General features: G+C 39.2%; 3 protein-coding genes across 10 annotated transcripts; 2 read left to right on the top strand and 1 right to left on the bottom strand.

Annotated features, from left to right (window-relative positions):
- Nucleotides 1–28,900: 28,900 nt before the first annotated feature.
- On the top strand, nucleotides 28,901–47,110 carry DENND2D (DENN domain containing 2D). 5 transcript variants are annotated; one of them, XM_007169424.2, is made up of 12 exons: nucleotides 28,901–29,146; nucleotides 33,929–34,104; nucleotides 34,985–35,097; nucleotides 36,164–36,233; nucleotides 36,946–37,023; nucleotides 38,103–38,243; nucleotides 39,479–39,627; nucleotides 42,002–42,179; nucleotides 45,000–45,041; nucleotides 45,454–45,538; nucleotides 45,866–46,105; nucleotides 46,586–47,110. In XM_007169424.2, exons 1-12 carry the CDS (start codon nucleotides 29,089–29,091, stop codon nucleotides 46,660–46,662), a joined length of 1,407 nt encoding a protein of 468 aa, XP_007169486.1. In that variant the 5' UTR covers nucleotides 28,901–29,088; the 3' UTR covers nucleotides 46,663–47,110. The 5 variants fall into 5 exon arrangements, with proteins under 5 accessions (XP_007169486.1, XP_007169489.1, XP_007169487.1 ...); XM_007169423.3 differs by lacking the exon at nucleotides 28,901–29,146 and adding an exon at nucleotides 33,189–33,357; XM_007169427.3 differs by lacking the exons at nucleotides 28,901–29,146; nucleotides 45,866–46,105 and adding an exon at nucleotides 33,186–33,357.
- A 1,131-nt stretch (nucleotides 47,111–48,241) lies between these two features.
- CEPT1 (choline/ethanolamine phosphotransferase 1) lies at nucleotides 48,242–86,680 on the bottom strand. 3 transcript variants are annotated; one of them, XM_007169421.3, is made up of 9 exons: nucleotides 86,016–86,144; nucleotides 79,351–79,760; nucleotides 74,548–74,695; nucleotides 72,180–72,321; nucleotides 65,705–65,789; nucleotides 52,074–52,205; nucleotides 51,420–51,578; nucleotides 50,797–50,922; nucleotides 48,242–50,200 (listed from the first exon to the last, which is right to left on the bottom strand). In XM_007169421.3, exons 2-9 carry the CDS (start codon nucleotides 79,687–79,689, stop codon nucleotides 50,081–50,083), a joined length of 1,251 nt encoding a protein of 416 aa, XP_007169483.1. In that variant the 5' UTR covers nucleotides 79,690–79,760; nucleotides 86,016–86,144; the 3' UTR covers nucleotides 48,242–50,080. The 3 variants fall into 3 exon arrangements, with proteins under 3 accessions (XP_007169483.1, XP_007169482.1, XP_007169481.1); XM_007169420.2 differs by lacking the exons at nucleotides 65,705–65,789; nucleotides 86,016–86,144 and adding exons at nucleotides 58,872–58,956; nucleotides 86,576–86,680 and having other exon boundaries at nucleotides 48,243–50,200; XM_007169419.3 differs by lacking the exon at nucleotides 65,705–65,789 and adding an exon at nucleotides 58,872–58,956 and having other exon boundaries at nucleotides 48,244–50,200; nucleotides 86,016–86,143.
- DRAM2 (DNA damage regulated autophagy modulator 2) lies at nucleotides 86,251–107,904 on the top strand. Of its 2 annotated transcripts, none has more exons than XM_007169418.2 (9): nucleotides 86,251–86,291; nucleotides 86,644–86,742; nucleotides 93,194–93,338; nucleotides 96,099–96,166; nucleotides 98,027–98,166; nucleotides 104,615–104,792; nucleotides 105,306–105,388; nucleotides 106,372–106,464; nucleotides 106,972–107,904. In XM_007169418.2, the coding sequence occupies exons 3-9, from the start codon at nucleotides 93,208–93,210 to the stop codon at nucleotides 107,077–107,079; spliced, it is 801 nt and encodes a 266-aa protein (XP_007169480.1). In that variant the 5' UTR covers nucleotides 86,251–86,291; nucleotides 86,644–86,742; nucleotides 93,194–93,207; the 3' UTR covers nucleotides 107,080–107,904. The 2 variants fall into 2 exon arrangements, with proteins under 2 accessions (XP_007169480.1, XP_057400029.1); XM_057544046.1 differs by lacking the exon at nucleotides 86,251–86,291 and adding an exon at nucleotides 87,369–87,491 and having other exon boundaries at nucleotides 86,640–86,742.
- Nucleotides 107,905–144,179: the final 36,275 nt, after the last annotated feature.

The raw sequence follows: 144,179 nt of genomic DNA, 5'->3' as shown, positions 1-144,179 counted from the left end.
CTCTTTAATTACTGTCCAGCTCTGGTTTTCTTTAACATCTTACACCCTTGAGAAAGCAGTTTGCAGTGTGGTGGGCTTAGGGTCGGGAGATCTAGGTTCAAGTCCCAGGTCACAGTCCTGTCTAGTGGCCTTTTGTTCACTAACTAGCTCTCTGGTTTCAGTCTGGCCATCTCTAAATTGGGATTGAAGATACTGATCCTGCCTCATCTATCTCAAAGTGATCACATTTTGGCAAGCTTCGTGAAAGCAGAGCTGGACTTCATAGGGACTTCACATTCCCCAAACAATAAACCCAGGCACGAATTAGCAACCCAGATCTCCCAGGCCCTACACGATCTGCTCCCTGACCACCTCTCCAGTCTCCTGGCTTTCTCTGTGGGTGTGTCTCTGTCTCTCACTTTTCCTGACTCTGTTCTCTTGCTCTGTGTTAGTCCCAGGAGACTTCTCTCTGGCCTTGAGCCTGCTGTTTCTCATATATCAGACGTGGGCCACGCAGAAAAGAAAAATGACCTGGATCCATCTTAAATTCTGCCCAAGGAAGAGCAATATGACCCCAACAGAGAAAGTCTGCTGTTTGGAGGGACATACCTGAAAAGCAGGGACAGATGGGAACCAGTGGCTGGAGGAAAAAGCACAAATTCTCTCAGGAGGGAAAAATGTCAGCTTGAAACATCTGCCAGGCCCTGGAGGCATGAAGCCCTCTTAAGCCCACACCAGTTAAGTGACAACTATCCTATTCCTCTTGCCACTCTTCTCCCTCCCCTGGCTTTGGCTAAAGCTGGTTCAGAAATCAAAACAGCAAGATGGAAAATGAGGGGGCAGAAGAGTAAAGCAAGAAAAGAGAAAAGGAAAGTGGGTTCAAGCGGCATCCCATAGCAAGCTGGGCTGGGGAAGAGGATCAGATTTAACATTCAGTCAAGCTTGGAGTCTTGGTTATCATCTGGGACTGGCTAGTAAACTGAATTGTGTTTGTAACTTATATTGACTGTAGAACTTTTATTACCTGCAAGTCAGAAGAAAAATCCAGGAAGAGGGTAGAACCATCTCCACTGAGCAGCAAACTTAAAGGGACCAGAGCCAAAAGTAAAGTTGCTTTGATGATTCTAACTGGTACGTCCTGCTAGTTCACTGTACCAGCCATTCTTGTTCACCTTTTAAGAAATCTAGTGTTATGTATAAATAGGAGCATAAAATATTCATTTTCTTTACATTTTTCCCACTTAATATACCTAGATATCCTTCCAAATCAGTCCCTATCTAACTCAGTCTTTTTACTGGCTTCATAGCATTCCATTGTATGGCTATACCTTCATTTACTTAATCATTTCCTATTGATGAACATTTAGCTTATCCCTAGATACTTTTGTTATTTAAAACAAAGCTAAAATGAACATCCATGAAAATATCTATTCTTTATATGTGTAGGAGTCTACCTCTAGGAGAAATCCCTAGCAGTAGAATTGATAGGTCAAAGGGTATTTGAATTTTTAAATTTTGAAAGTTATTGTAAAACTGCCTTCCAAAGACTTTGCACATCTTTCAACTTTGTTATCTCTGCCAATTTCATAGGTGACAGATGTTACCTCATTGTTTTAATTTGCACTCTTTTAAATGAGTGTTATTGTTTACATTTATGAATCATTTGCATTTCATTGTCAGAGCACTGCGTGCATATTTTTTTTGTCTACTTTTCTATTGGATTTTCCTTTTTATTTGAAAGAACTCTATACCATAAATAAATTAGCCGTGACTTTATATATAAAGTGTATTAGAGCTTTGTCAAATGTGTTGCAAATATATTTTCTTAGTTTTTTTTTTTTTAATTTTGTTTGTGGTGCTTTTGCCCACAATGTTTTTAATTTATATGTAGTTAAAATCAATCTTTTTTTTTTTTTTATGAGTTCTGGCTTTGGTATCTTGCTTAAGCAAACAGGCCTTTTAAACCCAAGATTATATTTTTTAAAATTACTTATGTTTTCTTCTAACACTTTGTCATTTATTTTTTACATTTTGATCTTTGACCTATATGGAGTTAATTTTTTCTTTAATGAATGTGGATGGAGCTTTTTTCCCAAATAGTTAGCTACATGCTTTAATATTATTTATGAAAAATTCATCTTTTCTTAACTGATTTGAAATGCCACTTTCAGGTAGCAAACTTACTAGGTAAGTTTCTTTATTCTCTGCCCCTATATTCTGTTCATTGATGAATCTGCAGTTTAACATTGTAGCACATCTCATATACACTTTTGTTTCTGTTTTTTAAAATATATAACGTTATATTATGCCACATGCATTTCTTGAGAACATTTTCTTCTGCATGGGTCCACATCTAAAGGGACCCTCTCAGATGAGTTAGATGTGAAATATAGCCCCAAGATAATAAAATAAAATGTGAACTGGAGTCATTTTTTATTGCTACCAAATCATAGAATATTAAAGCTAACATTCATCATGCCATGTTGTAGAGGGGGAAAGTGTACACCAAAAGCAATAGTTTTAATTTTGGAGGAGTTAATATTGAGTTGACCTTTAAGATACTAATTGACCAATAGGTTAAATGAGTTCTTGAAGCCATCCCTGGATGAAGAGAGGGGGTCAGGATGGAGAAGGATACGACTTGGATCCTGAGAACAGGACAGGATGGAGAAGGATGCTTGGCTTTCCTTTTGGTGCAATCAAAGAATCCAGAGGCCTTGTAATTTCCACGTTTTCCTTAATGATCATGCAGCACTTTTGTGATCAGGAAGAAAACACAATAAATGTCACTTTTTAAAGTGCTTGGATGTGCCCTGGAACAAGATAACACTTTAAAAAATGTATCTGTGGGGGCTTCCCTGGTGGCGCAGTGGTTGAGAATCTGCCTGCCAATGCAGGGGACACGGGTTCGAGCCCTGGTCTGGGAAGATCCCACATGCCGCGGAGCAGCTAGGCCCGTGAGCCACAACTACTGAGCCTGCGCGTCTGGAGCCTGTGCTCCGCAACAAGAGAGGCCGCGATAGTGAGAGGCCCGCGCACCGCAATGAAGAGTGGCCCCCACTTGCCGCAAGAAGAGAAAGCCCTCGCACAGAAACGAAGACCCAACAGAGCCAAAAATAAATAAATAAATAAATTTAAAAAAAAAATGTATCTGTGAATTAGAGAAGAACTTGGGCTTGGTCATGTTTTTCTGTTGTATTTTATTTCATTTTTACATATAAAAAGCTGTGCATAATTAATATATACAACTTGATGAGTTTGGAGATAAGTATACACCCATGAAACCATCACCACAATCAATGCCTTAAACCTATCCATCATCTCCAAAAGTTTCCTCCAGCCCTATTATTATTATTATATTGTGATAAGAACACTTAACATAAGATCTATTCTCGTAACAAATTAAGTCTACGATGTTGTTAACTATATATACTGTACAATAGGTCTCTAGGACATACACATCTGTGTAATGAAAACTTTGTACACTTGACTAATACCTTCTTTTTTCCCCCTTCCCCCAGCCCCTGGCAACTACCCTTCCAGTCTCTGTTTCTATGAGTTTGACTATTTTAGATTCATTTTATAAGTGGTATCATGCAGAATTTGTTCTTCTGTGTCTGACTTACTTAACTTAGCATAATGTCCTCCAGGTTCATCCATGTTGTCACAAATGGTGGGGTTTCCCTTTTTTTAAGGCTGAATAATATTTCTTTGTATGTACAGACCACATTTCTTTACCTATTTATCTGTTGATGAATGTCACTTCCTTGTCTCGGCTATTGTGAATAATATTCCAATGAATATGTGAGTTCAGGATCTTCAAGATCCTGACTTCATTCCTTTGGATATATATCTAGAAGTGGAATTGCTGGATCATGTGGTAGTTCTATTTTTAATTTTTTGAGGAAACTCCATACTGTTTTCCATAGTGGCTGCATCAATTTTTATTCCCACTAACATTGTACAAGTGGTCCTTTTTCTCCACATCTTCATCAACATTTGTTATCTTTTGGGTTTTGTAATAGAAGCCATCTTAAGTATGAGGTGAGGCATCTCTCTTGGTGCTGTGTAGGCTTGGGAGAGAGGTGACACAGGTAAAATAAAACTGTCCCCCCTACCCTCTTCAATGTGTCTTTTTTTCGTTTCTGTGTTCTACTCGGGTTCTGCAATCTCTCACCTGGATTCTGGAGCCCTTATGCAGGTATTTTCATCCATGAATGATTGTCATTTCAGTGTTTCTGTGGGGGGATGAGGGCTGAAGCCTTCTATTCCACCATTTTGCTGACTCAGTCATATTTATTAACATTTACCATGGAACTTGATCTGTCAGGAGTTCATTCCTACCTATTCTGATTCTCCATGGCTCCAGAAGCCTACAGAACCTGAGTCAATATGAAAATCACTCAGCTCAGCCCACTGAGAGGGGGTCAAGAAAATGGTGTGGAAAGCTTTAACTTTATTCTGGTTTCTTCAGTGAGGTTTACAAAACAGAGCAGAGAAAAATATTATTATTGTGTATAATATTACCATTATGCATACAAAAGATTTCAATCTCCTTGCAAATTAAAATGAGACTTTGGAAAACATTTTTGTTTGTTCATCTATTTGTTTAGGAGAAAGCAGTATGGAGATCTGAGGATTTATACAGAAAACCAGTGTGCTTGTTTTTTGGGTGAATACAGAGCTTCATAATTTTGAAACTAGGGTAGATCAATGGTTCCCAAGTAGTTGTCATTAGACGAGTGCTGAACTAGCTACAGTCAGAGATAGGTAGCCTGGGAAAAGACAAATTTGAGTTTATTCTAAGATAATCACATTTGCTTAGTTAGAGCTTGGTAAAGTAGGGGACTTACTATAAAAATCAGAATTAGGTTTCAATCGTTTCAGTAGAAAAATGATCTATTAGGACCTTTTCAGTTGCTTATAATTAGTCAAATAAACTAGATTTGACTTATAGAAAATTTCTTATAGAAATTTTCTAGTACTTATAGAAGATTTTCTGACACAGGGCAACCAAGGTGTGAAAAATAACTAACCATGTCATCACTGGATGTTGGTGCCTCCATGTTTCCCAGGCTAAAATCTATGCCCAACATAATGTCCGAATTTGTAACTTTTAGCAATTAATTTTATTAGGGTCCTTGAGTTGCAGCCAGTCAGAAATTAAAGTGATTCCAAGGATTATCCTGTCCAGCAACTTTTACACTGAGCTTCGTGGAGTCTGGAGTTCCCTGGGTTCCGACCAAAGGCAGCCTTGTGGGAACAGATGGTTCCAGGCACCCATACCAGCTTCAATTAGAGTAGTTTCATTTTTATGTTTGTATACATGGAGCTTCTCTAAACTTACATTTGAAGAAAGTGTTCTGGAATTTTCAAAACAACAACAAAAATTTTGAAAACTACTTATCAATTTTAATTTCCTCATTTTAGAGAAGAGAAAATCATGGCCCAGAAATGTTTAATTACAGGTTCAAGATCCTACACCTAATTAAAGACAGAACCTGAAATCAAACCCCCAACCTCCTAATTTCAATTTGGTATCTTTGATATTTCCACAAGATCACATCACCTAATCTAGTTTATTTGACTAATAATTTATTCAGTTTGAACTGAGGTCTTCCCCTCCTATAGTGAGTATTTCCTGCCTTGCTAGAAAAGGTAACCCTAGCATTTTGTGAGTGTACCTGTGAATTGCACACTCGCTTGCATTTCTTTGCACATGTTCATCTCAGTATTTTAATCAGATGGCCAGCCTCATGGACGATATCCTAAAGAAAGTAATTCAGGATTCATCTCTTCTTTCCTGCTATTATGCTTTATTATGTTGGTAGAAGAGATGTATCTTTTTTCTCCCTTTATTTTAATTCTGGAAAATAATAAATTTGCCCCCAAGACTAAAAGAGCAAACATATTTTGGTTTTCATTATCAAAGTCATGACATTTGTGTGCAGACCTTCTGCTTAAACAAGTCTCCTTCCAGGTCCAAGTTGTGGATTCTGTCCCAAGCAGGGTCTTCTGCTCCATTGTCTATTTTGACTCAAAGCTTAAATTAGAGACATTCCTTACTAGATTCATGCTCTCACAAGAGACATTAGTATGTTCTAAACTCAAAGCTCTACTGTGGAAGAGAAGGAGAATATGGGTGGAAGGGTTGAAGCCTGAGCAGGGAGTAAGTTTTGCAGTCACTCACCATCCAACAAGTTCAGCAAACTTAATGCAAAGTCGACACTTTGCAATGAACTTCTAGAGGCCCACAGGGGATGCATGTGATCTGCCTCAAGGAACCTGTACTTATGAAGACAGATTTGTAAATACAGATGACCCTTGAACAACACAGGTTTGAACTATATGGGTCCACTTATATGCGAATTTTTTCAATAAACACATACTACAGTGCTACGTAATCTGTGGTTGAATCTTCAGATGTAAAACCATGGATACAGAGGGCCAATTGTAAGGTTTTATGTAGATTTTTTTACTGTGCAGCGGGCTGGCCTCCCTGACCTCCACGGTATTTAAGGGTCAACTATACAGCTAAGTATAATACTATGGGAAATGAAGTACAGTAGTCCCTTCTCATCCATGGTTTTGCTTTCCCTGGTTTCATTTTCCATGGTTTCAGTTACCTGTGGTCAAACAGTGTCTGAAAATATTAAATGGAAAATTCCAGAAATAAACAACTCATAAGTTTAAAATTGAGAGCTGTTCTGAGTAGCGTGATAAAATCTTAGGCCATCCCTCTCCAGCCCACCTGGTGTGTGAATCATTACTTTGTTCAGCATATCTGTGTTGTATCCGCTTCCGCCCATTTAGTCACTTAATACCCTTCTTGGATATCAGATCAACTGTCCTGGTATTGAAGGGCTTCTGTTCAAGTAACCCTTATTTTACTTAATAATAGCCCCAAAGTGCAAGAGTAATGATGCTGGCGATTAAGATATTATCTTACTGTGCCTAACTTATAAACTAAACTTTACAATAGGTATGTTTGTATAGGAAAAAAAAAAACATAGTATATATAGGGTTCAGTGCTATCCACTGTTTCTGTCATTCACTGGTGGTCTTGGAACTTATACCCCGTGGGTAAGGGGGGAATGCTGTACATCCTAAACAGAACATCAGCTTTTAAACTGTATAAAAGAAAACCAATTCAAAATAGATTAATGGAATGTTTATGTCATCTACTTTATAAATATTATTATGATATGGTTCCAGCTTTCCAATAACTTATGTCCTTAGTGGTGGAGACAAATGCATAAATGAATTGTTTCTTTGTACCCAAAACTGAAAATTTGAAAAAAAATTATAATTCTAGCAAATGTACTCTGCACTAAAACCCTAAAGAAAATGAAAGTATATAAGAAAGTATATAAAGCAGAAAATGAAAGTACTTAGTCATTCTCTAAAGAAACCACTGTAACAGTTTAGTATATATCATTCTTTTTTTAATTAATTTTTATTGTAGAATAGTTGATTTACAATGTTGTGTTAGTTTCTGTTGTGCAGCAAAGTGAATCAGTTATACATATACATTTATCTACTCTTTTTCAGATTCTTTTCCCATATAGGTCATTACAGAGTATTGAGTGGAGTTCCCTGTGCTATACAATAGGTTCTTAATAGTTATGTGTTTCATATATAATAGTGTGTATATGTCAATCCCGATCTCCCAATTTATCCCTCCCTCTCCTTTCCCCCTCGATAACCATAAGTTTGTTTCCTACATCTATGATTCTATTTCTGTTTTGTAAATAAGTTCATTTGTTCCATTTTTTTTTAGATTCCACATATAAGTGATATCATATGATATTTGTCTTTGTCTGACTTACTTCACTCAGTTTGACAATCCCTAGGTCCATACATGTAGCTGCAAATGGCATTATTTCATTCTTTTTATGGCTGAGTAATATTCCATTGTATATATGTACCACATCTTCTTTATCCATTCATCCCTCAATGGACATTTAGTTTGCTTCCATGTCCTGGTTATTGTAAATAGTGCTGCAATGAACATTGAGGTGCATGTATCTCTTCAAATTATTGTTTTTGCCAGGTATATGCCTAGGAGTGGGATTTCTGGGTCATATGGTAGTTCTATTTTTAGTTTTTTAAGAAACCTCCATAGTGTTCTCCATAGTGGCTATAAGGTATATCATTCTCAACTCTCCTCTTTCTCTCTCCACACACACAGACACACACACACACACATATGCACATACGTGCACTCAACAGTTTGTGATAAAGCATCCTTATGTGTCACCAGTGAAGATATATCAATTTATATGCCTTTTTCAACAGCTACAATTACCCACTGATGGATGTTTTAGTTTCCAAATTTCACGATTACAGTAAATACTGCAATGACATGAGTTTGTACCAAAAAAACATGCATTTACTACTTCTATACTAGTCTTCAAAATGTTCCTCAGTTTATACTCCCTCCAACAATATGTGGAGTGGGCCCATCACCCACATTCTAACAAATAATAGCTATTATCAGTCTTTTATATCTTTTATATTAAGCAATGATGTCTTATTTTTAATTTATATTAAAATTAAACATTGAGCAATTATGTTATTTGTTTATTGGCCAATACTATTGCCTGCCCATTCCTAGTGGATTGTCCTTCTTTTTGGTATTGCTTTTTAGGAATTTCCTCTCTATTATATACACATTAATCTTTTCTCTCTCATATTTATTTTATATTTTTCCCATTTTGTTCACTTTATATTTTGTTTATATTTTCTTTGTGCAATTAAAAATATTTTTTTGAAGTCTGATCTGTCGATCTTTATTTATAGCTTCTGCATCTAACCCAGGAAAGAGGACATAGGTGAGACCTGTGTCAGATGCAGGATGATGGAATAGGGAATAAAATACACATAGCACAGCAGTGCAAATGGAATGGAGGACTGTGGCTAGAGAATGGCTGCAGTGCCCTGGGAGGAACCGGGCTGGCTTCCTTCAGAAAGCAAGCTTTCAGACAGGATTAGAAAGAGGACATTGGCTTTGCTAGGGTGCAGAGAAGAGTCAGAAACGTGCACTGCAGCCAAATCTCAAGCAAGTCTCCGGGTGGGAGCAAGAGTGACTGAGAGACTTTATGAGCATCATAGGAACTGAGAATCACCAGATGGGGGGAGCGTGAGGATGTTCATTTTGGTTATAAGGCCAGATTTCAATGCCAACTCTGGGTCAGCTTGATTTACAGGGACCCAGGAAGGGAAGATCTAGCTCTGTTTCAAACCCCAGGGAAGACCTGAATCCCTAAAGGTGGAAAAAACTATACTTATTAACCCAAGGTTTGGTCAGAAATAAGCTTTTCAGGGATTTGCTTGAGGAGGAAATTCAGAACTCAGTTCTGCCACAGGAGGAAATAAAAATGAAGGATGTATCAAACTACCAATGGCATTTTTCACAGAACTAGAACAAAAAATTTCACAATTTGCGTGGAAACACAAAATACCCTGAATAGCCAAAGCAATCTTGAGAAAGAAAAACAGAGCTGGAGGAATCAGGCTCCCAGACTTCAGACTATACTACAAAGCTACAGTAATCAAGACAGTATGGTACTGGCACAAAAACAGAAATATAGATCAATGGAACAGGATAGAAAGCCCAAAGATAAACCCATGCACATATGGTCACCTTGTTTTTTATAAAGAAGACAAGAATATACAATGGAGAAAAGACAACCTCTTCAATAAGTGGTGCTGGGAAAACTGGACAGCTACATGTAAAAGAATGAAATTAGAACACTCGCTAACACCATACACAAAAATAAACTCAAAATGGATTAAAGACCTAAATGTAAGGCCAGACACTATCAAACTCTTAGAGGAAAACATAGGCAGAACACTCTATGACATAAATCACAGCAACATCCTTTCTGACCCACCTCCTAGAGAAATGGAAATAAAAACGATAATAAACAAATGGGACCTAATGAAACTTAAAAGCTTTTGCACAGCAAAGGAAACCATAAACAAGACGAAAAAACAACCCTCAGAATGGGAGAAAATAATTGCTAATGAAGTAACTGACAAAAGATTAATCTCCAAAATTTACAAGTAGCTCATGCAGCTCAATATCCAAAAAACAAACAACCCAATCCAAAAATGGGCAGAAGACCTAAATAGACATTTCTCCAAAGAAGATATACAGATTGCCAACAAACACATGAAAGGAAGCTCAACATCACTAATCATTAGAGAAATGCAAATCAAAGCTACAGTCAAAGCTACAATCACCTCATACTGGTCAGAATGGCCATCATCAAAAAACCTACAATCAATAAATGCTGGAGAGGGTGTGGAGAAAAGGGAACCCTCTTGCACTGTTGGTGGGAATGTAAATGGATGCAGCCACTATGGAGAACAGTATGGAGGTTCCTTAAAAAACTAAAAATAGAACTACCATATGACGACCCAGCAATCTCACTACTGGGCATATACCCTGAAAAAACCATAATTCAAGAATAGTCATGTACCACAATGTTCACTGCAGTACTATTTACAATAGCCAGGACATGGAATCAACCTAAGTGTCCATCGACAGATGAGTGGATAAAGAAGATGTGGCACATATATACAACAGAATTTTACTCAGCCATAAAAAGAAACAAAATTGAGTTATTTGTAGTGAGGTGGATGGACCTAGAGTCTGTCCTACAGAGTGAAGTAAGTCAGAAAGAGAAAAACAAGTACCGTATGCTAACACATATATATGGAATCTAAAAATTAAAAAAAAAGGTTATGAAGAACCTGGGGCCAGGACAGGAATAAAGACGCAGACGTAGAGAATAGACTTGAGGTCACGGGGAGTGGGGAAGGGTAAGCTGGGACGAAGTGAGAGAGTGACATGGACATATATACACTACCAAATGTAAAATAGATAGCTAGTGGGAATCAGCTGCATAGCACAGGGTGATCAGCCCGGTGCTTTGTGACCACCTAAAGGGGTGGGATAGGGAGGGTGGGAGGGAGATGCAAGAGGGAGGAGATATGGGGATATATGTATATGTATAGCTGATTCACTTTGTTATACAGCAGAAACTAACACAACATTGTAAAGCAATTATACTCCAATAAACATGTTAAAAAAAAAAAGAAGTGGAAAATAAGTGGAATGGGCAATACATATGTTTTTATTGAAAAAAAAAAGTGAAAGATGGTTTTTTATTAGCCAGTGAGGAAAGTGAGGCACTGTCACTGGTCCAGGTAGAATTCTGTGTCCAGGCCCTTGCACTTGGGCTGAACCACCACCAGCCTGGACTGGGAGAGTGCCTTGGCAGCAGGAGGCAAGGGGGAGTAGCGCCCTCTCGTGGTGGTTTGTGGGTGGCTCAACCTGGGCTTGTGGCCTGAGAAGGTGCTGTGTCCCCCAACCCCTCAAGTCTCTTGCTGGGATAGAGAATGTCTCCCAAAAGCTGGGAGGGTGAATGGGGATAGGAATAGGGATATAGGAATGAGTCCGTGACCCAGCTCACTGTGGAAATAGGTATGGACTGGAAAAATGGACGAAGCAGAGGCAGAACGCCAGGGAAGTTAGAAGGGGAAAATGCAGAAAAAGGATAAAGAAATGTTCTGTTCTAAATATGGCAAAATGGGTTTTTCTTGTTTGTCCCAACTTGCACACATTCCTGAGGCTTGGCACCTCCCACCTTGCTTTCTGGGACCTGGTTCAGGCCTACACTTGGTGTAACTGAGGGGGCTTTTGTTAATGTGCCTCAAGTCAGAGGAAGAGACAGGCTCTTTCAGCACATCAGCCTGGAGACACATGGGATGTGTGCTGAGAGAGGCCCAACTACGGGGCAGGACGCTGGGAGGGAGGCTAAATGAGGCCAAGTGTCCTCATTTAGTGGGAGGGGAGAGAGCAGGTTCAGACAGAGGTATTTGCTCCTTGGTGAGAGGAACTGGCCTGTGACGCACCCAGAGGATCTAAATAGAAAGACTCAGCCCCCCAAAAGAACTACCCACCTCTCTGAGAACCCCTTTTGCTGTTAAACCTGAACTAAAAATGTCTTGCCCATTCTTCTGGACTTTGTGTGTGAGACGGGACTATGGTAAAGTAGTTTAATCATGGACTGTAGCCCTTCTCCCTTCCGCTAAGTGGAGTGTAAGGTCAGGACTGTTTCTTACAGAAAGAGACTCACAGACATAGAGAACAGACCTGTGGTTGCCAAGGGTGAGGGGGAGTTGGGGATGGATGGAGTGGGAGTTTGGGGTTAGCAGATACAAACTAGTATATATAGAATGGATAAACAACAAGGTCCTACTGTACAGCACAGGGAACTATATTCAATAGCCTGTGATAAACCATAATGGAAAAGGATATAAAAATGAATGTATATGTATGTATAACTGAATCACTTTGCTGTACAGCAGAAAGTAACACAACATTGTAAATCAACTCTACTTCGATAATAAATAAATAAAGACTGTTTCTTGCTTCCCTGCTCTCCCCCCACATATTTCTAGGACTTGTGCTCCAAACAGAATAGGATCTCAGTAAGTCATTATTAAATAAACGAGTGTAAGAATAAATGAACAGGTCATTCATCTGTGTCCTTCCAGCCGGCCCCTGTCCACAGTAGGTCCACCACTGTAGTGCATCATTGATAAACGGATGAGTGAATGAGTGACCTCTTGGGGCCCCAAGTGGGTGGTTGCTAAGCTGGAGGGAAGCTGAAAGCTGTTGCATAAAGACTTGCCTAGGTTGAACCACTGGTGGGAACTGGGCTCAAATACAGGATGTGGGCTGAGCGCTTCTCGCCTTCCTAGTTTTGAGGGCGGGGGTGGAGCTCTGAAAGTGCCTCTGATTTGTCAGTGGGCCCCGTGCGGGGAGCTGCCAGATCTGAAGAATTGAAAGTTGGGGGAGGAACGAGGAAAAGAAGGACGTAAGCACCAGCCAGACATGAAAGGAAGCTGTTGTGAGGGGCTCATGCTCTAGAAGTTGGGGCCAGATTCCTGGAGGGGGCCTGAGATAATCATACATCACCTGCCCATGGACCTGCCCCAACGTTTTGCAGACACAGGCCAGGGAAGAGGAAAGTTCTTTAGAGAATAGGGACAATAAGATGACCTCCTGTGTGGGATTGCCTGTGGGGATTAAATTTGATCGCACATGTGAAGCATTTAGTATAGTGCCTGGATCAGAATGTACACTCAGTAAATATCTAATGTTATTTTCCAATATATTCTGGATGTTCATTTCAATTTTCTGTCACACTGGTAAAGAAGGGAGGTGGAGAGTTGTGAGGAGCCAGAACCTGTGTATTGGGGTGACCTTCCTGTGGGGTCATCGCCCACTGCCTGACCTTGAGGCCCTGGCTGCAGGGAACTTGGACTCTATGTAGCTGCCAAAGTCCAGTGGTGGCTTCCTACGTCACAGCTTAGGTAGTCTGGTTACAGATGTGGAGTCAGAGCTTGGGCACAAGTCGTTTATCAGGAATCATCACCTGTGAAAGGAAGGGAGAAGGGGCAGGACAGGGCAGAGGGAGAAGCTGAGTCATGACACAGCCTTGACAAAGCTTCGGCCAACCTGGTCAGGAGCTCTAGAACAAGTGGTGTCCATCTGAGTTGTCCTGCTTCAGACTAAAATACCTGGACCTTTAACCTCCCACCTAATTTTGTCCCCAGATGTGGGCTACCCTGGTAAGGGCATGACCTTGGGAAACGGGGACATCTGTATCTGAGGCAGACCCTGAAAAACCAACAGCAGGAGGTGTCTGCCAACGCCAGTCCCTTGAATGAATGCTCCTGGAGAAAAGAGGCCTTTTATTTGTGACCCTCAGCCCCTTGGGGCCTGACACACAGAGGCAGATGTTTATTACTCTACTTATTTTTTGATGAATCCCATTTGCTTAGGCGTTGCTATTTTTGGCACAATTTCCTCGACATGGGCTCATCTTGTTGCATGTTGGCGTGAAGGGCCTTTGGGGCAAATCTGAAACAGATGTCCAAGTGGAGAGAATCACAAAGCTTAACCCACTGCCTCATGATGGCATGGGTCTCAATCCTTCTAAATGGTCTGTTACATGTGGGCCTGAAAGAACTTTCCCAGCTAGTCTGAAAGAGGGGTTGGGGAGGTGTTGGAGGGGAGCTGGTTGAAGGAGTCAGTATTCCAAATGTTAGAAGACAGGGACTGAGGGGGAGAAAGTGCTCAGAGGAGCTAAGCTGAGGGAAAAATGATATGGCTTGCGCATAAACAGCATGAGAATGTAGAACACCTGGACACTCCTCCTGGTACCAACAACAGCTTTGTCTTAGGCAAATTATCTCCCCGCTCTGAGTTTCATTTCCTCTACCACGTGTAAGTTGTACTTACATTCAACTTCATATCCTAGTAACTAGCACAGAGGCTGAAGTGCACTACATATTTAGGAAGGGTTTGTGACCACTTCCAGTTATGACTGAGTAACCCTCGTGCCATAAACTAGAGAACTAGTTTAAAGATGTGAAACCATCATTTGCAGGCAGTAGGCAACACGCAGTGCGGGACTGTGAACCCAGACAGAAGGAAAGCAAATGAGGTGAACCCTACTGCTGCCCCGGATTTCTGCCCTGGGACCATTTCCAGATTGCAGCACAAGGAAGGGGGGCCTATGAAGAGCGTGGTGGTCTCACTGAGCTGAGAGGACAAAGATTGGAGTTGGAAGAGGCTGGGATGTATGGAAATTGTGCAATAGCATCCCAGAGACAAGGGAGCAATACAGAAAAAGAGCTTCAGAAATCTGTGTGGTTCCTCTGAATCTTTGCTGAATGCCAAGCTGTACGTACCAAGGGTGAAACTCCAGAAGAATGGGTGAAGATCCATCACCAAGGAAAAAAACACCACTAGAGAGCTGAAAGCTAAACAACCGCACGAGACCGTCCCTAACAAAGCCTGAACACAAGTTGCAAAACACTCAAGCCAATCTGCCAGTAAATTGACTGCCTGCCAACAAAATCTACCCATTCAGTGACATAACAGTTACAGTGTTCAGCATCCAATAAAAAATTACTAGATATGCCAAAATACAGGAAGGATGACTAATAACCAGGATGAAAATGTGTAAATAAAAACAGGCCTAGAAAATGGAGATTGACATGCAAAGGCCTTAAAGCAGCTATAATCAGTATATTCAAGGACTTAAAGGGAAACATAAATATAATTGACAACTAAAGAATTTTACTCACCATCCGGCTCTACGATGATTGAGTCATTAGCCACTGAAGTCACTGACCTTCAACACACCCTGAAAGGAGTTTAGGGCAGAGATCAGGAACAGGGCACACTGTGCTCTGGGAAAACGGGCAGAACAGGCCTTCAGAGAGTCAGATATTTTCAGGAGAAAATTTTATGAACCTGGATTCTTGTATCTTTCCATACTTAGAAAAGCACTAATCATAGCTGTTCCTCTTGACTAGTAGCAAGCTTCCACCAAGATGTGTGCTTGATTGCATGTACCCCTTCTCTAAAATCACATATACGCTGGCCTCCCCCCTACCTCTTCCAAGAAGTTCCTCAGAGCCATCTGAGACACTGTCTCCAGGGTCATAGTCCTCAGTAAGTCCCCAAATAAGACTGAAACTCACATCTCTCATACTGTGCATTTTTATTTCAGTCAATGTAATGAAGAGAGAGAGAGAAACCGTAAAAAATTGGAACCTCAAGAGCTGAAAACTACAATATTCAAAATGATAAATTCACTGGATGGACATAAAAGTAGATTAGAGCCTGAAGAAGAAAATAACAGTGAACTTGAAGGTGGAGTAACAGAAACTATCTAAAACCAGGAGCAAAATCATGCAGGTGCCCTGTAGGTCATTCTAAGGAGTTTGGCTTCTAAGCTGAGTAACATGGACACCATCGGAGGGTTTTGATGGGAGGAGTGATACCGTCTGACTTACATTTTATGGAATCACTTTGGCTGCTGTGTTGAGAATAGACTGAAGAGGCAAAAGAACAGACACAGGTGGTCTGTCAAGAGAATACTACATTATTCTGAGAGAGGATGGTGGCTTAAACCAGGTAGCAGCAGGGCAGTGGGAAGTGGTTGGAATCTGGGATATATTTTGATAGTAGAGCAAATGGGATTCTTTTCATGCACTGAATTTGGAATCAAGATTGATGGCAAGATGCATATACATTAATGGCTCTCAAGAGCCGTTAAATATTTCTTGAGAGCAAGAACTATATATCAGTTAGGACTGCATTTAGATACATATGACAGAAAACCTAAGGACATAAACAAATGAAGGCTTGTTTCACATAACTGATTAGACCAGGGATGGTCAGCTACTCAAGCTTACCATTAGTATCCCAGGGTCTTGCTATCTTTCTCTTAAACCATACATAACAGATTGTATCTTTGTCCTTTTTCCTGTGCCTCATGGTCCCAAGATGGCTGCTGTACTTCCAGGCATGATGTCAGTATTCCAGGAAAGAAGCAATGGCAAAGGGACAAAAGGGACCCCCAGTTGAGTTTGTCCCTTTTTACCCAAGAAAGCAAAAACTTTCTTGGAAACCCCATCCAGCAAACTTCCCCTCATATCTCATTGGGTCACGTAGCCAACCTTAGGAGAATGAGATTACTATGTGTGGTCCAGGCAAATTGCAATTCATTCCTTATGGCCAGAGTAAGAGATCTTCTCTCCCTAAAGTCAAAAGATTTCTACTGGTAGCTAAACACATCAAGGTTCTATTGGCAGAGTAGAAGGGGCATGCTGCAGGAAGAATGTTAAGTTGGTGATGGACAATTTCTATCATAGATTGCTTTTTGCAATTTTGTTACAAAACCGCCCCTTCCCCCCAGCCCCCGCCAGTGTTTGGCAGATGTATATAATACACATGTACTGCTATGACGTTGGCAAGATGGCAGACTGATTTTGGAAGACTTCATTAACAAGCTGATTGAAAGAAAGACACAGGAGGAAGATGGAGGGAAGAAGGGTGGGCATGTTTGGTTTCAGATTGTTTGAAAAATGGCCTGTGAGGAGTATTCCACCCCTGGGGACTTGGATTAATATGTTTTTCCTGCCAGAAGTTTGAAGCACTGGGGAAATCAGTCATTTTATTTTATTTATTTATTTATTTATTTTTGGCTGCATTGGGTCTTTGTTGCAGTGCACGGGCTTCTCATTGCAGTGGCTTCTCTTGTTGCGGAGCACGGGCTCTAGGCATGCGGGCTTCAGTAACTGTGGCACATAGGCTCAGTAGTTGTGGCTCACAGGGTCTAGAGCACAGGCTCAGAAGTTGTGGCGCCCGAGCTTAGCTGCTCCGTGGCACGTGGATCTTCCTGGACCAGGACTCGAACCCGTGTCCCCTGCATTGGCAGGTGGATTCTTAACCACTGTGCTACCAGGGAAGCCCGAAATCAGTCATTTTAGATTTCTAAATGTAGAAATATCTAAGGATCTTCAATGAATTACAAAGTCATACATGATCTTCAGGGAAAAGTCTGTAGAGATGGCAGGCCAGTTTGGCTCTCTCATCATTTTAGGTTATCTTGAGGAGCAAGGGAGGTAGGGAAGTGTAGAGTGAAGAACCACCAGAGAAGCCATGAGGAAAAAAAAAAAAAAATCAATGTTGTATTAAAGCTGGAGACAGAATTCCTTTTGGAGAAGAATGTTATTGTTGTTGTTAGCATAACACTTACATAGTCGCTCAATTCTGAAAAGTTATGTCTCAGGATCTGGTTTAGAGAGCAATAAATGAAACAAAGAAAACAAAATTGCTTTGCAAAATAAAGTAAGAAGAATTTTGAGTTCTGACTGGCTGCACAAGAGGAGAGATAAAGGGATCCTAGGAACTGGGAAGGAAAGGGGAAAAATTTTAATGGATGGGAGATAGTTATGTAAACCTCATAGCCAATGGACTTTATACCCTCTCCCCACACAGCTTTCAAATGGCAGAGCCAGGATTGAAATGCAGAATTCAAAAGGCTGGTGCTCCTTCTACCTGCAGTTTCCTCCAGTCAGCACGAAGGAGTTCAAGTCTGGGCTGGGAGGCGGTTGGTTGGTCATTCACAAACCCACCCACCCTTCCATCTCCATCTATGGAAAGACTTTGAGGTGAAGGCCCACCTCATTCGTGACTTGAAATTTCAGGTGCTCTGGCAGGAAGCCCATAATGACCTTGGGGAACAGACAGTTTCCTCTGGTTAGTGCTGTGGGTGAGGGTTCCACCTCCTTCCCCAGAACAAGCTGGTAAACAACCATAGCCCCTCCTCCTGCCCCCAGGTCTCTTGCCACCAGGACTCTGTTGCTAGGGCAACCGATACTTTTCGTTTCCTGATAAGCAGGGGACTGGTATCTGGGCCCCTATAGAATAAGTACCAATTTGCATTTAGTTTCCTTTGTATATTACAAAAAGGGAAATAAAAGAAAGCAAAAATAAAACAAAGTGCGTTTTAAGCGCACAGCCCCATTCACTATGGGACCCGGATGCTCCTGGGTTCTCATGTACTCACAACCTGACTGCTCAGACCTCACATCCTTCGTGTGGTCCATGAAGGTGCTGAGTACTGGTACCTTCTGCTTCCTCTCAGCTGCAAGAACACTGGTGAGCTCTGTTATACATACCACTGAAGTATATGGCAAAAATATTAGCTCGGGTATTCCAATTACTCGAAGCATTTTCATAACTAAACTCTCCCTTGGTCCTCACAAGAAGCCAGCAATTTGCACTGGTTGTGGAAACTCCTCTGAGCGCTGAGGGGGTACCTCCTTGGAGCCAGGTTCAAGTTTGTGTGGTTCAATCCACAGCACCCAGCAGCGTGCCTGGGACACAGGAGACACTCAGGAAATGACAGCTGCATGAGGAAATGTTAGAGTGAGATGTAAAGTGAAGAGAGAAGTGGAGAAATGATCAAGTAGGCTGTGGTTTTTTTCAGCTCTTAGAAAAGTCTGATATAGGCATCCACCGAAGGGGGGGCTGGCCCTTATCCTTGAGTCGATGTGTCATCCCAAGAGTGCAGGCTCCCTGAGGGCACTGAATTTGAGTGGCTGTATTCAGCAGAGTCCAGTTTGGGGACAGGTGTCAATTTGGTATGTATAGCTAAATAGACATGTGGGCACCTGTGTGAGTATATGTATGTGTGTGTACATACACCTATATGCATCCATCCAGTTAAATATGACTGAGACATAAGACAAAATAATGTTTTCTGCAGGAGCCAAAGGGAAGGAAAGGAGAGCAGTCTCTGAGACCCAAGTGGGCAGCCTTGGTTGTGAGGGGGATGCCAGCCCTGCCCCCGGCCTCTCTACCCGGCCACCTTTCTCTCTTCCCTCCAGGTCCCTGCCCACTGTGACCTTCCCCCTTTCTTCACATACTTGTCTTTCAAAGCCCTTCATCATTTCCTTAGCTTCCACTACAGGATGGCCATGGTCAAGGTTGTTCAGCACAGCTCCTTTCTGAACTGGGCAGGCGTAAGGGGAGAGGAAGAGACCCATGGGGGTGTGGGGCTCATATATTCTTAGATTCTGTTGTTACGGTGAGTGTGGACAGCTGGGGGTCAGTGTCATGAATCGGTCAATGAACATTAATCAGTCAATGAACAAGTATTTACTGATCTCTGTGTTCTAGGGCTGTGCTGAGTGCTCACTGCTTTCTGTGGTATCTGCTCATTAAGGGAAAAAGGGGGGAAAAAATGAAGACAGTTATCCATCAGACCTCTTCATTGGGCTGAAGACAAGGGCTTGGACAGAGCCTGTCCTTAGACAGCCACTAATTAGCTGTATGATGACAAGGCTACACACACACACACACACACACACACACGCACACACATGGCCCAGGAGGCAAGGTACTGGCAGACTCTAAGTTCTCAAGGTGGGGATTTTCCTATTGCTGAGACTGTGCCTGCAGAGGTGGCAGCTCTTGACAGGGCCAGCCTGGGGCATAGGAATGCCTCTGATCCTGTTCCTTCTAACTGGACATTTTACAAGTCTAGGTTCTTTCTGTCAATAAATGCCCAGAATATGGTTAATGAGACAAATGAGATGTAGAGAAACAAAGAGGGTATGGAACAAAGAGATTTCACTGCAGGCAATAAAGGCATTTCATTGAAAACTAGACAAGGAGAAGTTCAAATTAGTCAATCAAAATTCACATGGAAGATATCTCAGTAAAAGTGCTATAAAACGTTACTGTTCAAAATATCAAAAAGGTGATACAAGATGCACTATATTGTAAGAAAAGGTATAGGATTGAAAAGACTTAAGAAGAGTTCAGCTTATTTATGGCTCATCTAGAATGATCTTAGAATTACTGTGTAAGCCTTGTTTAGTTATCCAGAGTCTCAGACCAAACTCTGATTCTGAAATGTCAGTTACTGTAGTCATGGGACTGAGGGTTTTTAAGTTTCCCTTGGTTGGCTGAGAAAAAAATGTAGTTCTGGGAAAATGTACAGATAAACAAGGAGACAATAAATAGATGACTGTGGGATCAGTACTTTTGGTAAATTGTGTTTATTCAGGTAAAGTGACATCTTCATGGTGTTGCTCTGGTTATCTTCTGTTTGCTTGCCACATTTAGCAGGTCGATATGTTCGATTTGCAAGACTCATTTACATGTTTAGAAGATTTGCTTGTTGGATTAATATGTCTTCCCTGCCAGAAGTTTGAAGCGTTGGAGAACTCAGTCATTTAAAATTTCTAGGGGGTTTCCCTGGTGGCGCAGTGGTTGAGAATCCGCCTGCTAATGCAGAGGACACGGGTTCGAGCCCTGGTCTGGGAGGATCCCACATGCCACGGAGCAGCTGGGCCCGTGAGCCACAACTACTGAGCCTGCGCGTCTGGAGCCTGTGCCCCTCAAGGGGAGGGGCCGCGATAGTGAAAGGCCCGCGCACCGCGATGAAGAGTGGCCACCACTTGCCGCAACTAGAGAAAGCCCTCGCACGAACCGAAGACCCAACACAGCCAAAAATAAATAAATAAATAAATAAAGTAGCTATAAAATTTCTAAATGCAGAAACGTCTAAGGCTCCTCGATGAATTACAAAGCCATACATGATCTTCAGGACCCTTTCTTTCCCCCATACAATGGTGAATGGTGGGCTTATTTTCCTAGCATTTCAGTAGAACTGTCTGCCTTATCTCTAGGGGATCATTCACATCTCTGAGGACTTTTAGTAGCTGTGACACCGATAATGATGAGCCTCTGTCCCAAATAAGAAAAAGCAACAACCACAACAATGAAACCCACGTAGACTTTGGGGAATTCCTCAGTGTGGAAGGTAGGGCAATTTAGGAGCACTAAGCAGACTGGCCTGACTGTAATCACACAGGATATCTGTCTGAGGACATCAGGGAAGGCTTTGAGGGCCAGACCACTTGTCAGCTCCATAGAAGACTCCACAGCAACTGCTGGTGGACTCATTGACAGTGGCTCAAGAACCTGGAGATAACGTTCCCATCTGAGTGTGAATGAAAGGTTCACTTTACCTTTGCTGTGTGACCTTGCATCTCTGAACCTGTTTCTTCATCTATAAAGCAGAGATAGTAACACCTAGCTCAAAGGATTATTAGTAATGCTGATTTGACATAATATTTGTAAAATGCTTAGCATCGTTCCTGGAACATATAAAGAGCTCAAACCACGAGAACTGTCTGTTCCTATTAAGTGAATGGCCAAGGAGAACCGGGAAACTCCTAAGTTAAAATCAAGGTGTTAGGACTGTAGTTCCCCTCAGCAGATATGTACTAGCCATGTACTAATGTTGCAGTCATAGCACTGGGAATTTATTCATATTTATTCAACAAATATTTATTAAGCAGATGCTTGTCAAGGACATTGGTTATGCCTATTGGTTGCTCAGAGCCCTGAATAGTGATGAAAGATACTTTCAAATTCTTACTCTTTGTTCTTTTTCTTCTGAATGTATTCTGTATTCAGAGAGGTTTTTAAAATGTAAGTAGATAGTGTTAAATGAAAGAAGCCAATCTGAAAATGCTACTTGCTGTACGATTCCAATTCTATGACATTCTGGAAAAAGGCAAAACTATGGAGACAGTAAAAGGACCAGTGGTTGCCAGGGATTCCAGGGAGGGAAGGAGGCATGAATAGGTGGGAACACAGGGGATTTTAGGGCAGTGAAACTACTCCATATGATACTGTAATGGTGGAGACATGTCATTATACATTTGTCAAAATCCACAGAATTTACAAGACCAAGAGTGAACCCTAATATAAACTATGGAATTTAGTTAATAATAGTGTATTGATATTGGCTCATCAACTTTAACAAATGTACTACATATTGATAATAGGGAAAACTGTGTGTGAGGGTGGGAGTGAAGGATATATGTAGGAATTGTCCATACTTTCCATTCAATTTTTCTATAAACCTAAAATTGCTCTAAAAATTAGTCTATTTTTTTTTTAAGTAAGTAGAATTTTCACAACTCATTTTATCTCCCAGTCCTACCTCCTGGAGATTAGATTTGATTCCACAGCTAGAATGCATGCTTCTCCTTCATGTTTCTGGACTGTTCTGGATTTCTCTTAATCTCAGCACCTCTACATTATATCTTTCCCACAAGAATGTAAACTCCGTGAGGACAAGGACCATGGCTTATTCATCTTTGTGAGATCATGTCAGTCTTCTCTTCAGACCTCCCAATGCCTTCCCTTACCATGTGCTTTGGGTGCATTAACTCATTTATGCATCCTTAAAGCAACCCTATGAGGTAGGTCAGTCTTATCCCCATCAAATATGAGAAAATCAAATCACAGAGAGGTTAAGAAACTTGTCCAATGTAACAAAGCTAGTAATTGGCAGAACTGGGATACCAACCCAGGTAGTCTGGCCCCGGAGTCTGCAGTTAAAAGTACCAGAAAACTCCAAAGTGTTTTGAACTGCAGGTTACACACATTTGGGGTGATGAAATCATTTTAGGGTGCTTTTAAAAAGCATATTTTTAATGCAATAATAGAATGGAAGAAAAAAAAGCAGAAATACATTGCATATAGTAGGAGTGGTATTGTTTTGTGAAGCTTGTGTTTTTTGTATGTTACCTGTGTGTGTATTGTGTCCGACGGCATGTAAAAGGTACTTAGAAAGCTCACCACCTTAGTCCGTAGGAAGAGTTGATACCTCAGGTAACAAGAAGCGCAGAGCTGAGGCAGCTCCAGGCTCCTGCCAGCCCAGCTGTACCTGGCTCTGGTCCCCTTACTCTGAGAGCTGGTCGGCCCTGTTCTGCCCTGTTCTGCTGCATGTGCTGGCTTCATCTCAGCAGTTTCTGTCATCATATCCAAACTCAGTGATGTCCAGAGGCAGAAAAATACCATCCCTTCTAGAGAAACCTATACCAGAAGTCCCCAGCAGATTCCCCCTTGACTTGGACAGACACCTCCTTACCTTTTACTGGGCCAGAGCTGAGTCACCTGCCCACTACAAATCATTCTCAAGAAAGGAGACTGGGACCACCATGATCACATCCCACTGATCTGATACACCTCTGATCAAAGACTCATCCAGCAAAGAAAGAGTCAGAATGAGTGTTGAGCAATCTAAGTGTTAGCCCTGATAGAACTTGGAAGACCAAAAATGTTTCAAGTAATTTTCTGTCTCCTTAGAGGTGGACTACCCCCCCTAGTCATTCACTCATTTATTCAATGGAGAAATGTTTACTGATTATCTAATGTGTGCCCAGCACTGTGCTGGCACTGGAGACACAGGGATGATCAAAAGAGACACGATCCATGCCTCCTGGGGTGACTCTAGAAAGGGAGAGAATAGCTGAACAACTAATTTCAGAAATCCATGTTTATAAATCGTTAAGTGTTTTTAAGAAAACAAAGGAAAGAATGTGATCTGAGGTTGTAACAGGAGGATCTAATTTAAATGGGGAGGAGGGGGGTCAAGGTTTGGTCAAAATTATCCAAATATAGAGCAGAGACCCTTGTCCAGGAGAGAGGTTTGAGAACTTTGGCTCCAGGATCTCTTTGTGGGAATGTAAAAGGTAGTCTTTGTGGGACGTCCCTGGTGGTCCAGTGGTTAAGACTGCACGGTCCCAATGCGGGGGGCCTGGTTCAATCCCTGGTCAGGGAACTAGATCCCGCATGCAGGCCGCAACTAAAGGAGGCGCATGCCACAACTAAGACCCGGCACAGCCAAATAAATAAATAAATGTTAAAAAAAAAAAAAAAGGTAGTCTTTGTTTCCAGTACTCAGAGGTCCTTTGCTAATCCTGGCTATTGTTGATTATTCCTAGCAGAGGCGTGGGTTACTGTTCAAGTTGTTTCTCACAGGAGATTAGAAACCAAGACTCCAAGGTGGCTTGAAGGACAGATAGTTGAGCTTCTGTGCACCTCAAGCTGTGAAGAAGAACTGTACAGGACTATGGACAGTGTTATTCTGTACTGAAGGACCCATTCTTTGGAGGTGTTTTGTGGGGTTTGTTGTTGTTGTTGTTATGATGCTTTGTGCCAAAGGACAGGATCACATTCAGGGGCAGGGCTCCCCCCGAATGTAATAAACCTTGCCACTGTAGGTCATTCTGGAATATGTGAACACAGAGACAAAGCTAGACTCAAGGACATTTCCACTGAGGTCAAGTCTGCTGGTTCCTGCAACATGGGGGCAGCTCTAGGGGCAGGCAGAGAAGTGCCAAGGCAAGACCCCTCTGTGGACCCCAAGAGCAGTGATACTTCGTTTTTAAGTTATCTGTTCTGTAATATCCTTTCTTATCAAAGCTGTCAGCAAAATCCTAACAAATCTTATTTCCTGACCTCAGCTATCACCATCCTGAATTGGAGATAGGGCCAATGTCCAAGTTGGGCAAAATGGCACAGGGGAGACAAACGCATAACTGAGGAAGGAGGAAGTAATAGTTTGGATCCCTACTATGGACTCTGATGACAAGCAACTACCAGAATTGGTTTGTGGAACGTGTAAACACTTTTTAAAAGTTGCCCGGAAATCCCCGGAAAGAGAAGCCTGGTAATAGACAGTACTTCTGCAATGAAAAGTGATGATTTGAGATTACAGTGTTTGGGGCATTAAAGGGATATGTGAAGTTCGGACATTTGGATTACAAATCTATTCTTTCTAGTTTTCACAAGCACCCTGAAAGTGATTTATTTATTTTAGGAGAGGAAGGTATAGCAAATGCCTAACCCAAGGCTGCTGGGCAAGTAAGCATCATCCTGGGGCTAAGTGCATGCACCCAAGGTCATTCTGTTTTGGCATGCTGCCTCCCTGAATAAAACTTACCTGTGGGCTTCCTTTCAAGACCTTCAAGAAAAGAAGGCTGTCTCATTTCCTTCCACTCCACAGTCAGACTCTGGGAGAACAGGCAGAGGGATAGAGAGGGAGGAAGCAAATGTAACAGGGAAGAGCCAAATCTGACTCCATGTTGGATCTGTTTCTTTTACTTTAACCTTTGCTTCCCGTTGCTTTTGTTCACTGAAAGGATACTGTCTATACATAATGGCCTGCCTCAGGGAACCCTGCCCCTCTGCCTGAATGTTAAACCAGGGTGCCTTTGTTCAGGGAAACATCCCGACCCTGTCCACCTGTGGATGGCTTCAAGAAAGAAGAAATGAACACATCCCCTCCCTGAGGCTGGCCATTCCAGGGGACATTTGCAAAACTATGGCCTTTTTACTTTACTTCCTCATCTCCTCCCCATCTCTGTGCTATAAAAGAAACTGGGATCCAAAGCCGGATAAGACGGTTACCTTGAGACATTAGTCTGCCATCTTCTCGGTCTGCCGGCTTTCCGAGGCTTTCCGAATAAAGTCGTATTCCCTGCCTCAACATCTCGTCTCTGATTTATTGGCCTGTCTTGCGGCGAACAGCGAGCTTGGGCTCAGTAACACAACTACAAGAAGAAAAGGGGGAAAAAAACTTCTCTTCTAGTAGAAACTGAGGCCTCTTATTTTATCCTTTAACGTCCCACTTCCTCATCTACAAGTTAATCAACATCTATACCCATTTCCCACAAATAAAGCTCTTTTTCCCACTTAAAGCCAGTCTTCTGCCAAAGCCTCCAACTTCTACCTTCTCCCCCCTCTCAGATCTTGTTCCACCTACCACTCTCTTGTACTCTTCATCTCCTCCCCGCTGGTTCCTGCCCCTACGCCCATAAATATGCTCTCATCTTTCCCATCTTAACCCACCACTTTAAACCCAAATCTCCCTCTAACTATGGACCGATTTTTCCTATTGTTATCCACATTCTCAAAAATGTAGATTTATACTTGCTAACTCCACTTCCTTACATCCCAATAATTTCTCAATTCATTCTCAACTAGCTTATGCCTCCATTTATGTCATCCTAATGTCCTAATGGATACTTTTTTTAAAAAAACTATTTAGTTTCACATACATAGAAAGAAGTATATGTAAGCATACAGTGCAAAGAATGACCACACCTATGTATCTGCCACCAGGTTAAGAAATAGGACATTGATGGCCCAATATTGTCCTTATATACAAGGGTCATGGTGAGAGAGGAGAGAAAATACCAATTATAAAAGTCCTACGAATTCCTAAGAGTCCTTACTACATCGTAGACAACTCCTTTTTGAATTCCTCTTCTCTGGGAAATGCCTGTTGGCTACCATTTTGTTCTGAGCGCTGTAGTTACCAAAGAAGATAAACTAGAGAAATCAGTAACTTGACTAACAGGACTCTCCTGCCCCCAGATTCAGAAGTTAAGCTTTATTCATGAGAGAATTTCTCATAACACTACCTTGGTTGCCACAGACAGAAAAAGTTGGGTGGAGAAAAATTATTAAGCCCTTCAGCAGTGAAACAAATCGTAATGGGAGCAAGGTTTATATTTCCAACTGGCAAATAACTTCACTATCACAGTATCACCAACTGAAATGGTCGTGGTGAGGCAGAAAACATCAAATAAACGAAGAGAAGACAGGGATAAAAAGAAGCAAGGTAAGGCATGCGAAAGCCACAGCTTGTACCAATGTTGCCCAATTCTTCATTTTCATTGTAATAGTTCATAATCAAAGGTGGACAATAAACCATCTAACAGATGTATTGTATATACTTCTAAACACAAAGGCTCATTTTCATTCACACCTAAACTTTAAGAAACATACATCATCATGAAATCCTTTAATAAAAGTGACAGATAAATGAAAGTAAATGGCTTGATGTTTATTAAAGAAAAAAAAAGAAAGAAAGAAAGAAATAGGACACTACTAGCACCCCAGAAGCCCTATGGTGTTCTCCCATTCATTACTTCCTCCCTCCTCCCTAATGTAGCATCATGCTGACTTCTCATTCCATATATTAGTTTTGCTTGTTTTTAACTTTACATAAATGGAAACTTACATTATGTCCTCTTTTGTGTCCGACTGTCTGGCTCAACATTATATTTGTATGGTGTAGCCATGCTATTGCATACAGTCATGGTTTATTCATTCCTACTGCTGTATAGTACTCCATTGTAAGAATATGCTGCAACTCATCCACGTCACTGTCTATGGACGTTTGAGGTTAATTACAGTTTGAGGCTATTTCAAGTAAGATTCGACATGAACAGTCTTGTACATATCTTTTTGCTGTACCTATACACATATTTCTTCATCTGTTTTTACAGGAAGGAAGTAGTTTGGTTAAGGCCACCATAAAATAGGTTGGGAAAATTAAGGCACAATTATGTTCAACCAGTTGGACAAGTTTATCATGAACAACTACTATACTTACACGGAGATGCAGAAGACATGAATGCAGAGCCAAGAGAAGGCACTTGAGAAAGAGATGTGTCCTCGTGTGTGGAAATTCACAGAGAATAGGGAACAGAAACAGACTGTGTAATTAAGTACAAAATTGCATAGGCCCAGGGTAGAGGCAACTTTTAGAACCTCTGGGCTAAGACTAGACAGTTTAATACCAGGGCTGGATTCCTCACTCTTGCTCACCCATAGTCTGTGACAGAAGAGTCACCTGGAGGCCATGCATGGGAGAGGAAGGGGGCTGTAGGTCTGGGGGTCGTTTCTATAGATCCTAGACATATTTCTGCCACAGTGTCTTCTTCCTTCTGCCACCCATACCTGAAACAGAGGCTAAAACCTCTGTGAATGGAGAAATTTCAGATGGACTCCGCATTTCTTCTATCCTTTCCACCCTACAGGTCCTGGGAGGCAGAGGGGAGCCAGGGCAGATCCCCCAGGAGCAAGAGGGGCTTATCAAATGCAAATTTTCATTTCTGACAAAGGAAGCTTGAAATTTGGGAGTGTAAGGAAGCCAATGAAGGTGAGAAGGGCAGAGGAAAAGCTGAATGGCTCTATCGGGATTTGGGATTAGAAGAAGGGGAGTGTGGCTAGCTGCAACTGTCATCATCACTATTGTCATCATTATTATCGTCATCCCTTAAATTTGTATCACATAAGAGTTTACAAAGAGCTTTCTATTCCTTGACTTTCACGTCTCTGCAGGGTGGCAGGGCAGGGATTACTCTCATTTTGCTGAACTGCCCAAGAGCAGGCTGGATGCAAGGCAGGGTCAAGGCCCTAAGCTACATCTCCAGTCCCTCCTCAAGAGCCCACAGGGCCCAGGTCCTTTCGCTGGGGGAGTGGAATAGGAAAAAGAGCGACGCAGGGACACGGGCCCCACGGAGAGGAAGGACGAATATAGCAAGAAATCTGGAAATGGCCAGAGGCTAACGCAGTTGCAGGGGGCGAAGTGGAGAGGTTGGAAAGGTGTGCTGATTCTGAAAACTCTTTCTCCTTCTGGGATAAGTCCCCGAGCCACCTGGAAGGTGTACGGATGCCCACCGGGCGGGCACTCCCCGCGCTTGCCGCGGAGGCAGAGGGTGACTTCGTGGCGACCCCGAGCATTTGCGGACGGCGGGGCTCGGAAAGTCAAGCTTCCCGGGGCGCCCCACAGAGGGTGGGAGCCAGGTGGCACCGCCCCTCCCGGACGCGCGTCGAGCGCCCTCTGTCACCCCACGCAGCCCTGCCCGGCGCCCAGGGAAGAGCGGGCCCGCCCAGGTGCGCCGGGGGTTGGGCCGGAGTCCGGAAGGTGTGCCGCCGCGTCCCGGCTCGTCCCCCTCTGCCTCTTCCCCGAGGAAAAGTGAAAGTGTCTGCCAGCCGAGGTCGCGCACTGGGGGGCGGGGCCGGCGCGGACCTGGGAGCGGGCGCCGGGTACTCCAGGGGCCATGGATGGGCTCGGCCGCCGCCTCCGAGCCAGCCTGAGACTGAAGCGCGGCCGTGGGGGTTAGTGCCGGGCCGGGGCGCACCGGGGCGAGGGCGCGGGCACAGCGGGGGGACCGCGGGCCAGGACAGGAGGTGACGGGGACGAGGGGCCAAGGCAGGGCGGTGTGGAGGGTCGCGATCGATCGGGGAGCAGTCTGAGGGGCATTCCGGGAGTGCTGGGCAGGGGTCAGGTGAGCTGGAGAGAAAGGGCGCAGGCAGAGGTGGAAACGGGCTGGTGGGGAAGGAGTCAGAGGAGAAGCCACGCCAGCTGGGGCAAAGGGGAGGTCGCCTGCCAAAGGAAACCATTGTGGGGCCCCGGGGCCACGTGTCCTACCAGCCAGGAAGTTTGTGGGGCAACCGCAGGGTGCCTGTAGCTCCCGGGCCGCGGGCGACACAGCCTCAGCCCCCGGCCGCCCGCCTCTCCGCCCCCGGACTCCACTCGTGGGAGCCCGCGACTTTGCCCCGCACCCAGCCGCTGGCCACAGCACTGCCCTTCCCCTGCGACGTCACCCCCCTTCCCTCCCCCAGGGGCGGCGAGGAGCCCTGGAGAGTGTGGTCTCGAGCAGAGCTGGGTTAGAGCCTGCTCAGCTGCTTCCTTAGAGTGTGCGAACCCGACAAGACAAGCCTCCCTTATCCCTTGGTCCCCCATTACAGAAGGCAGAATGATTCCTCCTGTACAGGGTTGTAGGGATTAAATTAGAAGTCAATATTCGTTTCCTTTCTTCTCAGCAGGGACGCTGGGCTTTGGAAGGAAGGGAATTAGGAATTCATTCATTCTTTTTTTTCATTCATTCAACAAATATTTATTGCTGCTTACCATTAACCAGTTCGATGGCTGAGCAGTCACAACCCTTAGATACTTTGTCCAGAGATCCCACCTTCTGAGAAGAAGGGAACCGATTGGAAAGTAAGCAGGGGTCATACCAAGACAGTCCACCCCTTCTAACATTGGCGGTCAAAAGATTGAGTGAGACCCCCTCTTACTCCAAGCCCGAGAGCTGGGGAGACCTGGGTGGGGGGAAAATCAGTGTTCCTTCTGCCATTACCCCTGTCCCCCACCCCTAGCCCTCGCTGTTCTCCCTGAACACAGGTTTCCAGTATCTATCTGGTCATTCCACCTGTACTGAGGCGGAGAGGTCAGAGACCATGGGTGGGGACAGTTGCCTGGGAGCGTGCAGTGGCAGGAGCAGATGCAGGGTGGGGCTGGTGGCCTCTTTTCTCTGGAGAGCACTGGCTTGGTCTTTCCTGGTCTTCCTCGACCCTCAGAAGCCTGTGTGAATGGAAGGGATCTGCTCCCTGCAGCCCAGAGGAAACATTCTAGTTGTTCCCAAAACAGGGCTGATGACTGTGCCTGATGACAGTGAGGGACTGTAAGATGTGCAGCCAGTATTACATGTCCTGAGGTCTGGCACCTACCGGCCAGGAGAGTGTGCCTTCTTCATCTTCCATACTATCCTCCACCTTTCCCGGGAGTTCCCCCTCCCTCTTTTGCCCTTTTGGCCCCAAGGCAACTGTGTGGTAGGAGGATGTGTGTGTGTGTGTGTGTGTGTGTGTGTATACACATGCATGGGTGTAAATCATCCTGGTGGGAGGGTCGGCAGTGGTGGTGGTCCTGGGTCAAGAGCAGCTGAGCTAGAAGAGGAGGGGCCAGCTTTCCAGATCAGGGTTCCAGAAAGTCCCTTCACCTATATTCCAGCTGGTTCTGGGACTTTTGTCAGAGGGCTGTGGGAGGTGCTTCCTGGTGGAGGAACAAGTGTAACCAGACTCCTGACTTCCCTAGAAAGGGTGGCTCCCTCCTAAACTGAAAATTCAGGATAATAATTCCTTTCTAGGGCACTGGGGATTAAATGAGAAGACCCATATTAAACGTGTGTTTGATGGAGGTTTTCTCTTCTGTTGATAACCCTCTTTGAAAGGGGGAAGTCTTTTTTCTGGATTTCTTGGTCCTGAGACCCAAAGTCCAGTAATTTCTTTTGTTTGCGATTGTGAGTTTTGCTGTTCTCTTGGCTCTTCTGATAAAGCAGGAAGAAATGGGCTGAAAATGCAACCCAAAGGATTTAGGGAAAGAAATCATTTCCTGAGGTTCTGGAATGCCCAGGGAAAAGATTTTGCTTCTCAAGGTCTTTTGCAAACAGGAGGCATCCACATTTGTGGGATGTTTGGTGTGTACTGCATCCAGAAGGCAGGAGCATGAACATGAAAGTCTCAGCATTCCCACCCGCAACAGATTCTGTTGTATTCCCCAAATAGTCCCTGAATTACTCTGTGCCTCAGTTTCCCCATCTGTATCAGGAGATGCTTGTTTCTCAGATTGGTGGCGAGGATTGTGCAGCCAGTCTGTGCAGGTTGCAGATAAGGTGTGGTGACAGATCCGAGTGTTCCAGGTCACTGTTCTCACCATTGCAGTGAATGTAACATTCCTTTTTTTTTTTTTTTGGCTGCATTGGGTCTTTGTTGCTGCACGCAGGCTTTCTCTAGTTGCAGGCAAGCGAGCGGGGGCTACTCTTCATTGCAGAGCGCAGGCTTCTCATTGCGGTGGCTTCTCTTGTTGCAGAGCATGGGCTCTAGGCACACGGGCTTCAGTAGTTGTGGTGCACGGGCTTAGTTGCTCCGTGGCATGTGGGATCTTCCCGGATCAGGGCTCGAACCCGTGTCCCCTGCATTGGCAGGCGGATTCTTAACCACTGCGCCACCAGGGAAGTCCCTACAGGGATTGAAACATTCTTATTTCCTGTGATCCGCGATCTCCCCAGGAGTCATGGCTGAGCCACTGAGTACTGGCTTTTACTAGTCCACAGAAGCCAGGTCTGGAGCTATTAAGAGCAAGCAGCTGTGTCCCCTATTTCAGCACCACACTTTCTTCCAGAGGTCTATTAATTATTTGCAGGCCGTGGCAGACACTGGCACCAAACCCTTTTGCCTCCTGGCTCCTCTAAGGGGCAGCCTCCTGACAAAAGTCCTTCTCTCTTACCACGTGCATTTACACACTCAAGGGTTTATGTGAGAATCCCAGGTGATTTACTGCTATTCTGTCTCTCTTCCCCAGGCTCCAGACACAGCACCACTGGAGCCTCAGGGCCCAGCTGCTCTGCTCTTAGCTTGTGCAGAACTGTTGACCTGGACAAACCAGGAAAAAAGACTGAGCAGGAGTGGGGATGGGGTGGAGATCACCCAGATGCTTTCCACTCCATTGAGTGCCCCTCAGGCTACTGATGCAACCACTCCCCTACTGTAGGCCAGGGAGACTGTCCTAAGTCAGTGCTTCCTACCTGGGAGGAGGGATTCTTTGCTGGAGCCCTGGAACAGGTGCCAGTGAGACAAGTTTGCATTAGGACATATTGCAGGGGATGAAAGATGCACCATTGTAGATCGTGCTGAGATATCAGGAACTCTCCAACCCAGAGATGGACTTTGCTCTTTATTTCACCACCAGGAGAGGAGGCTTTTAGGTTCCTGTTGATATCCAGGAATTCCTCTTGCTAGAACAATTTCTCCACTTAGGTAATGAATGAGGTCAAGTCTATTGATTTTAATCAGGGGAGGCAGGGGCAACCTTCCTGTGAGGAGTTTTTGGTCCCGTGCTCTTGCTTGCAGCCTTGAAGTCCTGGAAGTCCCAGAGTGCAGCAGGGGGCCGTCAGAGGTTATCTGCTGCCGTTGACCCAGTTAGGAAGTGAAAGGTCAGGAATCAGTTATGGAGATATAAGATCCCTGTCCTGAGGCTGGCAAGGTCCGTGCTCACAGTCTTATGTTATCAGGCATTCTTCACTGTCAAGGGGTTGTAAATAAACCCATTGCACAACCCTCAGCCCAGAATTAAAAGCCCTTAGCCCAGAAGCAGCTGGGCTCTGGAGGTGTTTGCCTATGACCTTTTCTCTCACCACACCCTGGGGCTCTTGGGAGGAGCTGAGGTCTGAGCTGCAGTGCCAGGATGCTGCCTCTGTCAGTGCGGGCGTTCTGCTGCCTTTCTGGGTCCTATCACACAGCCTTCTTGCTCAACCACTGGGTGCATAGGATGGAAACTGCTCTCCCCTATTTGGAAGACAGCACGTGGCTTGGCTTCATAGAGTTGTGGCTGGAGACTGAAACGGCAGCCGCTTTCTCAGGCTTTCTGTAGCCAGTCTGTTAGAGGAAAGGGAAGCACTCCATGCCTTCCAGGCCCAAGAAGATGGAAAGACAAGTGGTAGGCGGGATACTCAGGCGCTTCCGCAACTGGCTGCCTCGACATGGAGCAGGTCTGGACTGGATTAGCTACTTCTTTTTTCCAGGGTGGCCCTCTTTGATGGGGCTGTTTCTTCCTTGAAATACTTCTTTTTCTTCTTTCTTTTATATCTCATCCTCCTCCTGGTTCCCCATGTGACCGGGCCAGGAGGTTTCCCCTGTTGGTGTTTAGAGCCGGTCATGCCCTCTGCAGGGGTTGGTGTGGTCACAGCCACGTGGCCCTTGGTCTGTTCCTATTTCTTGAGTCCAAGTCAACTCGGGGCGTACTGTTTCACTTAGGCAGAGTTTCTGCTACCCTGGGGCCTCGGGCCTCCCAGGTGACCTCCCCAGTATATTTCCTTGGCTTCCGAATCAGTGCTTTCTTTCCTCCTCTTGGCCCCACCGGTGGTTCCAAATCTCCCAGGCAGGCACGGAAACTGCCCAGTTGGCTCTGATCCCATGCCGGGACCTGAGGTGCTGGGCAGGCTCCAGGGACCTCGGTGTCGGTATGACGGCCTAGAGGTGCCGAAGATGCTGGAGTCTCACATCCTCCACTCAGGGCCTGGATCAACGAGATACCAGCGGGCCCTGGTGTCTTGGTTTCAGGACCTCCCCAGGATAATCTGGGGGAAGTTGTAAAGGAACCAGAAAGGGCCCAGGAGCACTGTCTACCCAACTTTGCCGGAGGGCAGCACTTCTTTGAATACCTTCTCGTGGTTTCTCTCAAAAAAAAGCCTTCGGTGGATGATTATGAGCCCACAATCACCTACCAGTTCCCCAAGGTAAGGATTGAAGGAAGGGGCAATGGGGGACAGAGGATTCGGGTGTTTGAGAGGCGATAGGCGGGGGGCACCCTCTCCCCACCCCCAGCCCCCCACCCTGCGGGGGCTCGTCTGGAGCTGCCCTGAGCTCCACTGCTCCTGTTTCCTTCAGGCCCAGCCCTGTTTTCTCTTATCACCCGCAGAATCTAGGTCTGGCCTCTGTAACGAACTGACCTAGGCTCCCTAGCTGGGAAACTAGGCTAGTTCTTCTGCCGTTTGGGGGACCTCCTAGTTCTTCCAAATTCTATGCTCAGCCACCCTTCTCTGTAGAGAAGCTTACCTTCTGCCAGAGGTCCTTGCAGGAATCCCCTCCCTGGGGTGGGTGGGAGGGAAAGGGTGGGGCAGGCACATAGCTGGTGGCCACAGCCCAAGCGTCAGGCTCCTTCTTGTCTGGTCCCGCAGTGGGTGAAGGGGTGGGGTTAGGGCATCTTTCTCATTAACCCTGACAGTGAGGCGACTGAGCTGGCCACTTCGCTTCTCAGATGCGGTATCTCTCTGATGTGGTCCTCCCAGGAAGCCGGGAGGTCTCTGGGCCTTTCTGTATTCAGCGTGGTCCTGGCCCCCTTCCTGACTATGTAGATCCTTAGGATACTGAAGTCCAACTCAGGTTCATGTAGACTTGGCCCAGGAGGGGCTGTTTCAGCCTTGGGGTTCTTCCAGCCAGACCCAGAACCCAGTCTCTGTGCAGTGATGGGCACAGAGGCATGCTTTGAGTCCCACACCAGTGGAAAAGCTTACTCTCAGACTGCTTTAGAGCCTCCAAAGTAGCCCGCCAGCCCCCAAGCCCTCTCCACCTGCTCCTACCTCCACATCCACCTGTCTCTTTTCCTATTCCTTGTAGCGAGAGAACTTGCTTCGGGGACAACAGGAGGAGGAGGAGCGGCTTCTCGGAGCCATCCCCTTGTTTTGCTTCCCAGATGGGAACGAGTGGGCCCCACTCACTGAGTATCCCAGGTAATCGCTCGGCCCTGGGACGGGGGAATCTGGGATTGGAGGAGAAGGGCGAACCACGTGGTTCCTGCACCCCCCTCAACTGGATTTCTCACCAGCTTCCTTCCTGATGGGGAGGGGCTGGAGTTGATTCATTTCTAAACATCTTGCCTGGGACACCCTGAGGCAAGAGAGCTCAGGTAACCAGGTTAAGCAGTCCCTTCTAACAGAACTGGGAGGTTCTTTCACTTGTCCTAGGAGCTAGTCACTGTGTTTTGACTGCCTCTGGCAGAAGATGGACTTAGAAGAAGTCCTTTGGCCTCTAAGGAGTCCCTTATATGGCAGAGCCCTTTACACCATGAGTCCTGGAATTTGACTGCCTGAGCTCAAATTTTGGCTTTACCACTTATGAGTTGAATGACCTTGGATAAGAAACACTCCCTCAGAGTCTCAGTTCCTTTATTTTTAAACTGGGAATAGTGATTGAACCTACCTCAAAGGGTTGTTTGGAGAACTAAATGTGATGATACATTTAGAGCTTGACACCAATAAGCACTTTAAATAGATTACTGATGTTATGATTACTCTCAGGATTAATCAGCAGCTCCCCTTTACCCTCCTTACCCCCCTCAGCCCTGCTCTGATGCTGACTGCCTTCCTGCTTTAGAATGTAGTGAGCAGGGACTTCCCTGGTGGTCCAGTGGTAAAGAATCCGCCTCACAATGAAGGGGACACGGGTTTGATCCCTGGTCAGGGAACTAAGATCCCACATGTCGCAGGGCAACTAAGCCCGAGACACAACTACTGAGCTCGCATGCCTCAACTAGAGCCCACGTGCTCTGGAACCTTCGCACCACAACTATAGAGACCACTCACCCTGGAGCCTGCGTGCCACAGCTAGAGAGAGAAAACCCGAACGCCACAACTAGAGAGAAGCCCTCTCACCACAACGAAGAGCCTGCATGCCGCAACAAAGACCCGATGCAGCCAAAAATAAATAAAAATAAATTTAAAAATCATAAATAAATCTTAAGGAAAAAAAAAAACCTAGTGAGCAAGTGAAAACCAGGTCTTGTCTGCTCTTCCTCAGGGAGACCTTCTCGTTCGTTCTGACCAACGTGGATGGCAGCAGGAAGATTGGATACTGCAGGCGCCTCTTGGTTTGTGCAGCTCAGAACTGCCCCCTCCTCTCTGCATCCTGTTCTGCTCCACAGCTGGGTTTGCTCAAGCCTCAGTTGCAAAAGCCAAGGCTCCCTGGCAGAGGTGGTTGTAGAGAGAGCACAGCCCGGTACCTGCTGCCATGTTAGTGCCCTGTGCCACCTCACAAGAATGGGGACACACGTCCCTCCTCACCCACCCAGGGCACCTTTGCTGCCATGCTTTGGTCTCTACTCTCCCCAGCTCGGGGGGAGGCTTCATTCTAACCTGCTCCCCGCCCTCTCTATCCAGGCCTCGTTGACTTGGCCCCTGCCTCCCACAGCCTGGCCTGGGATTTGGACAACGAGGCTCAGTCCCTGGGCTCTCAAGTCACTTTCATAGCGCTCTCCTTCCTAGCTGTTTCCTCGTCTCTACAACACACTTGCTCCTTCTTTGCTCACCCCTGATAGTGTTGGTGCCGATGCAGGCAGTGTTCACCCTTGAGCCAACCAGCCCCCTCAAGGCCATTTTCTTTGGATTTCGGTGACCGTTCTGGCCTCCCTGCTGCCTCTCCCATGAGTGGGACCTCTGCACAGCCAGGTCTTTCTCCCTCCAGCCCACCATTCACCATGGATCCCCCAGCCCCAGCCACCAGCCCTGTGCCCCATCAGCCCCAGTTGCATAGAGGCCCTGGGGAGGCTGCAGCACTGAAGGAGCCTGTCCGTCCCTCCCTAGCCCGCCGGCCGTGGTCCTCGCCTCCCCAGGGTGTACTGCATCATCAGCTGCATTGGCTGCTTCGGCTTGTTCTCCAAGGTAGGGGTGGAACGGGATTCCTCGGAGCCTGTTGGGCCTGTTCAGCCTCCAGGTCCGCCTGGCTGCCTGCCCTGTCCGTGCTCCCTGTGCTCCTCCCCCACAGTCGGGGTCAGGCGAGGCACCCTGGGGAGATTCAGGCAGAGAGGTGATTGGGCTTGACTTGGCTTTAGGGAAAAGTAGGAACTGAAGCTAGAGGGCTGTCTCCCCTGCAGAAAGCCCGCTGCTCCCCGTCTAGTCAGGTAAGAATGCAGCTGGAGAGGGACATGGGTAGAGCTCCAGGTTAGGAATTGGGAGTTCCAGTTCCTCATCTGTCAAATGCATGTAATGATCCCTCACCTTCCTACCTCATGGGTTGGTGTGAGGCTCAGATGACATGATACATGAAGAAGACAGAATACTAAACAGATATAAAGACAACTATACAGTGGGGCTTGGGGGACTCCCTCTGACTCCTTCCAGGGTAGAGGGGGAAGTTGAGGTCTCCAGGACTTCTGCTGGAGCTAATTTGAGTGCTAGCACACCTGAGTTGGGATCAGAGAGGAGTCCTTCAGAATGGATGCAGCATGTCTTAGTGGCCAGAAAAGGACATCAGTGTGCTCTGCCCCAGGCAGGCCCCTTGAAGGATGAAGGTAATATACTCCATCAGCCTTGGCTTGGGTGGATGGTTCATCTGTGCAGGGTTCTGTGGATGAAGGCCATCCCCGGAACTGGGGAGTCTCTGGTGGAAGTTGGAGGGCAGAGTGGCACCCAAGAGGCCCAGCTTCTAGTCTCCCACTCCATCTAGCACAAATGAACATGGTACCATCAGGGATGACGAGTTTACTCTAGAATGACTTCCTGGGGAAGGTAGCTCGTGCTGATGTTAGGAGAAGGAAGGAATACGGATCAGTAGAGAGAAGATGAAAAGAAGGCCAGGAGAAAAGGCAGGTCTTGTGTAGGAGATAAACAGCGGACTGGTTTCTGCCAGGGAGGAAAGAACCAGTTAAGGATTGGCGGGAGCAGCCTCACACATGAGATCTCAGCTACCAGCCTGGGAGCATCCCTTTGAGTCATGTTTCCCGTGGTCCTCTCCCGTATAGATCCTGGATGAAGTGGAAAAGAGGCATCAGATCTCCATGGCAGTCATCTACCCATTCATGCAGGGCCTCCGAGAGGCAGCCTTCCCTGCTCCTGGGAAGACCGTCACCCTCAAGAGCTTCATCCCTGACTCAGGCACTGAGGTGGGTGAGCAAAATGGACAAGACTCTCCCTGACTGGAGGGGGCGTGTTCCTGTGGCACCTCTCGTCACGGTGCTCCCATTCACCAGGTTAACATGCCGAGAAACTGAGCCAGGCAGGCACTGGGGCTTGGCTCGAATTATTGGCGGCAGAACTGAAAGTCAAACCCCAATTTTCTGATCCTCCCAACCTGATGCTCACAAGGACCTAGTTACTGTTTAAGCCACCAAGACTTTTATTTATAATAAATAAACCATGTAAGCTGAGGCTCCTGGTACTAGAATGGCCTTTGCCCCCAGCCGCCAAACTGCCACTTTTCCCCATTACCTCACTTACCTTCCTGTGTCTGTCCTATATCTCTACTTTATGGCCTCCACCTGTCTTTTTCTTATCACACATCCCCACCCCTGAGTCCCCACCCATGCCACCGTGGGGATGCTATTGTTTTAAGACACTAAGCAGACAAAGCAGCAAGTAGAACATTGTTTTAAGAATTCCAGTCCTGACCCCTGGTACTCTGGATAATCTGTGTGTCCTCTGCTTCCCCATATCAGAATAAGGGGAGGGGCTAGGCTTGTTCACTTATTCAAAAAATAAGTGTGGCAGGCTAGCTATGCGCCAAGTTATACTATTTTCTGGCTACAAAGCGGTAAATAAAATGAATGTGGTCCCTGACTTCATGGAGCTAAAAGTCTAAAGACTTAAGTAAGTAAGCACACACATAAATAATTAAAAATTGTATGATTGTGACGAAAAGAAAACAGGATGCTACATGGGAAAATGAAGAGAAACACAGGTTGACACCTTGCATTAGGTGGCCAATGAAGGCCTCTGAGACATAAAGAGGATAAGAATGAAGAAATATTGTAAATCAACTATACTTCAATAAAAAACTAATAAGGTAATTTTTTAAAAAAAGAGTGAAAGGCAACCCAGGGGAGGGAAGAACCTCCGGCAAGAAAGAGCATGACATGCTCAAGGAACGGGAAGGAGTTGATGTGGGGAAGCGAGGTGAGGCGGGTGGTGAGAGAGGCGGGCCTTGTGGGCCACGCAGGGGATTACATCAGTGTCATCCTCAGAGCGTAGGGAAACCATGGGTGGGTTTTTAGCAGTGGGGAGGCACGGTCAGATGTACTCCTTTGGGGAAGATAGGGTGGAGGCTGGTAGAGACCCAGCTTTCTGGGGTTTGTGTGACTTTTCAGTGTGGTGACTCCCCCTCTCTCTGGTTTCCCCACAGTTCATTTCACTGACGCGGCCCCTGGACTCCCACCTAGAGCACGTGGATTTTAGTTCTCTGTTGCGCTGTCTCAGTTTTGAGCAGATTCTTCAGATCTTTGCCTCTGCAGTGCTGGAGAGAAGAATCATCTTCCTGGCAGAAGGTCTCAGGTTGGTCCAGCCACCGAGTGGGGTCACCCGAACTGACTGGCATCCCTGGGTTCCAAGGAATAGACCGGAGGGTTCTCGAAGGAAATCAGGCTGTAGGACCTGGGTGCTCCCCAGCCTCCTGCCACCCTGCCTTGATCTGCACTAAGCCTAGAAAATAGCTGTTGTAATTCCCTGTTTCTGCCTCCAAACTTGATTACTGCCTAAGCCTGAAGGAGGTTTGTGATTTAGCTCTGAGAAGTACATGAAGTATTCCCGTGACAGCCCAGGAGGAGACCAGTTAGGGTGGATGAAGACACGATTCTGCTCTTGAAAGGATGAGGGAGGACAGGGCAGGAAGTCATAGAGTGGTATGGAGGTTAAGCACACTATCCTTAGTGGCAAACACATGTCATTTGTCCATTTATTCACTCATTCAACAAACACTTATTGTGTGTCAACTGTTTACCAGATGCCAAGCATCAGGAAGATACAGACAAATAAGACATGGTCCTAGACCTTAAGGGAATGTAGAATTATCCCCATTTGAAAGCACAGGTATTGAAATCAGCAGGACAACGTTCAAGTTCTTTTCTTCTACCTTTAGCTACATGGAGTTCCTTAGGTTAGGATCTTAACTTCTTGAAGTCATGATCTCCTTATCTGTAAAATGGAGATCTGTAGCTACTTCATAAGGGTGTGGTAAGGATTAAATGAAGTAATGCACATTAGGTAACTAGCACTCTGCCAGGCACACACTGGTAAGTGCTAGTTGTTTTTCTTAATAATAAGTTCACAGTTGAGTATATCCCTGTGTATAGCTGAAGCAGAATAATATCATGTCTTGGTCTCTACGTCTTAGGGGCTTCAAGTCTGAGAAAGACATGGGGAGATGTGTGACCGAATAGAGAAGGGGGAAAAATCGTAAGACAGTAGAAGGTTGACCTATTTATGTCTTGGGATGGAGAAAGCTGCTTATATTGGGCTGACAACCCTGGTTTTATCTTTTAGGGAAGGAGAAGAAAAGGATATTAGGGACCCAAATGTTAGGCCAGAGGGCCAGGTGAATGTCATGGGTTTTAGAGGAAAGGAAGCTTGGGCAGGCAATGGGGGTCTGTGGGTTGAAAATTCTGTAAAAATCAGTGATAACCAAAAAGGCACCAGTTGTAGGCCAATCCTTGTGGGAAGTGGTGTAATCTTTTGCTTTGGAAGTAGCTCTTCCACTCTCGGCCCTGTAGGGAACTGAGAAGTTTCTGTCACAGCTGGAGCTGGGATTCTGGCCTTTTCCCCCTAAGATCAGTGTTTAGGAAGTGAAGGGGACTCTGGCCTGGACATGGGCAAAGGCTGGCAAGACTCATCTCTCAGGCGTTAACCTTCTTCAGAGAGACTCCACCACTCCCCACTTCCTTCCTACACTGAGTGTTTCAGATCTCTGCAGCTCAGGCAGGAAGGGGACTTCCAGTCAGCCTAAGCCTTGGCGAGACTCTCAGAGACTCCATCTTTCTAACTCAGGAAGTGCTAGCTCCATACCAAGAGCTGAAACAAGGTTTCTGCCTCTGTGTTTTGATTGGCTTTGGCTTTGGGGTAATTTGGAGAAATGAAGAGCCATGAAAGTTAGTGAATAGAGAAGACAGAAAGGGGGGTTGTGTGTGTGTGTTGGAGGGGCAAAGGGGGGCGGACTGGGGGGAGCTGGGCCCGAGTTGTGACTTAGGCAACAATTACACAGGGAATGCTTCGTTGGGAAGGGTGGAGGAGCCACTTCTGTGGGACTTTCCGGGTAGGAATTGCTGGTCAGAGGTTCCTGGAATCCAGGAATTTCCCAAGCAAACTCAGGCACCAACCTGGTAACTTGAAATAACCACGAGTGGTCAGAGGGAGCTGTGAGAGTTAAAGACTCAGGATGAGACATAAGGAGGAAATAGGCTTGACCTCTCTGCTGCACCCCAATGTTTACACGTTTGTCTCCTTAACTACACTGAGTTCCTTAAAAGCAGAGCCAGTCTTACGCTTCCTGGTATCTACATCCTTAGCACAGTGGTAAGCGCAGAGAAGGGACTCGAACAATGAAGCCATTTCTTCTTCCCTCCCCTCTTTAGAGTCACTCCCCCGGCCCACCCCCCACCCCCGACCCCGGAAGTGAGTTGAGAAGACTAACAGGGAAAAGAAGGATCAAAGAGAGGCCCCATCCTTGATGAGAGGAGTCTCAGCCTCTCCCAGTTTCTGTACCTTTCCTCCCAGCTACAAGTAGGCACAAGCTCTGTGACCGGCATGGCTCCCAGACTTGCTTTTACAGGCAGCCTGAGCAGCTGCTGTCAGTGGTGGGCTGTAGGGGTGGGTCCATGGGGGTGGAGGCGCAGGGAGGCCCCTCTGACTCTCACTCTCTGTGCCCTGTCCCCAGCACACTGTCTCAGTGCATCCATGCTGCTGCGGCGCTGCTCTACCCCTTCAGCTGGGCCCACACCTACATCCCTGTTGTCCCCGAGAGCCTTCTGGCCACTGTCTGCTGCCCCACTCCCTTCATGGTTGGAGTCCAAATGCGCTTTCGGCAGGAGGTTATGGAGAGCCCCATGGAAGAGGTATGACGCCGCGAGAAGAGGGCATGGTTTGGAGCCAGGCAGACCTGGATCCGGATCCCAGCTCTGCTACTAACAGCTGGGTGATTTTGCCGCAAGTTGTTTCACCTCTTTAAGCCTGAGCTTCCTCATCTGTAATATCGGAATGACAATGTTCAGTTCCTAGGGATCCTAGGGGGAAAAGAATCTGCATAAAGCACCTAGCCTGGTGCCTGACATATAGCTGATACTCAATAAGTGTCTGCTCCCTCCTCCTGAATGATTTCCCTGGGCTTAAGGGGCAGCACGTGGCTTATTCAGGGCTCACCCGACTGTCCTAGGCTAGCTAGTCCTAGTGAGCAGGGCCCACCCAGGTGTCCCATTTTTCTTCTGAATGGACGAGCACAGCTGGTCTATACAACAGCTGGTCTATACAACACACACCCCACTGGGGGCTGTTCACAGTGCTTGGAAGTGAACTGACATAGCCTTCCTGCAAACAATGAGTCTTGAAAATGAAGATTTTTTTTTTTTTTTTTGGAGCAAGGGTCATCTTTCTGACTAGCTCAGAGCTCAGTTGGCTAATGAGGATATAGGTCCAAATCCCCTTTGATCTCTGTCAGCTTCTTATTTCTTGGCAGTGCCTCCAGATACACCAGAAAGCTCAGTGGTGAAAATAGGCATTAATAACATAAATCTATCTCCAGTGTTGGAAGAACAACTCAAAACATGTGCTTTGCTTGAGTTGTCAATAGGAACTTTCAAGAGATAGCACGTGATTATAATTTCAAGCCAGAAGAGCTGCTTAGGTTTGTCTGCACGGGCTAACCACTGACTCCCTCTGTGTAGACAAAGGGCCTACCAAGGGGAGAGGCAGGGCCTAGAAGTAAGCTATTGAAGGCTTGCAACCCACCCTAGTGGGAGGACTTCCTCCATTTACATAAGAAGTATCTGAGGTCCAGAGAACTCAACTGAGTTATCTGAAGCCACACAGGCAAGGATGGAATCTAGCACAGATAGAACCAAAGCCTGTCTTCCACAGAGTGCTGCTGGGAGGTAAAGAAGCAGGCTCTGTTTCCCTTCCTTGCTTTGCTGGCCGGCTCAACCCTCCTCAGGACTGCTGAGTACACATGCCCTTTGAGCCAGTATTTGCCTTGTGACTAACTGGGACAGAGTATCAGCCCCATGTTTGGCGATGACTTAAAATGCCCCATACCCAGAAGTTATGAAACTTCCTGATGCTACAGCTCTGTCTCCTCGGAAGCTGTGGCTCTTCCTCCACTGGCCCGGCGGGAAGACACCCGAAGGCTACTCAGACTCCAGCTCCTGCTCTCTAAGAGCCTTGGCCTATTTTATTCCTCTGCAGCTGCTCCGTGAAATGGGCAGGGGGTGAGGAAGGGAGAGGGCTAGGGGCCAGGGAAGGGGAGGGGGATTCCCTGACTCCCCACGTCCGCTCTCTGGAAGGGATCGCTTGACAGACAGTCTTTCCAAGTACTGGAGAGACTTCTGGGAACTTCACAAAATATTTCTTCACACACTCTTACCTCCCAGCCCCTGAAGTAAACAGCCTGCCCTGAGTGAAGGCATCTGAGCCTATGTATACGAGTGGTTTCAGGCCTGAACTAGTTCAACTTTTCTCCCTTGACGATGGATAATTACAGTGCTTGCTCTGTCTCTTGGCACACTTCCCAGTTCCTCTCTTTCTTTTTATTTGGGAGAAGGGAGCATGCAGGGATCACTCACCCACCTGTCGAGACCAAGGGTCACAAACTGAAAAGAGGCACCCAGCAGGCTTTGGGGGATTATGACAAACTGTTGAGCACAGGCCTTGACTAAAGGGGGCAGCTGTAACTCAGTTCCATCTGTATGTGGATCAGTGTTAGAGCTCCTGAGTTTTCAGGAGAAGCCCCAAATCCAAATTTTATGTGAAATTTTCCAATTTAAATATTGGAAACTAATTCAATTATTTAAAAATTCTCTGAGGCAAAAAGAAACAGATCTGTAGGTTGGACTCCAACCAGCAGGATGCCTATTTGTCATCTCTAGTCTGGACTGAAGGCCTCTCAGGCAGTGATGGAGCTGATGCTAGAGCTCAGGTCTCCCAAGTTCCAGCCCTGTGCTTGTCCTACCTGCAGCCTATAGACACAGGTTACTGCCTTTCCTTCCCTCTTCCTGTTGACCCTGGGCTCATTTCCTCCTCTTGCTGTTTCCTGCTGGAAGGCCCAAAGCTCTGTGGGAGTTTTAAAAATGGAACTCCAGGTAATTGTACATAAAGTTGTTGTAAGCATTAAAAAAATCAAAAGATGTCCATCCCTGTCCTAAAGATGACCAGAGGGAAGGGAGTTGAAGGAGAGTTGTAGGGAGAAAGATGCGGTCCCAAGGACAGCACAACCTAGGCTTGGAAACTGTTGTTTGTTAGCAGTATCACCTCAGGCAGCTTAGCTTCTTCGGGTCTGTTTCCTCATCTGCAAAACAGGCACAGCACCTGCCGCTACAGGAGCATTGGGAAGATTAAATGAGATAAAATGTGCAAAGCACCATGTGTGCCGTGTACTAAATGTTGCCTGTATAGAAGCCATTACCATGATCAATGTCTTATTAAGGGAGTGACTGGCTATGATTTACCCATATTGTATATCCCATCTTCCTTAGCTCTCTCCTGTTTCCTGCTTCCTACACCCTCACACCCTTTCCCCAGGAAAGAGGGGGTGGTGAGAAAGGAGAGTATCAGACAGGAAATGAGAATTGAAGGTGCTGATTTTATTGCTACTTGGGCTGAAAGTTACAACCACAGGCAGAAATGGAGAAAGGGGAAGAGATCAAGGTGTTCTGTGCTTTTTTCAGGTCCTGTTGGTGAATCTTTGTGAAGGAACCTTCTTAATGTCAGTAAGTGTCTGGGTTCAGATCCCCTGCAGACCCACCACCAATTCAATTGCTCTAGTCTCATTGATGTTCCACTTACTTTAACAAACTTTAAGTACTTTTGTTGAGTGAGAACCCATGCTAACAAGATCTCTCCTCTCTCAAGGAGCCCATGACAAAGACAGATGACTTCACAAGGCAGTCGGTGTTAGTGCCTTTAGGGCAAGGATATAAACCAAGTACCAGAGGGACAGAGAAACTTGCTAGTGTTTAGTAGAGTCAAAGCTTCTGTTGCTTCTCTTCTATGTGGCCAATTATCTGGGGGCGGGTAGAGTGGGGTGTAGAATTCATCCCCACCTCACACTCTCTGCCAACACTTCACTCCACACCTCCTCCCTGACTGCTTAACCTCTGAGCTGCCTCTGTCGTCTCCTAGGTTGGCGATGAAAAAGACATCCTACCACCCAAGCTTCAGGAGGACATCTTAGAATCTCTTGGTCAGGGGATCAAGGGGTCACAGAGTAAGTCCTAGGTTCCTCTTATTTTGGCTTTCTCCTAAGAGCTTGAGGGCATGATTCCCAATAATTCCCTTCCAGAACTAAAACAAATTCACTCAGCAGTCCTGGGCTAGTCCCAGAGGCCTTGATTCTAGGGCGAGTATGAGATTTTATTCTTCCTAAGCAATGGTGAACCCATATCTAGTCTCCCATTTTAATCAGTCAATCAGTAGTCATGAACCCTACCTCACCCCTTCTCTAAGAGCTTTCAGCTTGCAATGAAAGCCACTGGAGGTAAGAGTGGGTAGTTTCATCCTTCCACTATCCTGAGATGGTCTCTGTTCCCTGCAGCTTCTGAACAAATCAATGAGCATGTTTCAGGCCCTTTTGTGCAGTTCTTTGTCAAGACTGTGGGCCACTATGCTTCCTACATCAAGCGGGAAGCAAATGGGCAAAGCCACTTCCAAGAACGGGCCTTCTATAAGGCTCTGACCTCCAAGGCCAACCGCCGATTTGTGAAGAAGTTTGTGAAGACACAGCTCTTTTCCCTTTTCATCCAGGAAGCTGAGAAGAGCAAGAACCCTCCTGCAGGTATACAGTGACAGGCCCCTATCAATCCAAGCCCAGAGGGTCACTGCCTCCAAGTCAGGTGTGGCCCTACGATGAAGAGAGGAGGGGAGGAAAGAGCATTGCTCTCTAGAGGCCCACAAAAATAGCTGTAATCTTACCGAGTGGGGCTGGAAGGAAAGAACCTGAAGCCTAAGAAAATGCCTCCTGAGCTGATACTTTGCAGAAGTTGCTCTGTTCATCAGCCAGCAGGAGGCCGTATGCTCTTTGTTTTAGTCTGGAGCTAATTCCTACTAATTATTATTTGTTTTAGGCCCCCTCTGGGGCCAAATCAAATACCTGTACCTCCAAAGGCCTGTGAGGGCTTAGGCATCCTGGCAGGAATGTGGGTGTAGTCAGGGAGCGTGGGCAGCAGAGAGGATATTCCTGACCCTCATTCCGGAGTTCATCTTAAGTCTGCCTGGCCAGATTAGATGTCTCTAACACATGTATCTGAACCCACAGGCTATTTCCAACAGAAAATACTTGAATACGAGGAACGGAAGAAACAGAAGAAACCAAAGGAAAAGACTTTGAAATAAGAGCTGTGGTGAACAGAAGTGACTAGACCTATAGGCCAGTTGTGGACTTTGGCCCCTGCCAGCATGGTAGGATGTGAAGCTTTCAGCCCCCAGAATCCACAGCCTTCTTCCGAGTCCTGGTAACCAGGTCTTGCTTCAAGTTGGTGTCTTGAGTTTGGGATCCCTGGAATCAGCTTTCTCAAGACTTTGGAAGGCTCTGACCTCTGTGCTCACAGAGCTGGGCACAAAGCTGCCTTTCCTGCAGAGGTGACACCGGGCAGCAAACAGTGGTAGAGGTGTTGTAGAGTCTTAGAAGTTGCTGTAACTGCCCTCTCCCAGGAACCTCTCTTACAAAATCCTCAACAGAGAAAGCAGTTGTGGCCCAAAGGCTCAGTTTCTCCACATAAAAGAAGAGGTCTGTGGACATGTGAGGATAAGAATAAAGACGAAAATCTTCTTGTTCTTTAAATGCGTATCTCTGGCTTCCACTATGGAGAGAGAACCAGGAAAACAAGGCAATAGAAGTGAGAATAAACTGTGCTAGAAGTAGAGGACCTGGCAATAGTGCCCAGAACTCTGGGACTGTGTTTGGCGTGGTAGAATTACAGGGGTCAGCAGAGCCTTCTAATAGGAAGGGTGAGGGATACTGGTAAAAGCAGCCAACAGCACTGGGGACAAGGCAGCAGTTCTTGGTTCTAGTTCGGTGTGCTTTCCAGAATCCTGGGAGGAAAGGCTGCTAGCCAGAGTGAAGCATTTGCAGTTGAGTAACTTGAGGGTAGGAATTTCAGTTGACAGAAGCCAGTGAAGAACACTACATTGTTTCTATCAATAGGTCTGCCTGCCCATCACTTCCAGTTTGGAACTTTCCATTTTAGACATCCTACTTCCAACTTCAGTATTTTGAGAAGCCCAGTTCAACTCTTTAGCTAAAGGTAGAGGGATCCCCGCATTGACGTTTTTTCTCTTTGAGAAAAGAGAATCAAAATCTTAGAAGTCCAAACGAGTTTAGTAGTCACCTGGCCCATCTTCCCTCTGTATCTCTACGGACGGTTTCTGTTTAAACACTGTAAGGGATGGGAAACTTTTAGAAGCATCTTGTTTTTCAAAAATTCCATCTTTTTAACGTGTGTATGTGTGGCTCTCAGAGGCCCCTGCATTCTGTTCAAAGAACACAAATGTTGTTGGAGGGTGGGATGGGGACTAAGGTTACCAAATTGAAGTTAAAGCCAATATAATTTTATTTTAGGGTCACAGAGACCTACTGCAGGTGGCACATGTTCTACCGTCCACATGCCACCCCTAACTATGCTGCTACTCTTCACAGCTTCCAGGAGTTATTGTACCTTTTTAGGTAGTTTATGGCAGTGGTTCCTAAGCCTAGTTGTAACTCAAAAGGTTTAACAAGGACTGGAATCCTGGGGAGCTTATGAAAATATGAGGCCCCATCTCAAACCTACCAAATATCTCTAGAGATAGGACCTGGGAACCTGTATTTTTAAAAATTCTTCAGATGATTTTGATACCTGGTTAGGTATCAAAATCATATATAATATGATCACAAGAAGAATTAGGACCAGCTGAGGTTTACTACAAACGTACACTTGATATGATGCGGATGGTTATCGAGAGCTGAAGGAAACACACACCAAATACCTGAACGTCTTCCAGACTTCCTTTACGCTGAAAAAGATTCTAGAATCTCAGTTTGTAGCTTCAGCCCACTAAAACCTAGTGTGGTGTAGGAGAGAACAATGGATTAGGATTCAGAAGATCTGGATTCTAGTCCCCATTTGGAAGAGGAGTAACTGTTGTGACACAGGTATGCCATTTAGCTTCTCCAGACCTCAATTTCCACTGTAGGTAATTAACATTTGCTCTGTCTATCTAATATAATAAGACAATGACGTAACTTTAGTTAATTACCCCTCCTTCTTTTTCCTTTGTCCTAGCTTGCAACATTTGATCCGCCCTAGCATTTTCCTGTATGTATTTCTCTACCCCAGATGCTGGAGAAGTTGCTAGCAAGCAAAGGCAGTGAGAAACTTCCCCTTCCTGCTACATTCTAGCAAAGAAATGAAAGGTTTCACAGTCATTGCTAATCAAGATTACATGGAATTGATGAAATCATTAAAAGTGTAAGGAAGAGTTCTGGTTGCCAGGCAAGGCAGCACAGCTATTGTGTATCCATGATTATGGAAACAGGGTATAAATAAAAATCAATAATAAGATACCTCATTTTAGTCAATAGCTTAAACCTTTCCCCTTGTCTCCCTCTTCATTCAAGCAACTGAACTATATACAATGGAAACAGATCTGGTTTATAGTTACTGAGGACACCTGGTTTTCATTTCAAACTGTTGTACAGATACTGAGTAGCCAGAAAAGGAAAGTGCAAATTTTCAATAATTGCCTAGAGAGGCCCAAGCCTCTCTAATTAAAAATCTGGGGGAAGGGTTTGAGATTCCTAGACCAGGTGACTATTAAACCCCTTTGGACTTTTAAGATTATGATTCTGTTTTCTCAAAGGGAAAAAAAGATTTATAATCTCACGGGTGACAACCACAACCAAAAAAATCTACCAAGAGGGAAAATGAACATAGCACTCCTCTGTTTTAAGTTAAACAGTTTTATACAAAATAGAAAGGTCACAGGACACATAATGATGATGTAGCTGACTGAATTTCCTCATTTATTAAAGAATAGAAATAAATTTTGCTTAAAAATTTTAAAAACGACATTAAAACTTAGTTTATCTTTCCACTGAATAAAACTGAGAAGAAGACTGGCTTTGAGATCATATATTTATTTAAAAAAATAAAATGGATCGACAAAGTTACCACATTATTATGCATGCTAACAGGATTTCCCAAGCCCATGAGATACCATTTCTTGAGCAATAAAAAAAATGACTTCCTCAATAATGTAAAGATAGGAAACCTTTCAATCCAAATTCAAGATCTTTATCACTAGGTTCCACCTCACAAGATATATCTGTGCCACAAGCTGAGCTCCTCAGTAAAGAAAGCTTGAGAAGATACTAAACAAGGACGTCACTAAAAGATGATGATTTGTTAAAATTATAAAGCAACCATCTTTTGGCCTGCAAATAGTCTACATTAGAAATCTCCACCACTGGGGATCTGCTCCCCATGACAATTTTACTATGAATCCAGGATAATTACAAACACATGGCATTTTTTTCTTGCATGCTTTCTTGGGCCAACCCTGTTTGACAACGTGTACAATTTACGGGATGGAACTTGAAATTCCCATTCTCACACAGGGATAGTTAAGGAGTGTTACCAATAACAAAGAATAAAAGTTATATATAACATTGGTTATTATAAATTATATTTGTTCTTAATCACCCCATTCTCCTTAATATGTTCAGATTCTTTTGGGCAGAAAACATGAGTTTCCTATAACATCAATTACATCATTAATGATGATTAGAATGAGCTGTAGAGACCTTGATTCTGAAGACATGTATGTGCAGGTGAGACGCAATCTGATTGCAAACACTGACACAGTAGCGAATCAAATCAAAGAAAGAGAAGACCTAAAAAAAAAAAAGAGAGAGGTACTATTAGATTCTCAGGAATCTGCTTAGGCCATCCCTAAGATTCCTGAAAGCCAAGAGGAGAGGCTTCTTTCTTCTCTTCTTTTGAAATTCACCTTCAATTCCATAAAATTTAATAACTCAATTTCCTCAAAGATTTCTCCTTTACACCAAGGAGCAACAAACTTAGTATTTTAGGCTTTGTGGACCATATTCTCTTTGTCACAACTGCTCAACTCTGCCACTGTAGCATGAAAGTAGCCACAGACAATACATAAATGAATGCCCATGACTGTGTTCCAATAAAACTATTGACAAAAACTGGCCATTGGCCCACAGGCTGTAGTCTGCCAACTCCTGCTTTACAGTTAGAAATATGGAATTTATGAGCCAGGACGTAGGCAGGACTAATAAGAATAATACAAAAAAATGACTCAGAGATGAAGCCACGAGGAACTCCCACGAAGTCCCATAAATGTGGTTTTCTAGTATTCTAAATCATTACAATTATATGATCTATATCTCAGGACTGGCCCACTGAAACAAGAAAACAAGTAACCTCCAAATCATGAAATAGAACACGGTACAAAACTTACCAGGGCTATCCAAAGTACAATATATTCATCAATAAAGCTGTTAAAATATTGGTCCAGAAACAAAAGTGCTGGACCTATGAATGCTGTGTCATGCAAATGCATTTCACTTTTAGTCATGTGTGCCACCTATGAATAAAGAGAATCGGTGATGTAGGCAGGCATTTTCATATTAAAGCAATTGTGAGCTACACAGTAAATCAGTATTGTGATCAAATATCAAGTTTCAAGAATTCTTTAGCAATATCTGTTGAATTTTCAAAACTAAAAACAACACTAAGTGGGTGTGAAAGCTATACACCGAAGGTATATACCATGCCAACTAAGTCCCCCTAAATATGCTTTTCACAAGGAGCCTTAACTTGAGTGTACAGAATGAGAATGAAGAATGAGAATGAAGAATGTGGATAGAAAGAAGAGTCGTAGAGGTTTAAGGAGCTTCTGGTAATCTCAAATTGCAGCTTCACATAAGAGTAAAAATGGCTCCCATACTGATGTCAAGAGATTTTGATTAGAGGACAGCAAACTCTAGAACTGCTTAGGAAGTTATGAAATGAAAACTATGGCCATAAAACCAAAATAAGATGAAAGTTAAAAAGAAAACAGACAAAAACTCTGGTGCTTACCACAAGCTTATTGGTGATTTTGGCAGATACAAAACCAAATGTCAATATATAAAGACAGGGATGCTTTTCAAAAAGCTGAACTGCTGATTTCTTGTAGATCATTGCAGCTAATGTAATTACTGATCCAATATGGAGAAAAGGAGAAAGGACACTTGTTCCCTGTACAGAGTAAAGAGAAGTGAGGAGTTAGTGGTATTCTATACCGATTTGCTTGATGGAAGGCAGATCAACTTGAACTTCTAAGAACCTCATGGTGTCTGAGAGCCAGCAGTTTTTATAACTGAATACCAGAACAGCTAAGGAAAAGCAGCAGCATGGATTAGTTAGGCACAAACTGAGGATTTACTTAAGAGGCCAGACATTTTACAAAGCAGATCGCACTTAAAAAAAAAAATATATATATATATATATATATATATATATGTGTATAAAAGTGTGTGTCTGCATGCACAAAAAATATGCAAATATAAGCATATAAATGTATACATGTGTAAATAAAACTGAGAAGTTTCAGGGTTTTTTTTCTTTAAGACTAAGTGGAAACTCTCAATTAACAATGATTTTAATTAATTCAAATAACAATTCAAATGAAAAACAAAGCGACTACAAAACTAAGTCCTAGCGCAATCATTGGAAATCTTAAGAAATACTTACTGCTATCGTTGATCCATTTTTTCCAACACCACCTGTGAAGATTACACGGAAGTAATTTGTACAGGAAAATATGGTCCCTGCTACAGTACAAAGCGCAGGAAAAATTTTCATTTGAATATTCAGCACTGGAATCTTTAATGGGTAGAGAGAGAAAACAATTAATATATATATAAATCAAAATAAGAAAACAAAGCAAACATTTGATTCATATTCTGATATATTCTCCATTCCTTCTAGTTTAGTAAATACTTAAATTGATGGAAGTTTCCCTAACCTTTCCATTATAAACAATATAAAAAGTCTCAAGAAATGAGAGACTACATAAAAATTAATCTGACTTCTGATACCAACTTTAAAAAAAATAACTGATCCAACTTTATTAGCTCGTGTCATAGCTAAATAAAGTTCACCTAATGCATCCCAGAAATCTGGCAATAATGAACCAGGCTATCTTCTGGCCTTTTAATAAAAGAAGTGTACTTTTCCTTTATCTTTGTGCATTTTTTGAACTCTACTGCTAAATCTGTAATTCGTTACTAATTGTTATGAGAGAAAACATGGAGCATAAAGGACTAGAAATATTTGCAACTAGATTTAAAAAATCTGCAAACTAGAGAATTCCCAATTCCAAACTGTTAGAATACAGGCAGCTAGTAAAAGTAGAGAGCAACTAAGAAGGCATTCATATTCAAGGAACTTCTGTAATCTCAAATTGTAGCTTCACATAAGAGTAAAAACAGCTCCCATGTTGATGTCAAGAGATTCTGATTGGAGCAGAGCAAACTCAGGGACAGGACGAAAAATACGTGAAGCACACCCAAGCAGGTACAGCTCTATAATTGTGAATCCAAAACTTTAACATATAAGTTTACTTTTCAGAAGAAGTAAATAATAAATTTTTACAGTATACTGAAAATATGAATTGATTTACCTAAAGTAAGGGGGGCTGAGTGCATTGAGATCATGTATCCAACCTTGTGAACACAGTATACCTCATTTAAAATGAAACACACTTGTATAATACTAAATCTTAAAAATCATTTAAGATTTTCTTTCTTTTTGCACATCTCTTTTTAGCTTTTCTGAAGTCTCCAGTTTTGTCCAATATGGACTGAAAAGAAAGGAACAGTAAAATGATATATTCTATTAAGTGAAACAAATGACTCTAGGAATAAGATTCCAAAAGCCCACAGTAGTTTAATAGGCAATGAGTTCTTACAAAGAAGACATTTTAATCAGGGCTGTCTACACTTTTTAGGGATGCCATCTGCTTACACTTTTAAAATCAAATAAGAATGTGACACTTCCTATTTTTTGTATGTATAAAACCCCAGTAAAATTGACAGATATAAAATTTAATGTTTAGCTACTCTATTTCTTTAAAACTCTCAAGAACTCAGTTTATTTACACAACTCTATGACCTCTTGCAAAACTGCAGTCTAAAAAAAAAGGGAAATCAACTATTCAAATTTCAAGTTGTACTGTGGCAGTGTTTAATTTTCTAAAATGAAATAGGTCAACTTAAAAATTAAGCCCAGAACTTCACGGAGCATCTTAAATTGTCTCCTTCCTTCTCTAACTGATCTCCAAACCCTACAGTCCAAATTCAAAGCTTGTTTTCAATAAAGGAGAAAATCAACACCATGGTTGCTTTGAACTCCAAGAGATTTTTTTGCTCCAGTTCAGAAAACTAAGGATATTACAATCTAAGTCTGATGCACCTGGCTGAAATTCAATATTCTGTCTAGTTTCCTTTTCCCTCCAAAGACAAAGGACCTGTCTGGCAAAGGAGGAAATACTACACTCACTTAGATTTCAAAAGAAGCGAAGCATTAATCCATTACAGGGGCATGCCTGTATTGAGGCCAGGGCACTAAACGAGTGCCAACTCTACATATACATGTGTAATCTGTGTAGCAGTAATCTGTGCCACAATTGAACTGCACTGCATCACAACTGTATTTAAAATTTGGTGAAAATGCTTTAGGATCATGGAAATTTTTGCTCTCTGAAAGAACAAAGGATAAACAGCAACATTACAAAAGCCAGGCAAATTAGTAAATGGCTTGGACCACAAACCAAGTAAGCAAGCTATAGACGTAGGGGCAAAATATCATAAACATTCTTAGGGCCCTCTTCACTTCTGTCATATATGATAGCTACATACACCAAAACATAAGCTCCTGAATGTAGGTTTATGTTTGAATTGATTTTTATATTCTCTCTAGAACCCTGGATATTGTAGGTGCTCAGTATAAACTTATCAAATAGATTAACATGTTCTCCCTTTCTCTCTCTACGTAGAATGTCTTTTTTGAAATATTATGAAGACATACCTTGCCCCCACATTAAGAAGGAAAAAGGAAGTTAGCTACAAGAAAATCTGAGGCAATGTGAAGGGAAAGCGGAAGTCAGAGGAACCCCAAGTCTCACCAGGTGATCACTTAAAAATCAGCACTGACTCAATCACTTTTAAAAAGTATTAGAAGTATTGCCATTTTCACCTCACACTCAAGATCAAGGAGGGTGGACACATTGTCCTTCCCAATCTTTCTCTTTCTGTCCTCATCCTCCTGGAACATATCCAGGGTGATCAAAGTGCATCCACTCTACAGAAACAGCCAGAAAGCTGTACTAAAAATGCTTTTATCTCAGGCCTACCCAGAATGTCAACAGTCTTTGAGACTGGGAAGAATAAGAACTCCCTTGGGTCATGGTGTCTGCTCTACAGCTAGGGTAAAATCCTCTGGATTCATGCCATAAAATTATGTAGCCAAATAATATCAATCTAATGTAGTTCATTTTTCAGAGATTAAAAAAAATCTTAAATTCTCAGGTGTACCAGATTAAATGGACACAGGTTTTGGTTTAATCGTTTGGATTAATGCAGAGTATCAGTTACTAAGCTGTTAGACTAGTTTTCTTATGAGCATAATAAAATATTCTTACAGGCTTTGTAAATTTCAGCAGAAACAGAAAGTATCATTTTGAGATTAGATACTTCCTTCCAAAGAATGTGGGAATGCCTGTTTATAATGTCTGATTTAGTTAAGTATAAAGCCACTACTTAAGTCTTTCAGTTTAAGAATGAGATACAAATAAATTACACTATATAGCAAGTCTTCAGTTCTACCTAATGAATTCTGAAACTTCACCTGTAGTAACACCCACCATTTGCCTTAACTGGATTCCAGAAGGTGTCTCCTGGTTTAATACACGTTTAATCAACTACTACTTTTCTTTTTTTAAATTTTTATCTTTGGCTGCATTGGGTCTTTGTTGCTGCACGTGGGCTTTCTCTAGTTGTGGCGAGCGGGGGCTACTCTTTGTTGTGGTGCGTGGGCTTCTCATTGCGGTGGCTTCTCTTGTTGTGGACCATAGGCTCTAGGCACACTGGCTTCAGTAGTTGCAGCACATGGGCCCTAGAACACGTGGGCTTCAGTTGTTGCAGCACACGGGCTCAGTAGTTGTGGCTTGCTGGCTCTAGAGCGCAAGCTCAGTAGTTACGGCGCACGGGCTTAGTTGCTCCGTGGCACGTGGGATCTTCCCGGACCAGGGATCAAACCTGTGTCCCCTGCATTGGCAGGTGGATTCTTAACCACTGCGCCACCAGGGAAGTCCTCAGCTACTACTTTTAAAAGAATCAAATGTCAGTGAAAGTAACTGTGAGGGGATTTTATGGGTCCCTTCCAAAGTGATGACATTCTTTTTTTAAAGAGTTATATATATGATAGAAGATAGTTTCAAGACATCCAAAAGGATATATTCTTTTAGGGAAGCAATACACAAAAAAAGTCTTGTTTTTGCAATGTGCAAACCATATACTAACTTCTGTGCATGAAAATAATTTCTTTCCGTAAAAAATGGGGCGGGAACCCCAAAACACAAACCATGCCCGCACAAAAAACCCAACCAACCAAAACCAACAAAACCTAACTACAACCTTTGGTAAAAAAACATCTCTTTGAATTAAAAAAAAAAAAAGCAAGAAATGGGTAATCAATAAGCAGTAGATAGAAATCACTTACCTTTGCAAAACAGCTGATTTTCTAAAATCAGCTTTAAGAAGACATTTGCACTGTTTTTGTTTGTTTTTACTTTAAAGCTGCTTTCTTAAATATCAGTAAAAGTCTTTTAATGAGGATTTGGAAGGCAATTTCCATTTTATGGCCTCAACCTCAAAAGAGATAAAAATTTCACAGCTGGGCCCTAAATAAATATCTTCTCTCCATTTTGGCACACAAATAAATCAGAGCACTGCATGTAGTAGTCTTTCCTGAACTAACACAATGCAATTCAAAATAGCATATTCAGCAATGAGCCCACAGGGCCAAGAATAAAGAAAAAAAGAAATACAGTGGTTTGAAGTCAATTATGGGAATCTGTACTGAAATCTGCTCAAAGAACCCAGAGTATTTCTCTAAGCCTCCGAATATCACCAGAGAAGTCAAGTCCTTTCTTTTTATTTTAATGATGGTAACAGTAGAACCAATGATGCTAGTAATAAGACAGTGGCCCGTGAATCTCTTTCCCTACTGCAACCTCCATTTCAGTCTTGGATCTGAGAGTTCCTCAGATTACTTTTTTTTTTTTTTTTTTTAATGATTATTCTGTGTTTATTTTTTTTAATTTATTTTATTAATGGCTGTGTTGGGTCTTCGTTTCTGTGCGAGGGCTTTCTCCAGTTGTGGCAAGCGGGGGCCACTCTTCATCACGGTGCGCGGGCCTCTCACTATCGCGGCCTCTCTTGTTGCGGAGCACAGGCTCCAGACGCGCAGGCTCAGTAATTGTGGCTCATGGGCCCAGCCGCTCCGCGGCATGTGGGATCTTCCCAGACCAGGGCTCGAACCCGTGTCCCCTGCATTGGCAGGCAGATTCTCAACCACTGCGCCACCAGGGAAGCCCAGCTCAGATTACTTTTTTAAAACATATAATAAAAAAGAATGATTATAATATCTTAATTGCCAATAAAGATAGGAAAAAATATTTGATCCTTTTAAAAGAAAAAAAATTACATCTGTTATATACATGTATAGATTGTGTGTATAAATCCTAATAAAGAAAGGTGACAAGTTTACCTGAAGCAAATTTACTACCAGGCACCACCTAAAAATTATGGATATGTGTATAGCCTGCATGAATACATAACTGCACTGAAAACAATGCTTTCTGTACCTCCATACTGATACAGATAATTAGGGATATATACCTGATGCTGACTTGATTTTGAATGATTAAGCCAGAAATCCCATTTTTTTTGTTACTGATATGCTGAAACATTAAAGGTAATTTATATGTGTGTAAGATATGCAAAATAATTTTGGAGGGGGAGAGATTTTGGTATAAAACATAAAGCCTATGAAAATAATAATCAATATAGTGAAGAAATTAAAAAAAAATTAAGTGGGAGGTAGGTTTTAGGCTTTATTACCTAGTTTCAGGAAAAGAAAATCTTTTCTTTCCTTCTTCTACAGCCAAATTGTTTAAAACTATTAACTATTTAATAGTTTTATAGCTATTTATAACTGTTAACTATTTAACCTACACAAGAGCAAAAGTAATAACATTCTAGTGAAATCCGAGATCTATAGATACATATGTATACAGTGTGTATGTATCTATAGACCTCAGATTTCACTAGAGACAGTATTGACTTTTGAGACTAATGTGTAAAAAAAGATGTGATTTTGAATGATATTATGTACATGAATGAACAGTTTCAGAATTCTCCTGGTTGACTATGGATTATCTTTATTCCTTCATCTTCTCCCTCCTCACAACGCTATCCTCCCAACAAAAGGCATTAAACAATTTCTGGTAATAGATACTTCGGGAAGCATGTTAATTACACTTCCTTAAGTATCTAATTTACCATCATAAAGTGAGCTAGGTAAGGGAAAAATCTTGCTCAGTAAATTTCCCTTATACTTTAAAATTAATCTGATTTTTAAGAACTGTGTTTGTTTAGGAGTAGCAAACATGCCAACTGTAAGAGCAGCAACAACTTCTATTGAGGGCTCATTATTTGATAGCCACTGGTCTGAGTGCTTTACACATACTCATTTAATACACAAAATAACCTTATAAGACAGGTACTATTATCGTCTTCATTTTACAGAGAAGAAAACTAAGCCACAAGGGTTGAATAACAGATCAAGTTCATACAGTAGGCAGTGGAGCCAGGATCAAACTGAGGCAGTCTGGTTCCTGAGACTGTGTTCTTGGCCCCCGTATTATATATATTATATTCGCTCTTTCAGAAGTTTGTGGAAAAGAACTTCTGTTTGTAGGGGTGACTGTATTTCAAGTCAAGTTGAAAATCAAGGTCCTGGCTTGTGAAAACAATCCTAAGGCACTGATTTCAATAAGCACTTATTCTGTTCTGGGGCCAGAGTTAATTTACTACCAAAATTTGTTATTCAGCTTTAAGCATATAATGGAGAAACTAGTAGACTCCTGTAGCTCAGAAAGAGAATAAAAGATTTGGTTTAATCTTGTCATTGGTTAACTTGATACACTACCTGCTGTTTCCTCAGCTGTAAAATAGGATGACACATAATAATTCTGATAGCCTTCAAAAATAACCCTGAAATGGACCTACTGTACAACATAACTCCAAGTAGTAAAATTCACTATGCCCTAAAGAAAAGTTTGTGTCCTATCATTGCTGTGACTTTTTGTTTTCAGAAAGAATAAAATAATTTTACATATCATCCTTTAACTGGATTATACTATATTAGAAAAACACAAGCAAAAGACAACATGCATTACATGGGATACACAATGTGCAGAGTTACCATAGATTGCCAAAAAGGTGGTCCTCCAATCACTGCCAGCAAATGCATGATTATTATGAAGATTTGCACTTCAGTCACATCAATTCTGATTAGGTACAAAAAATCCAAAAAAGCAGAATTACTCAAAACAATTTCAAGTTAATTACTTGCAAGCTTAGCAGCATTCCTCTATCATGCACAATAGAAAAAAATCTCAAATATTGAGGAAAGGGGAAAAGGAGGTGTCAAAAATTTGTTATGAGCAAAATCAAATAAAATCCAGAGTGTTTTAATTTAATTTGATGAATTTCACAGAGCAATAAAAACCCCTCCTTTCTAAAGAAAATTTCTGACTCATTGAAGTTGGGCTGAAACTACAGCTTAACCTTTCTCACCAAAAAAAAAAAAGAAAAGAAAAAAAAGTGTGTGTGTATTACATTTTGAATGTCAAGCAGAGGATTGCACTGTACTGCTATATAATATGAGATCTTGAAATAAGTGCTTTGTAGTATCAAATGGAAGAAATGGTGAGCTTTTACTAAAGTAACATAAATCTCTGATACCTTGGCAAAACTTACTGCCCTTTAGATATATTCATTTAATGCCTTCCATGATATGGGTGTGAAAAAAAAATTCACCCAATTCTCAATCAAATTCTTATGCTTATTAGGTCAACTACTCTTAAGACGTCTGGAAAGAAGATACTGAAAGCAGCCAAGAATTAGCTTTGAGGTTGCTGAAAATGATCTTACAGTCAAGAAGAGACGAACCTGGTACAAAAACAGGGCAGTAGAAATTAGAAGCCTGAAAGTCTGAAAAAAGAGTAAGGGCATATTCTGAAGACTGAGGAGCAAAGCAAAAACTGGTGTTCCTTTCCCTCTGTAAACTAGCACTTTTTATAATCTTGAGATTGTCATTCTCAGATTACTGGATCCAAATGCCTTTTAATTTTACTGATTTACCCTACAGATATGCTTGCACAAAATGTCTGTACAAGGTTATTTATTACAGCATTATTAATAGTTGCAAAACTTTAAAAATATCTCTCAATGAAGGAGTAGTTATAGAAATTATGGTACTTCCGTACAATCAACTATTGGGTAGCTTTTAAAAAAAGAGTGGGGTAGCTCTCTAGTGGTGACATGGAAAAATATCAAAGTTATATTAGGTGAAGAAAAATGCTGCAGCATGTGTATATGAACTTTTTGCGTAAAAAAAGAAGAAAAATAATATTACATTTTAATTTTTGCCGATAATTACATAACAAATTTCTGGAAAGATACATTACAAACTAAGAACAGTGGGTACCTATTGGAGAGGACAGTGTGGGAACTGGACAGCTGGAGATGAGGATGAGAAGGAGACTATTCACTGCATACCTTTTTTATAATGTTAGTTTTTAAGCAAAGTGAATAATTTATCTATTAAGAAGGTAAACTTAAAAAAAAAGCCAATCTAAGAAAACTGATAGCAACAACAGCAAGGGGGTTCAAATCCCAGAGCAGAATAGAGACCCCATTTCTAAAATTGATACTTCAAGCAGACAATCTATCATGTGAGCTTAAGATATGTAAGTTTTATGCTCATAATAAATAACCAGATTGAAACCAGTCTCTCACAACTAAAAAAAATTATCTTTGATTGCTCAAGAATGCTTTTTAAATAGAAGCATATTAAGCTGCAAACATATAGTGATGTAGTTATCTTGATATACACATTTATTGACAAAAAAATGGACTGAATTAGTCTAAAAAGAATCTGTAGAGCTGACCTGGTGAGTGATGTTGCCAATAAGGGGAATTACACTCAGTAGCAGACTCAGGAGACTAAGCAGGTGTCAAAGATGATCGACTCTGTCTTGGGTGGAGAAGGGTAGACATCTTACAACATTTTGCTGGATATGTGAAGTAGCCTTTTGGGAGGGGAAGGGCCAGAAGTATAGAATTACAAAATAAAAATGGAGGGAACCTCATGCAATTAATCTTTGTACCTTGGATGAATGTAAGTAAAAGAGATTAGGAAACATGAAAGATCTTTACAAAGCCCAAATTGGGATTCCTGGGAAATTTTTATGGATTAGCCTGTTTGGAAATTTTGGAAGACAGAATTCTGTAAACCGTTCAGATACTATCACTGAATTTAGATCAACAATGTCTTAATGTTAGGAGGGAGAGCCAGGGAAAACTTAGAGCCAGGGAAAACTTACTTACCAGTTGGTAATTAGTTAAGAACATTTTTTCCTGTGTGATTATCTGATTTAGCGGAATACTCTGTACTCCAGGATAAAGCCCTCCTGCTCTGAATCATGAGAATTGCCTATCACCACTTCTGGATGTGTGGCTCTAATCTTGACTGTCAATGAAAAAACATGCAGTGTGAGGCCATTCCCAAAGAGAGAAACTAAGCAAGTTAAGTGGGACAGGTGGCAGAAATGATTAACAGTGAACAAGAGTTAATGATTCTGTTTAGAAGAGAAGTGGATACCTGACAGTCCATTTTTCCACCCTTCCACTAAGAAGTCTCTCAATATGGGTTGAATTTACTGTAACACATATTAGGAGGGGGCTCATTTTACGCTTTTTGGCTATGCAGGAAAGACATAATTATCTAGAGGGAGAATATTATATAAGGCAGGAATTTGGCATTTCTGTAGTCACTTGTTATTTTCAAAATAATAACATGGGTGATAATATTTCCAAGTGTTGGAACTATTTCTCTAAAACAAAAACAAACAAAAAAATCAACCTCCACAACTACACCAAAAATAAGCCCTTCAAGGGACAAGGGCTATGTGGTAGAAAACCACCTAAAACACCAGAGTGACTTTTTAAAAAAGACATGGGAAAACAAATCTCTTAACTATAGCATTAGATTTTCACAGCCTAATAGTTTCAGAGGGGGGAAATTAGACGATAATAAACATAATTTTCTATAACCATGAAAGTATTTAAATATCTTGACTGGTATTGCTTAAATAATTTCTTATTTCTACTTTATTTTAGTACAGGTTTTGTCAAAGGACAAAAAGAACTTCCCCAACTGCTGTGTTTAATCCATGAGTACTCTGGTCAGAACACACTTGAATTACTACAACAAGCCAGCAACAAACAACCCATTCTGATGGCTGTCACAGAAGAAAGATGGAGAAAAGCAAACCAGTTGTGGAGATTGAGCTCTCCCATTTTTCTGACAGGGAAGCTGTAAGTGTGGCAGTCCATAGTGAAAATAACCTTCAACACTCATAACAAATCCCTTGGGCCCATCACTCTTTACAACATCCTAATGGTCAACTGATTAAGAGGTAAAGATATCAAGGCGTCCTAAATAAATATGAGTACTTTTAACTTCTGAACAAGAAATAGAAGCTTTCTAGTTGGAGTGAGGATCCTAGGGAGGCTTCATCACCAGAGAAAGACAACTTAAAAAGTTCCCTGATCAGGACAGTTATTACATGAGAAGTATAGCTTTTAAGAGTGATTAAGGGGTGTAACAACTCCACACCATCTAAGTTAGCTAACTATAAAGAAAATTTCTATTTTGAATGTCTCATTTTTATTTCTTAGTGTTCAGAGAGATTCCTAACAAATGCATTTGGTTTGAATTCCAACAAGACTCAGCATTAACTGAGGAATGTGAAGGGATTTAACTGACATTCTGTGAGCGTTGATAAGCATGTTAATCGTCATTTCCTAGCATTTTTAATATCAGAAATAAGACAATTTAATCTAGTTTTCATCTACATATGGCACATGCATTTCAAAGATATACTTGCAGTTAATTTGGAAACATAATTTTTTAAATTAAACTATACATAATAAATATAATTTCGTTGTAACTGGGTTGGCTACTAGCTTGGTTTTAACAGAGAATACGCACTAGGGCTAGATTCGCAATGTCACAGAAATTCTGATTTGTACAATTTGACTTGTTAGCTACTATTTTAAAAGAAGCATTTTGCTTAGGAAGTCATTGAAGGGGGCTGGAGTCCTAGTCAAGGATTAGATTGCTGTTAACTACAGATTTGCAATTATTTGTAAATGGATCTGATGTTCTAGGGAACTTATACATAAGCAGAATATGGCACTCATATATTTTACCAGGGTGGGTGAAGTACTGGTAGACTGGAATGAAGATTGACCTAGAAATTCAACATACTGCCTTCCAATATTTTACTTCCTACCCTTCATAAGGGGCGAACTGGGCATGACAAGCTTAATGTTAATAACATTAACCATACAGCTGAGTGACAACTATGAGTATTTTAAAGTCAAGTGTTATATACAGAGAAAGTCTAAGCATCTATTTTTGAGATAAGCTGAATTATTTAAAACAGTGTTATCTACCACGAGTGACTATACAGATCTTTAGACTATCTGAGAAGACTAAAACAAAACAACAACCCACCCAGTGACTTTGAATAAGAGAAAAATAGGCAAAAACTAGAATAGAACAAGTCCTCTAAGAGGAACTAAAGTTTAGGTCTCAAATTTAAGGGGGCAGCCTATCCTTATCACCTTCGGAAACAGAAAAATTAGGAAACAGTCCTCTCACCTCATTTAGTAATAATCTCAGAGTTAAATAAAGGGATCATGGACATATTCTTCCTCTCAAAATAGCACAATCAATTTTGAAAGAAATCTGGAAATTATTGGGAATTACTAACACAGGTCTTAAAATATAATAATAATGATTATAAGCACTATGACAAGCACTGTAGTCAGCACATAACATGTTTTACTCTTTTAATCTTTACAACTATCCTAGGAGGTAGGAAATATTACCACCATTTTATAGATGAGGAAATCTGGTCAGATAGGGTAAGTGACTTTTCAAAGGTTACAGAAATGATAAGTGGCAGAGCCTTGAAAGGAATTAGTGTTGTTCCTACACAGTGCTAAAACTCTTCTAATTTTTAATCTGCTAATCAACTGGGACAAACATTTGTCATACGTTTTTAACTTGTTATCACTAAGATGTCTGTATGTTTCAGGATGAAGGTTCTTGCATTCTAACACAGTTTTCCCTAAAATGGCAGAATACCACAGGCAATAGCTAACACAGGAAGTTTAGATGCTAATAAATTAAAATAATTTGGAAACAAATGACAAAGAACAACTCTTTCTGAAGCTTATATTTTCCTCTGACTTTGTAAAGAAAAAAGAAAGTACATCTGACAATTTCATTTCAATCACCAAATCAGTTAAAGCAACACACATTAAAAGCAAAGGAAAATCTCTGCAAGTTAGCAACTGATAAAAGTGAAGACAGTATATCTGAAGAAAAAATGTATTTCCAAAACATTTTTCATGATGTTAAAATGCTTTAGTTCTAGAAACATTTTAATAGGAAGGGCTCTATAAACCGAGGGTACTTTGTTATCATAGACAGACAAGCTGAAGGTAAATAAAAGTCAGTATCCTGACTATTAATTTCATTTAGAACATTGGTAGAAAAAAACCTTTTGTAAGTTTAATTAATATTAATAAATGAGCTATCAAAAATTATAAATCTAGACAACTGCAGTGAGCATAAAGCTTCAGGTCTTTAGAGGAAGTACCAGAAACAGGTTAAGGGTAAAGGAGTGCTAAAGAATGACACATCCTGAGCTATGCACATTATTCTACTCTAGGTGGGAATCCCACAAATAATTATGCCAATACATTGTAAATGCAATTGAAAGTGGCTTTAGTTTTGCTCCTAAAACATGCCTATAGTACTTTTTAGTACTCCGTATTCCAAGTTTATTCAAAAAAATGATGTAGGATATCCCTCACTACTGATTTGTCCCCAAAGCCATCATTACTACCATTGAATAACTGGATTTATAATGCTACAAGATACCTTTCAGAAAGAACTGCTATCAGAGACTCACTATTTCTATCATATTATTGAAGCACGTTTGGGTATGGGGACTCAATGCACAAAACCTAACGCAGCCTTGTATTGATAGAATGATCTGTAATATGAACAGTTCCCCAATACTCCCTAAACTGCAAAATTCTTTTAAAAATCTATTTTTCTTGTAAATAAACCTTTTCATACTAAAGTGTGAAGGATTCTGGAAAATTCCACTGGGAAACCATTTCTTAATAAATCTTTTTAAACTTTCAAAGGTCATAAGGCCAAAATTACAATTCTAATATGAAAGAAAAAAAGATATTATTACTTACTCTCTTAGCATTAAGAAAATAGGTATTTACCAAAACAAAACAGAAAAAGGAGGGTATTCAAAGAATAACTACAGTAACATGAAAAGCTAAGAATACTTAGTTTTTAAAGCACAACTGAGAGGAAAATAGTAAACAAAACAAATAGAAGTGAGAATAGCTTCTAACATTAAATTTTTTTTTTTTTTAAACCAAGATCATTTAATAGAAGCAGAAAAACTAGTACCAGGTTTCTTAAAGAATATTAAGAGAATAAACAGAATTTTTCCTATATTACTATAAAGAGTCCTCTCAACTTACCTATCTAAGGAAAACTCTGCTTGCTTTATTTTGTTAAAAATGTAAATACGAAAAAGTTCTGTTTAATGGTGGAAAGGTATTTGTTTCAAAAATATTTCATAGAGCAAAAATGTTACAAGGTACAGTAGGTAAATGGGAGAGAGAATTGTTTTTAGCATCAAATCACCAGAAATATTATATTTCAAAAAATTTTGTTTAATAGGGTGGATTTTTATTGCCCTATTATATATTAAAATTTTTTGTTTTCTAATAACCTGTTTGTCTCTGAAATACCACAAGAAGACTTTTGAATTTTTGTTTTTAAATTACTCTGTGCATGACAAAGGTGCTGTCTTTATTGAGTTCATGCCATTGTTCGCTGGACAGCATGAATATTCTAGCAGTTACCGTGAAGTTCCAGAACCAAGGACCCAGGGTTCCTGTGAGAAGCTGGCATATTATAATTATGATCTGGGACTCTGTAACATCGAATCTATGCATAAGGAAACAAACATTTCAAAATAACTTTACTCAGAGCTTTTGCTAAAGAGCCCTACTAAAACAAGGTAGCAAAAATAGATTTAAAATGTAGCATTCTCCTTATAAAGACATCTAAAGATTCAATGAAACAATTTATACAGTACAATTACTATCCTTATGCATATAGGTATACTTCTTACCCAAATCAAAACAGTATAAAAGTTTAAAATTTAAAACTGTAATACACTGAACAAATGACTTATAAATAGGCAGCTGGAAACACTGGAACTAAAAATGCAGTCAATTCTTAATTGCCTAGGAATGGTGAATACTACTTGCCAAATAATCACACTGTCTGTGACATAGGTCCCCTCAGTGCCAGAACCTATCCAGACTTCCCTGTGGATAGAAATGCTTCCTAGAAGCCCCAATGGACAGTCATCTATCTATGTGCTTGAAAAACCGCTAATCATCTTATACACTTCACTTCTCCACACCTCATCCTGCTCCTACCTCTGCTATTTCAGTAAAATTACCACATGGATGTGGAAAGGGCAAGAGGGAAAGTGAAAGTATGACTTCTTTTGATATGGCCAAAGCAAAAATCAAATTGGCCATTTCCTTATCCTGTTTCCTGATAACCTCTAGTCTAAGAATCTTATCCTTTTCCTTTCTCTTCCCTTAATTCCCCATCAGCATTATAACTCTCTACTATACTGGATTAGTTTATTAGTCGTAAAAATAGTTAAAACATCCAATTCAATGGTGACAGAAATAGAGGAGCAGTATAGAACAGGCTTCAAATAAAAACTACATAATCAAAATTAAGAACTGAGGAATGCTAATGAGATAGAAAGAAGTCCATGATTTTACCTGATGATCTGAGAGTTCAAACTACAATCTAGGTTTTACATTAATACAAATGCTGTAGTTGTTTTAGGATATTATCTATAATAATTCGATAAAATTTAAATGGGCAGAGTCCAAATGTATGAATCACTGCTGAGGAAAAAAACAAAACAGGTAAACTAGAAACTAAAAGGAAAATCTCTGGTATTTAATAATTCATGTGATAAATCTTAAACATTTAAAGATAGGCAGATCCTATACAGGAATTCAGTAGGAAACTTCCTAATTCTTTTATTTTTTATTGAAGTATAGCTGATTTACAATGTTGTGTTAGTTTCTGGTGTGTAGCAAAGTGATTCAGTTAATAAAATATAATATGTATATATTATAATATGTATATATAAAATAATATAATATGTATATATAGTATGTATATGTCATATAACATACTTTACAAATATGTAAGTTATATAATATATATTCTTTTTCATATTCTTTTCCATTATGGTTTATTACAGGATATTGAATATAGTTTCCTGTGCTATACAGTAGGACCTTATTGTTTATCTATTTTATATACAGAAAATTTCCTAATTCTTAATCCACAGAAAGTGGATTACGTATTGGGTTGGCCAAAAAGTTCATTCGGGGTTTTCTATAACATCTTACGGAAAAACTCGAACAAACTTTTTGGCCAACCCAATATAACAGACAACAGTTTTTAATTACTTGGAAGTAGGAGGTCTTTGAATACTTATTCTTTAGAGGTTATTTGGATACGAAGATGAACTGCATTTGTCACACTACTAGTAGTAAATACACAGCCTATTAACTTTTTTCAATTAACTACAGAAAAGAAAAAGCCAGACGTTATTTACTTACATAGGAATAAATGTTGGTGGCAGGCTTTTTAGCTAATGTAAATGTGAAACCCTAGATGCATGAATTGAAAAATGTCATAAAGTGAAGATACTCTGTCTGCTATAACTATAAATAATAAGCACACTAGAAATAATATCTGTAAAAGTAATAGACTCTCAGAAGGAACCTTAGATATCACGTAATCCAAAACTCTTACGTTACAAATTGGGAAATGAGGCCCACAGAAGTCATGGGCCTTGCCCAAGCTGATATACAGATAATCTGGAGATAACACTTGAGGCAAGACACACTGGCCTGAGTTCAATCTATTATAATTCCTTTCTTTTATTCTCTCCTAAAAAGATAACAAGAGGATTTTTTTTCTGAAACGATAACTTAAGAGTTTTACCTTTCACAGCGTGTAAGATTTTTTTAAGACCTATGTTTTACATAAATATAGCCTTATTATAGATTGTTTAGGGTTTCTAAGCATTTACTTTATAAAAATGATTCTATACATACATCTACAAGTTATATATTTAAAACTATCTGGATATAGAGGGTTTAGGTCTCAAGAAATGTGAACTCTTCCATTTAATATAATCCATATACATTAAAAGAATATTTTACAAACGTTTACAAATGAGCTTCAACTCATAATTCTTCTCTTCTTCCACTAACCCAATCCTTCTATGAAGTTCTAGCCTCTAAGCCCATATCCCTCCCTCAGTTTTTCATATCCAGGCTAGTAAAAATCCTAAAGGTCTAAGCTGGGTCTGGAAGGTCCCCATGAGCAGTACCCATCTCCATCAGCTGTCTACTTACTCATTCCAGAAGCAATGTCAGGACAGAGGTCTGTCTAGCTGTGACAGGTACTGATATTCTCTGTGCAAGGCAGCTTTTAGCAAATCAAGATTTTAGTGATCAGAACAAAGATATAGCTCATAATTTCAGGGAAGAAGTATCTAAATCACATTGGTTTTTTCACAATACCTGACTGTGAATGAAAATTATTTAGTTATGGATAAATTATTATGCCAATTTTTGTGCAAGTACACTTAAAAACTAAAAATAGGGACATTAGGAGACTAAGAAAAACAAACAAAATTTCTTCTTTGGTAAATATACTATTTTATAAGGTTATTAAACATATAACAACTTGGATTTTTTATATATATATTAAAGAAACCTCGTGATTTTTTTGTCACTCGTGTATAAATATCAAAATAAAACAATTAAAATAAAAATGTTTTAAAATAAAATTCCTAAGATGCCTAAGGCTGCTTTCCCCTAAGGAGGAAGAAAAAGCAAGTGATTTTTAAAAATTTCTTTTCTCAAATTATATTTGAGCATTGACCTTTCCTAATTAAATAAATAAAATTTGGACTTTCTCTTCCACACATATAAACTTTACTTCAATATTTAAGCTACTATACATCTGCCTATTATATCTGCTCTTAAAAAAAATGTGAAATCTAAAATGGCAGTTTTAAAACTACTTTAGAAATATCTATATTATTCCATATGTTTCCATTACATTGGTATTCTGATAAATATTTCCTTAAATGTAAAGCACGCACAGTATATTTCTATGGAGGTTGTAGCTTGCTTTTAATTGTAAAAATAACTAAATTCGGTGTTGCTTTAATGTGGATGCAAGGTTTCAGAAAATTGTATACAGTTTTCCCAAATCAAAACCAATCCCTTAGGGAATTCCTTGGAGGTCCAGCGGTTAAGACTCCATGCTTTCACTGCCAAGGGCACGGGTTCGATCCCTTGTCGGGGGACTAAGATTCTGCAAGCCGCGGCCAATTTTAATAAATAAATAAAGTCAATTTTTAAAAAATCCTTTACAATACAAATATTTAATTTAAATTGAGAAATTAATTCCAACTGGTCTCGATATTTCTAGATATTTTTTCACACCATTATAAGGAAGCACACTAGTCTCAGAGGGAGAGTGTGCTCCTAATCTAGTCCCAACTGCCTGATACTCTACTCCTTTGGGTCCTGCATTTTTAGCAGTCTAAGCTCGATAAATCACCCCCCCCCCCTTTCTTCAGGTGTCTTCAATCTCTTTTCTAAGTCAGTTTCTTCTGTATGTTCAAAATTTTCCCATTAAAAATACAAACCCCTTCTTCCTTTGGGCCCATGTTTGCTCCTCTAACTGATGCCTTGCTCCTTCCCATCCCAGCTACACATTTTATAAGTAACCTGTACTAACTGTGTGCTTATTTATTTCGTTCACTTCTGTTCCCTACAGTCTGGCCTCATTTTGAGTCTTGGCAGCACTTAGCACTGTTCTCTTTTGAAATTCATCCTTCTACTGGCTTTTCATTCTGGTATGCCTCCTCCTACTCTGGCTGTTCAATAATTTTCATGGGCTTCTTTCTAGGCTTGCTCTCTATGTTTTCTGCTATTCTCATTCTCTTTGGATGTCTAAAATCCCTCACATACATGTTCTAGATAAAACTATTCCTTTGAATAGGCTCCTCTCCCTGCAGGGCCTTTCTCCACCTTCCATCCAACCACCCAAGGAGGGGAACTGGGAGTCATTCCAGTCTCTGCTCTCTCATTCATTCTCCATAACCAAATACAGACTATGTCTTACAGTTTCTACCTCTTAAGTCTCTCTCCAACCTATCCCTTTCTCTTCGATAGCACTGTCATTGTGCTAGTTCAGATTTCATTGTTCCTCATATTTAATTATGCTGATGCCTCCTAAGGGATCTTCTTACTTCTGTCACAGCCCACTCCAATTCACCCTCCAAACTGTTGCCAGACTGATATTTCCAAAAAGTACTTTTGTCATTTCCCTGCTTTAGGTCCTGGAAAGGTTCTCAATAGATTCAGGATAAAAAGCCCTCAGTTCTTGGCAGGACATAGAAGACCCTCAATTTTCTGGATCTTCTCCAGCCTTATCTCCGGCCACACCCCTATAAGCATCTTATGATTTAACAATATAGAACTGCTTGCAGTTCTTCAAGTACATATTTCATCAAAGGAACACACTGCAAGGGAAATTTTAAGACCGGCAAAAAGAAAGTTGTGATAGCAAATCACTCCTGAAAACACTGTCTATTTAACTCTTCCCTTGCTTCCACGGTTCATTTTCTTTCCTTCCTTCAGTTCCTACACCATGTAGCTGGTGCTGCTTTACTTGAAAGGGAAAGAAAATAAATTAGGGCGAGATAAGCTTTCAAAATAAGGGTTTGAAAGTTAACTGTGAGATAATAACCAATGAAACATAAACTATGTGAAAAACAGATACTGCAAATTCTGCTATTTTTGAAAACAGTAACATCACTAACAATTACAACTGAATTAGGGCAAACCAAGTGATCTTCGAAGTCTATCATAATTTGTGGTTTTTACCTAAAGCAGAAAAAAACTATGAAAACATTACTGAGATAATGTAAAGGCTATGGAAATATGGAGGAAAAAATCTGCATATAATATTTTCGATTACTGCTCTTTTTTAATATCAGGTATCTTCAATAGTTTCTGGGCATAGATCATTTTATAAACCGCTGATGAATGCACAGGCATACAGTTTTCAACTGGACACTCAGGTCCACTGTTGTCACTTGAGATGTGCCTTAAACATGTTCTCTAACTCCCTTTACTTTTAAATTCTTCCAAGGCATGTCCTTTAGTTAACCTCCAAAGTATTAATAATTATTCATTTACTGTCACAAGAACATCTTAAATTCTACTTAAATAAGGTTAGCAAAAATCACCTGAAGTGAACTTGTAGGAAACAGCTAAAAGTTTCTATGCGTTCTGGCTTTTTCGAGGCCTAGAAAACTAAGTTTATCAGTGACCTAAAATTTTAAAATTCATTAATGATTCGCCTTAATGAGAGATTAGGTTAAGATATTCTCCTATCATTCGACATCAAGGTTTTTATTTTGATATTCCATGAGGTTTTCAGAGTCTTTTCTCAAGTTATCTTTTAATCCCACACCGTGAAAAAAATAAAAGACTAACTTGAGCAGTGTAAATAGGATCTGTGATACTTAATTAAACACCAGTTGGTGAATTCCATCCTTAACCTTGTTCCAAGACTGGTTTACTCATTAATATTTACGGAAAAGTACTAATCACCAGGTAGGAACTATTCACTTTGGAGTTTGAAGAAAGTTTCTATTTCGTTTTTTAAATTGTTAGGCATTTTGTTGGCAGTAGTAATCTATAATGGTGTGCTCATATCCACTAAATTATCAACAGCTTAGATATTTATAGATTCATAAATAAAATGATGTGAAAAGAATAAACTCTAATTAAGCTATGATATTTAGAGATAAAGAGTTGCTCTTTGCTTTCATAAATTATCTTTTCTTTCCTGAAAATACATTTTCATGTGTCGAAGTAAAACACAGTGTTAAGGTGAATAACAGTGGGGAAAAAGAAAAATGAATTTGAGGGAAATTCAGTGGATATGAGTGAAGGGCCTACTGTTTTTCATGTTACTTTAAAAATATTGGTTGGGAGGTTCTAATATCTCCTTTTAAAAAGTGTGACAGAAGGACACATGATTGAGACCGTTACGTAGTAGTTAAAATAATGAGAGTTTTAAACTTCTTTTATTTACTAAACTAGTGATTTAATCAAGTCCTAATACTCAAATACCTATAAGCAACATTCTACATATTTGAAAGAGAAAACAAAATCACCACTAAGTGTTACTTACATTCCAAATCGCAATGTTCCAGAAACATATGTTTGCCAATGTGCACAATAGAACATGAATGTCCCAGCAAAACAACAAAAAAACATCCAGTCAGGGTTTGTCCCTAGTTGCACTGCAATACAAGTTCCAAGAACCACGAAAACTGGAAAAGAAAGATCACAATGAAAACTGAAAAATCTGAATAACAAACATTAACTGAGTTGGAAATGATTTTACGTGAGGCAAAAAGAAAACATGCTGTGAACGTACAATCTTCTCTCAGTTATCTATGCAAACAGGAAAGTAGGATATAATCTTTTACATTATCATTTACCCTGTAATTTCAATCTCTTCTTTCATTGCACCACTTAGTGGAACCAAACTTCTTGAAAACAACTAAAATACTTTAGCATTTTTTGGAGTACAGGCATATCTCATTTTATTACACTTTGTAGATACTATGCTTCCAGATACTGCATTTTTTTTTTTGCCAGTTAAAGGTTTATGGCAACCCTGCATTGAGCAAGTCTATCGGTGCCTTTTTTTTTCCAACAGCATTTGTTCACTTAATATCTCTGTGTCACATTTCGGTAATTCTTAAAATATTTCAAACTTTTTTCATTATTATTATATTTGTCATGATGATTTCTGATCAGTGATCTTTGATGTTACGACTGCAAAAAGATTACAACTTGCTGAAGGCTCAGATGATAGCATTTTTTTAGCAATAAAGTATTTCTTAATTAAGGTATGTACATTGTTTTTTCAGACATAATGCTACTGCACAGTTAACAGACTAAAGTGTAGTGTAAAAATATCTTTTATATACACTGGGAAACCAAAAAAATTTGTGTCTTGCTTTATTGCAATATTTATTGCGGTGGTCTGGAACCGAACCCACAATATCTCTGAGGTATGTCTGTATTCCCCTAACTCTATAGTACCAGTTGGCAGTGAAAAATTACAAAGCAGAAGGTTAAAAAGAAAGAAAAACAAAAGGCCTAGATAATTCACAAAGGGACCTAGTAGCTTTAGATAGATGGTTGTCTTTTCTTATTTAGCAGATTTCATTATGGGTAATATACATTAAAAAAAAAGGACTTCCTATAAAAGTTTGGAACTCAAAATACAATGCAAAAATGACTAACACTTGGGCTTCTCTGGTGGCGCAGTGGTTGAGAATCTGCCTGCCAATGCGGGGGACACGGGTTCGAGCCCTGGTCTGGGAAGATCCCACATGCCGTGGAGCAACTAGGCCCGTGAGCCACAATTACTGAGCCTGCGCATCTGGAGCCTGTGCTCCACAACAAGAGAGGCCGCGATAGTGAGAGGCCCGCGCACCATGATGAAGAGTGGCCTCCACTTGCCACAACTAGAGAAAGCCCTCGCACAGAAATGAAGACCTAACACAGCCATAAATTAATAAATAAATTAAAAAAAAAATGACTAACACTTAAAAAACAGAGGACACCTATCATTCTGCTGCCAACTAATTAAATTATAATAGCCTTTCAAGATGCCCAACTAGCCTTTATAAGAGCTTAGCTGTTCCTTCCCCTCTACTAAGCAAGCTGCTGTCAGGATACACTGAAACAATGATTTTAATATACACCTACATCTGTGAATCTGAGTTCACAAGGTAAAACCATCAAGGGTTTTTGTTTGCTTCTTTTAAAATATTTTAAATGCTATGCCAAATGACAAGAAACCAATTGAGCTGCTAAATAAAAAATAAGTGTGTGTGTGTTGTGGGCGGGTGGGAAGTCAGGGTGAGGGGATTTCTTGAAAGCAAGACTAGTTAGAAGCTGTCACTTAATTTCTAAATTTCTTTTTTCCCTCTAAAAAACTACCGAAATATTATTTTTTAAATGGTACAAATAAAGACATACCATGTATAATCTAATTATAGTAACTTATCTATTGCTAGCACCTTAGTGTATTTTTTTCTAGTCTTTTCATCCAAGCCCATTATCACAGTTATACTCCAAATCTACAACGTAATTTTAAATGTCTACATAATATCCATTTAAATATAAAGACTACGAATTTCCTAGTCTCCCATTATTGAACTCTCGTCTATAATTTATGAGATTTTTTCATGATAACAATTATGCCCTTAGAATTTAAAAACAACAGGTACCAAAACAATAATATTTAGTGTTAAAAATAACTTAAGTAGAAATTAATTTCTAAATTTCCCAATACCACCAAATAATGAACAAATATTAACCAGATTTATATTTTCTGATAATACTAAAACTTTTAATACAAAAAACCACTTACTCTGATAACTATTATAACACCAGGAACCTCTTATTTATCTTATTATCACTGTTTATCATATTCTTTTTAACTCTGTTAATCATTAATATTAAAAAATTAACAATACCTGTTGATAGTGAATCACACCCATGATCAAAAAGTTCTCCCAAAGGAGAACTGCTATTGGTTCTTCTTGCCTGTTTCCCATCTATAGCATCCAAAGACTGGTAAATGAAAAGGCCACATGCACAAGCAATATACGCCCACAGAGGTGCCTGTGAAATAAAATAAGAAAAGCAAGAGTAATAAGACATATTAATTACTATTATCTGGCTAATGTATTTTTACTTGCAGATATTTTATCTTCATTCTCCAGAGAAGTTGGAGGCTATAGGAGAGAAGATCCAGGTGCTACATAATGAAAAACTTCAGAATTATAAGAGAATTAAAATTCCTTGCTTTGTAGGGGTACTCAAACAGATGCTGGATAACTACTTCACAGGGATAATACAGAAATCCCATGAGAGATTAGGCTAGGTAACTTCTATAAGATTTCTCCTAACATTTAGATTCTAAGAATCAATTAATGAATAATCCAGTACAGTTTTTCCCAAATTGTATCTTTCAAGACGCTTATAGATATTACACGAAAAGAAAATTTCCATGCTAAACTCACTTGGGAAACATTGGATTAAACAATGTTAAACAGATTTCTCAACTGCCGGACTTCTTCCAGCCCTTAAGATTGCTAATGCATATTGTGATTATTCACTAATGCATATTGTGCATATTCAAGGGGGATACAACATCCTGCCATTTCCCAAACTTATTTCAGCATGTAATTTATTTATTATCTTTTATAAATTTATTCATTTTTATTTTTTTTATTTTTGGCTGTGTTGGGTCTTCGTTGCTGCGGGCGGGCTTTCCCTGGTTGCGGCGAGTGGGGACTGCTCTTTGTTGCGGTGTGCAGGCTTCTCATTGCGGTGGCTTCCCTTGTTGCGTAGCACAGGCTCTAGGCACGCGGGCTTCAGTAGTTGTGGCATGTGGGCTCAGTAGTTGTGGTTTGCAGGCTCTAGAGAGCAGGCTCAGTAGTTGTGGCGCATGGGCTTAGCTGTTCCGTGGCATCTGGGATCTTTCCAGATCAGGGCTCGAACCCATGTCCCCTGCATTGGCAGGCAGATTCTTAACCACTGTGCTACCAGGGAAGTCCCGCACGTAACTTATTTTTAAACACATCTCTTCAATGTTCCATGAAACAACACTAGGAAAATAATGATCTACTTACTAGACAGAGTGCTTATATTATTTTTCAAATATTTATGGTCACATTTTCAAGGAATGGTTTCTCTTTTCCCAGACAGAAACTGAACCACTAATATTGAATTTAAATGTAGTGAATTAAAAAAGGAGAGCTTTGGGACTTCCCTGGTGGTGCAGTGGTAAAGAATCTGCCTGCCAATGCAGGGGACATGGGTTCAAGCCCTGGTCCGGGAAGATCCCACATGCCGCGGAGCAACAACTAAGCCCACGTGCCACAACTACTGAGCCTGTGCTCTAGAGCCCGCGAGCCACAACTACTGAGCCCGCCTGCCACAACTACTGAAGCCTGCGTGCCTAGAGCCTGTACTGCACAACAAGAGAAGCCACTGCAATGAGAAGCCCGTGCACCACAACAAAGAGTAGCCCCCGCTCGCCGCAACTAGAGAAAGCCTGCGCGCAGCAACAGAGACCCAATGCAGCCAAAAACAAATAAAATAAATAAATAAATAAATAAAAAAGAAGAGCTTCTATTTGGTTTGTTCTCTGTAAGAATGTCAGAGTGTTTTGCATCACTTTTTACTATTTTCCCATGCCCAGGCCATGAAAAAATTTTTATAACCACAAGATATTTCTCAGATATTGGTTATCAAGTTAACTGTATTAAATGCTCAGGGCTGCAAATTAAAACTACTCAGAGGGCTTCCCTGGTGGCACAGTGGTTGAGAATCTGCCTGACAATGCAGGGGACACGGGTTAGAGCCCTGGTCTGGGAAGATCCCACATGCCGCGGAGCGGCTAAGCCCGTTTGCCACAACTACTGAGCCTGTGCATCTGGAGCCTGTGCTCCGCAACAAGAGAGGCTGCGATAGTGAGAGGCCTGCGCACCGCGATGAAGAGTGGGTCCCCGCTTGCAGCAACTAGAGAAAGCCCTCGCACAGAAACGAAGACCCAACACAGCCAAAAATAAATAAATAAATAAATAAATAAATAAAAAGTGAAATTCTTTTTAAAAAACTACTCAGAGCTGCAAAAAATAGTCAGTATATTCTGCACTGCAAAGAGGTATCTCTCTGACAGAGGTCTATTTAGATCTCAGTTATTAAAGGTAAAGATCTTCTCTTAGACGTTTTCTTGGAATCTCATATTTTAAAACACTGAAGTTGCTAAAAGGATCATCATACATACCTCCCCCAGGCTCAAGTTACAAACATGGAAAACAATAACTGTGGTTCTGTAACCATAGTTTACATGCCAGCACACTGGACTAAGTGATTTATCTTATGTGACTAAGAACTCTACCTTCTAGACTTTGAGTCTACTGCTTCTTACTCTTAGAGGAATCCAGTAACTCTCTAGAGCTGCACTGTCCTATACAATGGCCATTAGCCAGCCATCTGTGATTATTTTAGTTTAAATTCATTAAAATTAAATAAAACCAAAAATTCAGTTCCTCAGTTGCTAGGTACAGTTCAAGTGTTCAATAGCCAAAAGTATCTATGGCCTCCATATCAGACAACACAGACACAGAACAGTACCATCATGACGGAAATTTCTATTGAACAGTACTGCTTTAGGGGACTAGAAAACAAGGAACTTCTTGGGGGTTTTAGGATTTTAATGGGGAAAAGTGTTACTCTGGAACAGAGACAACTTCAAGTATTAGTATATGCATAATCCTAGAAAACAGCAAGACGGTTATTACATATGTAAGAGAGAGCAAAGCCTTCTTGTCTTTTCTTTCTTCCGGTGAATCTGTAGAACGCTAAACTAATATTTATATATTTCTTCCTTGTTTCCATTATTTCACAACTCTCATACGTGTTTTAAGAAGAAAGCCTTCTCATTCAGGAGCCAGTTTGGTCTCAGCTGGGTTAAGAGCCTGATACACTGAATGTATCAATCAGGAAACTATTACTGTACAGTCATATTCCACCTTGATTCCTCCCAGCAGCATTCTGAAAAGTTCTCTGTGATTAGTGTAGTTCCTATTCTGGAAGTTTCCCCAAAGATTTAACTAATTCTAAGGTTACTCTAATAATTCCAAATCACTTAAGAAGAGAGGCTGAGGAAAAGTATTATAGGGAACATGGTGCCTGGTATACTCTGGGTGTTGAATAAATGACTATTCGTGGCCAAGCTACCCTCCAACCTGCTCTCATTCCCTGACCCCCATCCTGGAACTAGTTTAGGACTTAGAAGGCTTCAACTGGAACCAACCCCGTTCCCTGTTCTTCTGTACCTCTAAGGATGTGCGAGATCTGGACCAGATTCCTCTGGAAGTATATGTCAGGTCCTCAAGTAAGCCACGAGTAAAACAGCTCAAAGAATGTGATAAAGAATCCCAGGACATATTTAAACAATTGTACTGGTGTTTATTTTTAAGTTTATTGATTGATGTAAAGCAAGATAGTTAAGAAAATGAGGGGAAACCAGAAATATATCCATACAATCTGTATAAACTGTACCTGTATAGTAAAAGAGGAATTAAAATAAAGGTATTCAATGGTGAGGGGAAAATAAACATCTGGCAAAAGACAAAAAACAAAAACAAAGTATGTTTTATAGGTAACTGTGACCCTCAATAGCTACTTTAAGAGCTATATGTGGTAACAAATGAATTAATGAAAACAGAAAGGTATAAAGGATTGAATGGTGATAATTTTATCTCAAAAAATCACCTGAAAAGACTACATTAAAAAAAATTACTTCAAGCTTAAAACAAGACAAGGAATGTTGTGGCCATTATGATTTACATGGTTCAGTCACTTTTAACAGCTTTAGTTGAGGATCACCTTCTATCTTCTTGGTTTACCTGTGGCTGATCATTCTGATTAATACAGGAACAATAAATGTTTTTGATTCTCCTTCATCTACCTAACTACCTTAGTTCACTTTTTGACAAGAACATTTTAAAATCAATTAAACATCAATTTACCCATTCAGATGAAGGGCTCTAGTTTCAGTTTTGGTTTTAAGAAGTGAGTAGAGAAGATAAAAGAGGGAATAGCAGTGGAGAGACTTATATTTGAGAAGGCCCAGGGAGAGTCTTCGTAAGCAATACCATGCTTCCCTTTTTTTAATGGCAGCCATAGCAGGATACAGAGCAGGAAATACATTATACTGTTTCTTTCTTACACTTCTTTTGCCTTCTTAGAATAAGAGAGATACTCCTGAGGTTATCAGCCACATACGTTTACAGGAAGGGAAAAGGGATATTCAACAACTCTTACTGGAATCAAGAGAATACTTTTGATAAGACTGATTTATAGCCGTGCCATCTTACTACCACAGACTTTCCTCTCTGATCATTTTAAACTTTGCTAAGACTTTATTAGCCATTTTTAAAAAATGGGATAAAACTCTTTTTTAAAGAATTGAGACTTACTGATTTTAAAGGAATATTCTACATGTTAATCTCAACTAACATTAATTTATCTCCTGGGATCAGAGTCCACACTTTGCTTCTGGTTTCTCATAAGCATAGTGTATATAAAGTAGGTTGTAGCTATGAGCTTTATTAACGATATATATGATAGGATACTTTAAAACAGCTGACAAATAGCTGTTAGATTATCTTACCTTTAGTTAAATGACCGAAAAATCCCAATTATAGGGTTTCTGGCATGCAATAAATGTTTATATCTGTTATTAAAGAAATTCCTCTTACCTGCTCTGTAGCTGTAGGACAGTAGAAGACTAATAAAACAGTTGTACAGATGTTTATTGACAATCCAATGATCGTGATGAGATTTGGGGCAATCCAGGAGGGAACTCTTCCAACTAGCCATTCCCAATACCCTTGCATTAAGGGCTCAAGCAGGGACCGTCCCGCACTCTGATACCTGTGTTCTTCTAGCCGCTTAAGTTGGTGTCTTGACAATGGTGGTGTAGGTAACTGAAACAATTTATTTAATACACACCCTGGAGTACTCATATGCCCGAAGCCCAGAGGGGACTCCGGGTGAGAATCTCCACATCGTCTCCTTGTTGACCGATGCCCACTCATGGATCTTGCCTTTTTTTAATTTAGGGAGTATAATTTATCTTGTTTTATAGGTTTTTGTGGATAGTCTTTACCTGGGGGAAAAAAAAAGATATATTCATCAGCCACTATTTATTTCAATGTCAGTAAATTAAAAAAAAAAATCAAACTGGTAATAGAATATTACATATTAAACAGGGATCAGAAAACCAGGGATCTGTTTTTAGCTCTAATTCTTATTGATGATGTAAGCCAAAGGAAGTCATATAACCTCACCTTTAAGTGAAAAATATTAAGAATTTTAATAGCAATATGCTTCCTGTTACCTTATAGTTTATCTGACTTCGAAGCTCATGATCTTCTTGTTTCTATCTCACACTGCTTTCAGTAGTATAAATCAAAAGAAAATCCTAGAAATGACCTAATCATTTCACATATATGGAAACTGAGGTCCAAGGTATACCCAAAGACAGCTAGCAAATTAGTCTTAATAGTGGAGGAATGACTTGAATCAAATGGGTCTTAAACTAGATATTTATTTAATGTGAAGAGCTAATATTTATTGAGCACTTACTATGTACTAAACACTTTAAGCAAGTTTTATATATTAACTCATCTAATCCTCACAACAACCACAGAAGGTAAAGACTATTAATCATCCCTATTTTTACAGAAAATGAAACTAAGGCACAGAGAAGCTAATTAACTTGTCCAAACTCATACAGCTGGTAAGTAAGGTTCAAACAAACACAAGGTTTCTGTTTAAATTAAAAGATATATCTTATTAGTGGAAAGGGATATAGATGATATTCCAGGAGGGGATAAACAACAATGAAAAAAATTAACTTTAAGAGGACACTATTTATGTGTTAGCAGTGACCTGATAAATTGAAGTAATAAGAAAAAACTGTAACTGCATTAAGTGTGACTGTTCATAAAAAAACTTAAATTTAAATCCCTGAAGTACTTGCACTTGACTTTGAAAAGATCAGAAATAACATAATTATCATAAGTTATTAACCAATGTAAGAAAACAATAAGTTTAACACTTAAAAATCAGTATGGTGATATCAAAGGTTTGAAGTGGTGAGGGCCTAGAGTAGGGTGGTAAAAATGGAAATATGAAAGACAGTCAAATCTATAAGTAATTTCTACTTAGAAGGAAGAATCAAGAGGAGGTACTTAGGAATTAGATATGAGGGGTAAATAAGTAGAAGAAAAAAGAAACCAACAGTCAAAGACTAGTGGCACTACTGTCAAAAAGGAGAGTTTGGAAGGAAAATCAGTTTGTTATTTTGGCTTTTGGCAGGTGTGCGTGAGAGGGCATCTCGGGATGAGAGTAGGAAAGACATACATGCAACTTTTAAGTAGAGATGTTTTAGACAAAATCAAATGACTGGAGTTTGGGTAAGAGATCGAAATTTCAAATTTTCAACTTGGAAGCTAAAGTCTAGTTAAAGACTAGAAAGTAGAAAATTTCTTGAAGGCATTAAGTATGAAGAGAAAAGGAAAAGAATAAAGAACGTTGTGGGAAACTCCTGGTTAGTGAGCAGGAAGAGAAGCCATAAAAGGATTAAAAAAGGAAACAAAAAAAGAAAATCTTAATAGAACTAAAAGGGTAGTGGCACTGAACCAACACAGGTGTACTCTGATCTTCTGGCAGAAAGCTATCCAGAATGCAATATGAAATTCCCGGAAATGCTGCACTGTGGGAACACAGAATGTGATACAGGGTCTAGGACATCTCAACAATGGACCTGGTAGCAAAACATGCCCACGACTTCTCTCTATTCCCAAAAACAACAAATTCCAAAATTTCAATGTCACGAATGATCTAAAGTGGCATCCCAAACTTCAGTCAATTATGTATCTCAATAATTGGTTTAGAGAACAGCTATTGTAGTCATTAACTGACTTAAATAAATTTTCAAAAATCTCAAAAGAATCATCAGTACCCCAATTTAACTAACTGAAGTGCTCTGAAATAAAAATATTGTAATAATTTTCAAGCCAAGGCAAATGAAAGCTAATTTCCTACTATTTCAAAGAATTCTTCCACACACCCAACTGTACCAAAAGCAACTGATTAAAACTGTTTTAAAGTAATATTTATACAATGTCAAACAACTGGTTACAAAACCATTTTAGATGAAATGACAGACTGATAACCACCAAAATACTGTACTATAAAGCAGCCAAATTTTCAAAAGTCAAATTGAATGATGTATTTTCATATTTGGTGAGCTATAATCAATCAGCTCTTATAGATTTCCACTTAAAATGGGAATAAAAAGTTTAGCCAACTCAATTTATATTTTATTATTGCAGTGTTCCATTCTCCTATAGTTAAAAAGTGACATATTGAGGATGCTGGCCTGCTTTTGGCACTAAACAGCTACAAGCAACTGATCCTAATGGTTTTAAGTTTGAGCATTTGGCAGGAGTATTTGATAAACTGATACTTTCCTTCTAAGTGTTTTCCCCTTCTGACCTAGATTTTTTTTTTCCCTTCTATTTCTCTTTTAGAAAAATCTACATTTTGACAAACCTTTCTAGATCTAGTCATTATATAATTCATACATTAAAAAAAAAGAATATTTCAATTTGGAACACTGTCTCCATGAAGCTTATTAGTAACAAGATTTCAAATAAAAATTCAAATACAAGTTGCCACTGACATACAGTTAGCTACTTTGCTTTCAACAGGTAGCCACAGAGGTTGCTGTCACTACCACAGATCCATCTCCACTCTTCCTTCCTCCCATCACCTGAGACCAGGAGGCTATTGCCACGAAAACCATATCAGGAAAAAAGAGGCATTTCTGAATTTCAGCAAGTGAAGACCAAGCATACCAAGGGAGCAGGACAGTGTAGGTTGCTACAATAGAAGAGCAGACTCTATGGAGAGAAAGAGGAAAAGGATGTGGGATGGGAATATGGAAAGGAGGTACAAACATTACAAAAATTACTTCAGCCACTTGAGATTTTTATCCAACGTCAAGCTTATGCGCAAAAGGTTGAGGAGAAAATGTCATTTTTCTACCCACACTATAAGGAACTAAAAAATTAATTCAAGAAATTAAAATTATTGCTGGTTAGCCTAGAAACCTAGCCACCAGTCATAAGTTTTTATGAGCAAATGGATTCCAAGTTTCAAACGCATTCAACCAATATCTGAGTGCAGTAAACAAGACAGACATGGTCCCAGCTCCCATGTCCAATGGGAAAATAACTAAAAGAAGGTAAACAAGCAAATAACATTACACACTGTGATGGGCACTATGGAGAAAACAAGGTATGGAGCCAGGAAATAGTTGAGGGTGCACATTTTATCAGATAAGGTGGTTGAAGACTATGAAGACGAAGCATTTATACCAAATTCAGAGGAAGAAAAGGAGCTAGCCATTCCAAAAGCAAGAGGAAGAACAGTCCAAGAAAGGGAGAACAGGCCCTGACCCAAGAGTGAGCTTATCTTTCTTATTCATACCTCTGGGATCACTATGGCTGGGCAATAGTAAACCATGTGAAAGAGTGGGATAAAATAAAGTTTGAAAAACCAGACAATGCAGAGGTTTATAGACTTTGGCAAGGAGGTAAGATTTTATTCTGATGTTATAGAAAGCCATCAATTAGCTTGAAAAGATTCCTATAATTTTGTAGCACAGTCTATTTGTTAACTGAGGAAATGTTTTGATAAACTGTAACAGTAAAAGTGAGTATTTTAAACGTTTAAAAATTCTCATCACCTGGAATTCAGTTTATGTTAATACTGATCACTGTCCTATACCTATTGTAACCTTTCCACGAGTAATCAGCAAATTCCCCTCCTCTGCTATAACCTGGCTCAAATGTGATACTCCTTTCATAGCACTTATCACATTTTGAACTTTTTTTGTTAGATGTTGTTGTTTTTTGGTCTTTTCCCCACACTGACACAGACAGTAAGACACAGGAGTGCAGGGGCCATGCATGTCTTAATATTCTTTTCCCAGAATCTCAGACCATACCTAACATTAGGTAGGTAATTGGTACTTATTTGTGGAACAATGAACAAATATGGTTCATCTAGTATTTAAAGAACACCTAGTTGTTCTAGACCCTTGAGGAAACAGAAGGATTGAAATATGCCATCCATCTCTCAAGCTCAAAGTAGTGGTGGGGAGTATTGTAAACAGCTAAGTTATACTGTGAACAAACTGTTGTGGGAGTCCAGAGGAGGGGGCACATATGGTCTACCCAAATTCTTCTTTGTGCAGGCACGAATATTTATGTGAAAAGTCCAACAAAGGTACAAAAAATAAAATCAGAGATATTTAATGAATACCTTTACTAAAATTATACAAAATTCGTGGACCTTAAATCTATGATGTAGAACATCTGTGCTTATAGCAGCTGAGGATAATAGCATGCTGCCTACATTATTCCTGTGTTCAGCACTGGGGAACACCTGACAAGTATCACACTAAAAAAAGGAATCTCCAACTGCTCAGCAGAGCATAAGGTAAGCTTACACAATATCCAACCTGTAGTGTGAAATTCCAGAATTCCCATCCTCCCATGTCTAAGGGTTCCAAGTTTTGAGCTGTGCTGATTCAGCAGTGTGTTTACAGTCCTCTCACAGGAACTGGTGACTACACAGCTCTTTCCACTTTTATGGCACGACTAGAGGAAAATACTAATGGCGAACAATATTTGGGAGGCAGAGCAAATTATAAAAAGCAAGTTAAAAAAAAAAACTAATAGGATCACAGGATTACATTCAGCATTATCTAACAAGTGATACATAGAACAAGTTAGCAAAAACAAAAGCCTTTTCAGCAGACTTGGAAGCTAAAACAGTACTGTGTAACACAATTTAGATCTACTGTTTTGCTGAAGTGAAATCTTGCATTCCTTTAAAAAAAAGGAAGCAACTTCCTCCAGAAACAAACAAACAAAGCCAAAGCCTAGCATTCTGTGGATTATTTTCCGATTCCCTTGAAAGAGACAGCACAGCGTGACCCTCAAAAAGAACATCACCAGCACTTTAGCCAGCTTAAAGAAGTCTACTGTTGCCTAGAAAACACATTGACTGTGCAATAAAATATAATTGGGGTTATAAAACAAGTTTATAGCTAAATATCAAACATATAATAGTGTTTATAATGTAAATTTTAAGAGACTGGGTGTGGGAGAGGAAGAAGAATGAAGTTATGAAACCACAGTTGTAAATATTCAATAATAATCTATTAACTGGACAACAAATAAAGACACCTCTGTCAGAACAGGTTAATACAAGAGGCATATTTATCTAGCTTATTTCTTAAATGGCAGGGTTGTAAAGACAAGTTGTACAAGGGGCTTCTGACTAGCTTTTGCTCAGCACAAAACGAATATGTAGCAAACTGCTTTTAGAACTTCAATTTCTGGAATTTTACGTGAACGCCAATGGTTCTAAAGTCCTTACGCCCTAAATGCCTTCACCAGTCTTACTTGGGTTGTTAGTCAATTCAACACCTCCACTGAACACATGCCTACTAGTATGAGAGTAGAAACCGAATCTTTATTTGGTTCACATACAAGACACTAATATTTGTTTAAAGATAATTATGAATTTGCCTACTACCGTAACAAGGATTCATCAATGAACTGAGACTTCAAGCAAAATTATATATTAATACCAATGATGCAAAACGTCAAAAATGACATAAAAACGCCAAACACCGAATTGGAGAAAAAACAAGTTAAACGTAAAGATCCCATTCATCCAGTATTCTTGGAACACCGGCAAAGACTAGCAAACCCTCCTGTCCTTTCTCCTTCCAAGAATACTGCTGAAATAAACTCTAGCTGGCAACCTCAGAGCTTGTGAACATATCCTGAAATTTCTAGAAAAGTTGCTGACCAAGAAATGCGGCCCTAGCCACGAATCACCAGCACCGTATTCCAAAGGGAAGGCAAATCCGGCACAGGATGTAATACGTTTGTGGACCTGACAGCACCTGAGCAGGAGGGTGTGGACCTGAGAGCCAAGGTCGGTTCCGCGCGGGCAGCGCCCTCGGCCCGCCCAGTCCGGGCCGCCGAGGTTTTCCCCACCCCGACTCCCAGCACAGCAGCCCCCGGACTCTACCGCTGGCAATGCCCCACATCAATCTCTCCATCCGGGGCCACTGGAACAGTCGCCCCTCGCCCTCCCCACAAGCGCGCGCGAGGCAGGATTGCGTTTGCCTCGCGCGAGTCCATACACAGCTATATTCCAATGCCCCACCCCAGAGCTTGCAGCCGTCACTCCAGCCCTCTTGAGAGTCGTGCCCCCGGACATATCCTTCACACCCTGGCCGTTTTCCCAAGACCGAGCCCCGCAGCCTTACCCCGGCCCCCAAACGCACAACCCTGGAAAGACACCTCCGCCTCCAGCCGACTGGGTGACTCTGATCCGCGGCAGCACGTTCACGACACTTTCGCGATTGCCGTAAAGGGATATAGGGTCGGAACAGGCGGCGGCGCGAGCGCGCACCTCCGAGTGGTGAGCGCGCCCCGGGGCCGGCTTAGCTGCTCGGGTGCGCGCCTCGGGGCCCTGCCCCATCTCTGTCCTGCCTGCAGCCTCCGGAGCCGGCAGTCCGTACGGGCAGGGTCATCCAAGCAAGGTAGGCCAAAAGGGGATGAGGACTGGCCCCAGTTCCCACTAAGGGGTGTGTATCAGAGAATGGGATCGGGCGGGTAGGGACGCGGACACTGCCGGGAGCGCCCCAACCCCGTGGTGGGCGCGCGAGTCGCGTGCCAGCTCGTCCTGCCTCCAAAGATTACAATGTGCGACGCGCGGGAGAGGGACCAGGTGCTGGCTGGAGTCGCGGGCGGGCTGCGAGGGGGCCTTGGGGAGGGGGGCGGGCCGGAAGCGGGTGCAGGCTGGGCTCAAGTCTCCCCTACTCACCTTTATGTCCGGGTTCTTGCTCTCTCTCCCCCCATCTCCCCTCCTCTCCGCGCCCCGTTTGCCCCAAGGCCGACCGAGCTCCGCCTCCCGCATCTTTTCCCGGCACCAAACAACGCGTTAATCCAGCTCTTCGACCAAGTGCTTCGCGCTTCCGGAAGAAGGCAGTGGTGGGTGTAAATAATTCTTTGGTTTTATTTGTTTTAAGCGGTTACCGAGAACCTTAGCCCCAGTCCCACGAAAAACTGTGGTTGAGTATGCATTCCCTTTGTCACTCCTGGGCTCAGATTCCTTTTTGCGGGGGTGGGGGTGAAGGGGGGGAGGAAGGTTTGAAATTGACAAATGTGGTGACCTTGTGTTTACGCGAAGCTCAAGTCTACGCGGAGTTTTGTCGCGGGGCGCCCAATACAGAAAGGTAAATGGCTGGTCCTTTGTATCCTCACAACCGTGCTTACATTAGGATACATTTACAAAACACCACATTTTTCCAGTTCTCCCAAATTTAAATTTGTAAATCAGTACCCAAATGCAGCTCTAATTTGCCGTGCATCATCAGATTCTCCCCGACTTCTCTCCCTGTAACATTTGATCCAACTTGTAAAACAGTTATTTAATTTTCTAGACTATTTAATTTTTAACCGTTACGAGAATATTATATTTGTTAGAAGGCCAAATTAGAGTTAAGAAAAATAACCATTTACTATTATGCTTTGCATTGGGCATGATTCTGTGTACCTAGGGCTTTATTTCTTCACTTGGAATATCCAGAATTTACTTTTTTATTGTTCCTAAGCAGTCACCACTTAGAGGAGACAGCGTAAGGAATTCATCTTTTTACCGGTGGCATTTAAATATTTGTGAAATTCAAAAATTGTAACTGCAGTTCTGATTCATGGATCTTCAAGGAAAGCAGAGATAGGTGAGAGATGCAAGAACATTTTGTTAAATACTTTCACTACTATATGAAGGTTATTCCTGCATATTTTCAAGTATCTTGAAACGTTTCTTAAATTGTTAACCATTAAAATTCTAATTTTGCTTGGCTGGCAGTTAGCCAGCCATGCTTCCAGCTTTCCAGTGTGATAATACATAGGCAATAGTAGTCTTCCTCACCTAGTCGGTGCGCTTAAATTTCTCAGTAGTCCTTAGCAAACTGGTAAACTATTTCAAGCCCTGCTTTTCCTCTAAATTGTCAGTTTAGATAACTAGAACCCTCAAAGCCTAAGGAGATAGGAATCCAAGATGATTAATATATACAAAGAATGAAGTGTTGTCATTCCCCATCCCTGTGGCTAATTGTGGTTGTACAGAATTGATAAATCACCTTTCATTATTATATTGTATGCTTACTCTGTACTACTCTAAGGAACAGCTACTTTACAAATCAGAATACTGAAACTCAGAGAAGCTAAGTAACTTGCCAGAAATCATACAGCTGGGATGTGATAAAGCTAGGATTTGCACTTAGATAAATCTGATCTTACAGCTGTGTTCTTTCCATTGCATCACAGAGACTAGTCAGTGCTTTATTTGGCTTAATAATAAGCTATCATTCTTTCCTCATTATTGTCTTTCCTTCTGTGGGAAGGAACTCTGTTTTTCATTTTATTTTATCCTTTTTGAGATCAGCGAAAGATGTCTAATGTGAGAAAGGATGAGAAAATTGATATCCCAGATTTAAAATATTATTTAATTCCAGATGGTACATCATTATAAAATACACAAGTATCAACTCTTTAAAGAAAAAGAAAAAACGTTAATAATGCTATAGCATAGTGTTCTATCCATGAACAATACTGGTGCATTGACTTGAAATTTTACACGTTTTAAAAGCCTGTGGGTCGAAACAACCTCTATTTTCTTTGTATGTGGATTTCAGGATTTACAAAAGGTGCAGGTTTGGGTAGATTTGAAGACTGGTATTTTGTGAACTTGTAAAACAGGTAATTTGTCTTTTACATTCTAAAAGAGGAACAAACATTTATTGACCACCTATGAGAGCATTTTTACATATATTATCTTATTTAGTTCTTGAATAAACCTCTCTGAAGTGGGTATTATTTTAGACCATTTACTAAAAGCTACCGGTATCAGCAATGTGTTTAGGTTCTTTACTTGTGCTATGTCAGTGTAATGCCTGCAATAATTATCCAGCCCATTCCAATAGAACTTTTCCACGATGATGGAAATGTTCCATATTTTCACCATCCTATATGGTAGCCACTAGACACCTGTGGCTTTTGAGCACTTGAAATGTGTCTAGTACAACTGAGGAACTGAAATTTTAAATTTTATTTTATTTTAATCAATTGAAATTTTAATTTAAATAGCCACGTGTGGCTAGTGGTGACTATATTAGACAGTGCAGCTTTTACCAATAATATTATTGCCATTTTTCAAAGGAGAAACTGGTTCAGAGAAATTAATGAAGTTTGCCCAAGTTTGCACAATTTTATTTAAAAAACCGTTTTTGAGCAGAAAAATGTTTTAGGACTGTTAATTTGGCAGTGCACATAGAATGGATGGAGGGAAAGAAAAAAATAGGCCAAGAGAATTGAGAATCTGATTTGAGTGTTTACACTGGCAACTAGGAAGAAGAATGGTTCCCAATGACTGAAGGTAGAAATGCTGTCATTTAGTGACAACATGTGAGGGCTTTGGATGAGAGAACCTAAGGTTATTCTGAGGCCTTAGAATCTGGATAGCCTGGAAAAACAATAGTACGAACAGATCTTCCTCCACTTACAATGGGGTTACATCTCAATAAACCCATTGTACGCTGAAAACATCGTAAGTTGAAAATGCATTTAATACATTTAACCTACGGGAACATGGTAGCTTAGCATAGCCCACCTTAAACGTGCTCAAAACACATTAGTCTACAGTTGGGCAAAATCATCTAATACAAAGCCCATTTTATAATAAGGTGTTGAATATCTCATGTAATTTATTGAATTCTGTACTGAAAGTGAAAAACAGAATGGTTGTCTGGGTACAGAATGGTGGTACGTGTATCGGTTGTTTACCCTTGTGATTTTTGTGTCTGCCTGAGAGCTGCATCTCGCTGTCACAAGAATATTGTACCATATCACCAGCCTGGGAAAAGGTCAAAATTCAAAGTAAGGTTTCGATTGAATGTTTATTGCTTTTGCACCATCATAAAGTGGAAAAATTCTAAGTTGAACTGTCGTTAAGTCGGGGATCGCCTGTCCTGTTAACTGAAATGGAAAAATAATGAACCTTTTTGGGGTTTACGAGGATTTGGTTTGGGTTATTGAGTAATTTTTATGATCAAGGCCCTCTTCTCTGCTTGGGCAGAGAAGTGAAATCCCTCATCAAGGATTTTATCCACTTCAGACACCCTCCCAAACTTTTATACTATAGAAGATAATGAGCTGTAAGAGATGTGCAAATCAAATATTCTCAGAGGAAAGGGTGTTTATTTCCAGATGCAAAGGGATTAGGGAAGGTTGTGTGTGGAATATGGTATTTCAGCTCAGATTTTGAAGAATAGGAAGGATTTGGACATGAAAAAACAATTAAAGGAAGAGGTCATGTGGGAATTACCTGGTTGCCTCATGGTTAGAATACCCGGCTTTCACTGCCGTGGCCAGGTTCAATCCCTGGTCGGGGAACTGAGATCCACGTGAGCTGTGTGGGGTGGCTAAAAAAAGTAAAATAAAATAAAATTTATGCTCTCCCATTCTCCCTAGAGGAAGACAGTGCTTTCCCCCAACTTTGAAATGAACCATCGCCTACTTGTCCCTCCAGTGAAATCCTCCGACATCTATCTCCACCACTCCCACTCTCTTCTCTGACATTATCTCCTACTCTGGAACCTGGCTGGGACCATACCTTCCAACATACCTGAGACTAGTGCGACCCACAGAATTCTGGGAGTTGTAGTGTGTGTTTTTTGGGTTTTTTTTGAAAAAAGAGGTCATACTTCTAGCAGTGGGGTGGACAAAATGTTTTGAAAATCCCTTTTACCAAAACACCGAAATGCTGAATATATTAACCTTGTAAATGCATAGCAGTTCACGTAGGAAAGAAACGGAAATTCTCAGGACTAAAAAGTCGAAGAGAGCTGACACCAGAGTAGTAAACCAGTAGTGTGTCTCTTTTGGGGCCTTTGAAATAAAGTACAATAAAAGATAAATGATAGGCTCCCCCTGCTCACCACCCAAGGTAGAGAGATAGAATTTATACCCCTTTGACCTCCCAGGTGTACAACTTCCAGAGACACCATTCACATGATAAAGTTTGTGTAGATGATGCCTGTGTTTCAGGGGATGACTTTTTTATAAAAAGTAAAATGTAAATATTTCTACTTGAAATTGTACAACTCATGGCCTTGGAGAACCACCTCCCCGCAAATCAGCCAGGACCCTGAAAAATCTATACACTCAATGAAAGGTGAGCTAGGAAAAATACCTCCTTCCTGGCAAAGGGGGATCACAAAGAAATTTGTTCATTTTCACCACAGCTCCAGGTGGGGGAACAAAGATACCACATAAGAACTTGAAACTACAGGGCCTGTCATCACTCAGATTCAGGGTTCAAATTTACTTATCTACATGGTCTAAAAAACCTGGAAGCCAAGAAATTAAAAGTTGGCCTAGGTTCGTAATGTGCCAGAGTGCCTGGCAAAAGTAAATACAAACCCTTCCTGGAATGATTCACCCTTAATCTAAGCCTCTTAGAATACTCCCAGTTAAGATCATCCAAACAGGAGCTCATAGTCAAAAACAGGAAAACACATGTACAAGGGCTGGCAGAACCAGCAAATACAGACCTAGACTCCTAAAGATTTTAGAATCGAATTTATCAGAAACAAAATAACATTTAAAGAGATGAAAGGAGAAACATGATAGGTTTTAGAAGTTAATCAAAATTTATTGAAATTGAGAATTATTGTCCCAGAAACTTATGTTGGGGAAAATCCTATAGGAACTTGGCAAGGAACTGTCATGATTAGCTAAACAGAAGAGTAAAATTGATGGAATGTTAAGGGCTGACAGGAAAAAAAAAAAACAGAAAAGAAAAGATTATGACAATTCAGACAGGAAATTACTCAAATCAAGTGTATAATGGTGACTTTAGGGATAAAGGAAAAGAAACTTATTTGGCAAGATTTAAATGTACATGTTTAGCAGCAAGTCAGATGATCAGAGTAAATGACGAGTACAAGTCAAAAATGGCTGAGGTTTTATTGTTTGGAAGGTCAGTCTGAGATGAGGAAGCTGAGCACATTGGAGGATTGTGGAGATTAGAATTGTAAGTTTTTACAGAGTCCATGGGAAATACTAAATTTCAGTCCATCACACTATGAAAAAATACTCCTCCAAATACGAAATTATTTTCACATGCGTAGGAGTAATTTCTTATAATTTGAAAATATTTCTGTATTTATTTTTTAAATTAAATGCATGAAAATACATTAATATTTTCTAATTCGTATTATTGACCTCTTATTACTTACTAACATCGTCAGTCTGGAATTTAAGGGAGAAAATGGTGATGAGTGGTATGTGTATAGGTAGGCCCTTTCAAGTTTATTGAGGAAGATAAAACCAAACAAGCAAGTACCAGTTAGGTGTGATGAATGACCTGGTTGGGAAAGTGAGGCTGCTGTTGGGAACAAAGCAGGTACACTCAGCTGAAGCTAGAAGAGCTGAGACTGGAAAATGTATAGCAGTTAACTGGTGGTAGTGGGGCAGGAGGGGTGACACCATAGTAGTCTAGTCATCCAGGCAAAACAACGTGCATAAAGTTTCAAAGGTGTGCAAGAGGGCATGACCCACTTGACGATCTGAAAGAAGTTTGCTGCGGCAGTATAGCATGGTGATTGGTGTTAGACTGGAACTGCCTGAGTTTGAGTCCTGTCTCTACTGCAGCCCTATGACCTTGGGCAATTCTCTTAACCTCTATAATTCTGTTTTGAGGAGTAAACGAGATCATGTATTTAAGGTGTTTAGTAGCCTTGCTGACACAGTGAATACTGTGTTTGCTTTTGTAATGATGATGAAGATGATGATAACTAGGGCAAGGAACTAGGAGCAGACAGAGAACTGGCCAGAGAGGAATACAGAAAGGTTAAGTAGAGATTGGACAATAAAAAGACCTTATAGACATGTTAAGGAGGAAGGACAGTTTATAACGGCATAGGGGAGGCACTGAAAGGTTCTTGGGAGGAGAATAAAGTGGGCAGGTTGGTATTTTAGAGTTAGAAGACTCATTCTGATTTTAAAGTCAAGTCTAGGTGGTTATAATAATTATCTGGTCAAGAAATGATGGTGGTTTAAGGAGGGTAGTGGCATGAAGATGGAGGGAAGGGGTAGATTTGAGGAAATTTAGGAGGTGGAATAAACAGTCCTTGGTACTTGGTTATGTGTGGAAAGATGGGGGAGAAAGATAGTGTCTAGATATGGCAAGTGGGTGAATGTTGGTTCCATTAACTGAGAAATTGAAGGAGAGCAGGTGTCAGTAGATGGTGTGGGGGCCGATGAGAAGTGAAACAGCTGAGGATGATAAGTACAAGATTGTGGGATGGGATGGCTAAAGTAGAATAGATGAAATACGTGTGAATAATCTTTTCTAATTTGTTTTTCTCTGCTTCAGGAGACCTGTTTGAGATGTGGTGGTTTCAGCAAGGCCTCAGTTTCCTTCCTTCAGCCCTTGTAATTTGGACGGCTGCTGCTTTCATATTTTCATATATCACTGCTATAACACTTCACCATGTTGACCCTGTTTTGCCTTATATCAGGTCAGTGAAATGTATTCTTGTATGGAGAATGGTATGTCTCATTCATATGTTAACAATGAACCCAACGTTTAATTTTAACATTTTAAAATTCAACTTTTATGTTTGATATTACGACAGTGAAAGGAACATAAAAAGGAAGTTGTATTTGGCTCTTTCTATGTGACAGAGAAATGTGGAGACAGAGGGCTAAGGTTCATTTAGTGAATCGTGACACCTCAGCGCCTTGTCTTCCAAATAACTATTTGAGGTCTCAGAAGATAGAATTGGAATTATTCTCCCCTTACCATTAAAAAACGCTAGAGCAACGATAATAATATTAAAAAATAATGGTAATGACAAACATTAATTGATCCACTTACCGTGTACAAGGTAATGTTCTAAGCATTCTTCAGGTCTTAAGTAATTGAATCCTTACAGCCACCCTTTGAGGCAGGAACTATTACCCCCATTTGGTAGAGGAGGAAATAAGGTCCAGGGAGATTGTTTGTCCAAGGGCACATGACTCAGTAATTAATGGAACCAAGATTCAGTTTGACTGGGCCATTTGATTCTAGAGACTGTGCTTTTACTCTTTATGACATGTTGCCTAGATCTTTCTGACACATTAAGTATCTAAATTTATTGATAATAGTTTTGAAATTTCAAAACTACTCATGATGTAAGTATGGGTACTCAGTTGCATGTGCTATGTCCATAACCCTCTTCTTCCCCCCCCCCAAATTATAAAGGCAATATGTGCTTATTATAACAAATTTTAAGCAGTACTAGAGTGATTATAAAAATAAAAAGTGAAAGACTCTTCCAGCCTCCCTCTAGTTCCTGCCCTTCCAGAGGTGATTAATGGTTTGGTTGATTTCCTTCCAGAGTTTGGTTTGTTTTGTTGTTTGTTGTAGTTGTTTCATTTAGTTATTTGTTTACCTTCTGAAAAATAACCTTTCCAACACAGAAAATAGTGAACTTTTAAAGGATGATAAACCAAAAGGCTAAATTTATCTTTTTTAAATGTCAAGAAGAGGTCAGGGCATTGCCATTACATTTGTTGTTACCACAATGGTATGGTGTAGCACAAAGGACACCAACAAATTGAGTCCACTTTAGGAAGATTTACAAAATCCAAACATATTTTAGAATTTAAGTTTCCAGTTCTAGGAATAATTTTGATAAGTAGTCACCTCTGTTTACCACTCTGCTAGAGGGACATGCAGCTTCAGGAGCCAGTTCATTCTTTAGTAACTCTAGGAGAGCATACATATTCCTGAGAGTCCTTCAGCATTTTTATTTCCCCTTAGGGAACTTGTCTGTTTGAGTTCTTTTTCAGTTTCAGTTCTCTAATGGTACTGCATGTGATTCTCTGATAGATATAACCCCAGGCACTTCCTTTTCTGTCTCTGTCCTTCTACCTTTTAACTTTTTTGCAAATGAACTTAGTATTGTTGCACGGGGAACTTTCTCCAACATTCTAATATATTTAAACTCAATGGTAGTTATTTTTACTTCTCCTAGGCTTATTTTTTTCATCTGAAAAATGATTGAGTTAGACTAGATACTCTGCAGAATTTCTTTCAGTTCATAGACCCTACCTAAAAGGCTTAATTATTAAAGTCCCCAAAGGACATAACCAAATATAAATTTCACTTCAAAGACAATTCACAATTCAAAGACAATTCCACTGCAAGTGTGCTTCAGGTGTTCTCTTAGTTCAAGTAGTGAATGCTCAAGTAGGGTGCATGAGACTAGCCACTGGGGTATAAGAAGAATTTTTTAGAACTTCTATGTATTTTTTATTTCAAAATATTTAAACTTATATTTGGGAATTCCCTGACAGTCTAGTGGTTAGGACTCCACACTCTCTCTGCTGAGGGCCTGAGTTCAATCCCTGGTCAGGGAGCTAAAATCCCACAAGCCACTTGGTGTGGCCAAAAAAAAATAACTATTTAAACTTATATTTAATGTATGTATAATAATATGATAAATAACATATAATGATGATCAGACAATTTTTTTTTGACGGTGTGTGATCAAAATAGTTTGATGACTACTGAGTTGAAGTGAATGTTCTCAAGGTTCCCCAGTTAGTAGTAAATGGTGGGCTATTAATCAGGATCTATGCATTTAACCTTGCACTGAAAGACAGGCATGTAACAGACACATTGCAGCACAGCTTGATCTGTGATTTTAATAGAAGTCTGGACTGAAAGCTGTGTGAGTCAGCAAGGCTGTCTTGAATGGAATCTCTAGAAGGGCAAGGGCTTGGTCTCTTGTACTTACCACTGTGTTCCTGTCCCTAAAATGCTGTCTGACAATGCTGGTAGGTGCTTGATAAATATTTTTTAAAATTAATCAGGAAACGATTAGGTGTTAATTGAATTATAGGCAGAGAATAACAGACGCCAAAAGAATTATGAAAGGTCCTTTGGTGTTTAGGGAATATTCAGGTGAGACAGGTAAACACGCCGCCTGACTGATGTAAGTTAATAACGCAGCCTTAACATGATAAGGATAGCTTTTTTATCAATTCATAGTGATTTCTATTATGTGAAAAAGAAATAAGTGATATAAGAAAAAAGTGAACAAGGCAAGTATTGCAAGCTCAAATTATCATGTTCTTATTATAAAATTATGTAAGAGTTGAGCTCATAGATTTATAAAAAGATAAAGGATTTGAAATAACCCCTTTTGTTTCTTATCCCTTAGAAGAAATACATGTGTATACTAAATCTAATATGAGAAATCCTCATACCTATTTTTTTTTTCTTTCAGTGACACTGGTACAGTAGCTCCAGAAAAATGCTTGTTTGGGGCAATGTTAAATATTGCCGCAGTTTTATGTAAGTAGTGAGAGTGGTTTTAAAAATCAATATTAATAGCGGAATTGCCCTTTTCTTCTTTCAACACTGTTGGGTTATTTATTTTACTTTCTAGTCACAATTGAAGGAATGTTATCACTAAATCATTGATCACAGATATGTTTCTTTTAAAGTAAAAGCAATTTCTAGAAATGCTTAATTATGGAAATAAATCTTTTAAAAATACCTATAAGGCTATTTGACTACTATAGAAATAGAAGTTGTAAAGTATAACCAAATATACTTGCTTATAGAAGTTGTAAAGTATAACCAAATATTCCTTGAGGCCCTAAGTGGATTTCTTAAGCAACCAGTAAAGGACAAAGAGCTGTAAACACACTGACCACAGCTGACCCCAACAAAATTCCTTTAAGATAAACACTTCAGAAGTTTGAGAATAGCTGTGGAACCATGTTTTGATTTTTGAGTGATATTCTAATGCCAAAGAAATGGAGTTCTACTACAGTATTTTACGTTCCTGTTCATTATTTTTTTTGAAATTAATTAATTTATTTATTTTTGGCTGCGTTAGGTTTTCATTGCTGCATGCAGGCTTTCTCTAGTTGTGGCTAGTGGGGGCTACTCTTTGTTGTGGTGCACGGGCTTCTCACTGCCGTGGCTTCTCTTGTTGCGGAGCCTGGGCTCGAGGCACATGGGCTTCAGTAGCTGTGGCACTCAGGCTCCGTAGTTGTGGCACACGGGCTTAATTGCTCCACGGCATGTGGGATCTTCCTGGACCAGGTATCGAACCCATGTCCCCTGCATTGGCAGGCGCATTCTTAACCACTGTGCCACCAGGGAAGTCCCTGAACCAATTTTTTTATTAATGGTTTACTAAAATAATACTTCTTTCATCAATTGTGATTGTTTTAAATATTTACATTTTTCCATATGATGTTTATTATTTGGTCAGGTCAAACATTGAAGTTAAAAAAATGATTCTTAACCAATAAGGACAGTCAAGTGGTGTTTTTTTTTTTTCTGTGTAACTGACTGCTATATCTGATTGAGCCAAGTTGTAGTAATTTGAAATAAAATGAAATGGGAGCGAGGCAAATAATCCTTCGGTGTTTTTTGCCTATGTTCATTTTATCCATATTCTAGAACTAATTACTTTAGACTTTAATGCTAATCATATAGAATATTTTGTGTTTTTTGTAAAATTTATTATTAGAGATTTTCAGAAAACATCAAACTTATCTCAAATTTTTCCTAAATTTTTTTAAATAAATTTATTTATTTATTTTTGGCTGCGTTGGGTCTTCGTTGCTGCGCGTGGGCTTTCTCTAGTTGCGGCGAGCAGAGGCTACTCTTCGTTGCGGTGCACGGGCTTCTCATTGCAGTGGCTTCTCTTGCTGCGGAGCATGGGCTCTAGGCGCACGGGCTTCAGTAGTTGTGGCATGCGGGCTCAGTAGTTGTGGCTCGTGGGCTCTAGGGCACAGGCTCAGTAGTTGTGGCGCACAGGCTTAGTTGCTCCGTGGCATGTGGGATCTTCCTGGACCAGGGCTCCAACCTGTGTCCCCTGCATTGGCAGGCGGATTCTTAACTACTGTGCCGCCGGGGAAGCCCTTTCCTAAATATTTTTAATATGAGGGCTACGGGAGGCAAACGACTTGCTCAGTCGAGGTAGCAGTAGTTTCACAATGCAACCTTAAAAGTTCTTTAAAATCTACAGCTGGTTTTTTTTGTTTGTTTGTTTTTTATTGTTTTTTCTTCTATCAGATTAGCTTTAAAAGGAAACTCTATGTTTCTGGATAGCAGTGACCTTTGTGAGCTCTTTATTGTCAACTTTATTCCTTAGTTACTTATTACTTTGTTGTTTTTCCGATTATCTCTTCCCAGGCATTGCGACCATTTATGTTCGTTATAAGCAAGTTCATGCTCTGAATCCTGAAGAGAGTCGTATCATCAAATTAAACAAGGCTGGCCTTGTACTTGGATTACTGAGTTGTTTAGGACTTTCTATTGTGGCAAACTTCCAGGTTTGTGTTTTAGCTCAGCACAAGTATTTTCCTGAAGTACATAAAAATACATGCTAGAAAAGAAAACCTGAAAGATTCAGTTACATGCAGTTATTGTTTTTTGCCTTAACAAAATGGAATCCACTGCCTTTAAATTACTTGACCCTCTCAGATATTAGAAAAATTCATTCTCAGTAATCTCCTGAACAAATACAAATTATTATAACTTTTTAAAGATCCTCGGGACTCTTTACTTACTAGATTCTTTATTGCTACTTAGTTGGAGATTACTCCAAGACCAGAGAGAATTGACATAAATTATAAGTGACACAATCACAGACTTAAACTTTTTTATTATGCCTAACAAGTTACACTCATTTACCTATTTTATATTCTTGTTTAGATGTTCCTGTTTATTGCCTGCATCCCTAGGTGCCCAGCCACTTATATGAGGAAGTAAAGGGAGGAGCTATAGCTTTCAGTTTTTTTCTTAGGGAATTCTTTATGTTAAGGTAGCAGTCAGCCTTCAGCAAATATTTGCAAAGTCTCCACGTTCCTTTCTACTGACATTCTTTCAGAGGAGTCTTTGGTAATACCAGCTGCATCCTAAGCATATGGTGCTTTTTTTATTAATCCCTGCAGTCTTTAATGTTTCAATTTATACATTTGATAACCTGTTTAGACATCTAGTAACTATTCAGACATACAAACACACCCTCATCATACAAATACATGTATAAAGGCATATTCCATCTCTCTTTTTTATTCAAAGTTCTCCATTCCTGTAATGCTTCTGATTGAACGCCCCTATTTTTCAGTTTTTTAGTAATGGTTAATACTAGTAAACTCTATAAGTATAATCCAAGTGGATATTAGGGTAATGCTTGCTGCTATAACAACGTCCAAAATTTCAGTGTCTTAACACAATTGAAGTTTGTTTAGTTTTTATTGGAGTATGGTTGCTTTATAATGTTGTGTTAGCCGCCACTGCACAACAAAATAAATCAGCCATAAACATACAGCACAATTGAAGTTTATTTCTTACATACATGCATCCAGTGCAGGTATTTTTGGTTGATAGATGGCCTTCCTCCCACAGTGATTTAAGGCCCAGACACTGTCCATATTTGGGCCCTGCAATTCCCTAAAACTCTGTGGTCTTCTGCATCTAGCTGCCTGAAACAGTCAAAGAGAACATGCAAAATTCACTCCTACTTCTTAGAAACTTGGACCTGGCAGTGACTCACATCATTCCACTGACATTCCTTTTTGCTAGATGTAAGAGGGGCTGGGAAATGTAATCTTGCTGGGCATCAGTTCCCAGGACAACTCTATACTATGGAAGGGACACAAAAACTTTTCTGGATAACTAGCTAGCTGTCTACCACGAATAGGGTCCTGCCTTCCCTAATCAGTTTGTATAGCTCAGTGTTTAAAAAATGCATTTGGGGGTTTTTAATATATGGATAGTGATTCTTTGCTCCAGTTATCCCTTGATCAGTTTAACAATATCTCTCATGACTGTATGGTAAAAATGGATTCCAAAGTGACCTCCACATATAACATACTACTTCTGTTAGTAACTGATACTTCTTTACACAGCCCAGTAAATTCCAGTGGCAGTTGCTAATAGCACCCATGCAAACTGCCTTTCTCCCTTTAGATATTCAGCTATAAAACAGTTTATATTTATGTATATTCTTTGTTTTGTTTTCAGCTTTCATTCTAATTCACATTCATCACAAGGGTCCCATTGACCTTGTAATTTTGAATCAAATTACTTTTTCCTCCTGAAAACATCTGTTTTCATGCAGCTTCGGACCTGTTGAGTGAATGTGCTCTATGTCTTTTACTGATGGATTCATTGCTGGACCCTATTTATAAGCAGACCCTGTAGCATTACCTACATATCAAACAGTTCTCCTTCCTTCCTTTCTAATGTAAACTTTCACTGCTTATTTAAAGTGGTGAGTGCATTGTCTCTTTCTCCTGTCCCCACTTCTCTCTTGCAGAGACAAACTCTAGTTGATTCATATATGGAAAAATTGTATGCAAACCAGGTCTATAAATGGTTTACAGTTAGAGAGCTTAACTTGGAAGAGAGGCAAGCACTTTGTTTTAAAGTAGGGACTTGTTGGTTTTATCTCTTAAATATTTCTTGAAAGCATCTGCTTCTCTCCATTTTCATTTCTGTTGTCTCTACCATCTCCTTCTCAACCAGTTTAGATTTCATCACCTCTCCTCTGGATTACTGCCCTAGCCTCCCTAATAGTTCCTCTGCATTCACTGTTGCATCCCTTTAATTTGATGCCTCAGCCAAAGTAATCTTTTGGAAATATATGTACACCTCATTCTGTTTCCTTGTACCCCTGCTTAAAGCTCACAGGTCCAAGGTCACATGAAAAGAGATAGAATCAAGAGAGCAAAAAATAATTTGTTAAACTACCAAACTGCTTAATTAACTCAAAGGTCTTTTGTGATCTGGCTACTGTCTACCTGTCTGGCCTCATTCTACATCATTCCCCCTCCTAATATTGTACATAACACGGGTCTTTCTGTGTTCCTTAAATAAGACCGGTTTACTCTGTTTCATACATCGTTTCTTCTGTTGCACATTCCACAGCCCCAAGCCTAAATAGATGTAGGCAGACTATATTTCCTCAGGGAAGTCTTTTTTGTCAATAGATTTCCTCCTGTATATTTCAGGTTTTCTTTCTTTGTGTTATCCAAGCCTCTGGAAACTAATTCTTCGCAGCACTTCTTATAGTCTAATTTTTTATCTATGTTTTTTAGATTTATTTTAAAATTTTTTAGTTGATATATTTCCATTAATTATAGCTCAGTGGTTTTGTTCACTGTTGTATATCCAGCATCTAACATAGTACTTAGCACAAGAACTCTGACTTAAAAAAATACATATTTAATTTCTTTGAAAACCAGTGTGTATAAAAACACGCAGCAAGGGACTTCCCTGGTGATCCAGTGGTTAGGACTCCGCACTTTCACTGCTGAGGGCCCGGGTTCGATCCCTGGTCGGGGAACTAAGATCCCGCAAACTGCACAGCCAAAAGAAAAAAAAAAAACATGCAGCAAAACAAATATGTGTCCTCAGTGCCTAGGAATGTTTCCCTTCCTAATGTCTACTGAAATAAAAAGGTACAGCGTGAGGGATGTGAGTTGCAGTTTTATCTGGGGACTTACTGAGGATGATAGCCCGGAGGCAGCCTCTGAGATAGCTCTGAGAGACTGCTCCAAAGAGGTTAAGGGGGGAGGTCAGAATATATGTGTTATTGGAGAAAGGGTACGTGCTGTCAAACACACATCTCAGTAGAAGGTCACTGCTAGTCACAAGGCACAGATATCTTAGTTAATGATTTTAGTGCTTTTCTAAGTATGGGAAGATGCAAGAAATTGGGTTCATAAGATTGTCTCCTGAAAACATCTAACTGTCTGAAGGCCTGTTCTGCCAGTTTCCACAGAGCAGAGTGCCTCATTCCTGATCTCTGCCCTGAGCTCCTTTCAGAGTATGTTGAAGGTCAATGACTACCGTGGCTAGTGACTCAATCCTTGTAGGGCCAGATGGCGAGTGACATTCTTTAGTTGGCACTAGGATATTTATCCTCAAGGAAACTTGAAAGGGATAACTAGGCAGAAATCTATGTTAATTTTCTAGGGCTGTCATAACAAAATACTACAATTTGGGTGGCTTAAAGATAACAGAAATCTATTCTCTCAGAGTTCAGGAGGCCAGAAATCTGATATCAAGGTGTTGGTAGGGTTGGTTCCCTTTTGGGGGCTCAGAGGGAGAATGTATTCCATGTCTCTCTCTCAGCTTCTAGTAATTCTTGGCATCTCTTGGCTTGTGGCAGCTTAACTCTATAATTTATGCCTCTATTGTCACATGGCATTCTCCCTTCCTAGAAAATTTATCCTCATGGAGACTTTGGAAGGAATAAAGATTAGTTCTTAAATTTCATTAACTGCTTTTACATGAAGATTACAGGCCACTGAATACAGAGTTTTTAAGTTCTATAGCAAACATTTGCCCCGACCACACATATCTCTGTAATTTCTCTTGTCTTTGTCAAAGAATACATTTTTGTCTTTGTTAAATGATATATTTTTAAAGAAGATAAAATCGTGACTTTTGTACATGTCAAAGATTGTATTTAATTTATTAATGAGACGAATAGTGGGTACTACAAACCAGTTCAAAAGAGAAATCAAAGTACCACACATTTATAGTCAGATAAGGAATGCTCAAATGAATTTACAGATAGATGCAAAGCTAGCAAAACTGGTCATTATTCACAGAGTGATAGTCAATTGCATTCAATAGGACACAATATGCATTTCTATTCATATGGATTATTTGTGTTATTATGCATTTTCAGTAAGTTAACTTTTGTCTATACACATAATGTCCATCATTGCACAAGTTGTCTCTGCAAAATAGCCTAATCAAAGACAAGTAAAATTCACACTTCTGTAGAACCATTCCCAGAGGCTCTAGTATTCCATTGAAAGAATAATCTCTTGCCCGTTTCAAGATCTTTTGCTGTTTTCCTAGTCTCTAAAATGACAAAACTGAGTGGATTAAGCAGAAGTGCTGGCCAGTTAAAACCAGTTTTATATACCTCTCTTTTGATTATAAAACTATAGTAGTAAATGCTCTCCATTCTTTATTTTTCTTTTTAACTACAGGATTTTGTTGATGGAACTGTGTACTGATCACATGTGGGCATTGATCAGGCTCTATCTGTATTTAGCTTCATCAATATGTGAATGAAAAACGTTGCCTGCCATTTCAGTAAACAAAGGATATTGCAGCCATCAAGCCACTACAGCCACCCCGGCAGTGAGCCCTGAGGAAACTCAGGATGGAGACAAATGGGTGGCCCGCTGCCAAGCCCTCAGCCCCTGCAGCCACCCCTCAACCGTGCACCCTGAGGGGACTCAGGATGGGGCTGGATACTGGCCCTAGACAGCTAAGGTGCTTATCAATGGAATGATTTCAGTGAGCCCCGACTCTTGCATCTTCCCAAACATAGAAAAGCGCAAAATTAATTTGAGATACCTGGTTTTCTTTAATTAACAGTAATACTCTTTGTTGCAAAACTCCTATATGTCCTGGCTCCTCCCTTTTGTCTTGAAGCAGTCCCGTAGAGCCATCTGAGAGGCTACCTCTTGGGCTTGAAGTCTTCAGAAAGTCTGCCAAATAAAATATAATTCTCAACTTTTAGGTTGTGTTTTTTTTCTCTTCAGTCGACAAATATATGTGAGAATATTTTTAAGGAGAAAAATTCACTCATAGTCTTGCTCTTAGCCCTAAAATAGTCAATTTCATTTTTGCAGCCTTTATCCATATATCTATATATATAGGTAAATTCACATGAACCAAAAAGATATTACCATTTTGTATTATGTTTTATGGGTGCTGAATGGTTTTTTTTTCTTTGTTACCCAGAGTGGTAGTAACAATGACTTTTTTTCCCTTCCCAATGCTCATAACTTATTGCCAGTTAAAACACCCCAAACCTTATCGAAGTAGCACTCTCTCTCTCCAAAAGGAAACCAATGCCATTGGCAAATAAATTGTTACCTTTTATTTCTTTATACTAGAAACTTCTTACACCTTCAGCTAAAAAAGTGGACTCTATGTGAATTAGCACAGTTGATTGTAGAAGGAGGGAACCAACCCCTAACCCAACCTCTCTTCTCCTGTTACCTTCGTCATACCCTCTTTACCAAGTGCTGCATAGTACCTTCTCAAGCAAATGACATACAGACAGCATCAGTTTAGAAAAGTACAGTTCAACCAAAGGCCTTTGATAGTAGAATTTTTGGAGAACTACTGTCATCACTTTTAAACAGGGGCATATAGAGTAAAAAGTAAAATGTAAATGGATACTGGTAAGAGTAAGGCAAAGGAAAAAAAATTAAAAAGTAAAAACAAAGAGTAAAGGAGAAGATAACTACAATTTATGGTAATCCCTCATTGTATAATTTATCAAAACCAATCTAGCTAGAGACAAGCGGGGATGTTTTAATTTCTTGAGCCTTTAAGTTGCATTTAGATTTTAATTAGGTTTAAGTTGAGACTCCCTACCCCCTGCATTCCCAAGCATCCTAGTCCTCTTTAACTTGTTCTACTCTTTCTATAACCCATATCACCATTTAGTATACTATGGAATTTACTTATTTCTAAAGTTTATTATTTAATGTGTAAATGAATAATTACTATCATGTTTTCACTAGTAGCATATGAAGTAATTTGGATTACTGTAATTCTCAGGTTTATGCTGAGTACTGAGGGAAAATTACTTCAGGAAATAATTTGTAGAATCTGCAGAGCTTTTCCACTCAGTGAATGTCCTATTGAAATCGCTGGGCTTGTGCTTTTAAATATTGTGTTGTCAATGCGTTTGGGGTTTCTTTTATTTACTGATTTCTTCCTTTTACTTCTCAGAAAACCACCTTTTTTGCTGTACATGTATGTGGAGCTGTGCTCACCTTTGGCATTGGCTCATTATACATGTTTGTTCAGACTATCCTTTCCTACCAAATGCAGCCCAAAATTCACGGCAAACAAGTCTTCTGGATCAGACTACTGTTGGTTATCTGGTGTGGAGTAAGTGCATTTAGCAGTATCCTTTGCTGTGAAATGTGGCTACACTTGGAATTGAATAACAAAACTTAAGTGAACATTGTTGGCATATTGTAAGTAGGCCTTTTGTGGGTGATATTCTTGGGTTTAGTAAACCCTAAATTAAAGAATTTGAAACATGAAATTCAAATTTTTACATGGGACCTAGTAACTGAGCTAGAAACAAAGATAATGTCTAGCCTAATCATACTTACTTCCAAGATAGGAAGGATGAGTTAGTGCCCTCCTTGAGAACAATTATGCAGCAAAAGCTTATGATAGAACTAATGAATTATTGAGCAAAGAGGGATTGACTATGCATCATAGTAATCTTCTGGGCACATGTTAAATTTTACTACTGCTGTGTAACATGAAGTCTTCAAGAAAATGGGTTTGGACCTTGGAAACAAATGTATGTGTAATCCTTTTAGATCTTTAAAGAGATTTTTGTTTTGTTTTGAATTAAACTTACAGGTCTTCCCTGAGATTCTTCCTTGACTTACTTTTTTTACAGTGCTGACTTGTTCATCACTTTTGTACAGTGGCAGTTTTGGTGCTGATATAGTACAGAAACTCCACTGGAATCCTGAGGACAAAGTAAGAACTGAGAGTCTATAAAACTTAGTTTTATAGTAAAGATGACTGTTTTGGTTGATTTTGATGTATATTTCATTTCACTACTAACAATGAAAGTTTTTCAGTAGAAAAATCAGTGATGTATTAGGATTATTTTCTATAAATGATAGAGTTTATGTAGAACCATCCATATTCTCCTGTCACGTTGTGGTCTGTGAACATTTTCAAGATCTGAAGAGAATTGTGATGGCAAAGAGTTTTCTCAGAAATTGACTCCTCTGAAGGTGGATATAGCATGCAATATACCTGACTGAAATCTTTTATTAGTAGAATACTTGTTTTCTGAATTGAAAAAAATTTCTTTTCCTACTTTTTGTTATCTGGAAGTTTATTATTATGGACTCTGCATTTGGGTTCCAATATAGTGGATATCTGAATGGACATAGAATCTCTGATCCTGAGAAAAAGCGAGGTGGGACATATACTTGAATAGGTAATAAAATGAGTTCATCTGTTTTCACAAACCACTCAGGTGGCATTTTATTTTAAATTATTTTTAAAGAATCAGCCCTAGATAGGACATGTTTGTGAGAATGACTAAATGAAATAATTTACTAGGTTCTCCTAATTAGAATCCATATACTATTTAATGCTCAAAAACTAGCACTAAGTTTATCATGAGCATCATTTACTTAAACTTTTTTTAGTGGCATTTAATGACTCGTGGCTTTGGGAAAGGTAGTAACTTCTTGGTTGTAGAGTAGAAGTTCTCCTGTCTTAGTTATTCAAATGAAAATTTTATTTGCTGTGGATGAAACTATGACAGATCATTTAGGACTTTTTCTAATGTCTGCCTTTAATTCTAGAGATACGTTAAATAAACCAGGGGTTGATATTCAGAACACAGATTGGTTTATAAATGTTACAGGTTTTTTATTTGAGAAAAATTATAGATCATTTGAATGAAATTTCATAGAATTATTCTTTTTTTGTTGTCACTTAAGGGTTATGTGCTTCACATGATCACTACTGCAGCAGAATGGTCTATGTCACTTTCCTTCTTTGGTTTTTTCCTGACTTATATTCGTGATTTTCAGGTAAGAAAATGTAGAGTTAGATTTATGCAGTCAAACCTCCTTCAGGTGGAATAAGAAAGCTTTCTATAGCAACTCTTGCGTTTTTGAAAATTAACTTCTTAAGCAGTGATGCTAGAAGAGGAACTTCTCAGGTGAATTGTTTCTGTGTTTTGAGAAATAGTGTTTTGTTAGCAAGGTCCAGTCTTGAAAATAGGGTTGTAAAACAACCGAATTGGCAGAAATTCAGAGAATTTTTATCAACTCTGCTTACATTTACATAGGCCATCCTCAACATGTAGTTTTACCGATTCCTCATAGAAACCAAAGAACACCAAGGAACTTCTGAGGAAAGAAGCTTATTTTTCCCAATTCTGTTGGCACTACAGCAGTACCACAGCTGTCTCTCTCTTGTTACTCATTAGAATTGATTTACATTCCTAATCCCAAAAGATAGCCTCAGAAAATATTGAACACGTGATCTGTCTTTAAGGAGCAAACTTCTGTATGTAATGTTCTTTTCTGTTCCAGAAAATTTCTTTACGGGTAGAAGCCACTTTACACGGATTAACCCTCTATGACACTGCTCCTTGCCCTATTAACAATGAACGAACACGGCTACTTTCCAGAGATGTATGATGAAAGGACAAAATATACCTATGGTGATTATGATTCTCAGGGATTGGGGAAATATTCATGAAAGTTACTTATTCTGCTCTGAAATTTTCAACCAGTTAATCAAGGCTGACAGTGACATCAAAGAATCCTGATAATCAAGAGACATGAATTAAGCCATTTGATGTTGTTTTAAAGGACATCTTCAAGAGAACCATGAAAAAACATTTATGCCTATACTTTTTTATCCCAGAAAGTAAAACCAAAGGACTACAAAATTGTAGATTTTTTTCTACTTTTTTAAGAGAAACAACCAGAAGTGCACCAAGCAGTCTGCAAAATTCAGCTTTTCACATTTTTAAAAACATTACAAACCATGTTTTGTTTGGAGCACTTATGTGAGATATGTTTCAGGACCCCAAATAATCAGCAATGCTCAACAGCTTTAAAATTGGGTTTTGAAGTAATAGTTTTACCATATTAATACATTTCTTATAGTCTTTATAAAATTTATTTCCTCTGGAATCCAACTTTAAAGGGAAGCAGACCTGAATTCATGTGAGCACTTTTATTGCTTAAGCTTTGCACAAGAGATTCTGTAGATATTGATTTGATTCCTGCCACAAGGCCAGATAGTATGCTAACTGGTCTATACACATGCTTGTGATAGTTTCATGAAGCTTAGTCTCTGATATGAGATTTTAATTACTAATGAATGAGAAAAGTAGCTATAGGTAAATTTACTCCAGTTGTGTTTTGCATAAAACAATGGTTAGTGTTCCTACACAAGTCTGAGAAGTTTGTGAATAACAGCAAGTATAATTAAAATAAAAGTCACCTCAAACTGCACTCAAGAGTGTCTGAAGATTTTCATTTATAGCAAATTATAATTACTTGAAAAAGTAGCCTTGAACAGGCAAATGGTGAGCCTTTTTTAATGGGATGTGATCTTTGTATTATACAACCCAAATTCTAAAGGACAATATCAGCAATCCAGAAAAACTAGGTACAGAATAATTGTGATACATGCATCTACCAAAATTTCTTTCTGTCTGGTCATGCAAGTGATTGGACAGCTTCTACTTGGATCCCTATCTGTGCAGATAGAGAATGGTTTACAGATCCCAGATAAAATTCAAAAGAAGAAAATGCTCATCTGGAAGGTGCCCAGTGACAAACTGGTTTGCAAAAGAATCTCTGAAGAAGATTAACAAGGTTTATCTTTTTAGAAGAATTGGGTCCATAGCCAGAATAAAAGATGGTTAGAAAAAGTTTAAAGTGTAAGAGGGAGCAATTTAAGGAAAAATGGTTATATGGTGGAAACATAGATCTCAATTAGGAAAAGGTTGCTAGTTATAGGACTCTAATATTTCTGAAGACTTCTGGACTCATAAGAGAGAAAATGGAATAAAATACTGTTTAGCTATATCAAGCAACAGTGAACATGGGAGACATTTCAATAAACATTGATTGAAATCTGGCATCACTAGAAAAAAATTGTCAATACAAACCATAAAACATTTTTATCATGCCTCTGAAAATCATGGTGCAACCACATCTGGGAAACAGCATCTAGTCCTGATTGCTGTCCCTCAAGGAAATGTAATTCCAAGTTGTGAAGGACCATGGTATGGTAAGAGGGAAATTGATAGAATCAAAGTTTATAAGATTATAAATTATGTGTGGGGGAGATGGCACAGGGAAGAACATGGACTTGTACATCCATGCTAGAATATTAGACTTAGAGGTATACTAACAACATTAAATTATTTTAAAACAAAAAATATTACTTGGATAGTATTTTAATTCCATTATTTAACTTTTACCTTTAGAAATAACATGGGCTGAAAATATGAGTAAGTTCAAAAAGGGATTATAAATAGATTTTTGAATGTGCCTTCATCCCTCATCTTAAGGCTGAATTAGTGGAAGACAATCATATCCTACCTCAAAATATGCCTTGCCAACACTGTCAGATATAGTAGCTTGGATAAACAGATAAGGTAGTTCAATTCAATCAATTTTGTTTTGAATGTTTAGCTTTAAGAATAGGAGGTTTTAAGCTGGCAAAATTAGCAGATATTTCCTATGTCCTTGGAGACACAGCAAGACTACATTTCCCTTTTAATTAAGTATAGGCATAAGACCAAATTTTAGCCAGTGAAATGTAAATTAATTGGATGTGTTTGCTATTTTCGTATTAAGGTTTTGAAAAACAGGAATGCTCTTTCCTAGTTTTTTCTCTTTACACCATTTGTATATTGATGACAACAAGATTTTTAGGAGATGGCAGAATCACACGTAGGAGCTTGAAGTAGTCCACTTTTAATCAGATTTTAGAATACCAAACTAAAGATCTAACATAATTTAAGAACTCTGTTTTTATTTATCCTAATTTCTAAGATTATATTGTATATTTCTAGAATAGTGTCATATTGTAAATGCTCAATGGATTTATGAATGAGAAAGACAACTTTTCTTGTCTCTTGTGCAGTGTTCTGTACAGATTCACTGTGAAATGAAGTTGAGTAAATGTTGGATTACTGTCCTTAATCTTGCCTTTTTTCAACCAGCCAGAGTGCTGGTTTTAGAAACAGCGTACTCATTTATTAAGAAGACAAGAATGTAGAATAGACCCAAAACAAAGGAAAACTTTCTGAGGCATTATGGGTCTTAACAATGTAAACAGTTGTATCCTCCAAAAGGCATGGTAATCTGAAATAGAGTTCACCTGAGAGTTCACCTACTCAGAAGGCCTGATCGGAGTATAAAGAGAATACCTCAGAAATTCTAAAATATGCAGTTGGAATGTAGTACAGAGGGGAATTCCCCATGTTTGGATAGCTGGCAGCTCAACTGAAAAGCACGAAGGTTCCAGTAGAATCTCACCAATGACCAGATCCCAATCCCTGCTGAAAGGAAATCCTGTTCACTTCAAATGTTTGAAGCAAGTAATAAAGTGAATCAAACTAGAGCAACAACAAAGCTCATCTCCACCTCAACTGCAAATCGTATTAACTCAGCCTCCCATTCTATAAACCTGACAAAAAATAGGCATGACCCTTTTGAGAGGCAACTATTATTTTTATACCTACTGTTCTTTTATAGAAAATAAGCAGCAAACAGTAAGAAATTATAAAGACATGCAAAGGAGCAGAAAAATTTGATCCAGACAGGAAATAGTCAATAGAAGCAAACTCAGAGATTGCCCAGATGTTGCAGTTATCAGAGGTAGATAACTATGATAAAAATGCTGAAGGAGCTAATAAAAAGAGTGGAAAACATGCATGAAAAGGAGAATTTCAGCAGACATGTAGATTTTGAAAAACAAAAAAGAAAATTCTAGAATTGAATATAATATGACTACGCAGAGGAAAGGATTGATAAACTTAAAGATGACAATTGAAAGTATAAAAACTGGAAATCAGAGAAAAAAATGAAAATAAAAAGAATTGACTGAGTTTTGAAGACAAAATTAAATGGTCTTAATCTTATAATTGTGTTTCAGAAGAAGAGGATAGAATGGTATTGAAGAAATGTTTGAAAGATATTGACTGAGATCTTGTGCAGAATTGATGGAAATTAATAGAAAATCAACAAAATCAAAAGTGAGGTTTTGGAAATTATAAAATTGATAAACACCTAGCAAGACTAATACATTGTGTTGAATAGTATTCCCCCAAAAGTCATGTCCATCCAGAAATTCAGAATGTGACCTTATTTGGAAGTAGGACATTTGCAGATGTAATTAGTTGTGATGAGATCATACTAGATTAGAATGAGTCCCTAAATCCAGTGACTTGTATTTTTATAAGAAGGCTGCATAGAAACAAAGAAACAGAAAAGAAGGCCAAATGAAGACAGAGGCAGAGATTAGAGTTATGCAGCCTGAAACCAAAGAATGCCGAAGATTGCCAGTAACCAGAAACTAGGAAGAGACAAGGAAGGATCCTTCACTACAGCCTCTAGAGGGAGCCTTGATTTTGGATTTCTATCCTCCAGAAATGTGAGAGAATAAATTTCTTTTGTTTCAAGCCACCCTCTTTATGGTGACTTGTCATGACATCCTAGGAGGCTTTAAAAAAATTAAAAATAAAAAAGAGAAAACATGACTAATATTGGGAATGAAAAGGACATCACTACATAGCCTATTGACATTAAAGATAGGAAGAGCATGTTATGGACAAGTTTATGCCAATAAATTCAACAACTTATGAAATGGACAAAAGCCTCTTGAACCGTAACTTGTCAAAAGTGATGCAAGTAGAAAAAAAATCTAAAAAAGCTCCATATTTATTAAAATTTTGAATTTATAATTACATATCTTTCCCAAAAGAGACTCCAGGCCTTGATTATTTCACTGTTGAATTCTGTCAAATATTTAAGTTACAAATAATATTAAGTTCACAAATTCTTTCAAGAAATAGAGTTTTTCAACTTGTTTTATGAAGCCAGCATAACCCTGGTAAAAAACTTGCCAAATATGAGAAAAGAAAAAGATTAATATCTCTCGTGAATATAGATGTTAAAAATACTTAATAAAATAGTAGGAAATAGGACTTAGCAATGAAAAAAAAGATAGCATGACTAAGTGGGGTTTATTCCAGCAATATAATTTGCCACATTAACATAAAGGAGAAAAACAGACACAAAAAATTGACAAAATTGAACATTCTTATTAAAAATTTCCAGCAAACTAGAAATAGAATTCCACCACTTGATAAAGTACATCTATGAAAATCTAACAGCTAATAACATAATTAATGGTTTAATATTAAATCCTTTTCACTTAGGATTGGAAAGAAGGCAATCTTTTATTTGACATTGCAATAGAAGCCCTAGTTAATACAAAAAGGCAAGAAAATGATTAAGAGACAAGGAAAAATGGTTGTATATTTGCAAATCCTGTGTAATTTTCAAAACTAATTTTGGACTAATAGGTGAATTTAGAAAGGTCACAGGTTAGAAGTTCAATAATAATGATAAACTGCAGTTCTATATTAACAGTGAACACTTGAAAATTAAAAGAATGCTATCTACAATAGCATAAAAGTCACATACCTCAGAATAAATCTAATGATCGATGTATAAGACCTTTACACTGAATGCTACAAAAGTTGCTGTGAAGAATTTTAAAATCCTGAAACATTTTTGCCGTGTTCATGTATCAGAAGACTCAATATAGTTAAGGTGCCCACTCTCTATTTGTTGGTCTGTGGGTTTAATGTAACCCCTAACAAACTTCCAGCAGGATATTTTGAAGAAATTGACAAGCTGATTATAAAATTTAGAAATTCACAGCATCTAGAATAGTCAAAGCAGTCTTGAAAAGATTGCACGTCTTACACTATCTGAAGATGTATTATAATATTAAAATAAACAAGACAATGTATTTATTGACATAAAGATAGATAAATACACCAGTGGAATGGGATAGAGTCCTAAAATAGGCCAAACATACATAGTCAATTTATTTTCAGCCAGGGTCCAAGAAAATTCAATGAGAAACAGTCTTCAACAGCTGATGCTCTTACAGCAGAATATCCAAACAATGAGCTGCAACATTTATCTGAGTCCTGTACAGACATACTGAGGTTCATCACAACCCTACAAGAAAGATCCCAAACCATATAGCTTCTAGATGAAAACCTGGGAGGATATCTTTGTGACATCAGGGGAGGCAAAACTTTCTTAGAAACACCAAAGAAAATGATATTAAGGACTTTTTCAAAATTTAAGATTTCTGTTTATCAAAAGATATTCCTAAGAATCGGAATAGGCAAACCACAGACTGGGTGAACATATTCACAGTATGTATATTTTACAAAGAAGTTGTATACAGAATATATAAAGAACATCAACAAATCAAAAATAAGTCCACGTTCAATTAAGTGTGCAAAGGACAGATAGTTCACAAAATAAAATACACAAATAGACTTGAAAAAGATGTACAACATCAGAGTAATGGAAATAAATGCCACAACCACTACATATTCACTAGTATGGTTATAATAAAAGACTGACAACACCAAATGTTGATAAGACTATGAGAAACTGGACCTTTTGTCTTGCTGATAAACCAGTTTGAAGGATGGTTTGGTAGTTTCTTCTAAAGTTAAACTTACATTTACTCAGTGACCCTGAAAAATCCATTCATAGGAATTTACTTAAGAGAAATAAAAACATGTTCACAAAAAGACTAACAATCTTTCCAGCAATCTTAATAATAGTTCGAGTGTGGCAATAACCTTAGTGACTATCAATATGAAAATGGATAAACAAGTTGAGGTGTATTTATGCAATGGCTTGCTGCTTGGCAATAAAAAGAAATAAGCTACAGATACGCACAACAACATGGATGAATCAGAAAAGCATTGTATTGAGAAAAAGAAGCCACACACACAGACACATATATAAAGTATAATTCTATTTATTTGAAGCACAAGAGCAGGCAAAAACTATGGTGACAGAAGTCAGAAAGTGATCCTTATGGGAAAGATTTACCGGAAAGGGGCATAAGAGATTGTCATGGGCAGAGTTACATCCCTCCAAAATTTATATGTTGGAAGCTCTAAGTCCTAGCACCCCAGAATATGAATATGTGGAGGGTGTCTTTAAGTAGGTGATTAAGTTAAAATAAGGTCATTAGGGTGTGCCTAATCCAATACAACTGGTGTTCTATAAGAAGAAATTAGAACATAGACATATACAGAGGGAAGGCCATCCACAAGCCAAAGAGAGGTCTTAGGAGAAACCAACCCTACCAACACCTTGATCTCATACTTCTCGTGTCCAAGACTATGAAAAAATAAATTTGTTTAAGCCGCCTAGTCTGTGGTACTTTGTTATGGCAGCCCTAGCAAACTAATATAATAATTTTACTGGGGATGATGCAGACATTCTCCATCTTGAAGTAGATGTGTGTGATAGGTGTATACAGTTTTCAGTTCATTATACTGAACACTTAAGATCTACATGCCTTTATTTTATTTTAATTAAGAAAAGATAAAAGAAGAAAATAGAAAAACAACAAATAAGACAATTAGCTGATGCTTTGGGGAGAAGTCAGTAAAATAGATAAAATTTTAGCTAACCTTTTTAAAAATAAAGCACAGATGTACAAAATGAGAACTATTAAGGAGAAATAGTTGAAAAAGCAAAAATTTTAAGTAATGAGAATACATAAATTTATAGAAATAAATGATATTTTCAGCAGTTCTCAAAAATATATAATTTATCAAAATTGATCTATTTTGAAATAGAAAATTTAAACCAACCAATTTCTGTAGAATAGAGAACCTCAACATTATGTGTTAATTATTTTGATAGAAAAATAAAATAACCAAAATTTTGTGTGAGGTATAACATAGAGACATACACTCCTGTATTAGTTTGCTAGGGCTTCCATAACAAAATACAACAGATTAGGTGGCTTAAACAGCAAATTATTTTCCTAACGATTCTGGAGGCTAGAAGTCCATGATCAAAGTATCAACAGGTTTGGTTTCTTCTGAGTTCTGTCCTTGGCTTCCAGTTAGTTGCCTTCTTGCTGTGTCTCCACACATGTTCTCTATGCATTCACATCAGTGGTGTCTCCTAGTGTGTCCAAATTTCCTGATAAGGAAACCAGTCAGATTAGATTAGCGCCCAAACTAATAGTCTCATTTTAATTAAATCACCTCTTTGAAGGACCTGTATCCCAAAACAGTCATGTTCTGAGGAACTGGGGATTAGGATTTCATATGAATTTTGAGGATACAGAATTCAGCTCATAACACTCGACTCTTTGGACCCCTGAAAATCATGTTCTCATAGGCAAAATACATTCATCCCCATCACAACTGCCCAAAGTCTTAACCATTCCATCATCAACTCTAAGTCCCAAGTCTTATCTAAATATCATCTAAATCAGGTGGGCAAGAGTCAAAGTATGATTCATCCTGAGGCAAAATTCTTATTCAGCTGTGAACCTGTGAAATCAGATAAGATCTGCTTCCAAAATGCAGTGCTGGAACAGACATAGGATAGACATTTCTATTCCAAAAGGGAGAAATCGGAAGACAGGAGTCATTGGTTCCAAGGGAGTTGAAAACCTAGCAGGGAACATTCCATTAGATTTTTAAGACTAGAGAATAATTTTTTTGTCTCAATGCTCTGTCTTCCAGGCCCACTGGGGAGGTAGTCCAGCCTGAGGCCTTAGGTATCAGCCCTGCCCTTACAACCCTGGGCAGCAGTCTGGCCTACTGAAACCCTGGAGGTGGCTCTGCCATTTGTAATCAAAGAGGAAACAGCCTTGGCACCTGGACCTGTACCCTATGATCCTGTGGTGGCAGTGGCAGCCCTGTACTGATTTCTGAGTTACCTTCAGAGTCATTCTTCCCTTTTCTTGAAGGATAAAACATGTTCACAGATGTACAGTTCTGTCCAATTCTGTAGTATCCCAGAAGTCTGATAGCCTGCCTTCATTTTGTCCCATCTCTGTCCCCCTTAGTCCAAGCTAGCAGTGTTTCTGGGTGTAACCCCATCTCTATTCCTGACTTCTGCTGAGGTAGCTAATTGGATCCATGAATAACACTGGTGCTCTTAGTCCATTTAGGCTGCTACAGAAATACCATAGATAGGGTGGTTTATAAATAACACACATTATTTCTCACAGTTGGAGGCTGGGACATCCAAAATCAAAGTGCCAGCAGTTTGGGTGTCTGGTGAGGACCCTTTTCCTGATTAATAATTGACTGTCCTTTTGCTGTGTCCTCACATGGCAGAAGGGGGAAGGGAGCTCTCTGGGGTGTCTTTTTTACGACACCAATCCCATTATGAAGGCTCCACCCTCATCACCTAATCACCTCCCAAAGGCCCTAACTCCAAATACATCATGTTGGGGATTCAGCATATGAATTTGGGTTGACACAAACACTCACTCTGTAGCACACCTGTAATGTCTTTCTCAAATGACTGTTCAGCCGTACCCTTAATGTTCTCTCAAAACGTGCTTGTTTTTTTTTGTTTTGTTTTTTGTTTTTGCAATATGGATGAGCTGAGAATATTCAAAATGATCAAGTTCTGGTTACTTTTTGCTTATCAACTTCATCTTCAATTTATCTCTCTCCTCTCACATTTTACCATAAGCCATAAGGAGGAACCAGCCCACTTCAACACTTTGAGTAGAAATCTCCTCAGGTAAATATCCAAGTTCATCCCTTACAAATTCTACTGTCCACAAAACACTAGAAAACAGTTTAGCCAAGATGTTTGTCACTTTATAACAAGAATCATCTTTTCTCTTCAGTATAATAACATTCCTTATTTCCATCAGAGGTCTCCTCAGAAATACCTTTTTTTATATATATACATTTATTTATTTATTTTTGGCTGCGTTGGGTCTTCGTTGCTTCGTGCAGGCTTTTTCTAGTTGCAGCGAGCGGGGGCTACTCTTCATTGCAGTGCACTGTCTTCTCATTGCAGTGGCTTCTCTTGTTGTGGAGCACAGGCTCTAGGCTCACGGGCTTCAGTAGTTGTGGCATGCGGGCTCAGTAGTTGTGCATGGGCTTGCTTGCTCCATGGCATGTGGGATCTTCCCAGCCCAGGGCTCGAACCCATGTCCCCTGCATTGACAGGCGGATTCTTAACCACTGCACCACCAGGGAAGTCCTTAGAAATACCTTTAATATCCATATTTCTATCAGTAGTCCTTTCAAAGCAATCTAGGCATTTTCTAACAAGAATCTCAAACCTCGTCAAGCTTCCACTCATTAATTAGTTCCAAAGCCACTTTTTGTTTAGATATTTGTTGTAGAAATACTCCACTTCTTGGTACTAAAATCTGTATTAGTTTGTTAGGGCTGACATAACAAAATACCACAGACTGAGATCATCCAAAGTATCTTTGACCACAATGGGGTGATGTTAGAAATTAATAAGGGAAAATGAAAATTTGCAAATTGGTGGAAATTAAGCAGCATAATTTTTTAAAAATGGGTCTACAAAGAAGTCAACAGGGGAAATTAGAAAACACATAAAGATAAATTTTTAAAAAATTATGGGGCCCAGAAAAAGAAGTGCTAACAGAAATTTATACCTGTGAGTGTTTATATTATAAAATGTAATAAAGTACTCTATTAAAACAAATCAACAGTCTAACTTTACAATGTAAAGACTAGAAAAAAAAAAACTAAATCCAAAAGTAGCAAAATAAAGGAAATAAGATTTAAGCAGAGCTTAACAAAATAGAGAATAGAAAACCAATAGAGAAAATAAAACAGTTCTTTGGAAAGATCAAAACAAAGTTGACAGATCTTTATCCTAATGGACTGAGAAAAAAAGGGAAAAGATTAAAATTACTAAAATCAGAAATGAAATGGGGACATTACTATTGATTCAGAAACAAAAAGGATTATAAGAGTACTATGAGCAATTGTATGCCAACAAATTGGATAACCTAAATGAAATGGACAAATGAACTTATCTGTAAAACAGAAATAGAGTCACAGATGTAGAAAACAAACTTATGGTTACCAGAAAGTAAGGAGGGGTAGGGATAAATTGAAAGATTGGGATTGACATATACACACTGCCATATATAAAATAGATAACTAATAAGGACCTATTCTATAGCACAGGGAACTCTACTCAATACTCTGTAATGGCCTATATGGGAAAAGAATCTAAAAAAGAGTGGATATATGTATATGTATAACTGATTCAGTTTTCTGTACACCTGAAGTTAACACAGCATTGTAAATCAACTATGCTCCAATAAAAACTAAAAAAAAAAAAGAAATGGACGAATTCATAGAAACAAAAATCCTACCAAGACTAAATCATGAAGAAACAAAATCTGGATAGACCTAAAAGTAATAAGTAGATTGAATCAGTAATCAAAAATCTCCCAACAAAGGAAAAGCCCTGGACCTGATGGCTTCACTGGTGAATTCATCAAACACTTGAAGAACTAACAGCAGTTCTTCTCAGACTAATCAAAAAAATTAAATAGAAGACTATACTTCCTAACTTATTCTATGAGGCCAGCATTCCCCTTATATCAAAGAAAGACAGGCACTACAAGAAAACTATGGGCCAATATCCCTTATGAACATTGATACAGAAATCCTCCACGAAGTACCAGGAAACAGAATTTGGCAGCATATTTAAAGGATTAGCCACCATGAGCAAATGGAATTTATTCCTGGAAAGCAAGGATGTTCAACATATGAAAACTGATCGATGTAATACACAATATCAACAGGCTGAAAGGGAAAAAGCCCACATGAATATCTCATTTGATTCAGGAAAATCATTTGACAAAATTCAACGCCCCCTTTTTTTTTTGAGATTTTTTTGATGTGGACCATTTTTAAAGTCTTTATTGAATTTGTTACAATATTGCTTCTGTTTTATGTTTTGGGTTTTTTGTTTTGTTTCTTTGGCCTCAGGGCATGTGGGATCTTAGATCCCCAACCAGGGATCAAACCCACACCCACTGCATTGGAAAGAGAAATATTAACCACTGGACTGCCAGGGAAGTCCCTCAACACCCTTTCGTGATAAAACCACTCAGCAAACTAGGAGTAGACGGAAGCTACCTTAACATAATAAAAGCCGTTTATGAAAAACTCACAGTGAACATTATACTCATTGGTGAAAGACTACAAGCATTTCCTCTAAGATCAGGAACAACACATCTTAACACATCTATTCAAAATAGTACTGGAAGTTCTAGCAGAGTAATTAGGCAAGATAAAAAATAAAAGGTATCCAAATTGGAAAGGAGAAAGTAAAATTATTGCTTTGAATATTACATGATCTAATGTATAGAAAACCCTAAACATTCCACAAAAACTCAGAACTAATAATTTAGCAAAGGAACAGGGTGCAAACCAACACCTAAAAACCAGTTGCATTTCTAAACACTAACAATGAACAATCTGTAAAGGATACTACAAAAGCAATTCCATTTGAAATTGCATTAAGAAAATATTTAGTAAATAACATAGCCAAAAAATGAAAGAGTTGTACACTGAAAACTACAAAACATTGCTGAAAGAAATAAAGGAGACATCAATAAATGGAAACACATCCTATAATCCATGGATTGGAAGACTTACTATGCTAAATTGTTGATACCACCCAAAGTGATCTACAGATTCCGTGTAATCCCTAACAAAACGCCAATGACTTTTTTCTTTTTCTTTTCTTTCTTTTTTTTTAGAAATAGAAAAACCGATTCTAAAACTAATATGAAATCTCAAGGGACCCTGAAGAGCCAAAACAATCCTTAAAAATAAGAACAAGTCAAAGTCAGAGATTTCAAAGCTTACTACAAAGTGGCAGTAATCCAAAACAATGCTGTGTTGGCATAAGGACAGACTTACAGACCAATATAACAGAAGAGAGAGCCCAGAAATAAATCCTTATATATATGGTCAAATGATTTCTGACAGGGTGCTAAGACCATTCAATGGGGAAATGTCAGTCTTTTCAATGAATGGTGCTGGGAAAACTGGATATCCCTATATTAAAGAAAAACGTTGGACCCTTAACACCATATCAAAAATTTACAATGTATCAAGAACCTAAATGTAAGACCTAAAACATAAAATTCTTAGAAGAAAACAGGACAAAACCTTCACAGCATTGGATTTGGCAATGATTTCTGGGATGTGACACCAAAGGCACAGGTATCAAAAGAAAAAACAGACCAGTTGGGTTTCTTAAATTTTTTTTCAAAAAAATAATGCATTAGAAGACACTACCAACAGAGTAAAAAGACAATGCACATAATATTAGAAAATACTTGCAGGTCATATATCTGATAAGGGGTTAATATCCAGAATATATATAGAACTCCTAAAACTCAACAACAAAAACCAATAACTCAATTCAAAAATGGGTAAAGGACCTGAATAAACATTTCTCAAAAGAAGAAATATGATATTTTCAATAAACAAGGAAAAAATGCTCAACACCACTAATCATTAGGGAAATTTAAGTGATATACCACCTCAGACCTATTACAATGGCTACTAACAAAAAACAGAAAACAAACTGTGCTGGGACTTCCCTGGCAGTCCAATGGTTAAGACTCCACACTGCATGACCAAAAAAAAAAAGAAAGAAAACAAAGTGCTGATAAGGCTGTGGAGAAGTTGGGACCCGTGTTATAGATAGCATGACCCATTACTTCATCTCTTTCTTTTATTTTTTAGCCAAACAATATTGCATTGTATAGATATAAGACATTTGTTTATCCATTTATCACTTGATGGAAATCTATGTTTCCATGTTGGAGCTATTATAAATAATGCTGCTATGAACATTTGAATACAACTTTTTTTGTGGATGTATGTTTTCTTTGTTCGGGTGTACAACTAAGGTATGCTGGTTTATGTGGTAAGCATGTTTAATATATTTAAGGCCTTCCAAAGTTTTTTTTTCAAAGTAGCTACATTATTTTACAATCCTACTAACAATAAATTAGGATCTTAATTTTTCCACATCCTCCTCAACACTTGTATTATCTGCCTTTTTAAAAAAAATCATTCTAGTGAATGTGAAGTGGTATCCCATTTGCATTTCCCTAATAAGTAGTGATGTATTATATCTTATCATTAGGTTATTGTCCATCTGTATATCTTTTTGGAGAAATGTCTATTTCAATTCTTCGGCCATTTATAGACTGAGATGTCCTTATTATTGTTGAGCAGTAGAAATCCTTCATATAGTCTAGATACAAGTCCTTTATTAGTTATGTGATTTTTAAATATTTTCACCATTCGGTGGATTATTTTCATTTTCTTAATGGTATTCTTCAACGCACAAAGTCTTTAATTTTTATGAAGTCCATTTTATCTATTTTTTTCTTTTGTCTCTTATGCTTTTGGTGTCATTTTTTTTAAAATTTTATTTATTTATGGCTGTGTTGGATCTTTGTTTCTGTGCGAGGGCTTTCTCTAGTTGCGGCAAGCGGGGGCCACTCTTCATCGTGGTGCGCGGGCCTCTCACTATCGCGGCCTCTCTTGTTTCGGAGCACAGGCTCCAGACGCGCAGGCTCAGTAATTGTGGCTCACGGGCCCATTTGCTCCGCGGCATGTGGGATCTTCCCAGACCAGGGCTCGAACCCGTGTCCCCTGCATTGGCAGGCAGATTCTCAACCACTGCGCCACCAGGGAAGCCCCTTTTGGTGTCATTTCTAAGGAATCAATGCCTTACCCAGTTACAGAGATTGATTTCTAAATTTTCTTCCAAGAATTTTATAATTTTAGCTCTTAAATTTCATCATGCAAAATTAATAATTGTTTTGTATATGATGTGAGGTACAGGTTCAAATTCATTCCTTTGCTTGTGAATATCCAGTTGTCTAAGCACCATTTGTTGAAAAGACTACTCTTTCTTCATCAGGTGGTCATGGCTTCCCCATTGTAAATAAGTTTATGATACATGTATGGGTTTATTTCTCTACTTTTAATTCTATTCCCAGTGAGATAGATAGATGATAAATAGATAGAGAGATAGAGAGATAGATAGATAATCCCCATATCAGTACCATACTTTCTTGAGTACTGTAGCTGTAGTAAGCTTTAAAATTGAGAAGTGTGAGTCTTCCAACTATGTTCTTTATTTTAAAGATTGTTTTGACTATTCTGGGTCCCTTGCATTTACTTATGAATTTTAGAATCAGATTGTGAATTTCTGCTAACAAACAGTTGGGATTTTGATAAGGACTGTGTTGAATCTGTGTATCAATTTCAGTAGCACTGCCACATCAACAACCCATGAGCATAAGATACATTTCCATTTATTTAGGTTTTGTTTCATTCCTTTGAGCAATGTTTTGTAGTTTTCTGTGCATAAGTCTTGCACTTGTTTTGTTAAATTTATTTTTAAGTATTTTTGATGCAATTATAAATGGAACTGGTTTTTTAAATTTCATATTATGCTATTTATTGCTACTGTATAAAAATACAATTGTTTTTATAAATTTATCCTGTAAAGTTGCTGAACTTATTTATTACTTCTGACAGTTTGTGTGCATTCCTTAAGATTTTTTAAAATTGAAGTATAGTTGATTTACAGTACTGTGTGAGTTTCAGTTGTACAGCAGAGTGATTCAATTATATATATAGTTTACAGATTATTTTCCATTATAGGTTATTACAAGATACTAAATATAATTCCCTGTGTTATATAGTAAATCCTTGTTGCTTATCTATTTTATATATAGTTGTTGGTATCTGTTAATCCCATACTCCAAATTAATCCCTCCCCCCCCTTTTCCTTCCCCTTTTGTAACATAAGTTTATTTTCTATGTCTGTGAGCCTGCTTCTGTTTTATATATAGATTCATTTGTATTATATTTTAGATTCCACATGTAACTGATATCATACAATATTTGTCTTTCTCTTTCTGGCTTACTTCATTTGTTATGACACTTTCTAAGTCCATCAGTATTGCTGCAAATGGCAATTTTTCATTCTTTATTATGGCTGAGTAATGTTCCATTGTAAATAGATAGATACATAAATACCACATTTTCTTAAGGCACTCACCTGTTGATGGGCACATGGGTTGTTGTCTTGGCTACTGTAAATAGTGCTGCTATGAACATTGGGGTGCATGTATCTTTTTGAGTTAGAGTTTTTGACTTTTCTGAATATATACCCAGGAGTGGGATTGCTGGGTCATATGGTAGCTCTATTTTTAGTTTTTAATGGAACCTCCATACTGTTTTCAATGGTGGCTGCACCAATTTACTTCCCCACCAACAGTTTAGGAGGGTTCCCTTTTCTCCACACCCTCTCCAGCATTTATTATTTGTAGGCATTTTGATTATAGCCATTCTGACAGTTGTGAGGTGATACCTCATTGTGGTTTTTATTTGCATTTCTCTAATAATTAGTGATGTTGAGCATCTTTTCATGTGCCTGTTGGCCATCTGTATATCTTCTTTGGGAAATGTCTATCTGGGTCGTCTGCCTATTTTTAGATTGGGTTGTTTGTTTTTTCAATATTGAGTTACCTGACCTGTTTGTATATTTTCGATATTAATCCCTTATTGGTCACATCATTTGCAGATATTTTCTCCCATTCTGTAGGTTGTCTTTTCATTTTGTTGATGATTTTCTTTTCTGTGCAAAGGTTTTCAAGTTTAATTAGGTCCCATTTGTTTATTTTTGCTTTTATTTCTTTTGCCTTGGGAAACTGATCTAGGAAAATATTGCTACAATTTATATCAGAGAATGTTTTGCCTATGTTCTCTTCTAGGAGTTTTATGGAGTCACGTCCTGTATTTAGATTTTTAAACAATTTTGTTTATTTTTGTATATGGTGTGAGGGAGTGTTCTAATTACAACTGATTTAAATGTAGCTGTCCAGCTTTCCCAACACCACTTGTTGAAGAGACTGTTTTTTCTCTACTGTAGATGATTGCATCCTTTGTCATAGATTAATTGACTGTAGGTGTGTGGGTTTATATCTGGAATCTCTAATCTGTTCCATTGATCACATGTCTGCTTTTGTGCCAATATCAAGCTGTTTTGATTACTGTAGCTTTGTCATATAGACTGAAGTCCAGAAGGGTTATGCCTCTAGCTTTGTTCTTTTCCCTCAGGATTGCTTTGGCAATGCTGGGTCTTTTGTGGTCCCATATAAATTATGATTATTTGTTCTATGGTCCAGCCAGTGTGGAAAATAGTAGGGAGGTTTCTCCAAAAACTAAAAATAGAACTACCATATGACCCAGCAATTCTACTCCTGGGTATGTAACCAAAAAAACCAAAAACACTAATTCAAAAAAATACATGTACCCCAGTGTTCATAGAAGCATTATTTACAATTGCTAAGTCATGGAAACAACCTAAGTGTTCATCAACAGATGTATGGATGAAGAAGATGTAGCATATATATTCAATGGAATACTACTCAGCCATAGAAAAGAACAAAATTTTGCCCTTTGCAGCAACATGGATGAACTTGGAGGGCATCATGCTAAATGAAATGTCAGACACAAAAAGGTAAATACTCTATGATATTGCTTATATGTTGAATCTAAAAAATACAACAAACTAGTAAATATAACATAAAAGAAGCAGACTCACAGATACAGAGAACAAATAGTGGTTACCAGTCATGGGGTAGGGGCAATATAAGGATAGGGGAATGGGAGATACAAATTATTGGGTGTAAGTTAGGCTCAAGGATGTATTGTACAACACAGCGACTATAGCCAGTATTTTGTAGTAACTGTAAATGAAAGTAACCTTTAAAAATGGTATTTTAAAAGATTATTTATTCTAGTTCTGTGAAAAATGTCATGGGTATTTTGATAGGGGCTGCATTAAATCTGTAGATTGCTTTGAATAGTATGGCCATTGTTACCTTAGGGTGTTGACAGCCACAGAGCAAAGAGGAGGCTCCACCCCTCATCCAGCACATGCTCGGAATACCACAACACAAATTCCGCCCTCTATCAAGGGATAATGGCCAGCACACTCTGAGGAAAGATGCAGCTGGCATCCATACCAAAACCAGCCTTCACACCAAAAATATTGGACTCACACAGTCTACACAGGGGCACTCCCACATAAAAACACTCCTTCAAGACCACACTAGATAACCATTTTTCCTAAATTCATAGAGAAGGAGAAAGTTACGTAAAATGAAAATGCAGAGGAACTACTCTCAATTAAAAGGACAAGACAAATTCCCTGAAACAAGAAATGATTAAAGAGACCTCACCAGTCTACTAGACCCCAAGTTCAAAAAGGAGGTAATAAAAATGCTAAAGAAATTAAGAAAAATCATTGATAGAAATACAGATCACTGTAACAAGGACCTAGAAACTATAAAGGTGAACCAATCAAAATTACTCAATTCAATTGCTGAGATAAAAAACAATCTAGAAGCAATGAATAGCAGACTAAATGGTGAAAAGAATGAAAAAGTTATCTGGAAGATAAAATAATGGAAATCACCCAATCAGAATAGCAGCCAGAAAGACAAATTATAAAAAAAGAAAGCAACATACAATATTTATGGGATAATATAAAGTCTGCCAACCTACGAATAATAGCGGTTCCAGAAAAAGAAGAGATAGAAAACGGGATCAAAAATGTATTTAAAGAAATTATGGCTGAAAACTTACTAACCTAAAGGATAAAACAGATATCCACAGATATTCATGTACAGGAAACAACAGAGGGTCACAGCAAGATGAACCCAAGACATATCATAATCAAAATGGCAAAATTTAACGATAAAGAAGGAGAGATTGGGCTTCCCTGGTGGCGCAGTGGTTGAGAATCTGCCTGCCAATGCAGGGGACATGGGTTCGAGCCCTGGGCTGGTAAGATCCCACATGCCACGGAGCAACTGGGCCCGTGAGCCACAATTACTGAGCCTGTGCGTCTGAAGCCTGTGCTCCGCAACAAGAGAGGCCGCAATGGTGAGAGGCCTGCGCACCGCAATGAAGAGTGGTCCCCACTTGCCGCAACTAGAGAAAGCCCTCGCACAGAAACGAAGACTCAACACAGTCATAAATAAATAAATAAATAAATAAAAGAACGTGAATTTCTTAAAAAAAAAAAAAAAGGAGAGATTGTTCAAGATGGCAGATTAGAAGGACATGCTCTCACTCCCTCTTGCGAGAGCACCGGAGTCACAGCTAACTGCTGAACAGTCATCAACAGGAGGACACTGGAACTCACCAAAAAGATACCCCACATCCAAAGACAAAGGAGAAGCCACAATGAGATGGTAGGAGGGGCGCAATCACAATAAAATCAAATCCCATAACTGCTGGGTGGGTGAGTCACAAACTGGAGAACACTTATACCACAGGAGTCCACCCACTGGAGTGAAGGTTCTGAGCCAGGCTTCCCAACCTGGGGGTGTGGCAACAGGAGGAGGAAATCCTAGAGAATCAGACTTTGAAGGCTAGCAGGATTTGATTGCAGGACTTTGACAGGACTGGGGGAAACAGAGACTCCACTCTTGGAGGGCACACACAAAGTAGTGTGTGCATCGGGACCTAGGGAAAGGAGCAGTGACCCCATAGGAGACTGAACCAGACCTACCTGCTAGTGTTGCAGGGTCTCCTGTGGATGCAGGGGGTGGCTGAGTCCCATTGTGAGGATGAGGACACGGGCAGGAGAAGTTCTGGGAAGTACTCCTTGGTGTGAGCCCTCCGAGAGTCCACCATTAGCCCCCCAAAGAGCCCTGGTAGGCTCCAGTGTTGGGTCACCTTGGGCCAAACAACCAACAGGGAGGGAACCCAGCCCCACCCAGCAAAAGACAAGCAGATTAAAGTTTTACTGAGCTCTGCCTGCCAAAGCAACAGCCAGCTCTACCCACCTCCAGTCCCTCCCATCAGGAAACTTGCACAAGCCTCTTAGATAGCCTCATCCACCAGAGGGCAGAGAGTAGAAGCAAGAAGAACTACAATCCTGCAGCCTATGGAAAAAAACCACATTCACAGAAAGATAGACAAGATGAAAAGGCAGAGGGCTATGTACCAGATGAAGGAACAAGATAAAACCCCAGAAAAACAACTAAATGAAGTGGAGACAGGCAACCTTCCAGAAAAAGAATTCAGAATAATGATAGTGAAGATGATCCAGGACATCGGAAAAAGAATGGAGGCAAAGATTGAGAAGATGCAAGAAATGTTTAACAAAGATCTAAAAGAATTAAAGAACAAACAAACAGAGAAGAAAAATACAATACCGGAAATGAAAAATACAATAGAAAGAATCAATAGCAGAATAACTGAGGCAGAAGAACCGATAAGTAACCTGGAAGATGGAATGGTGGAATTCACTGCTGTATAATAGAAAAAAGAAAAAAGAATGAAAAGAAACAAAGACAGCCTAAGGGACCTCTGGGACAACATTAAATGCAACAATATTTGCAACATAGGGATCCCAGAAGGAGAAGAGAGAGAGAAAGGACCCAAGAAAATATTTGACGAGATTATAGTCAAAAACTTCCCTGACATGGGAAAGGAAATAGCCACGCAAGTCCAGGAAATACAGAGAGTCCCATACAGGATAAACCCAAGGAGAAACACACTGAGACACATAGTAATCAAATTGGCAAAAATTAAAGACAAAGAAAAATTATTGAAAGCAACAAGGGAAAAACAACAAGTAAAATACAAGGGAACTCCCATAAGGTTAACAGCTGATTTCTCAGCAGGAACACTACAAGCCACAAGGGAATGGCATGATATATTTAAACTGATGAAAGGGAAGAACCTACAACCAAGATTACTTTACCTCGCAAGGATCTCATTCAGATTCAACGGAGAAATCAAAAGCTTTACAGACAAGCAAAAGCTAAGAGAATTCAGCACCACCAAACCAGCTCTAAAATAAATGCTAAAGGAACTTCTCCAAGTGGGAAACACAAGAGAAGAAAAGGACCTACAAAAACAAATCCATAACAATTAAGAAAATGGTCATAGGAACATACATATTGATAATTACCTTAAACGTGAATGGATTAAATGCTCCAACCAAAAGACACAGACTAGTTGAATGGATACAAAAACAAGACCTGTATATATGCTGTCTACAAGAGACCCACTTCAGACCTAGGGACACATACAGACTGAAAGTGAGGGGATGGAAAAAGATATTCCATGCAAATGGAAATCAAAAGAAAGCTGGAGTAGCAATAATCATATCAGATAAAGTAGACTTTAAAATAAAAACTATTACAAGAGACAAAGAAGGACACTACATAATGATCAGGGGATCAATCCAAGAAGAAGATAAAAAAATTGTAAATATATATGCACCCAACATAGGAGCACCTCAATACATATGGCAACTGCTAACAACTATAAAAGAGGAAATCGACAGTAACACAATAATACTGAGAGACTTTAACACCTCACTTACACCAATGGACGGATCATCCAAATAGAAAATGAATAAGGAAACACAAGCTTTAAATGACACAATAAATCAGATAGATTTAATTGATATTTATAGGACATTCCATCCAGAAACAGCAGATTACACTTTCTTCTCAAGTGCGCACGGAATATTCTCCAGGATAGATCACATCTTGGGTCACAAATGAAGCCTCAGTAAATTTAAGAAAATTTAAATTATATCAAGCATCTTTTCTGACCACAACTCTATCAGATTACAAATCATTTACAGGGTAAAAACGTAAAAAACACAAACACATAGAGGCTAAACAATACGTTACTAAATAACCAAGAGATCACTGAAGAAATCAAAGACGTAATCAAAAAATACCTAGAGACAAATGACAATGAAAACACGACAATCCAAAACCTAGGGAATGCAGCAAAAGCAGTTCTAACAGGGAAGTTTGTAGCAATAGAAGCCTACCTCAAGAAACAAGAAAAATCTCAAATAAACGATCTAACCTTACACCTAAAGGAACTAGAGAAAAAAGAACAAACAAAACCCAAATTTAGCACAAGGAAATAAGTCACAAAAATCAGAGCAGAAATAAATGAAATAGAAACAAAACAGTAGCAAAGTCAATAAAACTAAAAGCTGGTTCTTTGAGAAGATAAAGTTGATAAACCATTAGCCAGACTCATCAAGAAAAAGAGGGAGAGGACTGAAATCAATAAAATTAGAAATGAAAAAGAAGTTACAACAGACACCACAGAAATACAGAACATCCTAAGAGACTACTACAAGCAACACTATGCCAATAAAATGGACAACCTGGAAGAAATGGACAAATTCTTAGGAGGGTATAACCTTCCAATACTGAACCAGGAAGAAATAGAAAATATGAACAGACCAGTCACAAGTAATGAAATTGAAGCTGTGTTTAAAAATCTTCCAACAAACAAAAGTCCAGGACCAGATGGCTTCACAGGTGAATTCTATCAAACATTTAGAGAAGAGCTAACACCCATCCTTCTCAAACTCTTCCAAAAAATTGCAGAGGAAGGAAGACTCCCAAACTCATTCTACGAGGCCACCATCACCCTGATACCAAAACCAGACAAAGATACTGCAAAAAAGGAAAATTACAGGCCAATATCACTGATGAATATAGATGCAGAAATCCTCAACAAAATACTAGCAAACAGAATCCAACAACACATTTAAAGGATCATACACCATGATCAAGTGGGATTTATCCCAGGAATGCAAGGATTCTTTAATATATGCAAATCAATCAATGTGATATACCATATTAACAAATTGAAGAATAAAAATCATATGATCATCTCAATAGATGCAGAAATCTTTCGACAAAATTTAACACCCATTTATGATTAAAAAACTCTCCAGAAAGTGGGCATAGAGGTAACCTACCTCAACATAATAAAGGCCATATATGACAAACCCACAGCAAACATCATTCTCAATGGTGAAAACCTGAAAACATTTCCTCTAAGATCAGGAACAAGAGAAGGTTGCCCACTCTCACCACTGTTATTCAACATAGGTTTGGAAGCCCTAGCCATGGCAATCAGAGAAGAAAAAGAAATAAAAAGAATACAAATTGGAAAAGAATAAGTAAAACTATCACTGTTTGCAGAGGTCATGATACTATACATAGAGAATCCTAAAGATGCCACCAGAAAACTACCTGAGCTAATTAATGAATTTGGTAAAGTTGCAGGTTACAAAATTAATGCCCAGAAAGCTCTTGCATTCCTATACACTAATGATGAAAAATCTGAAAGAGAAATTAAGAAAACACTCCCATTTACCATTGCAACATAAGAATAAAATACCTAGGAATAAACCTACCTAGGGAGACAACAGACCTATATGCAGAAAAATATAAGACACTGATGAAAGAAATTAAAGATGATACCAACAGATGGAGAGATATACCACGTTCTTGGATTGGAAGAATCAATATTGTGAAAATGACTATACTACCCAAAGCAATCTACAGATTCAATGCAATCCCTATCAAATTACCAATGGCATTTTTTACAGAACTAGAACAAAAAATCTTAAAATTTGTATGGAGACAGTCTTGAGGGAAAAGGAGTCTTGAGGGAAATATCAAAAATTTCAAATATCAAAAGCAGTCTTGAGGGAAAAAATCAGAGCTGGAGGAATGAGACTCCCTGATTTCAGACTATAGTACAAAGCTACAGTAATCAAGACAATATGGTACTGGCACAAAAACAGAAATATAGATCAATGGAACAGGATAGAAAGCCCAGAGAGGGGCTTCCCTGGTGGCGCAGTGGTTGAGAATCTGCCTGCTAATGCAGGGGACACGGGTTCGAGCCCTGGTCTGGGAAGATCCCACATGCCACGGAGCAGCTGGGCCCGTGAGCCACAATTGCTGAGCCTGCGCGTCTGGAGCCTGTGCCCCGCGACGGGAGGGGCCGCGATAGAGAAAGGCCCGCGCACCGCGATGAAGAGCGGTCCCCGCACCGCGATGAAGAGTGGCCCCCGCTTGCCGCAACTGGAGAAAGCCCTCGCACGAACCGAAGACCCAACACAGCCAAAAATAAATAAATAAATAAATAAATAAATAAATAAGAAAATCCTTAAAAAAAAAAAAAAAAAAAAAGAAAGCCCAGAGATAAACCCATGCACCTATGGTCAACTAATCTATGACAAAAGAGGCAAGGATATACAATGGAGAAAAGGCAGTCTCTTGAATAAGTCATGCTGGGGAAACTGGACAGCTACATGTAAAAGAATGAAATTAGAACACTCCCTAACACCATACACAAAAATAAACTCCAAATGGATTAGAGATCTAAATGTAAGACTGGACACTATAAAACTCTTAGAGGAAAACCTAGGAAGAACACTGTTTGACATAAATCACAGAAAGATCTTTTTGATCCACCTCCTACAGTAATGGAAATAAAAACAAAAATAAACAAATGGGTCGTAATGAAACTTAAAAGCTGTTGCAAAGCAAACGAAACTACAACCAAAACGAAAAGACAACCCTCAGAATGGGAGAAAATATTTGCAAATGAATCAATGGACAATGGATTAATCTCCAAAATATATAAACAGCTTATGCAGCTCAATATTACAAAAACAAACAATCCAATCCAAAGACGGACAGAAGACCTAAATAGACATTTCTCCAACGAAGACATACAGATGGCCAAGAAGCACATGAAAAGGTGCTCAACATCACTAATTATTAGAGAAATTCAAATCAAAACTACAATGAGGTATCACCTCACACCAGTTAGAATGGGCATCATCAGAAAATCTACAAACAACAAATGCTGGAGAGGGTGTGGAGAAACGGGAACCCTCCTGCACCGTTGGTGGGAATGTAAATTGATATAACCACTATGGAGAACAGTATGGAGGTTCCTTAAAAAACTAAAAATAGAATTACCATATGATCCAGCAATCCCACTACAGGGCATATACCCAGAGAAAAGCATAATTCAAAAAGACACATGCACCCCAATGTTCATTGCAGCACTATTCACAATAGCCAGGTCATGGAAGCAACCTAAATGCCCATCGAGAGATGAATGGATAAAGAAGTTGTGGTACATATATACAATGGAATATTACTCAGCCATAAAAAGGAACGAAATTGGGTCATTTTTAGAGACGTGGATGAATCTAGAGACTGTCATACAGAGTGAAGTAAGTCAGAAAGAGAAAAACAAATATTGTATATTAATGCATATATGTGGATCCTAGAAAAATGGTACAGATGGACCAGTTTGCAGGACAGAAATTGAGACCCAGATGTAGAGAACAAATGTATGGACACCAAGGGGGGAAAGTGGCGGGGGTTGTGATGAATTGGGAGATTGGGATTGACATGTATACACTGATGTGCATAAAATGGATAACTAATAAGAACCTGCTGTATAAAAAAATAAATAAAATTAAAAAATTTAAAAAAATAAAGAGAGAATTCTAAAGACAGCAAGAGAATAACAGAGAGTCTATTACAAGGGAACCCCATAAGGTTATCAGCTGATTTCTCTGCAGAAACTTTGCAGGCCAGAAGGGAGAGGTATGATATATTTAAAGTCCTGAAAGGAAAAAATGTACAACCTAGGATATTCTACCCAGCAAGATTGTTATTTATTTATTTATTTATTTATTTATTTATTTATTTATTTATTTTTGGCTGCATTGGGTCTTCTTTTCCTGGGAGTGGGCTTTCTCTAGTTGTGGTTAGCAGGGGCTAGTCTTTGTTGGGTGCATGGGCTTTTCATTGCGGTGGCTTCTCTTTGTGGAGCATGTGCTCTAGGTGCACGGGCTTCAGTAGTTTTGGCACATGGGCTCAGTAGTTGTGGCACGTGGGCTCTATAGAGCAGGCTCAGTAGTTGTCATGCAGGGGCTTAGTTGCTCCATGGCATGTGGGATCTTCCTTTACCAGGGCTCGAACCCATGTCCCCTGCATTGGCAGGCGGATTCTTAACCACTGCACCACCAGGGAAGTCCAAGATTGTAATTTAGAATAGAAGCAGAGATAAAGAATTTCTCAGACAAGCAAAACCTAAAATAATTCCACAATACTAAACCTAACCTAAGAGAAATGTTGAAAGGTCTACCCTAATTGAAAAGAAACAAGAATCTATAGGAATGGGAAAATCAGAAGTATATAAAAGGATTGATGTTTACTTAAGGCAGTACACAGAGTAAAAAAACAATAAAAAATTTGTAAATGCGTTTATAACTGCAATGAACAGCAAAAGGATAAGCATGAAAATGTGAAATAGGACATCAAAATCACATAAAGTGGGGGAGGGGAGTATAAAATGTAGATTTTTAAGAATGTATTTGAACTTGTACAACTATCAGTTTAAAGCAAATAGGTATAGTTATGGGTCAACATACTTGAAATCTAGGGTAACCACAAATCAAAAACATACAGTAGATTCACAAAAACCAAAAAGAAAGGAACTCAAGCATACTACAGAAGAAAACCATCCAGTCACAAAAAAAAAAAGAAATAAAGAAGAACCACAAAAACAACTGGAAAACAAGGTTTAAAATGGCAATAAGTACACATCTATCAATAATTACATTATATCAATGGACTATATGCTCTAATCAAAAGACGTAGAGTGGCAGACTGGATTAAAAAAAAACAAGATCAGTAAAACAGTAGAAAAGATCAGTAAAACCAAAAGCTGGTTTTTTGAAACGGTAAACAAAGTCAACAAACCTCCAGCCAGACTCACCAGGAAGAAAAGAGAGAGGATCCAAATAAATAAAATAAGAAATGAAAAACATGAAATAACAACTGGTTCCTTAAGATTTTAAATACAAAATCGTTATTTATGAGCTAAGATAGTATTGCTTCTTCCTGTCCACCTTGGATGACATTTTTCCCTTTTTTGTTGCCTAATTGCCTCAGCTAGAACCTCTGGTATAATGTAGAATAGAAGTGACAATAGTGGACATCCCTGATAAAGGACATTTCTTCCTTCTGATCTTAGGTGGGAAGAATTCACCCTTTTACTGTAAGTATGATGTTAGCTGTAAAGTTTTCAGTGATGTGTCTTATCAGGTGGAAAATTTTCCTTCTATTCCTAGTTTGTTGAATATTAACATTTTATGATAGGTTATTGACTTTTGTCAAATTCTTTCTCTGTGTCTATTGAGATAATCTTGTAATTTTTATCTTTCATTTTAGTGATAATATATATAACATTGAATTTTAGATGTTAGATAGCCTTGAATTCCTGTCATAACTCCCACTTGGTCCTGTTGTTTAAACCTTTATTATGTGTTCTGGATTTCATTTGCTAGTAGTTTGTGTAGATTTTTCATCTATATTCCTAACAGATATTGGTCTGTATTTTTCTTTTCTTGTGAGATCTTTGTTTGACTTTGTTATCAGAGTAAGATTGTCCTCATGGAATAATTTGGGAAGTTTTAACTCTTCTATTTTTCAGAAAAGTTTGTGAAAGATTGATTGTAATTTTTCAGAAACACTTATTGGACCAATTGGACCTGGGATTTTCTTTGCAAACGTTTTTTAAACTACTAATTCAATCTCTTTACTTGTTATAGGTCAGATTTTCTATTTCTTTATGAGTCAGTTTTGGTAGTTTCTGTCTTTTTAGGAACATGGCATGCAGTACATAGTATTTCCTCTTCATATTCTTATTACTAGAGATATCCTTTCTTTTATTCCTATTTTAGTAGCTTGAATCTTCTGTTTTTCTCTGTAAGCTTTGATAAGAGTTTGAATAGGATTGGCCTTAATTCTTCTTTATATGTTTGGCATAATTCACCAGTGAAGCTATCTGCTTTTCTTCTTTGGAAGGTTTTTGATTACTGATTCAATCCCTTGTTATAGATCTAGTGAGATTTTCTATTTCTTCCTCTGTCAGTTTTGGTAATTTTTGTGTTTCTAGGAACTTGTCCATTTCATCTTATGATCTAATTTTTTGGTATGTTATTATTTGTAGTACTCTTTTACAATCTTTTAAATTTCTTTAAGGTTGTTAGTAATGTCTCCACTTTCATTTCTAACTTCAGTTATTTGAATCTTCCTTCTTTTTTTCCTATTCAGTCTACGTAAACTTTTGTCAATTTTCTTGTTATTTCCAAAGAAACAACTTTTGGTTTAATTGATTCTCTTTTGTTTTTCCATTTTATATTTCATTTATATATGTTATATAATCTTTATTATTTCCTTCTTCCATTGGCTTTGGGATAGTTCGCTCCTTTTTCTTTTTCTAGTTCTTTAAGGTGTAAAGTTAGGTTGTTGATTTGAGATCTCTATTTTCAATAGAGGCATTTTCAGATAAAAATTTCCCTCCAAGCAAAACTTTTACTTTATTACATAAGTTTTGGTATGTTTCTTTCATTTTTATTTATCTCAAACTATTTTCTAATCTCCATAGTGATTTGTTTATCCCATTTGTTTTTTGAGTGTGTTTAATTTCCACACAATTCTGAATTTTCCAGTTTTCCTTGTTATTGATGTCTAGGTTCATTTCCATTGTGTTTAGAGAAGACATTTTGTATGATTTTAATTTTTTTAAATTTATTGAGAACTGTTTTATGTCCTAACATGGTCTAATCATTATAATGTTTCATGTGTAGTTGAGAAAAATGTGTACTGATGTTGGATGGAGGTTACTGTATATGTCTGTTAAGTCTAGTTGGTTATAATATTCTTCAAGTCTTCTATTTTCTCACTGATCTGTCTAGATGTTCTATCCATATTTGGAAGTGGTGTATTGAAGTGAAACTATCTATGTCTCCCTCAATTCTGTCACTATTTTTTCACATATTTTGGAGCTCCATTGTTTGGTACATATATGTTTATTTTTTTCTTGATGTGAATTATCCTGTTATTAATATATAGTGTACCTCTATCTCTTGTAACAGTTTTTAATTTAAAGTCTATTTATTCTGATATTAGTATAGACACCCAACTCTCTTTTGGCTATTATTTGCATGGAATATTTTTTTTTCATTCTTCCACTTTCAAGATATTTATCTACAGCTTTAAAGTTAGTCTTTTGAAAGTAGCAGATAGTTGGATTTTTTAAATTGGATCTGCCAATCTCTGTCATTTAATTCTGATTTTTATTTAAATTTAAAGTGATTGGGGGGACGGATAGATCGGGAGTTTCATATCGACATATACACACTGCTATATTTAAAATTGATAAACAACAAAGACCTACTGTATAGCACAGGTAACTCTGCTCAATACTCTGTAATAACCTAAATGAGAAAAGAATTTGAAAAAGAATAGATACATGTATATGTATAACTGAATCACTTTCCTGTACACCTGAAATTAACACAGCATTTTAAATCAACTATACTCCAAAAAAATCTATAATTAAAAGAATTAAAAACATAAACATTTTTTAAATAAATAAATTTAAAGTGATTATTGACAATTAAGGACTTCTGTAATTATACTATTTTTTTCTATATGCTTTATACCTTTTTTCTTTCTCAGTTCTTTCCAATGATGTCTTCTTATGTGTCCAACTGATTTTGTGTGTGTGGTGTAGAATTTTAATTCTCTCTTCATTTCCTTTCCTGCATATTTATTTTTCTAGTGGTTACTGTGGGGATTACAGGAAACATACTAAATTTTTTAAAAACTATACTTTAAATTGATACCCACTTAACTTCAAAGTATACATTAATGCTTCACCTATTCAGCTCTATCCCCTCTTTTTTTGTTTTTTTTTTTTTTTGGCCACGCAGCATGCGGGATCTTAGTTCCCCGACCAGGGATTGGACTCATGCCCCCTGTGGTATGAGTCCACTGGACTGCCAGGGAAGTCCCTCTATCTTCTCTTTTATGTTTTTGTCAAATTACATCTTTTAACATAGATTTATAATTAATGTTTATGCATTTGTCTTTGAAACATATTGGGTGTGAAAAGAGGATTTACAAACTAGAAAAGCAATAATACTATCTTTTATATTTACTAGTGTAATTACCCTTACTGGTTATCTTTATTTCTTTGAAAGGATTTGAGTTACCACCCATTGTCCTTTCATTTCACCCTGAATGACTCCCTTTCGTGTTTTTTCATAAGTATGCTATTGACAAACTCCTTAGCTTTTGTTTATGTGAGACTATCTTAATTTTTCCTTAATCTCTGAAGGATAGTTTTACTGGTTATAGATTTCTTGGTTGACAGATTTTTATTTTCAGCTTGTTAAATATATCATTCTACTACTTTCTTTTCTACTTGTTTCTGATAAGATATTAGCTGTTAATTTTGTTGAGGATCTCTTTACATGATAAGTTGCTTCTCCCTTCCTTCCTGCTTTTAAGATACTTTCTTCAACTTTGTTTTTCAACAGTTTGATTGTTTGATTAAATGTGCCTTGGTGTGAATCTGTTTAAGTTTATCTTGCTTGGAATTTGTTGAGGTTGTTGGATGTGTAGACTCATATATTTTATCATAATTGGTAAGTTTTATCTTTATTTCTTCAAACTTTTTTTTGAAGTAGAGGAAAACTACTTCTTTTTTCTTCTCTTCTTCTGAGACTTCCATAATATGTATGTTCATACACTTGATGTTGCCCCCTAGGTCCCTTAGTCTCTGTTCATTTTTCTTTATTCTCTTTTATTTCTGCTTCTCTGAATGCATAATTTTAACTGCTCTATATTCAAGTTATCAGATTCTTTCTTCTGCCTGTTTGAATCTGCTGTTGAATCCCTCTAGAGAATTTTTCATTTTATCTATTATATTTTTTAGCTGCAGAATTTATATTTGGTTACTTTTTAAAATTTCTTTCTTTTCCTTGTTACGCCCATAGATTGTTCTGCTGATTTCCTTTAGTTGTGCATTGTTTTATTCACCTCTTTTAGCACATTTAATTAGTTTAAAGTCTTTGTGTTAAGTTTAATGTCTAGGCTTCCTGTGGCATGGTTTATGTCAATTTCTTTTTTCCTTTGAATGAACTATACTTTCCTGTTTCTTTGAATGCTTTGTAAAATATTTTTGTTGAGAACTAGACATATTGAATATTGTAATGTGTTGAATCTGGAAACCAGATTCTCCCCCTGCCCAGGGAGTTTTATTGTTGGTTGATGAGGACCAAAATTATTGGGTCTTTAGTGTCTTTTTGAACTATTTTTAAAAGACTGTATTCCTTGTCATGTGTGGTTACTGACATCTCTGTTTCCCTATCTACATGATCAACCAATGACCTGAAAGAGATTTCCTTAAATACTGGATCCAAAGGGAAAATAAAAGAAAATTGTTTCATCACTTTGAATTCTTTAGACACCTGGAAATCACTTCTGACTAAGGAGTTTGAAACGACCAATATCTGTGCTGTTTCTTCAGTGAACTGCCAGTCAGATCAAAATATACAAACTTGATTTTTGGAGGATAAAGTCCTTACTGACCCCCTGGAGTTAAGAAACCCCACCAGGATATGTACCACTATCCCCATGGCTGGCTGCTGCTGGGCTAGGACTGGAGGACAATAACTACTATGTCAAGCATAGAAATTTACCAATATTTACCAGCCTCTTTCTTCTACAAGTATTCCACTGGTCATTGCAAGTTTTCAGCTAGACTCCAGAGTTCCAAAATAGTTGATTTTGACAGTTTTTGTCATCTCTGTAATTGCTTTCCTGGATAGATGGATTCCTGAAGCTTCTTTTTGTACACTTACCATGATATAATCCCTTGTTTTCTACATCTCCATGTCCATTTTTTCTCTATTTTTCTGTTACTGACTTCTCTTAACTGAAAGGGCCCATATTAAATATTTTCTAGTCTACCAGTTTAGTTCTCGTATATTTTTGAGTATTTTTCAGTTACTTTCTTACTGATCACAATGTACATTGTAATTAACATTTTAACTTAAACAATTTTAGTTCATATTAGTACCCACTTAATTTCAATCATATACAAACATTTTGCTTCAGTATAGCTATATTATCTCCCCCATGCATTTATGCTACAATTTTCATATATATTACATTTATAAGACCATCAGTTTAAGTCCATCAGCACAATTTTATAAGTATTGTTTTATGCAGTTATCTTTTGACTCAAATAGAAGAAAAGAGCTGCAGACCAAAAGATATTTATACTGTGTTTTATATTTACTTATGTATTTACCTTTAGCAGTCCTCTTTATTTCTTTGTGTGCATTTGAGTTACTCTCAAGTGTCCTTTCATTTTGTCCTGGAGGTTTTCTTTTAGCATTTATTATAGGTCTTGCCTGCTAGCGCCATATTATCAGTTCTTGCTTGTCTTGCAACATCTTAATTTCACCTTCATTTTTGAAGGATAGTTTTTCTGGACATAGAGTTCTTGGTTGACAGACTTTTTCTCTCAGCACTTTAAAAATGTCATTTGACTGCCTGATGGCCGTCATGGTATCTGATGAGAAGTCAGCAGGTAATCTAAATGAGGATTCCTCATATAATGTCATTTTTCCTACTGTTTTCAACCTTTTTTGGAAAAAAAAACTCTGCCTTTTGACAGTTTGACTTTGATGTATCTAGGTGTGAATCTCTTTTACTTTATCATATTTGAAGTTCATTGAGCTTCTTAGATATGTAGATTAATGTTTCCCTTTAAATTTGGGATGTATTTGACTTTTGGGGATTATTTCTTCAGCCCATTTCTCGTCTCCTTCTGTGACTCCTTTAATGCATGTTGTTGGTGCCCTTGATGGTGTTTCAAAGGTCACTGGGGCTTTGTTTATTTTTCTTCATTCTTATTTTTAATCTCTCAGTTTGCATAATCTCAATTAAGCTATCTTCAAGTTCACTGATTTTTTTTTTCTTACCAGCTCAAATCAGTTATTGAGCCTCTCTACTGGCTTTTTCATTTCAGTTATTAAACTTCTCTTTCCAGAACTTATATTTGGTCTTTTTAAATGATTTTCCTTTATTGATACATTTTATATGGTGAGATATTATTTTCATTCTTTTCTTTAATTCTTTAAACATGTTTATCGACTATATTTTTGTTTATTGACTATATTTTAATAGATTTTTAAAAATCTTAGTTTAGTAAGTCGAACATCTGATCTTCCTTGGGTACAGTTACTATTGAATGCTCTGTTTTGTTTTGTATGGGCCATGCTTTCCTTTTTCTTTGCATGCTTTATAATTTTTTTGTTGAAAACTGGTTATTTTATGTAATATATGGAAACTCTGAAAATCAGTCCCATTCCCTTCACTCCCCCATTTCCCAAAGATTGTTGTTTTTTTGCTATTTGATTACTTTCTTGGATCAATCCCTTAAAGCCTGTATCCTTTATTGTGAAAAGCTAATGAAGTGTTCGATTAACATCATACTCAGCTAGTGATTGGTGGAGACTTTCTTAAATGCCTTAAAGCAGATAACTCCTACTCTTTACCAGGAAGCTCTGTGTATATATTACAGTGTGTCTTCAATGCAGTTTACAACTCTTAGCTTTTCCTTCCTGCTAGTGCAATAATTCAGTGTTACTATACATGAAAGACTAAGGTCTTTTCATGTCTTTCTAAGCATACACACATCCTTCATATGTGTTCTGCCATCTAGACCTCTAGGAATAGTAGCCTTTCATTGACATCTGTGGACATTTGTTTCCGGGATTTTCCTATGTAATTATTTTTGGCCATATTCTTGTTTTGCCCTAACTAGATTTGCTGCAACAGGCAGGCAGCTGCAATGTTAAATAATTGCCAGTAATTGTTTTTTACTAACAACCAAGGTTTTTCTCACTGCATGAATTCTGAGTCAGTTCAAAACCCTGTGGATGAGGCTTTTCCAGAGAGCTTCCATACAGGTCAAACAGTAACAATTCTCTGGTGATGGACTTTTGGGGGCTTCCAAATTCATTCTCCCTTCAGTAACTGCTACACTGTTTTTTCATAGTAACTCTTGTTCTTAGGCCTCTAGTTTTCAAGACTACCACTGATTTGTGGAGAGGTAGATGGGAATAAAGCATCCTAAGAGCTCACAGTTCTTACTGAGCTTGAGTTTATTTTTTTTCTTGAAGAAATGCTCTCCAGATTGTTGTAGGCTTTGATTAATTTCCAGAGTTGTGAAAAAGTTGATGTTAACCTGTTGTCCATTTTCCCAGTGTTCTCTCTCTCTCTTTCTCGTTTTTTTTTTTTTCATGGATTTTCAGAAGTCTTTACTCTATAATTCCAGAAGTGTTTCCAAGATACTTTTTAGGAACAACATGTTTCTAGTTTTAAAAAGTGAGGTAAAAATATTCTGTCAAAACAAAATTCTTGCCAGCCTCACAATCATGTAAGCCAATTATTTTAATAAATCTCTTTCTCAGGAATCTACATTTTCGGAAGCAGGAGGTGAGGAAATGAGGCCTGATCATCTATCTATCTATCTATCTATCTATCTGTCTATCTATCTATCTATTATCTACCTATCTATCTATAGATATAGATATAGATATATATGTGTGTGTGTCTATGTGTGTGTATGTATGTACATATATACACAGATACACAGATGAATGGGTAAAGATATACATGTATATGTATAAATGGATAATGATATATATATCTGCATGTGTGTGTGTATATATATATATTTACAGACACACACATGCACGTGCACATGTACATATGTGCAATAGGATATTCAACCAAGAAGAAGAAGGAGGAGGAGGAGGAGGAGGAATTCCTGCCCTTTGCAACATGATGAACCTGGTAGGCTTTATGCTAACTGAATTAAGTCAGAAAGAGAGAGATAAATACTATATCTTAGCACTTATATGTGAATATGTTTTAAAAAGTCAAACTTACAAATTCAGAGAGTAGAATGGTGGTTGCCAGGAAGGGGGGAATGGGGGGAAATGGTTAGGTTTTGGTCAAGGGGTAGCATCTTTCAGTTATAGGATGAATAAGTTCTCAAGATATAATGTGCAGCATGATGACTGTAGTTAATAATACCACATTGTATACTTGAAAATTTGCTAAGAGAGTAGATATTAAGTGTTCTCAGCAACAACAATAAAACGTTAACTATGTGGGGTGACGGATGTTTTAAATTGATTGTGGTAATAGTTTCACAATGAATATGTATATGGAATCATCACATTGTACACTTTAAATATATATAATTTTTTCTCAGTTTTACCTCAATAAAGCTGTAGGAAAAAATAAATTCTTTGTAGCCAACATTTAGTTGGTACTATTTTTTTTTTTTTAATTTTTTTTAATTTATTTATTTATTTATTTATTTATGGCTGTTTTGGGTCTTCGTTTCTGTGCGAGGGCTTTTCTCTAGTTGTGGCAAGTGGGGGCCACTCTTCATCGCGCTGCGCGGGCCTCTCACTATCGCGGCCTCTCTTGTCGCGGAGCACAGGCTCCAGACGTGCAGGCTCAGCAATTGTGGCTCACGGGCCCAGTCGCTCCGCGGCATGTGGGATCTTCCCAGACCAGGGCTCGAACCCGTGTCCCCTGCACTAGCAGGCAGATTCTCAACCACTGCGCCACCAGGGAAGCCCGGTACTATTTTTTTTTTACTGTCCATTCAGCCTCTCTATTTCTTTTGATTGGGGAGTTTAATCCATTTACATTTAAAGTGCTTATCTATAGGAAATAATATACTATTGCCATTTTGTTACTTGTTTTATGTTAGTTTTGTAGTACTTTTGTTGGTCATTTCCTCTATTGCTGTCTTCCCTGTTGTTTTGTTGATTTTTTTATATTGATACATTATCTTTCTTTTATTTAAGTTCCATAGTTTTGTTTTTGTGTTCTCTCAGTTACCATGTTGCATAGTTATAACAGTCTAACTTAAGTTAACAACTTAAGTTCAGTTGCATACAAAAAACACTACACTTTAACTTCTCCCCCACTTTATGTTAGTTGTGGCCACAATTTACCTCTGTTCATATTATGTATCTTTAAACATATATGTAGTTATATAGTTATAGTTCTTTTGTCTTTTACTTATATATTTGAATTAAAAGTAATTATCCTTCTAATCACCATTACAGTAATTACATTATTTTAAATTTGTCTTTATTTTTACCATTATTAACAAGTTAGTAATGAGTTACTAATGATAGCATACTTTCCTATGCTATCATGTTGCTGTTCAATATCCTTTCATTTCAACTTTGAGGACTCCCTTTAGCATTTCTTGTAAGGTAGGTGGTGTATTGGCGATGAACTCCATCAGCTTGTGTCTGGAAATTTCTTCAAGTCATCTTCTTTTTTGAAGGAGAGTTTTGCCAGCTATGATATTCTTAGTTGCAGTTATTTTCTTTCACCTCTTTGAATATATCATCCCATTCTCTTCTGGCCTTCAAGGTTTTTTCTGGAAAACCCACTCATAATCTTTTTAAGGGGGTTCCTTGTATGTAATGATTATTGTGTCTCTTGCGGATTTCAAATTCCCTCTTTGTCACTGACTTTTTCCAATCAGATTATAATGTATCTTGGTGTGAATTTTTTGTGTGTATTCTTCCATCTCTTTCTGGATGCCCATTTCTTCAGCCATTATTTCTGTGAATAAGCTTTCTGATCTCCCCACCCTTATCTTTCTTGGACTTTGATAATGTGTATATTGGTCCTCCTCCTGGAGTTATTTAAGTCTCATAAGCTTTCATAACTTTTTATTCTTTTTTGTTTTTGTTCCTCTGATTTAATTATTTCCAATAATATGTCTTTGAGTTCACTTCTTCTTAATCCAGTCTGCTGTTGAATGCCTCTAGAGAATCTTTTAGTTAAATTATTGTGTTCTTTAGCTACCCAATTTCTGCTGGAATTTAAAAATATCTTCTGTCTCTTTGTTGAAAATCTTGATTTGTCCATGCATTTTTCTCTTGACCTCGGTGAACATCTTTATGACAGCTATTTTGAATTTTCTGTCAGATAATTTGTATACCAGTGTTTCATTAGGATTAGTTTCTGGAGATTTTGTCTTGTTACTTGTTTAGAACATCTGTGACTGATTTTTCATTTTCTTTGACTCTCTGTGTTGATGTCTTCACCTTAAACAAAGCAGGAACTTCTCTCAGTCTTCATGGACTGGCTTGTATGATACTAGAAAGGACACTCAGCAATCAGCTTACTAGAGATTCTGGGGGCCTCTATCAACACTTTTTCCTCACCAGGTAAAAACAGGCACCTCTGGTTTTTGTCAGGTCACTATGTGGTGAGTCAGGAGGGTGAGCTGCAGTATCTGCCAGGCCAAGCTGCTGTTTCCAATGTCTCCCAGACTGGTAGACTGTGGTGGATCTTTCTGAATTCCAAGACTGGCAAGACTGAGATCAGTCCTCTATTGATCTTCTTAAGGGAAGATTGGTCATTGTGAACATGACTAATCTTTTATTCTCCAAGGGGAAGCTGATATCTGGGTTGTGCTAAACAGGAGGGTGAGCCAATAGTGTCTTTGAGCCCAAACTGTAGTCTCCATTATCCCCTAGACTGCTAAACTGTTACAGAGCCACGTGCCACTCCATGACTGGCAGAACAGAGGTTAGTACTCTGAAGAGCCCCCTCTGAGAAGTTTGGTCATTGTACTCAAGGATCTACTCTTTCCCTCCTCAGAGGGAATCTAAGAGGTGGGCTTCTTTGTCCACTTGCTCTGTGCTGGGAAGGAGAGGTAGTTACAATGTATATGAGTCCAAGTTACCTTCTCTATTCTTCCCAAGGCTGACAGCCTGTGGTGACATCCAAGTTCCAAGGTCTTGGCAGGATGAAGGTCATTCCCTGGTGGAACCCC

This window comes from Balaenoptera acutorostrata, chromosome 1, assembly GCF_949987535.1.
Source record: "Balaenoptera acutorostrata chromosome 1, mBalAcu1.1, whole genome shotgun sequence".
Taxonomy (NCBI): Eukaryota; Metazoa; Chordata; class Mammalia; order Artiodactyla; family Balaenopteridae; genus Balaenoptera; species Balaenoptera acutorostrata.
The sequence above is the reverse complement of the archived record's forward strand: the minus strand, read 5'-3'. Positions and strand labels throughout refer to the sequence as shown.

Bases quoted from the DNA above. Each gene is read 5' to 3' on its own strand.
- DENND2D (XM_007169423.3), top strand. From the start codon at position 33,270: ATGCCTTCCAGGCCCAAGAAGATGGAAAGACAAGTGGTAGGCGGGATA. The intron at 38,244-39,478 runs GTGGGTGAGCAA...GTTTCCCCACAG, and splicing joins TCCCTGACTCAGGCACTGAG to TTCATTTCACTGACGCGGCC. The intron at 39,628-42,001 runs GTTGGTCCAGCC...CCCTGTCCCCAG, and splicing joins TTCCTGGCAGAAGGTCTCAG to CACACTGTCTCAGTGCATCC.
- CEPT1 (XM_007169420.2), bottom strand. From the start codon at position 79,689: ATGAGTGGGCATCGGTCAACAAGGAGACGATGTGGAGATTCTCACCCG. The intron at 72,322-74,547 runs GTATTGTTAATT...TTTCTTTTCCAG, and splicing joins GTGTGATTCACTATCAACAG to TTTTCGTGGTTCTTGGAACT. The intron at 50,201-50,796 runs GTAAGTTTTGTA...TTTTTTTTTTAG, and splicing joins TTGTACTTTGGATAGCCCTG to GTCTTCTCTTTCTTTGATTT.
- DRAM2 (XM_007169418.2), top strand. From the start codon at position 93,208: ATGTGGTGGTTTCAGCAAGGCCTCAGTTTCCTTCCTTCAGCCCTTGTA. The intron at 98,167-104,614 runs GTTTGTGTTTTA...TTTACTTCTCAG, and splicing joins CTATTGTGGCAAACTTCCAG to AAAACCACCTTTTTTGCTGT. The intron at 104,793-105,305 runs GTATCCTTTGCT...CTTTTTTTACAG, and splicing joins TGGAGTAAGTGCATTTAGCA to TGCTGACTTGTTCATCACTT.